The 144,179-nt window shown below is 27.9% G+C and overlaps 4 protein-coding genes across 7 annotated transcripts; 1 reads left to right on the top strand and 3 right to left on the bottom strand.

Annotated features, from left to right (window-relative positions):
* Window positions 1–3,898: 3,898 nt before the first annotated feature.
* Window positions 3,899–5,853, bottom strand: LOC135927133 (uncharacterized). 3 transcript variants are annotated; one of them, XM_065463077.1, is made up of 5 exons: window positions 5,682–5,853; window positions 5,432–5,638; window positions 5,010–5,381; window positions 4,799–4,968; window positions 3,899–4,368 (listed from the first exon to the last, which is right to left on the bottom strand). In XM_065463077.1, exons 3-5 carry the CDS (start codon window positions 5,052–5,054, stop codon window positions 3,981–3,983), a joined length of 603 nt encoding a protein of 200 aa, XP_065319149.1. In that variant the 5' UTR covers window positions 5,055–5,381; window positions 5,432–5,638; window positions 5,682–5,853; the 3' UTR covers window positions 3,899–3,980. The 3 variants fall into 2 exon arrangements, 2 of the variants coding, with proteins under 2 accessions (XP_065319149.1, XP_065319150.1); XR_010571956.1 differs by having other exon boundaries at window positions 5,020–5,381.
* Window positions 5,854–11,249: 5,396 nt separating this feature from the next.
* LOC135927208 (histone H3.3A) lies at window positions 11,250–12,138 on the top strand. 2 transcript variants are annotated; one of them, XM_065463164.1, is made up of 4 exons: window positions 11,250–11,387; window positions 11,432–11,597; window positions 11,641–11,764; window positions 11,806–12,137. In XM_065463164.1, exons 2-4 carry the CDS (start codon window positions 11,440–11,442, stop codon window positions 11,932–11,934), a joined length of 411 nt encoding a protein of 136 aa, XP_065319236.1. In that variant the 5' UTR covers window positions 11,250–11,387; window positions 11,432–11,439; the 3' UTR covers window positions 11,935–12,137. The 2 variants fall into 2 exon arrangements, with proteins under 2 accessions (XP_065319236.1, XP_065319237.1); XM_065463165.1 differs by lacking the exon at window positions 11,250–11,387 and having other exon boundaries at window positions 11,434–11,597; window positions 11,806–12,138.
* A 46,372-nt stretch (window positions 12,139–58,510) lies between these two features.
* Window positions 58,511–58,948, bottom strand: LOC135926852 (protein NYNRIN-like). Its single transcript, XM_065462784.1, has one exon. The coding sequence runs from the start codon at window positions 58,946–58,948 to the stop codon at window positions 58,511–58,513; it is 438 nt and encodes a 145-aa protein (XP_065318856.1).
* A 24,635-nt stretch (window positions 58,949–83,583) lies between these two features.
* On the bottom strand, window positions 83,584–138,985 carry LOC135926851 (phospholipase D2-like). Its single transcript, XM_065462783.1, has 7 exons — window positions 138,933–138,985; window positions 136,862–136,950; window positions 136,601–136,764; window positions 136,469–136,536; window positions 129,978–130,180; window positions 115,410–115,554; window positions 83,584–83,835 (listed from the first exon to the last, which is right to left on the bottom strand). Exons 2-7 carry the CDS (start codon window positions 136,915–136,917, stop codon window positions 83,584–83,586), a joined length of 888 nt encoding a protein of 295 aa, XP_065318855.1. The 5' UTR covers window positions 136,918–136,950; window positions 138,933–138,985.
* Between the last annotated feature and the right edge of the window lie 5,194 nt (window positions 138,986–144,179).

Genomic DNA, 144,179 nt, shown 5'->3' with positions numbered 1-144,179 from the left:
GATGCCCATAACAGAAATACCATTAGTCCAAGTAAATAGTATTTTTTAGATATTTATATCATTTTTAAACAAAGCTATTATTCAAAACAATTCTAACAATCAAATGGTTCAATATAGTTTGATTAAATCTAAATACAACAAAAATATTATCTATTCTAACAAATATTTAATTCAATTTATACATTATAATGCAAAAAAAAGGAGATTGCATTTTTGTATATTAATTTAAATTTTTATTATGAGATATTTGGTATAAATTTTATTAATATTTTATCAAAGATATATTTATAATACAATTGTGCTGTCTATTATATATTAATAGATCTAGAGTATTAAGAGTTTGCTAAAATATTGTAAATTATTTGCAATTTATTTTTTAGTATATACTGTTCTTGTATTAATATAAATATTAATTACCATTTAGCTATTTAAATATAATTTAAAATAAAAAGCATTGTTTAATTTTTCAAAATTATACAAATTTATAATCGCTTCAAATATATTTATGGCCATTTTAGGTCATTTGACGTTTTTTCATAAATATTCATACGAAGAGGTGGGCCCTAACCATATTATAGACTAAGGTAACCCGGCCGAAGGCCAGGCAAAAGCGGGCCAAAAACCAGTTTAAAATGGGGTCTGGGGGCGAAGCCCCCTGGAATTTTTTAACCCACCCCCCTTAGGAAAATCCTGACTACGCCTATGTACGGAAACCTTCTATATTCCTTATCTCTACCACACTCCTGCATACTCTACTTATGTTTCCCTCCTGCCCACACCTAAAACACCGTAATCCTTCACTACTCCCCTTCCACTACCTATACCTGCAATCTCAGCACTCCTCTCTATTCTAAACCCCATACTACAACCACCTTCACAGACCTTTCTAATACTCAACTTACCTACCCAAAACCCTATATAATACACTCAGGCTTGTTAATCGATCCTTTTAAAAAGATCGAATCCCGATCACGATCTTTTGAAAAAAAGAGGGTCGAAATCCAGGATCAATATTTTTTTTAAAAAGGATCACGATCCTTTTCTTATTTAAATTTCTGATCGATGCAAAATTAACTAATATAAAAAATAATTAAGCGATGGGATACAAAAGGTGACCCTCTAGGTTCCTTTTTGTTCTGTCTGGGCATTAATAGTCTAATACGAGACATTAATGACCAATGCAAGCCTATTCATAACTGGTATATCGACGATGGTATACTAGGCGGCCCACCGACTAAAGTTATGTAGGCAATCCAAATAATAAAATCCAGCGAGAAAAGTTTGGGACTTCGAGTTAATTAAGACAAAAGCGAATATTGTCCTCTTGGGATCATTGACCTTAACCGCAATATATATTCAATCATCTCGGATCTCCAGTAGATAAAGACGAGTCATTTATCAAGTTCTTTGCCGATATTTCACGAGAGATAACCTTTATGCGCGATACACTATCTCGCCTCCCAGCTCACCAAGCTTTCTTCTTATTAAAAAACTACCTTCTAATTCCAAGAATTTTATATCTTTCAATATGACGTCAACCTCGCTGAACACGAACTGGAGATTAAACGCCTTACAGAAGATATACTCAATCTTAAATTTGGGGAATTATCATGGTAACAGGCTACTTTACCAATCAAATCCGGCGGCAGGGGCATAAGATTACCTTCTTTACTTTCCGTTAGTGCGTTCATATCCTCTCGCCTGTCCTGCGAGTCCATCATACAAACACTCACCAAACATCCTGACTCCTTCTCCTACAGGCAATTGATCTATGGAAGTCCCTCTCATTAGTCGATCCTTCATTGTCGGCACTACAGAAGGATTGGGATAAACCTCTAGTTGGCCGTTGCTTTCCTTAAATCGGAGCCAATCAGAGGACCATTCTCTACTCTTCTCCATTTCCATAAGTAGTGGATACGAATTCCTTGAGGCTTTCCCATCGTGAAACCTTGACCAGCTCCTAAGCAATGATGAACTACGTCACGCCATAGGTCTTAGACTTAATCGCGATATGGTAATGCCTTATCATTGTATCCTTTGTTAAACGTCGGTCAACTCCAAAGGCCGTCACTCTCTACACTGCAAGCGCTGTAGAGGTAGATTCATTAGGCATTCAAAATGCAATGATACCATTGCCAGGGCCTTAAAATTCGCCGACATCCCATAAACCCTCGAACCTACTGGCCTTTACAATTCCGATGGTAAGCGGCCCGATGGTTTGACTATGATCCCTTGGAAGTGGGGGGAATTCCTAACCTGGGATTTCTCATGCATAGATCCTCTTGCCCCTTCCAATATAAATAGAGATGTCATACTAGATGCCGAGGCGAATAAACCAGCTAAATATTCGCCATCTCTTGGCCAATTTTACATCCCTACCATTAATCGCCACGACTCTAACGTCGTTCGGCTCTCATGCCCTGACCTTCTTTAAAGAGCTGGGAAAACGGATTTCTGCTAGGGTCAAGGATCCCGACGAGGGATTCTACCTAGGCCAAAGATTAGCCATAAACATAGTAAAATACAATTATCTCAACTTTATTTTTTCAATATCCGAAACCCCCTAATTGAACACTATGCATAGGATAGACTTTGTCCAATTTGCTGCCTATTATAATGTTAACGCTAAAAGGGTACTTGAATCTCAATCAATAAAAAATAGCAAGAATTAATAACTTTATATAATTGTGATTTACTAATATTATATTTTTTTTACTATTATAACTTACCTTGTAATAACATATTATTATAATATATATATGGATTATATATACAATGTTCAGATAAAATATTTAATTAATTTATTGTAATTGAATAATATAATATAAGTATAACAATTAGAATATATTTATTTATAATTAAATTAGCCATTAATAATAAAACTTTTTCTAAATTATCATCATTTAAACCCATGTTTTTCATTAAGTACATGTTTAGTTTTACAAAACAAGCGCTCTACAGCGCTTGATGGTAAAGGTGTGTTATATTCAATAAAGGTTTTTTTTTAAATTAATATAATTATTAAAAATATTCACTGAATCATCATTAGAATAAAAAAAATTATTAATGGAAAGAGCATTTTGGTGACGAGTTTTTCCCATAAAAGGTATCGATCCATGCATTCATTTGAAGGATCTGCATATGGTTGACCCTGTATTTTAGCAACAATTTGTGGCATATTAATAAAAGGCCAATTAAGCTTAAATTTTGGGTGAATTATTGATGCCAATATTTTACTGTCATCATATAGTGAAGGAAATCTATAATTTTTATTATATGCATATGGTTATGATCTTCACAAATATTAAAAATTGTATTTTTAAAAGAATTAATTACTTCTAAATGCCTCTTTAGGTTTGAACTGCAAATCTTTGAAGAAGATATTTTGTTTTTGCATAAAGAGCATTTTGCATAGATCATTGTATGGTTACTCCATCCGTTTTACATAAAGTAAAATACTTACGTAAATTATGAAATGGTAAAAGATTCTCATTGTCACTTATATCTGCTGTCACATCAATAGAAGTAGATATATCATCTTCTAAATCTATAATGGAGGACATTATTAAAACCTAGAATTTATATTATAATATAATTAATATAACTTGTTCTTACAAAAAATTTGGGAAATTGATATAAAATCTGGTGGAAAGGTGGTTTATAAAATATGATGTAGAGATATACAGGCTTGTTAACCGATCTATTTAAAACGATCGAATCCCGATCACGATCTTTTCGAAAATTGAGGATCGAAATCCAGAATCGACTTTTTTTTAAAAAAAGATCGCGATCATACCTTTTTTTCTATTTAAATTTCTGAAGGAAATTTCTGACCGATGCAAAATAAACTAATATATGTTATAAATTTATTGTAATAATAATAATAATATAACCGATGCAAAATTAACTAATATAAAAATAAATTAAATATGATAGAAATTTATTGTAATTGAATAATAAATATAACAATTATAATATATTTATTTATTTTCATTTAGAACATGTTTAGCTTTACTAAACAAGTGCTCCACAGGAGCGCTTGATGGCAAAGGTGTATTATATTCAATAAATATTTTATTTAAATTAATATAAGTATTAGAAATATTCATGAAATCATCATTTGAATAAAAAATTTTTTTAACCGAACAAGCATTTTGTACAGTATTTTTCCCAAAAAAAGCATCTATGTCATCCATACATTCATTTGAGGTATCCGCATATGGTTGTTCCTGCATATTTTCCAAATGGGCAAATAATCTTTCTTTTACCATCATATTTTGTGGCAGATTAATATAAGGCAAATTAAGTTTAAATTTAGGGTGAATCATGGCTGCCAAAATGTTACTGTCTTCATACAGTGAAGGAAATCTATATTATGAAATTATAATTAATTTTTTATTAAATAAGTCTTCATTTTATTCATATAAATCAAATCAAGTATCTGCAAAACTTAACCCTTTTAAATTTTACAGTCAAGTTTGGCACATCCTCTGTATGGTATTTATTTATATTTGGGTCATATAATAAATATTGATTAAATGTAAACTTAATACTTAATATACAAAGAAATTAACATGTAATTTATTTACAAAGAATATTAATCAAAATATTAGCTTAAAATTCAAATAATCTAATAAATTTTTAATGTCTTCAAAGGCCCATTAATATTTTACTAGATATCAGAGGTTTAGTAGAACTGGCCTGTTAAAAATATTTTACTAAATTTGCCAGATCTTTGCAATTTTTTTAATATATCAGATATCTGATAATATAAAATAATTGTATAAAATAATATTACCTTTTATCAATACCTCTAAGAACACTATCTACAAGGGGCTGACAATACCGCAGGCAGCTAAATTTCGTTAATTTATCTATCAATATCGATAGAACGGGAATTAGATATCCCTGCTTCATATTATCATCCCGTTCCAAGATTTTTAACGAGATCGCCAAAGGTTCCATAACCTATAAAATTTAAATTTATTTAGAGAATATCATTCTATTACTGTTGCATACTCTTTAACAAAAAAACATTCCTCTTGCTTAAACATTGCAAATCCAATTTAATCACATACTTATTCTACTTCTGAAAACTTTTCAGAAAGCATCTCTATTAATTTCATGGATTGGTAATAAGAATTCCATCTTGTCTTGTTGGGAGCTATTAAATATCTTCCCAATTTCTCCAATAAAATATCCGCCATTTTTGACGACATATTTTGTTTATTAACTAAAGCAAAACATTTTGCAAAAGTGGAACTAGATATTCGTTTATAATTGAGATCACAGGAATAATTGGGTCATCAACGGATAATATGTCATTCAAATTTATCAATTCCATATCCTCACTACTATCTTCTTCATTTTCTCCAAAAACTCTAGAAAAAATAAATTTATTTAAATATTTTTTGCTAAATATAAATATTACTTAAATGCCTTGACAAAGTTGGTTCCATTGTCAGTCACCATCTTCACCACCTTATTAGGAATTTTATAGAACTTGTGGATACCCATGATTTCGTTGGCTAAAACATCATATGTTTGCCTCCCAATTATCCTCCTCAGTGCCAAAGCGGCTGACCTTCTCTTGAGGGTTAACGGATCCAGCCAATGTGCAGTAAGTCCTATAAAAGCCCTAATAAAATAAACATTATAAAATTCATATAAATATAATATACCTTCGATGACCACTCCAGCAATCAGCAGTGGTGCATAAATAAGAAACTTCAGACAAATCTCTTATAAGATTTGTCGTCATATAAGAGAAGGAAGTAGATATCCTGTTGCTCAGTGTTTGGCGACAAATAATTTTTGTCGCAGGAGAAAAAGTTTTAATCATTTTTTCAAATGAAGGATCATCAACCAGAGACAATGGTTGGAAGATGTCAATAATAAAATCCATGATAACCTTGTCTGCTGTTTTTTGCGATATAGCCGGAATGTTAGATTGTTAAAATTTAATTTAGATTGTCTGGATTTGCAACCAGAACCACTTTTGTTTTGCAGTGATATATTTTTGTGTGTAGAGTTGTTGAGGTGTTTGGTAATCTCATTTTTAAATTCACTGTGCTTTTTCTTTATAAAAGAAAAAAATAGTATGTATCAAAGTTGGATGAAAATAACTTCTCCTGAATCGAATTTCATTTTTAAAATTTTATATAGAAATTTAAAGTTAAAAAAAAACAATGTACAGGCTGAATGTAAAACCTATATAAAGAAAAAAATGATAAAGGGTTCAACAAATTGTTAAACATATTAAAGTATATTATTTAATTTATATATGGTTAAAAAAGGTTCATATAGGTTATTTTAAATTTTAAGTTTACAATATTGTCTTTATCTTCATTATTAAAAGTTGCCCAAGATGATATGGGCTAAAGATTTTGATAAAATATTTTTCCATAAATGATAATTAGCCTTTTTAACATTTAAGAACTATGGATTAAGTGTTCAACAAATTTTGTTAAACATATTAAAGTATGTTTTATTAGTGGTTAAAAGGGGGTAGGTTATCTTAAAAATTTAAGTTTACAATATTGTCTATCATTATTAAAAGTTGCCCAAGATGATAAAAGATTTTGATATTTTCCTATTATGAATATAATGAGGCTTTTTGGCATTTAAGAACATACGGATTGAGTCAAATGATACAAAAAATTTCAATTCAAAATATATTATTTAAAAAAAGCCCTAAAAATGTTGTCAAGAGGATTATATAATCAAGCTCAAACTGACTATAATACTAATTGATTAGATTTAACATATTATAATAAAGAAATAATAGAATAGATATTTATTTTTCTTTTGGTGAAACATTGCTAAGTTCAATACAAATAACATTTAACTGGATGTTTTAATTATATTAAAAAAAGTCAAAATACATTATAAAGGCTTAATTATTAGTTATTACACTTCCATTCATTATAAATACTCTTCTTTTGAAAATTAAACTAATATAATAGTTAAAAAATAAATGCCTAATTATTATATATAAATTACAAAACAAAATTAAGATTAACTCTTCATCAAATATTTTATTAATTATACTGTATCTAATAATTCATTTTTTTTATAAAGAATCTGTATCTAGATTTTATTTCTGTAGGACCTGTTCAACTCAGGAATGTAATAAATTAAATTTAAACATGTTGACATTAAGATTATCAAATAAAAAAAATTTAAAAAAATTACTTGTAAATGTCTCTTTAAGTTCGAGGATGATATTTTGGAAGATGATATTATCTTCTTACAGAGACGGCATTTGGTGCTGATCATATTATAAGAGTTGCTTTCATCCATTTTACATAAAGTAAAATACCTACGTAATTTCAAAAATGGTAAAAGATTCTCTTTCTCACTCATATCTGCTGTTACATCAATAGTAGAAGCAATAGAATCTTCTAAATCTATAATGGACATTTACATTTACCTATTAAAATAAATATTAATATATTATTATAAATTTATATTAAATAACTTGTAAGAGCTCTAAATCTCGTAAAATTTAGGAAATGAATAAATATATCTATAAAATAAATGGTGGAATGGAAGTTGATAAAATATGAAGAAAGATATTTTTTTAAAAAATAATATTTTAATTTAATTTTCAAAATTTTTATTTTTTATTGCTTTTTAAGTAAAAAATTAATTTTGAAAAAGATCGAGATCGAATTTTAAACAAAATGATCGCGATCACGATCAACATTTAAAGGACATGATCTTAAATCCGAGAAAATTGACAAATTTAGGATTGAATCCAGGATCGGCGATCTTTTGATTCGATCCTTTAACAACTCTGAATACACTATTATAAGCACTAGTAAAATATCACCAGTGCTAAAATATGTAACTGATTAATGGTATAATATATTTTGCCATTGTTACCCCTATCTTTTATAATAAAGAAATTAAAAATTTAATCAAGTAAATACTAAAAAACTGATTTGAAAACAATAGAACAGCTGTTAAGATCAACAAGGTATAAATGATGTAACACATTAAAATCTAAATTAACCTGATACTTCTAAATATGCCCAGTTCTTGGGTTTCGTGTACCAATTGTAGTAATCATATCGATTGTAATTGTCATAAACGTATCAAATATAATTGACAATAAGAATATGTTGTATCAAATATGAATATAATGTATCAAGTAAACAAAATCGGTATCTATATATTTTATATAATAATAATAATAGTAATTGACAGCCCTTCACATCTTCAACGTCATCACGACAAATATATTGTTTATTTATAAAATAGATGAAATCAATTTATTTTTATTATAAGTATCTATGAATAATATATAAGAATAATAACTCATTTCTAAATATATTATTAGAACGCAATATATTTTTAATATAAGTGGATTTATATTTGTTCGTTGCAAATTTTAGCCCCAAAAGGCCTTTTTAACGGATATTGTGTTGCGGGCAGTGTTGTTAAACGCTACTTTTATAAGTAGCCCGCTATCGCTATCGCTATCGTTTTCAAATAAGTAGCGAGCTATTAGCTACTTTTTACGCTATTTTAATTTTTTTAAAAATATTTTTTACAAAACTTTATTTCCGCAAATAAAATATTGGTATAAAAACATGACTCTAATTTGTTACATATATATATATTATATATAATTTATTTAATATTGCACTTTAATAATAATAACATTTTGTACTCGACGATCAGATAGTATAAGCTTTACCAAATCGTTCAGCACTAACACTTGAGGGCAACGCAGTATTAAATTTAATAAACACACTTTTTATATGAAAAAATTATCAAAGATATTTAAATGAGTATTTTTATATTTAAAAAAAGCATCTAGAGGGTCAATAATAATATTATTATTATTTATTTCAAAAAAATCGTCTATGGAAGGCTGTTTCGATCTTGCTATAGTATTAGTATAGTGGTCAGGCATGACATTTTCAACGTTACCATCAGCCTATCCAGTTGCCCTTTAGATTCAGTCAAATTAATATATGGCCAATTTAACTTGAAACTAGGATGAACGATAGCAGCTAATACATTATCATCATCATACAGATCTGGAAATCTAATTTAAATAAAGCGATTGTATTTATTATAAAAAAAGAATATCTTTTTAATTTTAAAAATTTAAATTTATCTGAGATTTAGATTCATTTATAAAATTAATAATATATTAATTTTGAATTTTATATTAATACTATATATTAATATAATAGATTGTGTTGTAAATTAAGCCAATTTAAATTATGGCTAATCAAGCAATAAATCATTCATTTTATATCATTGTATAATAGAAAATAAAAATAAAGTTTTGACCTTTTCTCAATGCCTTTTAGCATAGACAGCGTCTACATGAGCAGGAGGGGTAGGAACAGTTTGCATCCTATTTTTCTGAGGGGGTAGGGGGTAAGCTGTTTTAATGGGTAGGATAAATTTTTTGGCGGGTTATCTATTAAATTTTGAGACGAAATAGAACAAAATTTAATGCTGTAAAAATTAATACTTTTATTATAGTATTATTATAATACAATTCATCCCAAATCTATATATTGCAAATAATAATACACATTGTTTTCCAAATAAACTATCCTTTTAAATGTAATTTAAAAGGTTTAGATATTTCAGCAAGCTCATAATGCCATAATAATTAATTCATTGTAAATAATGGAGGTTTTAAATGAATATATTATCTAAAAAATATTCACAAATCGATAGTTGGTAGTAGAGATAGATTAATTTAAATTATCCTTTATAAATTCTTTGAAAAGAGTATCAATAAATAAATAGGTGAAAATAACAATAAAGAGACAAAGCCGCCGAAGGCGGCGAATTTTTTAGGGGGGTAGGCAAAGATTTTTGAAGGGGGTTTGCATCCAGTAAAAATCTTGTCATGTAGACGCTGAGCATAGACTCTACCAGTGGTTGGCGAAATTTTCTTGCATCAAAACCGATATCCAATAGTAATTTTTTCTTCGAGATTAAAGTATTTTTTGAATTTTGGGAATGGATAATCTATATTTTTCTCATTTTCCAAAGAAATTTCACTATCTTCAACAATCTCACATATTTTTAATAACAAGATTTATAATGATAACTAGATTTATGATGTATATTTTTAAATATAAATTTAAATTTCAAAATTAAAATAAATAAAAGGATTATAATTTTAGATTTAATAAAAAATATATTTTAATAATTTTTAGATGTATTTATTATGTAAAATTAACTACTTTCTAAATTAGTAGCGAGCTACCTCTATCGCTATTTCCTAAAAAATGTAGCCAGCTAAAGCTACCGCTACTAAAAAAGGTAGCACGCTATTTTAACAACACTGGTTGCGGGAAACGCACTATAATTATAAGTTTATAAAATTCTGGATATTCAAGTTTTTTTGATTCCCAATATATAAAAACCGATGATTTATTAGATTTAAATGCAACTAAATCAAAAATTGGTTATTTGGTTATTTTACGTATTTAAATATAGGAAATAGGAATGCTCTAATACTATATGAAGTGGTTAAAAGATTGTGGATATTTAAGTCATAGTGAAAAATTAATACATATTTCTTATGGATATTAAACAAATATTTTGATCATTAAATAATTATAAATAACGACAAAATTGGTAAAATATGCAATACACCATAAGAAAAAGAATGTTAAAAATTATAAAATTATTTATTTTATGGCTGAAATCGGCTTAACCTGGTTCCAACTGATTTAACTTTTTATAAAGGTTCTTTTTACTCCTTCAAAGTATAATTGTATCTGTTCAGATATTTATAAAGATTTATGATTCTTTAGCAGTTCATTCTAGGTCACTCTGGGTCCCTGTTTGTGATAGAATACCTTTCAATTTACAAAAAAAAACCTTTCATATTTCTTCATAAATAATTAATCAACTGCATTATGTTGCCCTTTGCCTGATAAAGATATATTAATAATATTTAAGAATAGGAACGAATTATGGTATTTTTAAATATTATCGATTCTATTGTTTTTTAAATTAAATTATTTATAATGAAAATCTTAAGGGTTTTAATTAATTTAATCCCTATATACTCTTGATTTATCTTATTATCATTAATGTGGTTTAAATTTGTAGGCAAAACAATATCAACGATAATACATATCTATGTTTGTATTTTAACATTAGTAATACTTATTATATTATTAAAAACTGTTAACTATAAAAATTTCGAATTATAAAAAGTGATTTAGTCATACATTCATATTTTGTTTAAACCAATAATATCAAAGAATAAAAATGTTTAACCAATCAGTATATATATTAATTAACGAATCAATAATATTCTAAAATTTATTGTATTTTACCTTTATATATTACAATTTTTTTATTCGATTTTTGAATCTATACGCTATAAATAAAAAGTAGAAAATAAAATTTTATATAAATTTAATACCTACATTTTTAGATTAAATTATGGCTAGAACTAAGCAAACTGCCCGTAAATCAACTGGAGGAAAAGCTCCAAGAAAACAATTAGCTACTAAAGCAGCTCGTAAAAGTGCCCCTTCTACTGGCGGGGTCAAAAAACCTCATAGATATAGGCCAGGAACAGTCGCTTTGAGAGAAATTAGGTTTTCTATATTTTATTTAAAAAAAATCAATAATTCAAAACAGGAGATATCAAAAATCGACAGAGTTGTTGATTCGAAAATTGCCTTTTCAAAGATTAGTTCGTGAAATTGCACAAGATTTTAAAACGGATCTTAGATTTCAAAGTGCAGCTATTGGTGCTTTACAAGTTAATTAATTAATTTATATTATGAAATAATTTTTGAATAGGAAGCTAGTGAGGCTTATTTAGTTGGCTTATTTGAAGATACAAATCTATGTGCTATACATGCTAAAAGAGTTACAATTATGCCTAAGGATATTCAACTTGCACGTAGGATTAGAGGTGAAAGAGCTTAATTAAAATTAATATGCTTGACTCATAGAGATGATAAATGCAAATACTGTAGTTTTTTTTAAAAAAATATCTTCACTAATATGTAGAATAGATTTATGTTATCCCTTATTGATCTCTATATATTGCAGGAAAATAATTAGTTATGCAATAAGTATGTTTAACAATTTATATAATTAATGTTCATGTACTACAGTGGATTTTGTATATATTTATAATCTAAATTATTTTGTATATTTTATATGTAATTGTGTATAAGTTAATAAATTCATTTTTAAAATATATCCTGCCTGAATTTATATAATTATTTATAAAATTTTGTATTTTTAAATTATTTTACATATTTTCATACAAAATAGCAGGGCTGAATTCTTGACATTTTCCTGAACCCTTTTTTATAAAAATTATTTATTCTATTAATTAAGAAATTTATATAGAAAGATAATTTGCTTAAATAAAATTTTTATAAGTTATTTTTATGAATACTAGATCGACTAAAATAAGAATCCCTCATTAAAGAACATAAAAATAATATGGATTCTGGGTTAGCTGTTAATGCTGTTAATATGCTTTTGAAAATATTTTTTAATTTAAAAAGACTGGTGAATTAATAAAAAAACATTATTTTTCTCAACTATTGTAAAAAATCAGGATTCGAACCTCATTTAATAAAGTTCAGAAATGTTTCATGGTAAAAAAATTTAAGTGGGTTCTGTTCAGGAAAATATCTTTGAACCAGGTGTTGGTTCTGGGTTTTTTATATATATTTAAATCATAAATAAAAAATTAGTCATAAAATAATTTTTTTTTTTAGCCATCTTAAAATTTATAAACTTAAATTATCTTTTTTCAAAAATTATGTATCAAGGTATTAACCTTCTATCTTCATTATTTTGTTTATAAGCAAAATACATTCATTCATTGGTGTAAGAATGAATTTCAAATGTGGAAAAGATTTTCAAAGATAACCTATATTAAATATATTTGTGTGAATAAGTTAAATTAACTTCGATTGTAGGAACAGCAAATAAGATTTTTGGATAAAATATATAAATCAAAGTGCTGCAGCTTAGCAGACTCCCAAAAATGTAAATTATTTTCTTTATCCAATCTTTTAAACGCCAAATCAGTATTATGTTGCCCCTTTTTAAAGTATTTTCTTCTGACTTAAAAAAGTTGTATCAATTTACTCTAATTCATATAATAACTTTATCCAAATTATTATCATCAGTTAAAATGAGCAAGGATATGGTTTTAATCCAAATATAAATTAACAGTTTACCTTTTTGCAAAATCTTATCATTGTCACTAAGTAATATCTAATATTTAAGGGTTTTTTTAACCATTTATGTTTAAATTGAAAATATTAAAAAATTTCATTTAAATTAATATTTACAATTATACAAATATCTTAATATGATTTTAAATATAAAATTCACTGAACCTGGGTTAAAGAAATTTCTGGGTTCAATTTGGGTTTTTAGAAATTTAAAATAAGTGAGTTAGAAATTTATTTCTAAACCCCAGGTTTTTGAGTTTGGTTTGAACCCCTGAAAAATTAAAATAGATGCATATTTAACTCTAGTGCGATTCAGAAATGTAAAATTAATTTAAAAAATGATTTTTTATTTAGTTGGATATTGTAAAAAAATATCTAATTTAAAAAATGAAATTTTAAAAGGTAAGTAACTAAACTAAAACTAGGGGAAATTTTATTATTTTTTTATTAAAAAATAAAAAATATCTGATCATGTGGTGATTGATGTATTTTATTGTGACCATTAGTTTATTAATTTAACCCTTCAATACTCTGGTGAATAAAAATGATGTTTATACTTAAATGTATATATCTCCAGTTATATTCATTATTTTAATTTGATATTTGGATATACGATAGACCTAACCTTTAGCTTGATAAATTATTTTTATTTCTTAAGCCTAGATTAAAGATTATGAGTAATATTATAGTTTGTGGCAAAATTTTTTAAAAAATGCTTACTTTTTTCAAATATAAAATTAAAAAAATAACTACCCAACATATAATCATGATAATTCATAATGTGGATCTTTATTCTTCAATATAAAAAAAAATTACACTAATACATTCAAATATAAAAACGATATAAAACATTGAAATATGCTAAATTTGACATGCAAAACATTTATTACATAAAATATTAGTGTTCTAAACATAAATTTATTTTACATATTTGATAAAAATATTTTGTTTTTTATAAGGAGTATAGTTTTATGCAGGGATCCAAACCGAAATGAATATCGATTCACGTTCGGTTCGCAAAAAATAAAAATATCTGTTTCGAACCTCTAAAAACCGGTTTGAACACTTTTGTATTCAAACCTACTATGTATAAGAAAATTTTTTTTTTATTTCATAATTAAAATAAAAACCTTAATTTTTATTAATTGCACATTATAAAATGATATTTAATTTATAAATATATCAATGATTAATTTTAATATGAACAATTACTTAAAAATTTTTTATTAAGCTGCACAGTTAATATATTTTCAAATTCGTCTAACTCATATTACATCATAAGGAGATAATATAAATTTAATTGTTGAAAAACATCTTTCCACACTAACTTGGGTAGCTGGCGTTGCCAGTATGATATCAGATTTGATGTATCATTTATAATATAAAAATGTTGTAAAATGGCAATATACTAATGTTTAAAATTATGACTGACGTTTATCAATTATAGGTGATTGATAATAATTTTTAAAACAATTTGAATATAATTAAAATTTTTGCAATATACTACTAGTAATAACTTACACATTATTTTATAAGCATAAAATTATGAGACTCGAACCGGTTCAGAGGCATTTTAGCGTTCGGTTCAGGTTCGGCTAGAAATTTTTTTAGAGGTTTAGGTTCGATAAAAAATACCGGGTTTTAGAGGTGGTTCAGGTTCGGATTGGATCCCTGGTTTTATGCCATATTTTGATGGTTTATTTGGCATGTATTGCCTGAATGGGCATTTACCAGAAATGCTGGGAGCATTTCATCTAGTGTTGCATATTCTGATATTGTATAAGATCTATAGCAGTTATCAACAAATTCTTGAAAAATATCTAATGTGAGTTGCTTTGTTTATTATTTTTCTCTCTTTTCGTTAATATGTCATCAAATCTTATTGTATGAATTAGAAATCTGAATCCTTTGAGTGTCATTGTTGCTCTAAATATCTAAATTCCAAACCCATCAGATTTCCATAAATCTGACTTATTTTGATGATTTGATTTGAAAATTCTAGCTAAATAAAGAATTCCCAATAATGCTTTGAATTCTATTACATCAACCTCTTTAGTTGAACTTTCATATTAATTAGTGTAGTTTTTATAATTTTAATTTTTTTATTTGTGATAAATAATTTCTTCAATCATTTTTGGTGATATGAAAAAATCAAAACATTTTTCTGGGGTGTCAGCTTCTTTCCCATATTCTTTTACTCCTGGCATATGGAAAATTAAATTTTGTTGATATGTTCTAACTCTTTGATTTACAATCCTTTTCCCATTGAGTCACCTTATTTTTAACTATAATTAATTTTACAGAAAAATAGATATGATAAATAATTCCATATTTACCTAAATAATATTTAAGTTTTTTGTCTGTTCCAACTAGCATATCTTCGTCTTCATCTAATTCAGATTGTGTTTCATCATCACTATCATAAATAAAATCTTCTCCCTTACTATCAATTACATAGTCATGATCACCTCAAATAAAATGATATTACATCTTTAATAATTTTTTATTTATTATCAGAATCTGCAAAAATCATAGTATATGATAAAAATAATTTGAGAAATGAGCCAGATGGTGAAAATAAGAATAAAATAACTCCACCAAAAAAATGTTTAAGTTTTCTTTTTCATATATCTCAATCAAAATAAAAGATATTTAAATTTTGTTTTAATTAATTTTATAATATATTAGTATATATTTATAATTTTAAAAAAAATTACAAATTTACTCTGGTCGGGTCTCACAAACCCCAATCCGTCACAAAATGCTTATATCTTAATAACTACTCAACCGTAATATATGAAATTTGGAATATATATTCTAAGATATATTTGATGAAGCTACTGAAGAATCCAGATCATAATATCTAACCGTTTTTATGTAATTTCATTTCTAGTATGTCTGGGGTTTCATATATCCCCCCAGAGTATTGAAGGGTTAATGTATAATATTTTTTAAAATTTAATAAATATTTTTACCAAGATCATAATCGTATATACAAGAACCATGGCTTTTTTACTTGTTAATCACTGTAGAAAAATGCAGCATCTTGAATAAGATGCTCAACATGTTCAAGCAGCTATTCTGTTATTATTTAAATTTAGAAGGAAAAAAGGAAGTTATATATAGTTTACATTAAATGTAGACAAATTATAATAATCCTCAAACAACGTCAATCAAATTTAGCCAATAGTGTTCTTTTAAAAGATATTTGTTCAATAAAAATGATTATAGTGTAATCGGTCCAATAGTAATCACCTTACCAAACTCAACATTCATTCAATTTAGCTATCAGTTCTATTTATAAATCATATGGAAAACTCTAAAATATTATTATGGACAGAATAACTAATTAAATTTTTTTATAATTATTCATTAATTTTATATTTAGATTTACCATCAAATATAATTGATTTTGTTACATTTAAATCCTATAAATAATGATTATAATCAAAAATTCACTAATATATTGAAACAAATACTCTAAAAAGATAAGCACACTATTTATTAATTATATATTTTCTTATTTCTCTATTCATACCAATAATCTATGTAAATTACTGCCAATCAGTGGATCCTGCCTAATTTTACTGTCAAACAGTGGATGCAAATTCACTGCACTGGATACACCCTTGGAAGCCACTTAATTGTGTGTTTCCCCAGTAAAGGACAACCAGTTCTAACACATTTTACCATGAATGTCTCTAGGAATTTAGGAGTAAAACAATTAATGAAATGTTATCGAAATTTGTTAGCAAAACATTTTTAAAGTATACTTTGATAATATCTATTTAGGAAGAGGATTCTGAATATAATATGAATAGAGGCTATTTTGACTTCTCTCTATTCTAATTGCTATGTATACCTAATAAATTAAGACTCTGGATTTTGACCCATAGCAATTATTTTTGCTAATAATCTTCTAAATAGCAAATTGCAATGGGATGGATGCTACACAGAGTTTTTGTTGAACAATCAGGTTGACCCCATATTTGATTCTTATCTATGATAGGAGGCCTTTGTTTAAAAGAGCATTTAAATGATTGTTTTGAGATAAGTGTAGGTTTTATATGAAATTGTGTATATTAGTTCCTCATCACTTAATTATATAAAATACCATGATATATTTCTTAAAAAATCATTTATATTATTATTCTAAAACTGGAGATGCAAATTTTATTATTATTATTTTAAGAAATATTATTCTATTCTCCAAACAACTTCTTTTTAAATCCAAAATTTTATAGAATAATAATTACTATTTATTTTAATAATTTTAATATGTTTTAATGGAATGAATAAAAACTATGGTAATATTTTTCTTTAAATAATAATAAAAAATAATCTTTTTAATTTTTTGTTTTTTGAACCAGTAATATCAGGATCTTTATATAAAACCATACAATCAGTTAAAAAACTCTTAATATTACATAATACTTGAAAACGTTTTAAGAATCATGCTGGATGAATTGATTATTTTTTGTTAATGAATAATATATTTTTATCAATAAGAAAAAATAGGGAAGAATAATCTAATACTAGCTATAATTTATAAGTTAAAATTCTAACATTTTTTTATGTAATTAGATTAATATATTCTTAAATAATCAATCATCAAAAAAAATTATTTTTGACAAAAATGGAGATAGAATAACCTTTAACTCATGTGACAAAATATTTTAATGATTGAAAATGGTTTTACATTTCAATCAGAGATATTCATGTGGAGGCTTGCAGCCCATGGGGTGCCAAGTATAATATATTTACCAACGTGCCTGAATCAGGACAGGGTTTTTGATAAATAGCTAAAAAAAAATCATTAAAATTTAGCCTATTAAACTGTTAAAAACTTAAAAATATATTGCATTTTTTTTCTTCTAATAAATTTCAGTATTGCAAACAAAGTGATTGCCTAAATACACTTAAATATTGTTTATTTTCATTTAAAATAATAAATTAAATTTTTGGATATGGGCTTGGGCAACCTTTTTGAAACTTATGATGGGCTTTGGTTTGAATGTATTATTAAATATGGATATTAGAACTAACTGAAATTTCTATAATATATATTATAAATTGTGACACTGATATTTTTTAATGCAATAATTTTTTTCAGAAAAACCATTTCATGGGCGTGAATTTTGAAAAGTGTCTATGGCCTAATTGGTAAGAGCGTCGATTACAAATCTGATGGGCTTAGGTTCGAATCTCAGCAATGATTATTTTTTTCTTAACCCAACTTGGTGATTCCGTCCTTTGAGATGTTAACTAAATTCCCATTGGACCTGAAAATGTTGTCATTTGCAGACCTCTGGTGGTAAATGCATGGGAAAATAAAAGTGGCAGACGCATACAATTTATAAATGGATTCTTTGGCAGATATAAAATCCATTATGATCTGCTGTTTCCGATGCCATCCTGATTAGAGGTCTGCAATGGGCAAGTTTTGGTGCACCAGCCTGCTCATTTATTTAAAAATTTTGTTTAACTTGCCTGTCCAATGTATAAAAATTATTATATTGGTTGATTTTGCTCTTTATGTATTATTTTAATGTTATTTTCTTAAATTTATAAATTATGTAATAAAAAAATAACATATAATAATATCTATCTATAATAATAATATATATAAAAGCCGTAGTCACAATGTCAGTTACAGTGTCACAATTTATAATATATTTTAAAAATTCACGATTTTTTAAAAGCGTCTGTGGCCTAATCGGCAAGAGCGTCGCTCACAAATGTGAAAGTCATAGGGTTCGAATCCCAGTAAAGATTTTTTTTACTTAATCTAGCAAAATTATTTAAATATAAGATAAAATAATTAAGTGTGACATATTCACATACGATTCAAAGTTTGTTGTTATTTTAAAATTCAAACTATTAAATAGGTATTCTTATATTTTTAAATTTTTCACAACGTAATAATCAATAGTATTCTTATAGCATCATACCATATCAAACACTTATTCATCAAAGCATCCATTAAAATAATATCTAACATTACCATCTTATACATCATAAACATATATCTATCTATCTATAATAATATATATAAAAGCCATGTCATAGTCACAGTGCCACAATTTATAATATATATTTAAAAAATCGTCAACTATGAAAAGCGTCTGTGGTCTAATCGGCAAGAGCATCGATTACGAAGTTGATAGATTTGGGTTCGAATCCCAGCAATGCATTTTTTTGTTAATCTTACTTTGTATACTTTTTTTAAATTATATTAATTTCCTTATTTTTTTTAATTTTTATTATTTATGTACTCAATAAAAAATTTAATTTTGCCAGATGAGGGTTTTGTATATTGTTAAAACAGATTTCGGATTTATATTTATTAAGAATGAGTCTTTTAAAATTGGCTTCAAAAAATTGAAAACTTATTATTTTAGGAAGAGCATCACAGATTGTTCCATCATCAAGATACCAAATAATTATATCCAAATCAAATTTAGATTTAAGGTAATGGATGTGATAATGAATACCAAGGTAAAATAAACGAGGACGTTTTCCCCCTGCTGGATCCTTTTGTCAGAATCTATGACATGTGGGCTGAATAAAGAAGTTTTAATGTTACAGTATGTCTCTAGGAATTTTGAATTGTAGAGTAACATGAATTAAGTGCCGGTAAATAATAAATATGTTATATTAACTTTATTAAATAAAAAATATATTTTATTAACTCCCTTCTTTTTCTTATCTAAAGGTATATATACATTTTCTAAAATATAAATTAGAATATAAAACGAAATACAAAAAAGTAAAATAATATATAAAAAAGTAAGGTTACGCCGTTTATAAAATAAAATTAGATTATAACAAAAATAAAATTTATATTGTAATAAAAATTATCATAATGCAACATTCTCCTTCTTCTGATAATTCCATCGGAGAAGTCATAGAGAGTTTGTTGTCCAAGTAGTTTATCATTTTGGTAATCAAGTTGTATCATAAATCATCATAACGTTGGCTTGTCCCAATCGTTGGTTTGATCAATTCAATTTTGCACGTTGGTTTGTTTAATCACAAGCTTGATATCCATATCGTAAATTGTCTCCATTAATCATAGCTTGTTTGATAGTACTCAATTGTTATTATCATTTTTCCGAAATTGTTATTATCATAAATAAGTTGCGAATAAGAAATAATAGTTCATCATAAGAATAAATGAAGAATGATAAATCAATAAGATTGTGATATTTTTAGCGTTTTAATTTTTTGCGTTTTAATATAAGCGTTTTAATATTAAATTTAGTGTATGCAATTTAACATTTATTTTATATTTTAAGTTACATAGTCTTTTAAATAAGCAGGTTTTTTTTTATTCGCACAGGTCTAGAGATAGGTGTTATATCGTTATTATCAGTAATTTTTATATTTTTATCCATACTTCTCTCCTTAAAAGAATCCTTAGAGTCATAGTTAATAATTGTGTTAAAACAGTTTCTAATTCTTATTTGATCTAAATGTCTCCTCAAAATACCTTTCTCAGTCTTAATTTGGAACATCATATCACTTTCTTTATGTGTGATAATACCTTTGCACCATTTATCATCCCCTTGTATTTTATACCAAACAAAATCTCCTACATAAAAAGTTCTATTTCGTGGTAAAGTAACGTTTATTTTATTCTCCTTCTCCTCCATCGGTTTTAATAAGTCCCATTTAATTCTAATATCTCGATTAAACATTCTCTGTGATGGTGTAACTCCTGTAGTATCATTACGCGTATTTCTGTAATTAAGTAAAAATTTGCTAAGTGCGATATCTGGGTCTATTTTAATATTCCTTTTCATATGTGTTTTGAACGTTCTAACCATGCGTTCAACCTGGCCATTGGATTGCTGGTGATAAGCAGATGTAAGCACATGTTTAATACCAAAATTGTTGCAAAATTTTTCAAAATCGTTACTCGTAAAGTTAGTGCCGTTATCAGTAACTATAGTTTCAGGGATCCCGTATAGCGAAATAGTTTTAAAGATTTCTTTTAAAGTAACATCAGTCGTAATATTTTTAACAGGAATAATAATTGGAAATTTGCTGTAGGCATCGACTATTATCAACCAATTTTTTGTAAAAAACGGACCCGCATAATCTATATGTATCCTTTCAAACGGCTTGGTTGCCGAAACCCATGGTTTCTGTATCTTTATAGGATTATCGTGATATATATTACAATCGTCACAACTCTTCACTTCCATAACGATTCATTATTTATGCCAGGCCACCACATGTAATCTTTGGCTAAGGATTTGATTTTTCCTGCTCCCAAGTGACCTTCATGTAATGACTGTAGTATAGTTTTTCTCATAGAAGACGGAATTATGATTTTGTTGCTTTTGTAAAGACAATCCTTAATTATACTTAATTCCAATTCAATGTTTTTATAAATATTATTCATTATAGGTCTGTTGTTATTAATATCATTTATGACTTGTTTTAATTCCGTATCTTTCAAAGTTTCATCACGGATTTGATCAAAGTTAATAGGTAAATCCTCATATTCATTTATAATGGTTACGTTTTCAATAGTTTCATCACGACATGTGGTAATCTCGAAAGGCAATCAGGAACAACATTATATTTACCGGCTTTATACTTTATATAAAAATCATATCCTCCTAATGTAATATTCCACTTCTGGAGTCTTAACGACATAGTGCTATTATCCTTAAGACCCTTGGTGAAGATGTGAACTAGAGGCATATGGTCAATAATAATTGTAAATTTTGTGCCGATTAAATATTCCTGAAATCTCTTTATAGCAAACATTATAGCGAGAGCCTCACGCTCAATATTGATATAGTTCATTTCAGATTTTAACAAAGTTCTCGACGCGAAAGCTATAGGTTACTCTTTACCATCTTTTTCAATATGAAATAGTACAGCTCCTAAACCACATTTTGATGCGTCAGTGGCTATCCCTATAGGTAATTCAGGGTTAAAATATGTCAAAGCAGGTGGAAGACTAATTAACTTCTTTAGATCATTAAAACTTTTAGAGTGTTCTAGAATCCAAGCCCATTTTTCTTTGTTGACAATCTTATAAAGAGGATCGGCAATTTCCGCAAAATTGTTCAAAAATTTTCTATAGAAGCCAGCCATTCCCAGAAATGTTGATAATTCAGCAGCTGATTTTGGTTCTGGCATATTAATTATTGCTTCAATTTTGTCGTGATTAGCATGAATCCCCTTAGCGTCAATATCATGACCCAGGAACCTCACTTTGTTTTTAAAGAACACACTTTTATTAAAGTTAGGTATTAGCCCATACGATGATATCCTATCAAATACTTTTTTTATGTTGTTTAGGTGGGCTTCATCGTTTTTTCCAGTTATAAGTAAATCATCAATATAAAATATAACGTCATCCATGTCACCGAAGATTTGATCCATGATCTGTTGAAAAATTGCAGATGAGGTCTTAAGCCCAAAAGGAAGTCTAGTAAATTGGTAATATCCCTTATGCGTAGATATGGTTAAAATATTTCTGCAACTTTTATCAATTGGAATCTGTAAGAAAGCATTTTTAAAGTCAATCTTCGTAAATTTCTTTCCTTCCGAAAGTTTAGCAATTAGATCATTAATTCGTGGTAGAGGGTATCTAAAGTCTTCTAGAGCTGGGTTTACAGTATCCTTAAAATCAGCGCAAAGCCTAATGCTCCCATCATCTTTGTAGACAGCGGTAACAGGACTTGCCCATCGGACATCATTCACCGGCTCAATAATTTTATCATGTATCCATTTTTTAAGTTCATTACTAACAAGATTAATTTTTGAATAAGGAATGCGTCTAGGCGGTATAATTTTAGGTTGGGCATCACTTCTTAAATGTAACTTGACACTTGCTTTGTTAATTGGCCCATTAGTCAATTTCGATTCACACTCTTTAATCAATTTTTTTATTTCATCTTCGTAATTAGTGTCAATATTTGCTATAAATTTATTTAAAATATTTTTGAAAGCATTGATCCACGTACGTCCCAACAAGGCATTTTTACTTGATTCAACCACTACCGCTTGTAAATATTTGGAAATACCATCATAAGTCACTTTAACTTGAGTAGTTCCTATGATTTTGATTAAATTCCCGTCATAAGCAGTGAGTTGTAGCTCAGATTTCTTAAGATCTCTAATACTAAATTTTTTAGCCAGACCATGAGGTATAATAGTGTATTTGGATCCAGTGTCCACTTGCATACAAGTAACAACATCGTTCACTTTTAGTCATAAATGCGTTATCTTTGTCATTAATCACGTCACCAGATAAATTGTTGACATTAAAATCATTATCATCTTTGTTCTTTGTAGAATCAACTTTCTCTTCAATAATTTCCTCAATATTCATGTTGTAATCATTATTGTATTGTATTTGCTTTCTATTATTTTCGTCGCCACTTCTATAATTATTTGAGTTGTTATTATATTGTATTTGCTTTCTCTGATTATTATCATTACCTCTATAATTATTTGAGTTGTTGTTATATTGTATTTGCTTTCTCTGATTATTATCATTACCTCTATAATTATTTGAGTTGTTGTAATAAGATTGGTAATTGTTACGATTTCCGTCACCGTATTGGATTTGTTTTCTTTGATTATTATCATACCATGTATTATTTCTACCATAATTCGATTGATTATTATTATTATAGCGATAATTGTTATAGTTATAATTGTTATTATTATCGTGGTATCGCGAATTATTATTACCATAATTGTATCTAAAATTATTATTGTAATTCCCATTTCTATATCTATTATCATAATTATTTCTAAAATTATTATCATTTCTACTGCAAAAATTTTTATCTTTATCGGACTTTTTATCATTATTTATATAACTTATATCATTATCCTCAGACTTAATATTACTAGAGTCCAGTTTCACCCCTAATTCCACCATCTGATTCAATGTAAGGTCAAAATTTTTTGAGAATTTGTATTTAATTTTATCGTTTAAAGTAGATGTCCGTAATTTCTCTTTTAATCTACTATCGTCCAAAAAATTACATTTCTTATGAAGTTTCGATACTCTAATGTACCACAGCATAAAACTCTCTGATGAGTTTTGTTAAAGAAGATTAAATTTATTAATTAAAGTATTTAAATTTAGCGCTGGTAAAAGATAGGTTAACTTTTTAATCACAATTTTAAGATCTAAAATATCGGTATCAGAACAAATTGCCTTAATGTCGTCAAAAACTTCGTCTGATAAATTATTAAGCAAAGTATTAATTTTAATAGAGTCCGATAATGTACTGGTCGAAAAGTAATTTAATATTCTGTCTAAATAAATTTCAGTAAGAGGACCCACTAACTTAGGGATCTTATGTGTAAATTCTTGTTTAATTTCCATATTTAATTAATAAGACACATAAATAAGCAATTATAACATTTATTATTTTATTAATTCAAGTTTTGGTATAACTATTTATGATTTAACGAATATACAAATTTATTCAATGAAATCACTATCGCCGTAAATATAGTGTTTCCCGTTTAATAATTCAAAGCAATTTATCATGTCTAAATTCATAAATTCAAACAGTACATCCTCCGTACCGTTTATCCTATAGAAGTTGACATCGGAATTATAAGTTAACTCAAATAAAATATCGTAGATGGAGATTTGATGGGGTGCATTTAGTAGTTTGAAGGCGAACATAATTGATGAAAATAATTTTGAAATGACTTACCCTTTTTTTTATTCATCTTATATAGAATTGTTTGTACCATTTTATAATTTTTTTATTAACCATATTTACAAAGGGAAAAAAATTTTATTTTTAAAAAAAATTTCCATAAGGCGAGTTTCTTTTGCCAAAACTGGAGGCACCATGTAGAGTAACATGAATTAAGTGCCGGTAAATAATAAATATGTTATATTAACTTTATTAAATAAAAAATATATTTTATTAACTCCCTTCTTTTTCTTATCTAAAGGTATATATACATTTTCTAAAATATAAATTAATATAAAACGAAATACAAAAAAGTAAAATAATATATAAAAAAGTAAGGTTACGCCGTTTATAAAATAAAATTAGATTATAACAAAAATAAAATTTATATTGTAATAAAAATTATCATAATGCAACATGAATAAACAGGAAATTTAAGATAAAAACAATTTATAAAATGTTCATAAAATTTGCTATTGAAAGTATTATTAAAGTCTACTTTGATAATAGCCATGTTAGGAGGAGGATTTTGGAATACAAATGGCATGTGAAGCTATGCCTTCTCCCTTAACACCAAATCCTAATTGATAAGTATACTTAATAAGTTAAGACCCTGGGTTTTGACCCATAGCAATTATTTTTGCTAATAATCTTCTAAATAGCCCATTGCAATGGGGTGGATACCACTACAGTGTATGTGAGATAATCAGGTTTGCCCCCATGATTGATTTGAATCTATTATGGCAGGTCTTTTTTTAAAAGAGTATTTAGGAAGGTTTTAAAAGCATTTAAATGATTCTTCGAGAAGAATGTAGATTTTATACGAGAAAGCAAAAACCATTATGTCTGGATGTGGAAAATTTCTTAAAAGAATTGATAAATATCATAACTCACAAATCATATTTTTTTTATTCCATATTTTTCATAATTTATTTGACCTTTTCTCTAAAAATTTATAGAAATCTTGGAAGATGAATACGGATAATCTATTCCTATAATTTGACTATTATTCTGATTCACCCATCGTCAAGTGAAGGTAAAATTTATTATTTATCCATAAGGAGAAAATTCTGATTACCCGTCATTCTTGACGGGCTATCAGCTAGTATTTATTATAATATAATAATTACATCAAAAAAATTTCACCAATAACCATACGATCGCATATATATTATTTTTAAATAAAATAATATTAAAAATTTCCCCAGTTTCAGTGACCTAACTAATAAATTAATGAATGGAATTATAATACAATTTTTTTATTGTAATGTTTAGAAAATAGTCTAAAATTATACACTATTTTTGTTATATTTGCAACAAGAAAAGAATTTTAAAATATTTAACGAGTCAAATTCAGCTAGTGTTAAACGGCTCAAGATTTCGGCCAAAGATACCAAAGCTTATTGATTTTTTGCACATATGGCAGAAAGGTCTAGACTTCTATTGGCGAAATTTTGAGGCTGAGGTAATAATCCTTTTTAAAAATATGCTAAAGGGAGTAGTTTAACAACACTACATATAAACATTGTAAATATTTTAAATGAGATTAACTTTTAAAGTAAAAAAAAACACTTGATCAATCATTGAAGTAAGTTAGTTTTTTTAAATGGTGATATATTAATGACATTGATACAAATATAGATGGTAAATAAAAATCAATATTCAATCGGATCGATTTTTAAATAATATCAGATCAATTAAAAATTTGTGGATCGGCACAGACCTAGTTTTTTTAATTTAAAAACCTGGTAAATGAATAAAATATTAAAAAATACCCTTTTCTACATGACTAAAATACGTATCCTCTATAAGTATACATTTTAAAAAAATGAATTCAGAATCATATTTAAAGCGCTTTAAAAGGAATCTAGGAAAATAATTCCCCGGAAAAAAATCCAAGATACTAAAAAATACAAAATTAATAATAGGAGGAATAATTCCCTATAAATATATCCACGAAATAAAAATCCTCATGAAATATTTAAAAATTTTGATAAAATCAATTCCGGGGAATTATTTTCTAAGAATTATTATTGGGGATTTTTTTTCCAGGGAATTATTTTCCGTTTACCCTTTAAAAGAATTCGGAAAACATTTTTTAAAAAGATTTGATAACTTTGTGAAATTTTGAATTTGAAATAAGACTTTTCTTTGACCAAGCATCCCCTATTAAAATGGCTCTAATTAATAAAATAAAAAATTATTTAGCTAATCGAGAAGATTCAGAAAATGGCGATCAAGCTATGCATCTCCTAAAAAAACGCTAATTAAAAAAAAATATAGAATCATGTTTAGCTTTTCGAGATATATAATCGTGTATTGAGATGATTGCTATTTCTAATTTTTAAAAAACGAATAATTTAGTAAAATATTTTTAAAAAAACTTTTTTGGATGATTAAGATACGCATCCTCAATAATTATATGGTATTTTTAAAAAATAAATGCAGAATCATGTTAAACTTTTTAAAAGGACTCAGAAAATGTTAATTCTAATTTAAAAAAAATTAACTTAATGGGATATTGATTTTTGAACTATGAATCTTAGCTAATTACAGGTATATAGATGCTAAAATCATAACATTTTAAGGTGATGTGAAAAATGTTAGGGTAAAAAAATGTGTAAGTAAATTATAAAAAATAGATAAAAAAAAACTAAATTACACAATGGTTTATTGGTAGAAATAAACATAAATTGACTTATCTCTTACATAATAAGGTTATCCAAGAAATGCGAAAGTTAAATTCGAAATACACAGAAATGATTTGATAAACTAATAATCTATACGAAATATATTAATTATTTTTTTAAAAATAAGTGGAATTATGTCTGACATATTGAGTAAAGGTCAGGCTCAGGAGCCATAATTATCAATCTAATCTACATTTTTTGCTTATAGTGAAAAATTTATAAAAGATTCACGAGGACATAGGTTTATTCAAGAAGATTTTTGGTCGGTTCTTGATCACGATTAAGTTTTTGACAAACACTCTTTCCTCCGCTAATTAAGGTAATAGAATTCCAAAATTTACATTAAATGTCAAAAATAAAATTTTAACAGTCTACAGGAAATATGTATTCAAATTAATCTTGAAAAAAAAGTTGTAAGGTTTCAGACTGGGACCTCTGATATCTATAACTAAAATTTATAAAGTAATAAAAGGAGAGGACAATGTCAGTAAACTTTTCAGGGGGGTAAAGTTTTATAATTATTGAGCTTTTATCCATCAGGCTGTAATTTATAATATTAATTATTATGTTTAGAATGAAATATAGAATAAGATTTATATTATATTACAACCAGTGTGTTGAATTGGTAAAATGATTTCATTCTAGTTCTCAATTTGAAATAATAGCTTAGTTACATTTTCCAGTTATTTTTAAAAAATTTATTTACTGTTCATTTGGTTTATATATGCCAATTTATTCTGGGTTTTATGAAAATGTAACAAAACTATTAATTAATTTGTTTATATATCCATATCAGTTTATTTTAGGTTTTAAAAGTTAATTATTAGGGGTGTACTGACCACTTTTAAGAGGCTGATCTAATCCAGCATTAGTGGTATAACATTGATACCCACCGATTACCGATCTTGTATCGCGTCCGATCGTGTTCTTTCTAGATATTTAGTTTTTAATATGTAATTTATTTAGAGTCATTAAATAAATATAACTAAAATTTTTAAATAAATATATTAAAATAAATTAATCCAATTTTTTTTTAAGAAATACATCCCAGCCTAGCCTGCATCGATGGGGACTGCCATCACTAGCTTCACTAAACATGACGAGCAAGATTGAAAAAAGTGAGGATATTTATGGATAGGCGGAAAGTAATTTCCTGGAAAAAAATACCAGGATTTCTCGATAAAAATCTTCCCGGAAATAAATTCCCTATTTTTTTTTATTTTAAAAAATATGAAGTGGAAAATTCCCCAGAAAATAGCGAAAATAAAATTCCTTCCCTTAATATTTTTTTTAAATATCAAAAATAACTTATGCCACTAAAAAAATTGAAAATATTTCTTAAAATATTATCCAAGTTAAGATATGCTATTTAAGCTGTAATTTTATTTCGAATATAAATTATTTTTATGGTTGAATGTTAAATATAGTAAAATAAATTTTTTAAAATGAATGTTTCTGTAATTCCAAAACCTTAATCCTTTTTTGTTAGAAAGAGGGTTCACAGCCCTGGTTATAAATGGTGGCTCATTATAATTATTTCTTTTTATCAATAACTATAATATAATGAGTAGACGAATATCGCCGCAGAAGAGTGCAATTTTTTTAGGAAAAACGATTATGACAATTGTCACTATTCCAGGGTATATCTTATAAAATTTTACTTTAACATGTTTACAAATATTTTTACCCATTTGTGTCAAAAAATTTAAAAAACTTTAAAAATAACGATTATGACAATTGTCACTTATCTAGAGTACATCTTCACTGAAGTTTTATTTAAACATGTTAACAATACTTATTTTACCCATTTGCGTCAAAAAAAATTTAAAAAACTTTATAAATAACGTTTATGTGTCACTTATCTAGGGTACATCTTCATGAAATTTTAATTTAACATGTTTACAATTTATACTTTTTACCCATTTGCGTCTAAAAATTCAGAAAACTTTAAAAATAACGATTATGACAATTATCACTTATTTAGGATACATCTTCACTGAAGTTTTATTTAAACATGTTGGCAATACTTATTTTAGCCCATTTACGTCAAAAAGATTTTAAAAATAACAATTATGACAATTGTCCCTCGGTACATCTTAATTGAAATTTTAAATTAACATGTTAAAAATACATATTTTTGCTTATTAGCGTCAAAAAAAATCCAATATGATTAAAAATACCGATTATGATAATTGTCATTTTTCCAAAGATCATCTTCATTGAATTTATAATTTAACATCTTAATATAAATGATATCTTTACTCTTTTATGTCAAAAGATTTCAAAAATCTTAAAAAATAACGAATATGACAATTGTCATATTAAAATATTATTCTAAAAAAGATCATATAAAATAACATAAAAAAGTTTAAAAAAATTATTTAGAAAAACCACCTCTTTTAATATACTTAAAAAATAGATATTTTACAAAAATGATAAAAAAAAACTATAAAAGATTTCACATAAAAGATTGTTTATTTATATAATTAACAAGAGAATTCCGAAAAAAGATTTGTTTACAAAGAAGATTTAAAATTTTTATCAAATCAAAATATGTTCAAAAAATATTTTTTTCTTAAAATTTTGGGCGTGAAAATTTTTAATAATTGTAACAAAAATAATATTACAATAGTATAGCATATCATTTTTTTTAAATTAAAAAACACCAAACAACAAGTTGTTTTCCTTTAATTTAAATAAATGCATTCGCAATATATTTATTGTTTAGCGGTAATGCGTTCGTAATGAATTCGCGCAAAAATATTAGCGGTAAAAAATTCGCTGTAAAGGGTTGGCGTAAAAATTTTCGCTAAAATATATTTGCTCTAATGAATTTGCTGTTAAGGTTTGGCGGAAATAAATTCGCGATAATGGCCTCGCGAAATTGTCTTCGCTATAAAGTTTCGTAAAAAAAAATTCGCCGAATTGATTTCGCGATATTACCGTCACTATAAAATCTTTTTCTGATAAACGACATTCGCGATAAAAGTTTCGCGTAAAAGTGTTTCGCGATAAGTTTCACTGAATTGACCTGATATGAACAGCTTATTTCCTTAGATTGCATAGATTCTGATAACCGATTGTATTACAAGAGCCATTATTTAGGCTTTCCCGAAAACCCGAGCTCACAAAATGTTACCTCATATCCCTTCTCGTTCGATAAAATTATTCGCAAAGAAATTCACAATTAAATTTCGATAATGAATTCTAGTTATATGTTTTATATTATTATAATTAAAATATTTATTATTACCGTTGTGTTAACTATTATATTTTATTATATCTATATTTTCAAACTTATTAATTATTTTGATAATCTTTGAATTGATAAAATCTCACTCAAATAATTATTTATATTTCCGATTATCTTATATCTGAAATGATTAATAATATAAACTGAACCCGGAGGAAATAAAAATCGAGTTAGGTTGTGATTTATAAAAATTAAAAAGAAGGTTTTGTTCGGAATCAAATTTTTTTGGTTCAGATTTCGTTCATTACCCTGTGTTAGGGACCACAGTTTAAAAAGGATAAATTGTGCGATAAAGACCTGTTTATAGTAAGCGGCGATGTAGCATAGATGTATGATTTCACATTATGTATTTTCTAAATTACTCGTTGCTTGAGCAACATTCTACTATTTGGCACTTTCCAAAACGAGGCTATACTAATGATTGATAAAATAATTTATTAGAAAATATCAATCGTTATGATGCTATAAAATATTACAGAACAATCTAATACAATTTTCGATATTAAAAACTTTATTTATTATGACTCAAAAATAAAATAAGTAATAAATGCTATATGTTGCTTTTCCAATATCGAAAACTATCCATTTTGTTTGGAAGAACAGACGCAGGCTACTGCTATAGGTTGTATAATTGGTTCGTAGTTTTTGAAACTTTTAGAACAGGCCTCCTTTAATTTAAAGACCCTAAAATTGTAATATACCTGATGGATAGTTTTTTTAAATGTGATTAATAAATTACAAATAATAAAATAGTATATTTTGATACAAATCTAAAATAGTAATTAAGTTTTTAAAAATAGAAATTCTTTCTAGAGATATTATCTTTTTTGCCCTTAATGATTTTATTTCTAAGTATTATAAAAATTAAACCGGACGACAAGTGTGGCATTCTCCTCCAGGATCATTTGAACACCTGACCTCTGCAATGGATGGAGGCCATCTATTTGGGACCGTGTTGTTAACGTATGCCCAGGGACAAATAGACCCCTTAGATATTTTGATGGAACGTTTAAAGATTCTTTCTTCAAAAGAGTCATGAACCATCTCTCCACCCTTTATTTGCTCTTCTGTAAAGCCAATTTCATCTGGCACGGCCATCAGCCCATATGGTTCCTTACTTATCAACTCAATCCATGCGGCACTTGCGTCTGGCATTTTGCAAATCTTTAGAATTTTTCTCTTTATTCTTTTCTTGTTTTCTATCTGTATTTTCTCTATTTTATCGTAATTTATACTTCCTTCATTTTTTCTTTCCTCTCTCTTTTTAACTAAGTTATGCGCATGGAGATTTTTATTATTCTGATATACTTTTAAGACATTATAATTTATATTTTTAGCCCAGATTTGGATAATACTTATATGAAATATGACTATCGTTATAAGGCTAAAGCGATATGATTTTTGAATGAAATCCAATACCATTTATTGAGGTTTGGATCTTTTACAAATTTATGTGTTACTTATTAAAAATTTTCGAAAATTATGTTCTTTCATAATTACAGATATTAATACTTATTTCGAAAAAAAGTTTTTTCGATAATAATAAGTCAAATCAAAATTTTTTCTAAAGCTATTATATTTTTTGCATTTAATTAATTTATTTCTATCTATTACAAAAATTAAAGCGGAAGACAAGTGTGGCATTATTCTCCAATATTATTTGAACACCTGACTTCTGCAAGGGAAGGAAGCCATCTATTTGGATCCATATTGTTAAGGGCAGTGGTGTATTGCTTAAAAACTTGGCAGGGGGGAGGTACGATTTTTTTAAATACATTATCAAAAAATATGATATGATATGATATAGACAAAATAGATTATTTTTATACGAATATGAATAAATTAAATTCTTTATTTATATTATATTATATATAAATATGAATTTAAAATGTATAAATTTTTCATTTCTACGTTTTCTTTGGGCTGTATTTTTCTTTAAAAAAATATGATTTCCTATTCCATATTTTGATACAAGGGTCTGGAATTATCCAAGGTCCATCAATATTTATGAACAAAGTGTCATCGCCTTGCATAATTATTAAGTAATTATATATATAGAAAACGTCAATCAGCAATATTGCATATTGTTGATTGGTACAAAATAAAATAATATTATTAAAAAGAAGACGGAATTAATTTTTTTAAGAATATTTTATTCGATGAATACATTGATCATTTTTTTTTTGATGTTACAAATTCTTATAATTTTTTTGTTGAAATTAATATTCAATTTTATAGAGTTAAATAGTAATAAAAGTATTTAAAAGATTGGGTCACATTTTATATAAGATAAGAAAGATATTTTATAATTTAGGTTTTAGAAATTGAAGTCTAAAAAATTATAAGAAAGTTGAGATTAAGTTGAGATCCGTTATTGGTGCTTGTTAACGCAGGATCGGAGTTCTAGGTTAATTCAGTTTTAAAAGATAAAAAAATATTTATTTTATATAATTATTTTAAAAAATTGTATTTTTATAAAATAAAATATGCAATGGGTTATTTGTTAAAGTTTGATATTGAGCTTAGTATGTTTGATAAAGTTTCCATTTGTAAGGATTTTTGTTATCAAGAAGATTAATGAATTTGATTTAATAGATTATTTATTTACAATATATAATTTGGATTTAATTAGTCATTTATTTACAATATTGATATTTTTAGTAGATAATATTCACGTTGAAAAATTTGATAAATATGCCAAAAAAAATGATGTAAAAAAATGATATATAATAAAAATGCTGGGGCATCCGAAAATTATTTGAAAAATATATTGGACTTGGAAAGTAGTTTAAAATTAGTTTTAAATGAAATCAAGAATGATGAACCAGAAGTGGTTAAAATTTTAAAGGATAATCAGTATGTCGTCCGGAATGTGTGGAGAGATCGGTGGTTATCCTCCAAGAATTAAAAGAAATGAAAGATATAATCAAAGTTATATATCAGGATGTATATAAATTGTTGAATATGAATAATAATGGTGATTAGATATATGGCAAAAATGGTAAAATGAAAAAAATGGTTTTTCAAGGGACAAAAAATTGGGTGGAAACTTGGATGCTAAGAAAAATATTTCAAATAATTAACCGTTGTGCTTATAAAGGACACAAAGTTGAAACTTGTATGGTCAAGGAACAAAATTTTCATCCAGGTTTTCTGTTAAGAAAATTGACATTGGAAAATTCTAATGTTAGAAAAATGGGTATTAACACAAAAATTTTTAATGTGTTACAATCAAATTATGATGATTCTCGTTTGTGTTTTAAGTGTAAAAAAACGGGACATGTGACCCTGAATTGTGTTGAAATGTCAAATTTTTTTAACTGACTATATGTTTGCAGGTGTAATCATATAAAGGCCGAGAGACCGAGAAATTATATAAAATTTTTAAATAAAGTATAAATATTGGTAAAATGTGATATAACTCTCATAAAAGGAATAATTATAATAGAAGTTTTTATTATCATGGTGATAAAATTAAAAATGTTAATTATCATTATAATCCGAATAAAAGGGGTTATAATAATTTTAAATGGGAAAAATATACTATGGATATTGTCAAATATCCAAATAAAAGGGATTTTCAAATGGGAAAAATCCCTGTGAGTATTGTAAACATATCAATATTGTTAAAAACCTCTAAATTCCGAGTTAAATTTATGCTCGAATTTAAGATTCTAATGAAATTGATATTTCAAATAGAATAAATATTGATCACCGATTAAAACCTATGAGATTTTTAAGACTGAAAAATTAAATGAACCATGTCCTTGTCCTCGGGTTATATTGAGGGTTAATCATATATACATTTATATGTTATTTGATACGGGCAGTGGCCCCTACACTTTCTGAGGGATGTGGAAGCAATCCTTCCTGAAAAGTCCCTCCCCCCTCGATAAAATGGTGAATATTTTTTGACACATATAAATTTTAAAAATAATTTTTATTGCATCAAACTTTAATATATAATGTAAAAATGTAAAAAATATTATTTTTAAATTAATAATTTAGATAAATTGGGGGAAGAGAAAACGAAAGAATTTACAATTTCATCAATATTTAATTGTTTAAATAAATTTTTTTCCATTGATGAAATTAGATTTCTCTCCTTCATAAAATCGTGCCATTGAAAAAACATCCAAAAATTCAGTGTTATTATCTACTAGAATTAAAAAATAATTAAAGACAATAATTTAAATTATACTTCTCAAATTAATCAGGCAATCTTTTGCCAATTGAATTTGATTTATTGCAAACCCTATAACCTTCGAAATAGTTTGAAATTTTTACAAGTTAAACTTGTTATCAACAATATCAAAACACAAAGTAATAAAATAAAATAAAATTTTATTCTAAAGACTATAGCACTAGCCATAGTGGAAGTGATAGGATCTTCAGAATCCTTTAAATAAGTTAAAGATGCCCTCAAGGCATCATAAAGTAGAAAAAATTTACAGTAGCTTTTAGCCAGCTTCTATCTAAACAAATAAGATAATATTACATATTGGTATTCTTGATGCGTAGAAATCGTTGCGATGTTGTCAGTGCATTACTCTGATGAGAACCTCATTTCAACACCATTAAAATATATATAAATCTTGTCTAATATTCCTAAAACATATCGCAGTGCTTTTATTGATTGACATAATTGAACAATGATTAAATTTAATCGATGACAGTAGCATCAAATAAAAGCTGCCTTTGGCGACTCCGCTCTAATCAAAGTCTGCACTACATTGATTCTTCCACTCATGTTTGAGACGCCATCATAGCTTTGCCTAACTAGGAATTCAAGAGGTAAATTCATGGAGCGAAGTTTGGATATTATATTCTTTTTAATATCGAGACCAGTTGTATTTCTCGTACAATATATGTCTATCAGTCTTTCAATGGGTTTAGGCGTCTCACTATTTCCAACATATCTTACTATCGCTTCTGATTTCGAAACATCATATATGCCATCAACTATGATTGAAAAGCACCTGTTAAATTCAATCTCATTTTGAATTTTTTTTATAAGCATATTTTTCATGGTTTCAATGAGAATATTTATGTTATATGATAATAGATTTGAATATAATTTCGTTTTTAATCCCTTATTTTTTCTCCCTTCTTCATTTTGTTGTATATACATTTTGAGTACAGGTTCAGAATCTGCATGAGTTTAATAAGGCCCATCATATTGCCTTCTTGTTACCTGTTCCCCCAGAAGGCTTGGTTACTAGATATTATATATTTAGACATCTTATTATTATTCTTATGATAGAACGGTTATTATCCACACATTCTTTATTATAAATTGTAATATGGAATTTTTATTATGTGAAAGCCTTCCATGATCGGCCATCATATGTTCCTGTGAAGATTCATGCACAATAATATCACGATTAAATTTCATGATCATTATCAGAGTCAGATACTAAATTTTTTTCTAACATATTTTTGTTATTATTAGTACACTAAAATAATTATATTAATAAAAATATTTATTATACAACAGCATTGAATTTCCACTTTTTACTTCTATTTTCTTAAATTGCGATCTATTACCCTTTATAAGATAAGTATAAAGAATTAAATATTTAATAAAAAAATTCCTTTGCCATTTGTCCAATTTTGAGTAATATTCTTAAAAGCTACTATTTCAAAGCTTTTCTTTATATCATTAAAATTAAACCCACCATGTCTTTTTCTAATGTGGTCTGTCCATTTATCATCTCTTATATTATGCGATGTGCAATTTTTAATTAAGCATTTGTATTTTCCTTGGTTAATATTTTTTGGCATATTTTGAAATTGAAAAAATAATTTATGACAAGAAATCTCGGATAACAACCTAATTTACTAAACATCGACCAAATTTTCCGTCAATACATATTTAATTAAATAATTAGTGGGAGGGTGAGGGGTTTTTTTATTACATACATAAACTAGAAATCAATTGGATATGTAGAAATCAATTGGATATGGATGGAAATAGCAAAAAAAAGAAAAAAATTTTTTTGCACCCCCACTCAAATTTTGCAGGCTAGCATTTTGATATTGTCTAGGGAAAATTATCATAAATATTGGCCTGGGGGTACACTCGAAAAGAGTCAATGTGGTCAATTTGATGCGGTTTTGGGTAAAACCAAATTGGGAGTGGTTCTCAATGGTATAACATTTTTTCATTTATGGGTGGTTAAAAAAATGTTAACACAATTATGGGATGGGATTGGATTATCAGACTTGGTCCTCTAAATAATTATTGGAATATTTTTACATTAAATAATGATTTGACAGTAAATAATGCCGAACGAGGAATGGAGGATAACATCCGAAATAAATTCAAGAAAATGAAATGTCTAATTTGAACGAAGTTAAGAAGCCTGTCGTTAAATCATATTCTTGAGTATCCCGAAAAATTAATGAGAGTAACTCTAAAGTAAATAGTGAAATTGATAAAGATAAAATGATAAATAATGAATTAAATAAAGTTAATAAATCTATACCTATTTAAGTTAAAAAATATGGTATGATTTTTGAAGAAAGGTTAGGACGTCTAAATGATTATCAAGTAGACGTTAAACTTAAAAAAGGTTTTTCACCCTTGATTGTTCTTCTGGGTATTTACAGTTATCTTTAAAGGAGGAAATCATGAATTATGATAACGACTCCTAACGCATCATTTGCCTTTTGTAGGTCGTTTAGATTAAGTGTGTCAGCGCCGATTTTCAGCGTACTATGGCATCAGTTATCCAGGGCGTAAAAGAGTTTTTTTTATGTGGATGATGTGAATTACTGATGTAACACTGGAACAACATAATCAAAGTGTGGAAGAAGTTTTCAAAATAATTCGTATTAAGCAAAGAAAAAAGTGTTATATCTATTTAGGACATCAAATTAATGGGATGGATGTGAAACCTCTAAATAAATATGTAAAAAATATATCTAATATGCAAAAAAGGAAAAGTGTCAAACAAAAAAGGAAAAGGTCCAATCAAAAAAGGAAAAGTGTTAATCAAAAAAGGAAAATTCCCAAAAGGAAAGGAAAAGTGTCAATTATAAAAGGAAAATCGTAATTTTTTTTAAAATAAATTATAAATTATTCTTAAATTTTTATTTATTTTTGTCATTCCTTCTTATTTTATTTCTAACTTTTTGCGATTTCTTTACTTTATTTGTATCTTTTCTCAATTTATTTTTCTTACTATATCTTTTCTCAATTTATTTTTCTTACTATATCTTTTCTCAATTTTTTCTCTTCTCATTTTTGATAATTCTTTTGTATTTTTAAAAATAATTTATAAATTTAGGTCCATTCTTTAAACAATTCTTTACTTTTTTTTCATCATACATACAATATTCCTTTTATGTTTTTTTCATTGTAATCTTTTACATACATTTTTAATCTTTTCAATCTCTTTAAGTCATTTTTAATCTTTATTTTTTTGAGCATTTCTAATTTTTTCTTCTCATTTTTTATAATTTTAAAAATGATAATATTTTATTAATTAACATATCGTTTAGTATTACAGTTCAAACTTATTAAATTTTAAAAAGGTACATTATAACCAAACGATTAATTTATAATTTAGCAATTGTAATTATATAGTCTGCTAAAAACATTAAATATAATATAAAAAAATAATTATCAAAAATGAGAAGAAAAAAATTGAGAAATGCTCAAAAAAATAAAGATTAAAAATGTCTTAAAGAGATTGAAAAGGTTATAAATGTATATAAAAGATTACAATGAAAAAATCATAAAAAGAATATTGTATGTATGATGAACGTAAAGAATTGTTAAAAAAATGGCCTAAATTTATAAATTATTTTTAAAAATACAAAAGAATTATCAAAAATGAGAAGAAAAATAAATTGAGAGAAGATATAGTAAGAAAAATAAAAGTAAAGAAAATCGCAAAAAGTTAGAAAACAGTAAGAAAAAAAACGTAAAGAAATCGCAAAAATTTAGAAAAATTAAGAAGAATAACAAAAATATATAAAAATTTAAAAAAATTACGATTTTCCTTTTTTCAATAAGAATATTCCCTTTTTGATTGACACTTTTCCTTTCATTTTGGAAATTTATTGACACTTTTCCTTTTTTGTTTGGACCTTTTCCTTTTTTGATTGTTTTCCTTTTATGATTGTCCCTTTTCCTTTTTTTGATCGGACCTTTTCTTCTTATGATTGCAACTTTTCCTTTTTTGATTGGGACTTTTCCTTTTTTGATTGGGACTTTTCCTTTTTTGATTGGGACTTTTCCTTTTTTGAATGGGAAACCCTGTAAATTATTACAAAAGGGAATTCATTTTGAATGGGCAAGTGAACAACAATTTACATTTGAAACGTTAAAACAGAAAATTGGGAAAGAACTTAATTTTGTGAGTTTTAACAATGATTTGGAAATAATATTAGAGGTTGATGCATCTAGCAAAGGGGTTGGAGTTGCATTATTACATTTAATTGATGGTTTGGAAAGACCAATTTTATTTTTTTCAAGAGTTTTTCGAGAAGTGGAAACGCGATATTCCGTTATTAAACAGGAAGCGTTGGTATTTATTTTTGGTTTAACCAAATGTCATGAATATTTAATCGGGAAAAAATTTGTAATTTATACTATAAACCATTTGTTTCCTTTATTCAAAAAGGATAATCGAGAATTAATGTTATCTCCACGATTGCAACCTTGATTTTTATTAGTGGGAATTTTCAATGTGGAAATTAGATCGTCGATGCAAAAAAATTGTTTGTCAGATATTTTATACAGGTTGGGATCGAGGGAAGAAGATCTCGATTTAAATAAAAATAAAGTAATGTAAAAGGAGAATTTATTGGTTTGTTCTCTTTCACATATGTTAAGAGGTGGTCCTACTAATTTGGAGGATCTTAATTTCCATACTTTAAAAGATAAAGAATTGAGTCAGATAAAATTATTAACGGAAAAGAAATCGAGGAAAAATAATTGTAAAATTTATAAAAAAAATTAAAAAAGAATTGTCCGTAGTATTGTATTATGCGGGGAAACAGGGCTGTAATTCCTTTTAAATTATGTAGCAAATTTGTTGATCTATTATATGCCGGACATCAGGGTCGAAATAAAATGAAATCTTGGGCTCATGAATATGTATGGTGGCATGGTATGGGTAGTGATATTAAAAAAATTACGATAAAATGTGTTACATGTGAATATGAGGAAGTTAATGGATTAACAATCAAGGTTGTTATTAAATTATTACAAAAATTGTGGGCTACATTTGGGATTCTGGAGGTCCGGCGTTCATCAGTAAGAATATTTGAAACTTTTGCACTTCTTTACACATAAAGCATATGTTGGCTCCACCATATCATCCTAGCTCTAATGGATAAACGGAGAGAATGGTAACCATAGGGAAAAATTAAAAAGGCCAAATATGAAAAAAATGAAATTTGGATGGCCCATATATATTACAATAACTCCAAAATCGGGTGGGTGTTACTCTTGTTGCATCATTTTCGGATAGAAGAACCCGAGGACCATTAGATTTTAACCAAAGGCAGTGCTATTATATTACCATGTGAAAAAGGAAATATAAAGTTTTTGTGGGACGAGGTATATGGGCTCGTTTATTCGATAATAAAAATAAAAGATAGGCAAAAAGTAATATGAAAATATGGGGGCAATATTAAATCGTATAAAGTGTGAAGATAACGTCACCATTATCATAACGACCATATAAGAACAGGAGTATAAGGAGAAAAAAAGGGAAAGAAGAATGTTTTTGTGTGATCCATTAAAGGATATCTTTGTGATACTTTGATGAGTTCGTTGATTCGAAAGGGAATATCTTTGTGATATATTGATGAGTTCATTGATTTGAGAATGACCAGTTTGTATTAGGTTAATAACATTTGTTAAAAAAAATTGTTTTGTAATGTCGGTAATTAACCAATAATGGTGGTTGTTCAATGAATGCCATCAGGAGGAAGATTTTTTTCTCTTTATTTCTTTGTATTTTTTTTCCTCTTATTTCTTTTAATAATTGTATATTTAATCGAAAAAGAAAAGGAGATAACGGAAGTTTTCTTTTAAATGTTTAATTATTTAATTAATTCTGGGAGGAAGAATAATTGGACATTGTGATTCACGTGTCCGTGTTGAGTTGTTAAAAAAAAATTTTTTTCCTTTTTCTTTTTCTTGCATATGTTTAATTTAACAATAAAATTCCTAATTTGAGTATGATAAAATAATAAATAAAAATAATAAAATAATAAATAAGTAAAAAATATTTTGAATATATTTATATAGGTCCGTGAAGTTGGCCCCACACTTTTGGATATTCAATGGTTTATCAGTTGGAACGATTTGTACCCGATTTGTACCGTTTTCAGATCGATTTGTACCATCACCGTTTTTGAGATATTCAAAGAAAAAAATGAGGGGCCAACTTCACGACAGCCCCCCAACTCTGGAATTTAAAAAAAAGTGTATAGGTCGATAGAGGATGATTTGTACCGTTTTCAGTTCGATTTGTACAATCACCGTTTACCAGCTATTGACCGTTAAAAATATGGCGCTAAAAATAAAAAACACTCAAAATTTATTTTTTTAAAAATTTCTTATAACGTACAACGATAGAGAATTTTTTTGTCTTCTTGATGCCTCAAATTAAGCTTTATCTTCATTATTTATTTCGGAAATCAAAATTTGAAACCTTATATTATATAACGTGAAGTTAACCCCCCCCCCCCCCCCGACATTCAAAATTTGACATTTTTCAAATTTTTAAAACAGGGTTAATTTGTACCGATGTTTACCGTTTCAAACTCGATTAATACCATCACCGTTTACCAGCTATTGACCGTTAAAAATATGGCGCCAAAAATAAAAAACACTCAAAATTTATTTTTTTAAAATTTCTTAACGTACAACGATAGTGAATTTTTTTATATTACTAAAGATGCCTTAAATTAAGCTTATCTTTATTATTTATTACGGAAATCAAATTTTAAACCTTATATTATAGCGTGAAGTTAGCCCCCCCCCCCGATATTCAAAATTTGACATTTTTCAAATTTTTAAAACGGGTTAATTTGTACCTGATTTGTACCGATTTGTACTATTTCAAATTTGTACCATTACCGTTTTCCAGCTATTGACCGTTAAAAATATGGCGCCAAAAATAAAAACACTTAAAATGTATTTTTTAATTTGATTCCCTAAATAAATAATGAAGATTAAGCTTAATTTGAGGCATTATTAGGAATAGAAAAAAAATTCTCTATCGTTGTATGTTAAGAAATTTTTTTAAAAAATAAATTTTGAGTGTTTTTTATTTTTGGCGCCATATATTTAACGGTCAATAGCTGATAAACGGTGATGCTACAAATCGAGTTTGATCGGTACAAATCAGGTACAAATTAATATCGTTTTAAAAATTTGAAAAATGTCAAATTTTGAATATAGGGGGAGGGGCTAACTTCACGCTATAATATAAGGTTTAAAATTTGATTTCCGAAATAAATAATGAAGATAAAGCTTAATATGAGGCACCATTAGGAAGACAAAAAAATTATCTATCGTTGTTCGTTAAGAAATTTTTTTAAAAAAATTTTGAGTATTTTTTATTTTTGGCGCCATATTTTTAACAGTCAATAGCGGGTAAACGGTGAAGGTACAAATTGAACTGAAAACGGTACAAATCGGTACAAATCATTCTCTATCGAACCTATACACTTTTTATTTTTAAATTCAAAAGTTGGGGGGGGGCGTCGTGAAGTTGGCCCCCCATTTTGTTCTTTGAATATCTCAAAAACGGTGATGGTACAAAACGAACTGAAAACGGTACAAATCGGGTACAAATTAGTCCAACTGATAAACTATTGAAAATCAAAAGTGTGGGGCCAACTTCATGTACCTTATTTATATTTATATATAATTAAAAAACATTAAAAATAGTATTATAAAGGTTATGTTACATTTAATATACAATGAACAATATACATATATTAGTAATAAGGGAAAAGAAAACAAAGAGGAAAAAAAAGAGAGGAGGGGAATGGGCACAAAAAGTATTGAAGTTAAAACTAATCATCTTGTGGGATGAGGCTGCCTATGAAGCTAATGTAATTAGCCTTGTGTATCGCTATGGCTAGTTTTTGTCTTAAGAAGAAGCCCTCGCGAGGTTCATCTATAAGTTTGCGTATATGCGAGCCAAGTTCCTTGAAAAAGATAAACAATTTCCCAAAAGTTGTAAGGGTTGTGGAAATGATGGGAATGAATATGTATTCTTGAGAAATTTCGGAATATTTAGCTATTTTAAGTGACTCCTTTTTCTCAAGAATGTTAAGGGTTTGTGGATGGTGCAAGTGGATCATTACAAGAGTAATCCCTGACCAAGAATTCCACGCTTCCAAGACAATTGAGAAATCTCGTCAGGCCGTTTCCCATCAGATCTGAAAAGACCGGAAGGTTTAAGAATAGAGGGAATTTGAACAGATCTCAAAGCTCTAAGGATAATTGAATTGCATAGATTATGTCTAACGATATGACTATTACACAAACGGGCAGTGGAGGCTATATTTTTTTCTCCAATAGAAAAACTTTGATAATTTTATTTTTTCTAAAAAAGGGAAAAAAAACTTTTATAAAATTTGTTTTTTCAATGGAAACAAAGTTGCGGCTCATAGATTTTGATGATCACTATCTTCAGGTGACACTCATTCCCAAGAATACCGGATTGAACATTATTACGGGTCAGCAAAAAGAAAATACTAGCTACTAGAGCCCCTTGAAAAATTTAAAGAGCCTCATTAAAATTAAAATTTTTTATCATTAAAAAAAAGATAGCTATAAAAAAAGGTGTTTTTTTGAATAATGTTTGCTAAAAAAAAGTAATTTTAGATGATGTTAACCAATTGTCATTGATGTTAAATTAAAAAAAGGTAATTTTGAAATTCATTTTAAATTTTTTTTTGAGCCTCCTGAGATTGAAAAGGCTAGTGACGCCCCTAGGATAGCCTATGAGATGAGCCATCTACAATTGATGGGCAGACTACAGTTACCTATGCTCACAAGAAGTAAAGCCGCTTACTTAAACCCCTAAGGAAGTAAGATGGGAGAAAACCCGTACCGATTAAATAAAGTATTAATTATGGGAGAGTATTGTTTGATTTTAAGTTTATTGAATATAATCTGCCTTATTATCTTAAAAATATATTAGCTAAGAGATGAATGAAGTAGGATAGGGTGAGTATGTTGTTGGATAATTATATAAAAGTTTAGGTAAGTAACAAAAAGATTATCTAGTGCAATGGATAACTTACGACCAATCATGCTCTGGAACAAACAACGTCCACGTCGGGATCCCCTGCAATTCCAAGAAACGTAAGGCTGGATATTGCAAGTGTTATGGTTCAACAACCCCAGCAGGATATATTACGTATGGTGATGTCTACGACGATACTTGACATGCCAAGTATATCGGCCACCATATTAGGGTCGGGGAGAACTACCACCGAAGAGTTTAGAAAAAATTCCATGTTGATGTAAGAAAATTGTGTGATATATATGTAGTGCCAATATTTTTTTTAGTGACATAATTATATAGGCATTTTTTGTAGTATATAATCCAACTGTGTATATTTTAATTTTTAATATCTATAATGTTATTTTTAATATAGTTTTTTTTTAATACCTATCATGTATAATGTATTTTTTTTTTTGGGATGAATGTCTCTGGCCTATAAAGAGGTGGCATATCATCGCCTCGCATAATTAATATGTAATTATATATATATCAGAGACCAGCAGAGGTACCATTGGCACGGCCCGGCCCATATTTTTTTTTCAAAAATTTTTTACGGCCCGGCCCGGGTTTAAAAATTATAGGCCCGGATATTTAAAAAAAAAATTTTTTGGGCCCAGCCATTTTATTTTTTTTATTCTAAACAGATATTTAGTCAGGCTTGTTAACCGATCTTTTTAAAACGATCGAATCCCGATCACGATCTTTTCAAAAAAGAGGATCGAAATCCAGGATCGACCTTTTTTTCTATTTAAATTTCTGAAGGAAATTTCTGACCGATGCAAAATTAACTAATATATGTTATAAATTTATTGTAATTGAATAATAATATAATATAACCGATGCAAAATTAACTAATATAAAAATAAATTAAATATGGTAGAAATTTTTTGTAATTGAATAATAAATATAACAATTATAATATATTTATTTATAATTAAAATTAGCCTTTAATAATAAAATTTTTTCTAAATTATCATCATTTAAACATCCGCGTCTTTCATTTAGAACATGTTATGGTATTCATGGAAACATCATTTGAATAAAAATTTTTTTTTAACGGAACAAGCATTTTGTACAGTATTTTTCCCAAAAAAAGCATCAATGTCATCCATACATTCATTTGAGGTATCCGCATATGGTTGTTCCTGCATATTTTCCAAATGGGCAAATAATCTTTCTTTTACCATCATATTTTGTGGCAGATTAATATAAGGCCAATTAAGTTTAAATTTAGGGTGAATCATGGCTGCCAAAATGTTACTGTCTTCATACAGTGAAGGAAATCTATATTATGAAATGATAATTAATTTATTATTAAATAAGTGTTCATTTTATTCATATAAATCAAATCAAGTATCTGCAAAACTTAACCCTTTTAAATTTTACAGTCAAGTCTGGCACATCATCTGTATGGTATTTATTTATATTTGGGTCATATCATAAATATTGATTAAATGTAAACTTAATACTTAATATACAAATAAATTAACATTGTAATTTATTTACAAAGAATATTAATCAAAATATTAGCTTAAAATTCAAATAATCTAATAAATTTTTAATGTCTTCAAAGACCCATTAATATTTTACTAGATATCAGAGGTTTAGTAGAACTGGCCTGTTAAAAATATTTTACTAAATTTGCCAGATCTTTGCAATTTTTTTAATATATCAGATATCTGATAATATAAAATAATTGTATAAAAAAATATTACCTTTTATCAATACCTCTAAGAACACTATCTACAAGGGGCTGACAATACCGCAGGCAGCTAAATTTCGTTAATTTATCTATCAATATCGATAGAGCGGGAGTTAGATATCCCTGCTCCATATTATCCTCCCGTTCCAAGATTTTTAACGAGATCGCCAAAGGTTCCATAACCTAAATTTATTTAGAGAATATCATTGTATTACTGTTGCATACTCTTTAACAAAAAAACATTCCATTTGCCTAAACATTGCAAATCCAATTTGATCACATACTTGTTCTACTTCTGAAAACTTTTCAGAAAGCATCTTAACTATTAATTTCATGGATTGGTAATAAGAATTCCATCTTTTTTGTTGGGAGCTATTAAATATCTTCCCAATTTCTCCAATAAAATATCCGCCATTTTTGACGACATATTTTGTTTATTAACTAAAGCAAAACATTTTGCAAAAGTGGATCTAGATATTAGTTTATAATTGAGATCACTATCTGCCATCTCCGCATCTGTTGTTGCAATAAGGTTAAGATTATGGCAACAACAACGTTGATGTTTTGGTAGGCTGATAGTAGGAATAATTGGGTCATCAACGGATAATATGTCATCCAAATTTATCAATTCCATATCCTCACTACTATCTTTTTCATTTTCTCCAAAAACTCTAGAAAAAATAAATTTATTTAAATATTTTTTGCTAAATATAAATATTACTTAAATGCCTTGACAAAGTTGGTTCCATTGTCAGTCACCATCTTCACCACCTTATTATGAATTTTATAGAACTTGTGGATACCCATGATTTCGTTGGCTAAAACATCATATGTTTGCCTCCCAATTATCCTCCTCAGTGCCAAAGCGGCTGACCTTCTCTTGAGGGTTAATGGATCCAGCCAATGTGCAGTAAGTCCAATGAAAGCCCTAATAAAATAAACATTATAAAATTCATATAAATATAATATACCTTCGATGACCACTCCAACAATCAGCAGTGGTGCATACATAAGAAACTTCAGACAAATCTCTTATAAGATTTGTCGTCATATAAGAGAAGGAAGTAGATATCCTGTTGCCCAGTGTTTGGTAACAAATAATTTTTGTCGCAGGAGAAAAAGTTTAAATCATTTTTTCAAATGAAGGATCATCAACCAGAGACAATGATTGGAAAGTGTCAATAATAAAATCCATGATAACCTTGTCTGCTGTTTTTTGCGATACAGCTGGAATGTTTAGATTGTTAAAATTTAATTTAGATTGTCTGGATTTGCAACCAGAACCACTTTGGTTTTGCAGTGATATATTTTTTTGTGTAGAGAATTCGTTGAGGTGTTTGGTAATCTCATTTTTAAATTCACTGTGCTTTTTCTTTATAAAAGAAAAAAATAGTATGTATCAAAGTTGGATGAAAATAACTTCTCCTGAATCAAATTTCATTTTTAAAATTTTATATGGAAATTTAAAGTTAAAAAAAACAATGTACAGGCTGAATGTAAAACCTATATAAACAAAAAAATGATAAAGGGTTCAACAAAAATTTTGTTAAACATATTAAAGTATATTATTTAATTTATATATGGTTAAAAAAGGTTATAGGTTATTTTAAATTTTAAGTTTACAATATTGTCCTTGTCTATCATTATTAAAAGTTGCCCAAGATGATATGGGCTAAAGATTTTGATAAAATATTTTCCTATATATGAATATAATTAGCCTTTTTGCCATTTAAGAACTATGGATTAAGGGTTCAACAAATTTTGTTAAACATATTAAAGTATGTTATATTAGTGGTTAAAAGGGGGTAGGTTATCTTAAAAATGTAAGTTTACAATATTGTCTATCATTATTAAAAGTTGCCCAAGATGATATGGGCCAAAGATTTTGAATTTTCTTATTATGAATATAATGAGACTTTTTGGCATTTAAGAACTTACGGATTGAGTCAAATGATACAAAAAATTTCAATTCAATATATATTATTAAAAAAAGCCCTAAAAATGTTGTCAAGAGGATTATATAATCAAGCTCAAACTGACTATAATACTAATTAATTAGATTTAACATATTATAATAAAGAAATAATAGAATAGATATTTATTTTTCTTTTGGTGAAACATTGCTAAGTTCAATAAAAATAACATTGAACTGGATGTTTTAATTATATTAAAGAAAGTCAAAATACATTATAAAGACTTAATTATTAGTTATTACACTTCCATTTATTATAAATACTCTTCTTTTGAAAATTAAACTAATATAATAGTTAAAAAATAAATGCCTAATTATTATATATAAATTACAAAACAAAATTAAGATTAACTCTTCATCAAATATTTTATTAATTATACTGTATCTAATAATTCATTTTTTTTATAAAGAATCTGTATCTAGATTTTATTTCTGTAGGACCTGTTCAACTCAGGAATGTAATAAATTAAATTTAAACATGTTGACATTAAGATTATCAAATAAAAAAAATTTAAAAAAATTACTTGTAAATGTCTCTTTAAGTTCGAGGATGATATTTTGGAAGATGATATTATCTTCTTACAGAGACGGCATTTAATGCTGATCATATTATAAGAGTTGCCATCCATTTCACATAAAGTAAAATACTTGCATAATTTCAAAAATGGTAAAAGATTCTCATTCTCACTTATATCTGCTGTTACATCAATAGTAGAAGCAATAGAATCTTCTAAATCTATAATGGACATTTACATTTACTTATTAAAATAAATATTAATATATTATTATAAATTTATATTAAATAACTTGTAAGAGCTGTAAAATTTAGGAAATGAATAAATATATCTATAAAATAAATGGTGGAATGGAAGTTGATAAACTATGAAGATAGATATTTTTTTTAAAAATAATATTTTAATTTATTTTCAAAATTTTTATTTTATTTATTGCTTTTTAAGTAAAAAATTAATTTTTAAAAAGATCGGGATCGAATTTTGAACAAAATGATCTCGATCCTCAATTTAAGTCAGAATCATAAATCTCGTAAAATTGACAAATTTGCGATCGAATCCAGGATCGTCGATATTTTGATTCGATCTCTTAACAACTCTGTATTTAGTATATTACAAATTGATACTATAAAAAATTTGTGTAAATAATATTTTAAGAATATACTAAATTAATTGTATTTATAAAATAATAAAACGATATTTTAATTAATAAAAAAATATAATATATATATTATATAATAATGTACTAATTACCTATTTCCTTTGCATATTTATTCCATGGCAGGAAAACTAGAATTATATTATGTAATAGATACTATGAGTGTTGGCTAGTGTTAACTTTCACCCAACATTATATTAATCATAACTATATATAATCATAATAACCATATCTAATTGACGAATATAATAATTCATGTTGTATAAATTTTTTAAAAAATTTTACGGCCCGGACCGGGTATTTTAAAAATAAAATTTATCAGGCCCGGTCCTGCCCGGTTATTTCAAAAAACCGGCCCGGGCGGGCTTAGGGCCGGGCCTGCAGGTCTCTGATTTATATAAATTTCAATCAACAATATACACTAGTGTTGATTGGTATAAATAAATAAATAATAATAACATTATTAAAAAGAAGACGGAATTATTTTTTTGAGAATATTTTTTTTCGATGAATACATTGATCATTCCTTTTTTTTGACAAATTCTTATTAATTTTTTTGTTGTAATTAATATTACTTTTTAAAAAGTTAAATAGTAATGAAAGTATTTAAAAAATTGGGTTACATTTTATATAAGATAAGAAAGATATTTTATAATTGAGGTTTAAGAAATTGAATCTAAGGAATTATAAGAAAGTTGAGATTAAGTTGAGATCTGTTAAAATAAGTATCCACATACCTAAGGAATTTTTTAAAATTTTCATTAAGAATATCTTCATTGATATATTTTAGAAGCCCATCATATTCATTTACTTTGAATCTTTGGCAGAGAATTTTTATTTACTCTCAAATCGCGCATATAGGTTCCTAGGCCTATTTCTTTTTGAATAACGTAAATATGTGAAGGAATTTCTAAAATAAAAAAATAATTTTAAAGTTTTTAAGCTCGTTTTCAAAGCTATCCATTAGACAGGACTACATTATGCTTTCTAGAGAAATTGTAAATTGGTCTATTTTTAATCCTATAAGTTTTGGATTTTTTTAATAGTATATTTTTAAATAAAAATGAAATATCTGAATTAAGTGACACTTGTAAATATTAACCTACATATAACATATACAAGGGCAATTTATCACCAATTTTTTTGAAGGGGGGTAGAAGTAGGAATCTAAAAGGGGATAGGGTAAAGTAAAAATATTTGTAGATTAAAAATAAAAACATAAAAATTTTAATTAATTAATTTTTTCATTTATTCACAGTTAACATTTTAGTACAGTTTAAGGTCATCCATTTCGTAATATTTTATTGTGGTCAACGTATTGTTAATGATCTATTTTTATATATATCAAGCAATCAATAAAAAAGGGTTAATTGACAAAAGGACATAAAAGAACCCGATGAAAAAAATATCCCAATTATTATTTCTTTAATAGTAAATTATAATTAACAACCTACCTATATGAAAATTTCAAATTCCTATTTAAACATTTCAAAAATTTTAAAATTGGACTATTTTTTTGTAGTTGTTAAATCATCATTCGCCGCAAAATGAGCTTCTATAGAAAATATAAATTTCGGAATTTATAAAATAATATTTTAAATAAAAGAAGGAAAATGGAGTTTATTAGAAAATTATATTGAAACCTTTTATCGAAAATCGATATTTTTCTTAAAAAGGTCGAAAATACTCAGGAAATGGTGGTCGAAGAGAAGAGTTTGACACTAAGGAAATATATCATTGGAAGCTGTAAGAATTTCTATAGCTTAATTTTAAAAAAAGTTAAAAAATTTGTTCCAAAGATGGGGACGTGGAGACGACTTATATTGAATCATTTTGAAACCGAAAATAACTCGTTTTGGATAATGTCAAAGAATTAATATGCTGGGCTTTGACATATTGACTAAAATATATCAAAAAAATTAAAAAAATTCCTTATCTGCGTGGATACTTTTTCTTGCAATACTGCTGAGTGTGAAAGGGGCTTTATATCTTATGAATTTGATCATGGTAGATTATTGAAAGAGTTTAGGAGTAAAATAATTTGTCAAACTTAATGTTCATAAATATTAATGGACCATCGATATCGGAGTGGATTCCAGGTTTAGATCAAAATATGAAAAAGAATCATCGGAATAATAAAAATTTTTCAAAAATATATAGCCCTAAAAAAAGAAGAAATGTTCATTTTTTAAAATTAATATTTAAATTTGTATATATTGATTTGTATAGATATCGGTGGTAGTAAGGAATTTGTTACATTATTTTTTAAATATAATATAAATAAAGAATTTGTTATATTCGTAATAGAGGTGGACACTGGCCGTGAAATTACGCGTTACCCATCGTGTCACGGTGGGTCACGGCGTGAGTGTGAATAAATGTTAAATTATTATGGCGTGACTGGGCATGACGGGCCTTTCCAATTTTTCCCGGGCGTGTTCGGGCGTGAACATAAATTTCTCGTGAATCACGAAAATTTTAATTATTAAAATTGTTTTTTTTATAAATATAAATTTGCAATTTTATAATTATAATATATATTTTCTAATTTATATAGTTCTTTTTTTAAAAAAGAATAATTTTTGAAAACAATCTTCCGCATTTTATAAACAACATCTGGTATCATGCCGTTAGTTTTATTTTCTTTTTATGTTTAGTATCGAGACTTTTTGCTAAATTTTGGTTAAACTTTTTACGGAAAAGTCAATTATATTATATTTGTAAGATCTTCGATCTGTAAATGCAACAGAAAGGGTTTTTACAAGAGTCCAAGAGTTAATAAATGTTGGTGTTACATATGGACAACAAAATAAAGATATACTTGTGAGCCGGAAAACTCTCATGAATACTATAGTTTTAAAAATATACGATGAAATTAAAATTAAGTATAAAGGCATGATCAATAATAATTACTTGTTCCATAACCATCGATTTTTGGACGGATGACTATAAAAATCGAAGTTTTTTAACCATTATAGGACATATTATCATTAAGGATTTTGAATTGAAAACATTTATTTTGGCCAGAAGGGAAATGAAAACGGGCGTTAATATTAAAAGTGTAGTCAATTCAATTTTAGAAGAATACACAGAGGTAGAAAATTATTTAAATAAATGTATAGTTGTGACTGATAACGGAGCAAATCTTATAAGTGCATTCAAAGATGACGAAACGTTCGCATGTATATACCATATACTAAATAATATTATGCATTATATTTTTGACAATTGTTTAACTGAAATGCCTTAAATATAAATGGTGTAAAAAAAATAGTACGATATTTCAAATAATCTACAGCTAGTAGCAAATTAAACCATACCCTTAAACAAGATGTAAACTAGAGGGAACTCTGTATATATCATGATAATCATATTCTGAAATGCAAGTGTACTTGTTTATCAAGCAAGAATTAAAAAGCCACAATTGATATTAACATCATACGTGAGTTAGATAAATTTTTATCAATATTTAAAGAATGCTCGGATAATCTGAGCACAGATTCTCGTCGCCAATAAATGAAGTTAATCTTGGAAACAAAAATTAGTAAAATTTTGTTAACCTTCTGAACGTGATACAATAATAATCAAAACCTTAAAAAACAAAAGATTTATTTTAAAAGAAAGATTTATTATGTAGCAATTACATAAGATAGGCTTAGTTCTAGATCCGAATTTCAAAAGTTTTAAGTTTTTAATAGAAGAAAAAAAGGATGATATATATAAAACAACCTTAAAAATGGGAAATGTTATAAAATTAGATGATATGCATATGTCAATGCCAACTATCATTTATAACTAATTCATTCTACACTCATAAAAGACCGTATATTCTAAATGGAAAATTTAGAGAATTTCTAGATGATTCTGAGGTGAGGATGAACTTAAAAAATTCATCACTCATAAGACATATAACAAGGCAATATTTTGAAGTTTTGGAAGCAGGAATATTCATTTCCTTCGGCTTCTAGTGAAAGGTTATTTTCTGTAGCCAATCTCTTATTAGAGGAAAGGCGAAATTGAAATAAAAAAAGATGGACATTCTTCTTTTCCTAAAAATAAAAACACCGTGAATTTTCGGGCGTGAATCAAAATATTGCCTTTCAAATTTTTTAATGGTAAGCGTGAATGGGCGTAAATTTTTTTAATGCAACCGTGAGTGGGTAGGCTGTGAATAAAAAATTAGGCCCGCGCCTAATTCGTAATATAAAAAATTAATTTTTCTATTAAATTCTGAAATCTATAATATAATGTAGAAATAGATATGAATGAATGTCGTAGTAAGATTCTTATTATATAAATATAAGGTAAATAATTTAATATAATACTGAAATCAAGATTAATAATATTAAATTTTTTTAAACTTCTGAAGGACCCTGAGGCCATGCCAGGCCATTCTAATTGTTATTTATTAATTACCTCATATATCTATGAATTATAATAAACAACGAGGGCAATATACAATCGCGAATACTATGTAAACAATTATCATCATAAACATGTAAATAATGACAAAATGGTTGCCAAAATGGTGCGAACGATAACCGGGAAAACAAAGGGGTAAACCCGAAAGGTATTATAAAAGGATATTTTAAAATTTTTAAATTCGTAAAAAGTGAACAACTATCCTTGCATAGCCTATATATAGGCATAGGACTTTATTTCTCCGTCGGGGTGGGTAAGGCCTTTGTTTTCCCGGTTTTCCAGAGTGTATATACAGTCATTATCACATCCAGTCATCTCTGAAGAGATCTATCGATCTACATGAAATACGACTATCGTCAGTATTTTTACTTATAATTTATTTAACTATATATTAAACTATCTAATAAGGGTAATAACAATGTTTGATAAAATAAAAATGTTATTGTTGGGGGGGGGGGCTAGGATGTTCCTGGGACCGGCAAGTTCCTCTTAGGCCAACATTTCTTCTGATGCAACCGTATTTGCGTTTTCTGTTAATTCAAGAGTTCCATCGAACACGGCGGGGTCAAAGTCGCCTCTAGTGTTGCGTAATCGGCTAAAAACTACGCCTAAGCCTAAAAATCGGCTAAGCCTAATTAGGCTAAGCTTAAAAATCGGCTAAGCCTAAAAATAAATGGGCTAAGCCTAATTAGGCTAAGCCTAAAAATGGGCTAAGCCTAATTAGGCTAAGCCTAAAAATGGGCTAAGCCTAAAAATGGGCTAAGCCTAAAAATGGGATAAGCTTAAAAATGGGCTAAGCCTAAAAATGGGCTAAGCCTAAAAATGGGCTAAGCCTAATTAGGTAAGTTTAAAAATCGGCTAAGCCTAAAAATCGGCTAAGCCTAAAAATCGGCTAAGCCTAAAAATCGGCTAAGCCTAAAAATCGGCTAAGCCTAAAAATCGGCTAAGCCTAATTAGGTTAAGCCTAAAAATCGGCTAAGCCTATATAAATCTGCTAAAATTAAATTAGTCAAAATTCTGCATCGATGCTTAGTATTAATTATTATTTATTTATTTTAGTAAAATAATTTATTTTATTTATATTTAATGTAAATATTTTATTATTATCAACAAATAAACATGATATGATTTAATATTTTTTATTTATATTATTATATTTAGAATGAAAATATGTTATTTTAATAAAAATAATAATATGCTGCTATATTGTAAAAATGTAATATTCTTTTTAATATAATTTATTAGTGATTTTCACAATCTTCTTTATAAATACATCTTTTATTGAGGAATTATATTGTAAATTTTATTAGATAAATAAACAATCTTTTAGGTGAAATCTTTTATAATTTTTTTATCATTTTTTTAAAATTATCTATTTTTTATTAAATGAGGTAGATTTTATGAAACTTTTTTGATGATTTTATATGATCTTTTTAAGGATAATATTTTAATGTGACAATTGTCATAATCGTTATTTTATAAGTTTTTTGAATTTTTTTGAAGAAAATAGGTTAAAATAAGTATTAATAACATGTGTAAATATAAATTTAGTGAAGATGTACCAGTGAAAAGTGACAATTGTCATAATCGTTATTTTTAAAGTTTTTTGAATTTTTTTGACGACAATATGTTAAAATAAGTATTAATAACATGTTTAAATAAAAATTTAGTGAAGATGTATCATAGAAAAGTGACAATTGTCTAATCGTTATTTTATAAGTTTTTTGAATTTTTTTGAAGAAAATATGTTAAAATAAGTATTAATAAGATGTTTAAATAAAAATTTAGTGAAGATGTACCAATGAAAAGTGACAATTGTCATAATCGTTATTTTTAAAGTTTTTTGAATTTTTTTGACTACAATATGTTAAAATAAGTATTAAAAAAATGTTAAAACAAAAATTTAGTGAAGATGTACCATAGAAAAGTCACAATTGTCATAATCGTTATTTTATAAGTTTTTTGAATTTTTTTGAAGAAAATATGTTAAAATAAGTATTAAAAACATGTTTAAATAAAAATTTAGTGAAGATGTACCATAGAAAAGTGACAATTGTCATAATCGTTATTTTATAAGTTTTTTGAATTTTTTTGAAGAAAATATGTTAAAATAAGTATTGATAACATGTTTAAATAAAATTTAGTGAAGATGTACCATAGAAAATTGACATTGTCCTTTTAAAGTTTTTTGAATTTTTTTGACGAAAATATGTTAAAATAAGTATTAATAAGATGTTTAAATATAAATTTAGTGAAGACAATGAAAAGTGACATTTGTCATAATCGTTATTTTTAAAATTTTTTGAATTTTTTTGACGAAAATATGTTAAAATTTTATTATTTCTATATATATTTTTCTTATTGGTTATATGTTTAGAAATTTCGATATAATACCTTATTGATATAATATACTTTATTGATATAATATACTTACTTTATTGATATAATATATTTATTTCCACAAAGAAAATATAATAAAAATATGATTACAAATTCTTCTTTTTCAGGGTTTTTATAACCCACATAAATAATAAAAAAAATAATATTGATAAAAACAAATAATATTGATGAAAAATAATATTGACAAAATTATAATATTAAAAAAAAACAATATTAAAAAAAACAATATCGATTTAAAGAATATGAGTAATAATAAAGAAAAACACATACTAAAGCATGTTTACCACATGCCCCCCATAAAAAAATCAACTTACGCGAAAAAAATTATTCATCTCGTTTCTTTTTTTTTAAAAAAAAATATATATAATTTAAATTTTTCTAGTTTCTTTTTTTTAAAAAAAAAATAAATATAATTTAAATTTCCTCTTACGGCTCTTGAAATAATTGCTCCAACTCATCGGCCGATAGATCAACCATCGGCTATTCTCTAAACAATTCTCTTAAAATCATCCGAAAGGGGGGCCTGTTCCTGGGACGGTCCTATCACCGCCACTGGGCGCTCCATTTCCAGGGTTACGTGTTGCTCAACTCTCGCCGTTCCACTCATTGTTTGTGGGTTTTCCGCTCTTGTCACCGCAGGTAACATGGTCCGAACGGGCCAGGCTCCTCGTCTCCGCTCCCCACTATCATTTTCATCCCTTGCTTCAATGAAATTTCTTCTGTCATCAAACCTTCTCACAAAAGCATGGCGAGGCCCACGGGGGCATCGAACTTGTAAGTGGCCTCGGGCTCCACAGATGAAGCATCTCACATTTCTTATCGTGCGCCTGCCCGAATTTGGGTTCAGGCAATTCGGACTCCCGCCCCCTTCCGTTGATCATTAAAACGGCGCTATTTGTCTTCTTCGTGGGGTTCTGAGAATGGGTCTCGATTCGTGGTATAAACGATTTCCCTCTGCATCTACCCTTCCCGGGAATATACTAATTCGAATTGTTATTTTTCCCCAATACATACATTCATGGATGGGTGCCATTCTGAGTTCCATTATAAAAGAAAGGTATAATAAAAAAATATATAATGTACTTTTAACTACTTCTTGAATACAAAAACAAATTTCTTTACAACTAAATTTTATTAATAATTTATTTTTTGAATGAATTTAAAATATAAAATTTTGGAATTTTTTGAATGAATTAAAATATAAAATTTTGGATAATTTTCCTTTTATTCTTTCCAATAATCTTCTTCAAAACATGTTTATTCCCCCTTTTTTTTTACTGTCATCACCCTTCTATTCCCTCTCCAACAAGATACAATCTTGTATCAATTTTATTTACATGATTTATTAACTTGACAATTCAATACAAACTATTATTTGGGCACCACCACATAACATTTTTTTTTATACCATAAGTTATCTGATTTATGACGTTTTATGAGCCAATAATGCTATTATTTCTCTTCAAAAAAAAAATGAGGGAAACATAAAAAAAAAGGAAAACATAAGAGTTTTATCAATCGTATAAACAAAAATACTATATGATTGGAACATTATTAATCTGCTCTTTAAGATACATATTATTCCAACATGAGATTTTCAACAATTTTATATATTATATCAATGAATCTATAATTAATTTGGGTATATTAAGAATTTTTAAACAATGTTAAACATTATATCAACGAATCTATGATAAATTTGGATATACTAATTTTGATATATAAAAAAAAACGTTACATATATATATTTCACTGATTATTACAAATATATTTCTTTTCAATCCCATATAATTCTCATGGGATTTCCAACAACTTTATATGTAATATCCATGAATCTATGATTAACTTGGATATACTAATTTCGATATTTTTTAAAAAAAACGTTACATATATATATATATCACTGATTATTACAAATATATTTCTTTTCAATCCCATATAATTCTATTTGGATTTCCAACAACTTTATATGTAATATCCATGAATCTATGATTAACTTGGATATACTAATTTCGATATTTTAAAAAAAAAACGTTACATATATATATATTTATTTCATGGTATTGTTGCATAGACACATATATTTCCTTTTAATTTCATATAATATCATTTTGCTCCAAACACCTGATCGTAATCTTTTTTGTTTCAAACACCTGATCGTAATCTTCCTGGCTCCAGTCCCCGTTTTAGTTGGTCCCGATGCCTTATTCCTTCTCTTTCTTCAGAGAATTTTACTCGACTTAATTTATTTCCAATGTTTTCTACGATCACCCCTGATTCCCACCTTCTTGTATTTCCATATATTCTTGCCCACACAGTTTGTCCCATCATAAATTGAGGTTTCTCAATTATCTCCCTCTCAACCTCTTGATGTAGTTTTGGTTTTAATAAATCCAATAATATTCTGGTTCGCCGCCCTAAAAACTTCTCTGCTGGAGACTGTTCTTCTCCCTTTCGACTGTTGTTATAATAGGCTACGCTATCCAAATTTCCCACCTCCATACTTTGATTTTCTTAACCAGCTCTTAACAAGTGCTACCATTCTTTCTGCCTGTCCGTTCGAGCTTGGATGGTATGGCGACTAAAACATGTTTCGCCCCTGTTTCCTCAAAGAATAACTTGAATTGACCACTTATGAAGGCCGGACCCCCATCCGAAACTATTATATTAGGTACTCCAAATCGGGCCCAAAGTTTTTTTAACATTTTTATCACGACTTGAGTTGTCAATCACCTCACTTCTTCGTACTCCATCCATTTGGAAAAAGCATCAACCACCAGGAGGTATATCTTGTTTTCAAAGTCGAGAAAATCTAAATGAATTCTCTCCCAAGGTCGTACCACCTTCGGCCATACGCTTCTCTTGTCTTTACGAGGCATACTGGCCCATGAATTACACATCAAACAACCTCGGCAAATATTTTCAATTTCTTTATTCATGCCAGGACACCACACATACTCACACCCCCATTGCTTCATTCGCTCAATCCCTTGATGTCCAGCGTGTATCATAGATAACACTGCGCCTCTCAATTTCAATGGTACTACCCCTCGGTTTCCTCGGACCAGACATTCATCCACTATGGACAGCTTTTTTTCTATGCACTTAAAATGTTTATCTCCCTCTCTCCACGGTCTCTTTCCCCTAACACTCCTTTTATTTCGCATTAGTTCGCGATCTTTCACAGTGATTCTTCTTAGTTCCTCCTAAGTCACTGGACCACCTCTAGCTATCTTCGCTATCGCTCGAATTAGTCCCCTTTCTTACCTTTCTTCCACTTCTTCGGATCCTATTTCGCTTTCATCTTCTCCCGCCCCACATTGAGACAAAATATCAGGTAAATAGTTTTCCCTCCCCCCCTATATTTCACCTGCACATCAAAACTGCCAACCAGTAATAACCATCTTTGTAAACGAGGAGACAACATCAGCTCCTTATTATCCTTTTTGAAAAGATGGACTAAAGGTTTGTGATCTGTGTAGATTATAAATCTGCGTCCAATTAAGTATTCCCAGCACTTGGTCAATCCAAAAATAACCGCCAAAGCCTCCTGTTCGATTACTGAATACCTTGTCTCTGCTGCTTTAAAAATTCTTGAGAAAAACAAAATAGGTCTCTCCAGTTCGTCTATGTAATGAAGCAAGGCTCCACCCACACCCCTATTTGAAGCATCCACGGACAATATGACTTCCAAATCGTTATTAAAGCATACTAAGATTGGTTCTTTTCCAATTTTACTTTTCAACTCTTCAAAGGCCTCTTCCTGCTCATCTTGCCATATAAACTTTTCTCCCTTTTTTAATAATTTATATAATGGTGCCGCTATCCGGGCAAAACCCTCCACAAAACGGTGATAATAGTTTACCATTCCCAAGAAAGCCTGTAACTCCACTTTATTATTAGGTCTCAACATGCTTGTTATGCTCGCCATATTTTTGTCCAACGGCTTAACCTCCTTTCCATTGATTTTATGACCCAAATATATAACTTCAGACACTCCTAATACACTTTTTTCTGCGCTTGCCCGCAACCCTTTATCCCTGATTCTTTTGAAAACCTCCTCCAATCTTTGCTCATGCTGTTCAAGAGTTTCTCCCATTACTAATACATCATCCATGTAATAAAACACTCCTTCTAGACCTTGGAAAACAGCTGCCATTGTTCGTTGAAAAATCGGAGCCGACACGCTAAGTCCAAATGGCAATCTACAGAACGCAAACAATCCCTTCGGCGTAGTAATGGCCAATAGACGCTGCACCTCTGGCTTCACCCGCAATTGTAGGTAGGCATTTGAAAAATCCACTTTTGAAAAATATTTACTTCCTTTGAGACTGGCTAATATTTCCTCAATTCGCGGCAAGGGATATTTTACTTCCACCACCCACGGATTTAACGTGACCCGAAAATCTGCGCATAAACGGAGCTTTCCGTTGGCCTTTTCCACCGGTACCAATGGTGTTGCCCATTCGCTATATTCAACAGGACATACTATGCCTTTTTGCACCCATTGATCTAACTCCTTGTTCACTTCATTTCGCCATTCAAACGGTATTCGCCGTAACGCACAAAATTTTGGTACATGTCCCTCCTTCAATTTGATATCTACCTCATAATCTCTTAGGCATCCCAAACTTTCTTCAAAGATTTCCTTATAATTATTCACGAATCTTTGCACTCCCTCTTGCACCTTTATTATCGCAAATTCCATTTCTTCATTTCGAAATTCCTCGCCTTTTTGTCGCCCTGTCTCTTTCTCCTTCATTATTATTTCTTGATTATATATTCTTTTGGTATTTCCTTGTTTCCTACCATCATTATCCGACCATTCTTTCTGCAACTTTGTTTCACCCTTTGGAACTTCATCTAGTTTTACTTCTGATTTTTCATTATCATTAATTCCTTCCTTCCTTTCAGCATCCTCTCTTCCCTCTTTTCTCCTAAAGTCGCGACAATCCCTATAATTCCCCCCGATATCTCCCCTATAATTCCCCCCCCCCCCCCATATCTCCCCTATAATTTCATATTTTTATTATATTTTCTTTGTGAAAATAAATATATTATATCAATAAAGTAACTATATTATATCAATAAAGTATATTATATCAATAAGGTTTATTATATCGAAATTTCTAAATATATAACCAATAAGAAAAATATATATAGAAATAGTAAATTGGTGCCGTGTTAAACACTAGAACCTGGAGGTTAATCGCGCAGAGATTTACATATATTTTTAAGCGAAAAAAAAGCGAAAAAAAAGCGAAAATTAAGTTAAAACGTTAAAGCGTTGATAAATTTTCAAATATTGTCAAGCGAAAAAAGCGCTGACATAATAAATTAAAACGGTAAAGCGTTGATAAATTTTCAGATATTGTCAAAGCGAAAAAAGCGCTGACATAATAAGTTAAAACGGTAAAGCGTTGATAAATTTTCAGATATTGTCAAAGCGAAAAAAGCGCTGACATAATAAGTTAAAACGGTAAAGCGTTGATAAATTTTCAGATATTGTCAAAGCGAAAAAAGCGCTGACATAATAAGTTAAAACGGTAAAGCGTTGATAAATTTTCAGATATTGTCAAAGCGAAAAAAGCGCTGACATAATAAGTTAAAACGGTAAAGCGTTGATAAATTTTCAGATATTGTCAAAGCGAAAAAAGCGCTGACATAATAAGTTAAAACGGTAAAGCGTTGATAAATTTTCAGATATTGTCAAAGCGAAAAAAGCGCTGACATAATAAGTTAAAACGGTAAAGCGTTGATAAATTTTCAGATATTTTCAAAGCGAAAAAAGCGCTGACATAATAAGTTAAAACGATAAAGCGTTGATAAATTTTCAGATATTGTCAAAGCGAAAAAAGCGCTGACATAATAAGTTAAAACGGTAAAGCGTTGATAAATTTTCAGATATTGTCGCGAAAAAAGCGCTGACATAATAAGTTAAAACGGTAAAGCGTTGATAATTTTTCAGATATTGTCAAAGCGAAAAAGCGCTTACACAATAAGTTAAAACAGTAAGGCGTTGATAAATTTTCAGATATTGTCAAAACGAAAAAAGCGCTAATACAAATAAAAGTGAAACGAATAACCGCTGTAAAATTTACAAGAATTAGTAAGGCGGAAAGAGCGTTAAAACAAATAAAATTGAGGCGAATAAAACGCTGTAGATTTGTAAAAATTTTTAAACTAATAAAGCGCTGTTACAAAGGAAATTGAAATGAATAAAACGCGGGAGATTCGCAAATATTTTTAAAGCGAGTAAAGCGCTATTTAAAAAAAAAATAAAGCGAATAAGTCGCATGATATTTGCAAATATTATCAGAGCGAGTAAAACGCTATTACAAAAATTATACCAGTAGTGTAAGATTATTAGTTAAATTGCTGAAATTTAAAACGAATTTTACATTAATTTTCGTGAATTAATTAGTGGAAACAGAATAAACACAGAATAGTGTTTTTAGTTTGAAATATCATACAAAGAATATTAGTGATATATAAGTTTTGGCCATTATATTTATGTATATGTGCTTTATAGGAATATTCACAGTCCTAATCATATCTTATCTCTTAACTCTCCAAGTGATAAAAATTTTTATTATAAAAGTTATAGTTAATTTCTTGTGAATTGATTATGAAAAGTTTGAAATTTATAAAATACTGGGAGATCCAGTATAATATTCTTGGAGCACTTGTCATTTTAATAATATGGATATGTAGTTTAATTTTTGGAAGAAGAATTAGAAGGAGTAGGAATGTAAGGATTAAGGGTCAAACATTGACCATCGAAGGATATAATGGAGAAGAAGATGTGATGGGTAAGGTAACATGGTTATCTGTACAGGAATTGATCAAAGGATGGACTGATAGTAGCCTAGGAGAGTTGAATATAAATGATAGGATTGATAACACGCAAAAAAGAGACCGTTATAGAGGGTAGGGATATAACAATCAATTGGGGCCATATAGATTGTCAAGAGAAAATTCGCAGGGAAGACGAGTGGAAATAAGGCCAGGTTTTAATCCACGGGGAAGAGAAAATTTAAATTGTTATAATTGTGGAAAACAGGGTCATATGGTAAGAGATTGCCAAGAAACGAAATGTTTCGAATTTGAAAATTTGGACATATAGCTCCTTATTGCCCGGGAAAACGTGATAAATTACGTTGTGCGGGTTGTGGACGATTTGGTCATAATAGGGAAGAATGCAATGTTGCCAATTTCAATACAAGGGGCGGTTTTCCACAGAGAGATATGGTTCAAATTGCTCCAAATGTAAGAATTCTTGATAGAGGGAAAAATGAGGATATAGAAATATCCGATTTAACGGAGAATAAAAGTTTAAATAATATATGTTTTTGATGCCGCAAGGAAGGACATGTGGCGAGAGAATGTCAGTATTTGTGACTATATGATAGCAAAAGATATACCACAGAGGTCGAGAAGCAGTGGGTCAAAGAAATGGAAAAATTTAATTATGGGAATAAAAGGGAGAAGTCGAAATGTATAAATATGATCCAAGAGGAAGTAGTGCATGATCCTTGCCCTAGAGTATGGATTAATTTGAATGGGAATATGGTTTGCATGTTATTTGACACCGGGGCAGCTATCTCTGTGATGGGATATGAGAAATTTCGGAGTATTTGGTCGGAGGGAATGATTAAAAGCGAAGACATCAAGATCCGGCAGTTGGATGGATCAGAAGTAGCCGTGATGGGAAGAGTAGAATTAAAAGTGATGTTGGACAATAGAGTGGAGATATTGGATTTATGGATAATTAATCGAAGAATAGAGACCGTATTGGGATGGGACTGGATCACGCGAATAGGTCCAGATTGTAATTTTTGGGGTATATTAGCTTGGTGCGGTATATTTGTACCTATTGAAAGAAATGAGGGAAATCAATATAAGAATTATTGGCATAGAGATAGATTACCTGAAATTGAAACCTTTTTGGGGGAAGAAAGGGGTGGAAAAGGATATATCGGGGGGAATTATAGGGGATATATCGGGAGGAATTCTAGGGGAGATATCGGGGGGAATTATAGGGGAGATATCGGGGGGAATTATAGGGAAGATATCGGGGGGTATTATAGGGAAGATATCGGGGGGAATTATAGGGAAGATATCGGGGGGAATTATAGGGAAGATATCGGGGGGAATTACAGGGGAGATATCGGGGGGAATTATAGGGAAGATATCGGGGGGAATTATAGGGGAGATATCGGGGGGAATTATAGGGAAGATATCGGATGAATTATAGGGGAGATATCAGGGGGAATATTATGGGAGATATCGGTACAAATTCTTCTTTTTCAGGGTTTTTATAACCCACATAAATAATAAAAAAAATAATATTGATAAAAACAAATAATATTGATGAAAAATAATATTGACAAAATTATAATATTAAAAAAAAAACAATATTAAAAAAAAAACAATATCGATTTAAAGAATATAAGTAATAATAAAGAAAAACACATACTAAAGCATGTTTACCACAAAAATAAGTATTAATAACATGTGTAAATATAAATTTAGTGGAGATGTACCAATGAAAAGTGACGTTTGTCATAATCGTTATTTTTAAAGTTTTTTGAATTTTTTTGAAGAAAATATGTTAAAATAAGTATTAAAAACATGTTTAAATAAAAATTTAGTGAAGAAATCGTTATTTTATAAGTTTTTTGAATTTTTTTGAAGAAAAATATGTTAAAATAAGTATTAAAAACATGTTTAAATAAAAATTTAGTGAAGATGTACCATAGAAAAGTGACAATTGTCATAATCGTTATTTTATAAGTTTTTTGAATTTTTTTGAAGAAAATATGTAAAATAAGTATTAAAAACATGTTAAAACAAAAATTTAGGGAAGATGTACCATAGAAAAGTGACAATTGTCATAATCGTTATTTTATAAGTTTTTTGAATTTTTTGAAGAAAATATGTTAAAATAAGTATTGATAACATGTTTAAATAAAATTTAGTGAAGATGTACCATAGAAAATTGACATTGTCATAATGGTTATTTTTAAAGTTTTTTGAATTTTCTTAACGAAAATATGTTAAAATAAGTATTAATAACATGTTTAAATATAAATTTAGTGAAGACAATGTTAAGTGACAATTGTCATAATCGTTATTTTTAAAGTTTTTTGAATTTTTTTGACGAAAATATGTTAAAATAAGTATTAATAACATGTGTAAATATAAATTTAGTGAAGATGTACCAATGAAAAGTCACAATTGTCATAATCGTTATTCTTAAAGTTTTTTGAATTTTTTTGACGAAAATATTTTAAAATAAGTATTGATAACATGTTTAAATAAAAATTTAGTATAGATGTACTCTAGATAAGCGACAATTGTCATAATCATTATTTTTAAAGTTTTATGATTTTTGTTGACGAAAATATGTTAAAATGAGTAATAATAACATGTTTAAATAAAAATTTAGTGAAGATGTACTATAGAAAAGTGACAATTGTAATAATCGTTATTTTTAAAATTTCTTTGATGTAAATGGGTAAAAATATAGATTGTAAAATTAAAATTGCCTGAGTATATGCCATAGAAAAACATATGGTAATAATAGATTCTTCCCCAAAAACAGGAGCAAATTGGCATTTTATTACATCCGTTCATCGGGTCAGAAAATAATATGCAAAATTTATATCATAATATCTAATCCTAAGTTAGAAATTATTATTTTTTTACCAATTTTCACTAGACAATCTTGTTTAAAATTTGGGTAAACTTTTTTTTCTATTTTAAAATCAATATCGATGCAACTTAACTATTTTCGTCAAAAAAAATCAAAAAACTTTAAAAATAACGATTATGACAATTGTCGCTTATCTAGAGTACATCTTCACTAAATTTTTATTTAAACATGTTATCAATGCTTATTTTAAAATATCTTTGTCAATAATCAAAAAACTTTAAAAATAACGATTATGACAATTGTCACTTTTCATTGGTACATCTTCACTAATATTTACACATGTTATTAATACTTATTTTAACATATTTTCGTCAAAAAAATTCAAAAAACTTTAAAAATAACGATTATGACAATTGTCACTTTTCTATGGTACATCTTCACTAAATTTTTATTTAAACATGTTTTTAATATTTATTTAAACATATTTTCTTCAAAAAAATTCAAAAAACTTTAAAAATAACGATTATGATAAATGTCACTTTTCATTGGTACATCTTCACTAAATTTATATTTACACATGTTATTAATACTTATTTTAACATATTTTCTTCAAAAAAATTCAAAAAACTTTAAAAATAGCGATTATAGCAAATGTCACTTTTCATTGGTACATCTTCGCTAAATTTATATTTACACATGTTATTAATACTTATTTTAACATATTTTCGTCAAAAATATTCAAAAAACTTTAAAAATAACGATTATGACAATTGTCACTTTTCATTGGTACATCTTCACTAAATTTATATTTACACATGTTATTAATACTTATTTTAACATATTTTCGTCAGAAAAAATCAAAAAACTTTAAAAATAACGATTATGACAATTGTCACTTTTCATTGGTACATCTTCACTAAATTTATATTTACACATGTTATTAATACTTATTTTAACATATTTTCGTCAAAAAAATTCAAAAAACTTTAAAAATAACGATTATGACAATTGTCACTTTTCTATTGTACATCTTCACTAAATTTATATTTACACATGTTATTAATACTTATTTTAACAAATTTTCGTCAAAAAAATTCAAAAAACTTTAAAATTAACGATTATGACAATAGTCACTTTTCATTGGTACATCTTCACTAAATTTATATTTACACATGTTATTAATACTTATTTTAACATATTTTCGTCAAAAAAATTCAAAAAACTTTAAAAATAACGATTATGACTATTGTCATTTTTCATTGGTACATCTTCACTAAATTTGTAATTACACATGTTATTAATACTTATTTTAATTTCTTCAAAAAAAATCAAAAAACTTATAAAAGAACGATTATGAGAATTGTTACATTAAAATATTATCCTTAAAAAGATCATATAAAATAACATCAAAAAAGTTTCATAAAATCCACCTCATTTAATAATAAATAGATAATTTTAAAAAAATGATAAAAGATTTCACCTAAAAGATTGTTTATTTATCTAATAAAATTTACAATATAATTCCTCAATAAAAGATGTATTTACAAAGAAGATTGTGAAAATCACTAATAAATTATATTATAAAGAATATTACATTTTTACAATATAGCAGCATATTATTTTTTTATTAAAAAAACATCAAATAAATAAATTTATTTTCATTTCAAAATATAATAATATAAATAAAAAATATTAAATCATATCATGTTTATTTGTTGATAATAATAAAATATTTACATTAAATATAAATAAAATAATTTATTTTACTAAAATAAATAAATAAATAATAATTAATGCTAAGCATCGATGCAGAATTTTGACTAATTTATTTTAGCCAATTTTTAGGCTTAGCCAATTTTTAGGTTTAGCCCATTTTTAGGCTTAGCCAATTTTTAGGCTTAAGCCTAATTAGGTTTAGCCGATTTTTAGGCTTTACCTAATTAAGCTTAGGATTTTTCCACCTAAAATCTCGGCTAAGCCGTTTTTTAGTCGGCTAAAATTAGCCGATTACGCAACACTAGTCGCCCCATGATTGATCCAGATTAGCTATATCGGGCGTATCTACTTCCTCTAGGACTCTAAGGAGCGTCGACGCTCTTATCCATGGTAAGCTTTGATCAATTGGGGGTAGACCCTCCACATTGATATCGTGAAGTATGTTGTGGCTGATTCGTCCAGGATCCATTGCCGACTCGGGATATCTGTTTGGTTGTTTTCCGAAGCGATCCAGGTAAGGTTCCTAGTTCACTGTACGTATTGGAGAAACCCTATTGAAAGCATGATTTTGGCGATAAAGGTTTCACAAGCTGGGGATCTTGATTCGCCTTTCTTGACAATCGTATAGGCTACCTGGCAATCCGTGACTATTGAAGGGATCAAGTTGTATTTATTCATGCCGAATTTACATCCAACCCATATTGCCAGTAGTTCTTTCTGGTTGATATGATGTGCCGAATATTTTGGGATTCCCAGGTATAACTTGGCTTCTTCAAATGTAAAGGATTATCTTTCCTCTAATCCTTCAGCGATGCCCAAGTGGGTGTTGGAGGCGTCGACGGGATGATGGCATTTATTGGGAAGGTTAATGGAAAAGGCTTCATTAATGCGGCAATGGCTGCTACTGCCTTGGGATAGGCGCGAATATAGTCTATTGGTGGCGTTTTGTCCATGTCCAACATAGTGTGGTAGTATGGTGCGAACACCCTGGACAGGCCAGTAATTGAATATGTGTAGTGGTTGAGTATTCCCAAGACCTCTAAGGCTATGTCCTTCTCGAATGACATGGCCTGCAGAGTATGTTTATAAAGGATAATTTGGCAGAAGCGTAACCTTTTCTTATTCTCGGGATCAACTGTCGCTGTTTTATTTTCGAAGTCTATGTCTATTCCTAATCTTATCTTGCTGGTGGGGATGGTAACTGACTTGGTGTGGTTGACTGTTAATCCCCATAAGGTTGCCATGTTTAGGAAGGACATCGTATCCTCGTATACTATATGATCGTCTGCATGAAAGATGATAACGTCGTCAAGGTATACCGAGAAATTGGCTTTTTTGAGTGATTTATTACACAAATCCAAGACGATGTTCTGAAGCGCGTAGGGCGAAAAACCGGCCCCCATTGGTAGTGTTTTATATCGATGCGGTCGCCTTAGCGAATCCAAAGAATCTGCGCCTTGATTGTGCTAGCGGAATCGAATAGAACGCGGATTTTAGATATATTTTTGTAGCTTTTCTTGCGCTTGCGAGCATAGGCGCTATCATGGGTATCATCTTTAATCTAAATGGGTACTTGATAAAGTTCTTGGAGACGTTGGAGAAGTCAGATATTACCCTAGGGGTCCCATCTTGCTTTGGTATAAGAAATAGCGGGGAACAGAAGGTGATGTCTGTTTGCTCGATTACTCCTGCTTCCACTAGTTGGTTAATAATAGATAGGTATTTTGAAGCTAACCTGATGAACCTATTTCTGAAGTATCCTCCATGATCGGCAATAGCTTGATTATCGTACTTGGGAGTGCGACTTTGTCGGTAAAGGAAGATTGTAGTGGCCTCAAGGCAAAGGACGAGAGATCAAGTCTGGCATCTAGATTGAGTGCGGTAGCGTCAGTAGTGTCTATACCCATTAATCTTAGCAGTTTGTAAAATCTTCCCATAGTAGCACTGTCAACCGTCGGCGCTGACGGAGGCAAGACTGCTCCTACGTATGGGGAGACCCTATCCATGAATACGTTCGCGAGGATAATAGGTTCACAATTGTGATCGAACTGTTCTGTGGTGGGTAAGTCAGCTGACGAAGTTTCGCTGCCGTCTTGTCCAATATCGTCGTCGTCTTGTGGTTCCTCATCTGGGGCTCCTCCTGGCAAAAATTTTTGACGCCTCACATCTCGGATCCATTGACGTATGTGTTTTTTGTCAAGAGCTGAAATGCAAGTATTAGCCCAGGGCGCCAGAGCCGCTGCAATTCCTAGTTCTTGTGCTGAGGGAGAGTGAGGATGAACTCATTTACGGTTAAGTTTGGACCCTCGTTTCGTGCCAGCTGACCTGACGGAAGAGGCGATGACAGGGAATTTGTCTCTTCCGGTTGTCCCCGGTTTGTGTCCACCTGCGTAGACTGGGGCGGAACGAAAGGGCTGCTGAAGTGCCCCTGGAGCGATCCCTCAGACAAATTTGCACAGACTGTTCTGGAATTCATATTTGATTTTGTCCCAGCACCATGCTACCGATTTCGAATAGATTTGTGCCTTGGATGATACTTTTCTAAGGTATCATTTCCTTGTAGTAGACTTTCAAAGATGGGAATTTAAAGACGTTTCTGCCTTTTAATTGGTAGTTAGCCATCCTTTCTGCTAGACAGATTGCGTTGAGGAAATGCTTGGCTGTCCTTATCAACTTGTATTTATCCGTCTCCGCCAGAATTTTTAAGGTACGGATTTCTTCCTCAGATAGAATAAATTCCGTGGATTCCTTAGCGAGATTAATGGATGGTTCTTGAGAAACTAAGAACGATCTGGGATCTTTGCTAGTTGAAGGTTGCTGAGCAGACCCTATAAATGGATTTTCTACCGGAGGAATTTTGGATGATTGGGGGGAAGGCGAGATTGTTAGTCCTGGAAACTTCCTATCTTCCTTATCTTTTTGGGCGTTGAATAGGGCTATGAGCTCTGCCAGTTGAGAGGCCGTTGTATTCAGTTTGGTGTTGATATTGGCAATTTCTCCTCCTTTGCTACGTAGTCTGTCGTTGACTGTATTACGAATTTCTTCAATGTCTTCCTTGGATGCATTTTCAGCCATGGATTTGGTTGACGATCTAGTCTTAACCGTTTTAAAGAATTTTAAATTTAATTTTATCAATAATAGCTCAGGAAACTCTTAAAACAAAGGGGTAAACCTGAAAGGTATTATAAAAGGATATTTTTAAATTATATTGTACAATATACTTAACCGGAGAATGACTTTGTTTTAAATATAATACATACTGAAAAAATGTCATGATTTTTGGAGATAATATATAATTTTATTTATTTAAATTAGTCTGCATCGTGCCTAATTTTTCAAGCTTGACCCGAAATTTTTTTTAAAAAAGTTTTGACGGCCCGGCCTGAATCCGAATTTTTTTTTAAAAAAAATTTACCAGCCTGGCCCTATTTTATTTAAATATAGAAATTAATTTTCATAGAATTGCCACATCAATAATAAAATTGAATTATGAATACAAGAATTATTTCCAATTCCATTTGATTCGAATATTGAGAGAATTAATGTCCATGTCAATAATTTTAATTATCCGAAAAATAACAAAATATAAAATTTAACTTATGGTCAAAAGTAGTTTCCATTGCATCACAAGATTTAGTTTGTAAAGCACACATTATTTTCAAATTCTTTCTCTCACTCTGTTTAACAACATATTCTCACATATCAAAACTACTTTTTTTTCTGATCAATCTAACGTCCAGCCTTATCAAAACACCAGAGTTTTCGCAGAATATAATTTTCATCACACATCTTGTTAAAAAACATATGTTTTAAAGCAATGCTATTAGATATAGACATTCCAGTTCTTGCCAGCCTCACTCTTAATCTAAGTATTTCTATCCAATTCATTAGAAACTATATAGGTTCTGTCATTCATATGATATTAGTTAATTCTTTATCTTCCAATAATTTTTCCATTTTATGGAATATCAAATTGTTCATTGTTTATCATATGCCCTTATTAAATCCTTTATTTTCAATATATACCACATTTTAATTCACATATGATATTCTAAAATAATTTTCTTTCTTTTAAATTCTATCAAAATTTTTATCAATTATTACATTAGCAAAATGTGTGTCGTTTAAAACCGTATGTCGTGACACCTTATTTAAACTCCACTAAAAATATTTTTCTTTTCATGTGCATCTTAAACATTAACCATATGTTCCATCTGGCCATTAGAACTGCTGGTGGGTATTAACTTACAAGTCGATTTTTTCGAGAAATTTTGCAACGATTAATGGCATAAAACATAAACTGACGTAATAACGGATGGTTTTAAAAATTTCTTTTAATGTGATTTCTGTTGTAATGTTTTTGATAACAATAATTGGAAATTTATTATAGGCATCGACTATCGCCAACCAATTTTTTGTTAAAAACGACCCGCATAATTTATATGAATCCTTTCAAATGGTTTATTTGCCGCAACCCATGGTTTTAGAATATTTTTAGGATTGTCAGAATATGTATTACATTCGTCACAACTTTTTAATTCCATCTCTATGTCGTTATTCATACCGGATCCCCACATATAATCTTTGGCTAAGGAATTAATTTTTCCTGCTCCCAAATGGCCTCCATATGTTTGCAGCACGTATTTTCTCATACTTGATGGAATTATCATTTTGTTGTACTAAGACAATCTTTAATAATACTTAGCAATTCAATATTTTTATATATTTTGTTTTTTATAGGTTTGTTATTCTTTATATCATTTATGCCTTGCTATATTTCTATATCTTTAAAAATTTTATCACATAGTTAGAGTTAATAGGCATATCCCCTAAATCATCTGTAATTGTAATATTTCTACAACTTCATCATTTTATTTTTGTGATAATCTCGAGAGGAAGTCAGGAACAACAACATTATGTTTACCAGCTTTATACTTGTTGAAATCATAACCTCCTAAAGTTATGTTCCACTTTTGTAACAGCAAAGACATTGTACTATTATCTTTTAGACACTTTGTAAAGATATGAACTTGAAGTTTATGATCGGGGATTATTGTAAATTAAGTCCTCCTGGAACCTCTTAATGGCAAACACTGTGACAAGAGCTTCACGCTCAATGTTAGTGTAATTTATTTCAGATTTTAATAAAGTTCTTGACGCAAAAGCTATTAGTTTTTCTCTGCCATCTTTTTCAGTGTGAAATAGTACAGCTCCCAAACCACATTTAGATGTATCAGTAGCAATTCCGATGTAATTCTGAGTAAAAATAAGTTAATGTTGGAGGAAGACTAATCAAAGTCTTTAAATCATTGTAATTTCTAGAGTGTTATAAGTACCTTGCCATTTTGCTTTGTTGACAATTTTGTACAAAGGATAGGCAATATCCGCGTTTTTAAAAAATTTTCTGTAGTAGCCAGCCATTCCCAGAAATGTCGATAGTTCAGCGGATGATTTTAGTTCTGACATGTTTATTATTGCTTTAATTTTATCGTGATTTGCGGGTATACCAATCAATATCATGACCCAAAAAACGAATTTCACTTTTGAAAAATAAACTTTTGACAAAATTAGGTATTAATCGTTCCTGCAATAGTCGATTCATCAGACACAGGCAATGTAATTCAATTATCCAACATGCCTTGAAATCAGCACAAATCCCATCCATACTAGAACCCCAGGGTCTTTTAAGATCTGATGGTAAAAGATCTGACGAGATCACTCAAATGCCTTGGAAGAGAGGTCAATTATTGGTTTGGGACTATTCATATATTGAGCCTCTTGCCCCATCAAACCAAGCCCCCAACATTATCGAGCAGAAGGAACAGCTTAAAACCTCGAAATACACAGAAATCACTAATGACCATTGTTTTATTCCAATTATTTTTACTACACTGTCCACCTTAGGCAAACTTGCCTTAGCTTTTTTCAAAAATTTAGGATCTCAAATCAGCAAACACTCAGAAGAACCTCGAGAGGGGTATTTTCTTCGAAGGCTTGCCATAGCAATCCTTAAAGTCAACTACATTCAATAGTATACTAGCCAAAGAGCTATCTAGACCCTTTCCACTTCCTATTTGTTTCTCCCTCGCTTTATACCATCCCCGGTCTTCATTGTTTTTTTTTCTTAAAATTTTTCATACATATTCCTTTTGACCTATTTAAATATAGATTATATTTATACGTTCATATATTCATTATCTGTTATTATTATATAGTTTTATTTTCTTTTTTAAATGAATATTTTGTATATTATAAAACCATACTATATAATTAAAACATTTTTAATGTTATTTAAATGAGCTTCGTCGTTATTTCCAGTTATAAGTAAATCATCGATGTAAAATATGACATCTTTCATATCGCCATACTTTTGATCCATCGTTTGTTGAAAAATTACAGATGAAGTCTTCATTCCAAAAGGAAGTCTGATAAATTGGTAGTAGCCCTTGTGTGTGGATATTGTAAAAAGATTTCTGTAGCTTTTATCAATAGGAATCTGCAAGAACGCATTTTCAAAATCTATCTTGGTAGATTTCTTTCCACTCAAAAATTTAGCTACTAAATCATTTATTCGTGGAAGTAAATATCTAAAATCTTCTAGAGCTGGAATGATTGTGTTTCGGCACAGAGCTAGTGTTGTTAAATGGCTCGATTTGAGCTGATTTTTAAAAACGGCTAAAGTCACAAAATATTAACTATGAGTCATGAGATTTTGCTAAGTCCAAAACTTTGTGTCATCTACGACCAAAAAATCTTCAGGCTTGTGAAATATTATTCTAGATAAAATATTGAGTTGGCTGTTATTAAAATTCGGCTCAAATCGAGTCGTTTAAAAACACTACTCAGAGCCCTATACTCCCATCTTATTTGTAGACTGCGCTTATAGGACTTGCCCATCGATATCTTTTACCGGTTCGATGATTTTTTCTTGCATCCATCTATTAAGTTCTATTGGTATAATCTTGGGTTTAGCGTCTTTTCTCTATAGCTTAACATTTACTTTGATGATTAATCTGATTGGATTCAAAGTTTTAATGAGTTCTTTATCAACATCAAGGTTTACATCTATTATTCCCACAAATTTATTTAAATATTTTTGAAGGAGTTTAACGAAAGTCCTAATAATGCGTTTTTCTTTATTCAACAATTACGGTCTGTAATTATTTTGTAATGCCATCATAATTTACGATGATCAGTTGTATCAATTACTTTGATTTGATTATCATCATAAGCTGATAACTGTAGTTTAGATTTTTTAATTTCTGATAAGTCTATTTTCTTAGCTATGTCACGAGGTATTATTGTAAATCTTAATCCCGTATCAATTTACATTGTTCAGTAATGTTGTTTAATTTCAAGTTACCATAAAAGCCCTGTCATCATCATTGTGAACGTTCTCAGTCAAGTTGTTAACATTAAAACCAAAATCATTGTTGTCTTTGGTGATATCGATTTGTTTTCTACAATTTCTTTAATGTTCATAAATTATTGTTTTTATGTCGATTTTGGTCATCGAATGTTTTCTCTAATTATTATCATGCCATGTGTTGTTTCTACTATAGTTATTCGAATTATTATCATATTGCCTATAATTGTTATTCTGGTACGACCGAGAGTTATTATAATTATTGTTATAAACCTCTAAAATTATCATTAAAATTTCTGTTCCTATTGTTATAACTGTTATAATTGTTATATCTGTTATCATAATTTTGTCTAAATTTATATCAAAAATTATAGGAAAAGAACTAACAAAAGATTTTTGTGTGGCATTGCTGAAAAGAATTATATAATCATTTTTATTAATATTTAGTAGTAAATACCTTAATTTTTTTATTTGAAGAATCAAAATCCTTAAATTCAAGATAGGAACATAAAACTCTGATTTTTGTGTACACATCATCTGATAAGTTATTAAGAAGTAAATTAACCTTAACAGAATCAGATGATGTGCTATTAGAAAATTATTGCATTATAAGGAACACAAATTGTGGAGATTAAATATATTTATTTGTAAAAATATATTATAATTGAAAATTTTCGAAGATTAAAATTAAAGACTCGAATACAAATAGTGATTAAAAGATATGATAATTTAAAAATTATGAGAATTAGATTAGAGACTAAGATAAATATACATTTATTATTAGAAAATAGTTGATGTTGTAATTAAATTCTTATTGAAGATTTACGTTTAACTTTTATTTTAAGGGCTGAGAAAGATAACAGCCTCAAGGATCTGATATGTGAATAAGAAACTCATAACTTGATAATATTTAATAAAATATTAGGTTGTTAATTAACCAAAAATCTTCATATGAAACGGCTTTCATCATTAGAACAGATTTCTATTTTGAATCATTAATAAGATTTGAGGTCAATTAGGTAACATTATTCTAATTATAGTAAAAAAAACATGAGGAAAATAGGAAATACTAAAGAAGAAATGATAAAGTCTATTTTAAATTGTTATAATGGGGTTTTAAATATAAGAAAATATCGTGCAGAATGAAGAAATATATTTTTTTTGAATAATGATGATATGGATACGAAATACTTCGGAAGGGAAAAAGAATTTTTTTTTGATATTTAATTAAAATAAGACTAATTACAAGAGTGTAAAAAAAAAGAAAAGTAGGAGAATTTAAGAGTTTTAAAAAAGAAGAATTGAGTGTAAATAGTGTTATATAATTGTCAACTAAAAAGTGCTTAGAAATATAATTGATAGGTTATTTTAAAAAGTTGTGCTAAAGTTATGAGAATCATAAATTTATGTGTTTTAAAATTGATGATAAACATAATCGATTTGTTGTTGAACAAGTGACAATTATGACAATCATAATTTTAAGTGTTAAATAGACATAATTGATTGTTTATTAACAAGACTGAGAAAGTTATAAATATCATAAATTGGTATGCTGATAATTGATGATAGACATAATTGATTTGTTTTTTAACAAGTCTGCGATAGTTATGAGTTCTGGGTTAAAAGTGATGATAACTAATTAAGTTGTTTTTCAACAGCGAGAGTAAAAAAAAAGAGAAAAAGATATTATTTAGTCCAGTTGTTTTTGAACAATGGGCGTGAACCGCATAAAGTAGAAGAAAAGAAATAGATATTTTATTTTTCTTTAAAGAACAGGCTTTTACAAGGATTTATTAAGTAAAACGAAATAAAAGCGTAATACCACATAAGACAATATTTTTTGGGTAAAAATTAAGAATAAAATTTTTTTTTAGATTCAAGATATTCAAGAGAATTTTAGATTTAAATTCAGCTTTAAACTACCTGCATATGGCTCAATGAAGAGATGGGTCTGGGCTTCAGAGAATAAAGGGGTGGGTAGAATTTGATATAATTATATAAATTAGTTAGAATATTTTTATTATGTGTTAAATTTAAGATGTAATTTAGAGAAAAAGTGAGTAAATATTTCAGGAATTAAGAGAGAAGTTAGGCAATTTAATAGATTATGTAAGGAAGAATAAGACGAAGAGGACATATTATATATTTTAATAAATTTGAGAATAAATGTAAGAAAAAGTGATAAAATATTTCAGAAGTTATAAAGGGTTAAATAGATTATTATAGGTAGAAGTAGATTATGCGATTACCTGAGACCTTAAGACAAAGATCAAGTGAGAATAAAGAGACCTTAAGACAAATTCGATATATCGGCAATTGCAAACTGTCGTAGAAGACCCAGAAGTTTAAAAGATCGCTACGGTTACAAGAAGTAGATGAAAAGTTCTAATCAATTACAAGAGAACGTTGGAAACAAGAGACTAAATAGAACAAATGTTCGAGACGTTCATGCTGTAATCGTTATCGTCAACTTTAGTCTAAGATACGTAAGTTGACGATCATCGGACAAGAATTCGTGGAAACAATCTTATCTCAGGCAAATTATCATCAATCGTTTACCAGATAATGAGCTAATCATTAATTACCAAAAACCGTTAGAAACAAGCAAAGACTAAATAATTTATCAAAAGATTTTAAGACGGACTATAATTAAAAGAGACTAGAATTTATCGGCGTTCGTAATCAATTACCCGTTATAGTCAATTACCGCGATAAAGAGTTATTAGTTATAAGAGAACGTTAGAAACAAGCAAAGACTAGAATATGTTATCAAGAGGATTTAAAACGACGGGCTTTAGAAGAGACAAAGATTGTAAAGATAGAATAGTATCAATCAATAATTGATAATTAGCCATCATGAATCGTTGAAAGCATGCGTTAATGGAGTTCATCAGTCGCCTACAGAGATAAAGAAGTAATCGTTTACCAGGGGTGGACAGGCAACAGAAGATAGAATTCAAGAATTTCAAGCTGTAATCGAATACGAACGGTCTTTAGAAACTAAGAATACTAGGCAAAGGACAGCCATAGTTAGAAATTAGAAGACATTAAAGATTAAGAAGAATAGATTTTGTGGAGATACAAGATCATTAAATTCGGTGGTCTAACTTAAGTGGAAGTTGTAAAATTCGGTTACAAAAAAATCTATTATTCAAATCGTGATAATATTCAAAAAAAATAATGTTTATTGAAATTATTACTTTATTATTTAAATCTTAGACACTGCAAATGAGATGAAAACGCGTGATAATTGTAGATTTTTCATACTTTAAGGGTTTAGAATTATTGACTTTTATTTTTCTCATATAATTTTCTTAATTTTTAATTTTTTTATTTATTTTTTGTTCCTTTTCCTTTTATGTTAATTTATAATTAATAAAATTTAATAAAGGAATTAGAATTTATATTATATATTTTCTTTCTATTTTATTTTTAGGCTCTAATACTCAACTTAACACAATTATTTTATTTATTATGGTTCAATCACAATATTATTATTATAATATAACTAGTTATTTAAAAAGATGAATATTTTATAATTATGAAGAAAATAGCAACAATTTTGGTAAGCCAACAAATTAACCGTTATAAGGTCACGTTTAATCACAGGTGATCTAAAAGAAGGCTTTTACCTTCTACAAAGAATATCAATTCAAATTTGTTGATCATTCCATATCCATATATGGGTCATTAAGCCCCGCCGACACCTAAATATAATATTTTAAATCATTTTTTATTTCTCTTCGTTTAATTATATATTTTTATATAGAATATAGATATAGTATGTCAATTATAATTTTAATAGTATTTTCATCATTGTTTTGTTTTATTTTTATAACTTGTGCATGAAGCTTTTTAAAATAAAAGTGATAATATAATATTTACTATTTTTAATCAATATTTGATTTGATGCTATTTCTTAACATACAAGAGCTACCTTTTCGTGTGATTGGTTCAATAAACATTACGGATGCTGCAGCTGTTAAAAACATAATTTATTCTTCTGGACTATTTATAGCAATGTTTTCATACACCATCCAAAAAGATCCTGTATTAAATAAAATTATGAAATTTATACCCAAAAATGCCCAATATAAATCGCCCCAGATTCAAAACGAAGTAATATCTATTATGGCAGATATGGTGCTTGAATATATTTCAGATAAATATAACAAAAGTGAGATGCCCTGATGAGACAAAAGATGTATAAGGTTGTGAAAACCTGAGCATAATTATTCGCTATATTTTTTCTAAGAAAATTTAATAGGAATTATTAATTTACAGTGTCTTTCTGCTGAAAGAATTATTAATTGCATTTTTAAGCAACTTAATGAGTTAAATATTAATTCAAAGAATATAATAAGCTAGGCAGATGATGGGGCAAACGTTATGTCTGGCCAAAATGAAGGAGGGCTAACCCTACTTCAAAAAAAAATTAATAAAAAAGATCCATTTATACATTGCTACAAACACATGTTGCATCTTATGGTTTCAAATTGGTATAATAATATTGTTATTTTTTTTTAATTTATCCAATGCGTTGTATAATAGGCGCTTATCCTTAAGAACTTTTAGACCAGAGGTGGACAAATCATTTAGAAGCATCTCGCATCATATGAGAATTTTGAGGATCGGTGAAGTATTATTTTACTACTCTAATAATTGTTATTTCTTTAATTATCCAATGCGTTGTATAATAGGCCCTTTAACGTATCCTTTAAATATTCAGGCCATACTCTTAAGAGACTTTTAGACCAGAGGTGGACTGGCCATTAGAAGCATCTCGCATCATTTATGAGAATTTTGAGACTATTGATGAAGTATTATTTTACTTTTCTAATAGAACTCTTATCAGAGGTTTCCACTCATGATTCAGTCGAAGCCTCTGGTCTTTTATCTCAATGCATTAATCTAAATTACGTTAGATTAGTTATTATAATTTATTAGATATTAATAACAATAAATCTACTAAATGAGTATCTTCAGTCAGTATGTACTAATCTAGTGGATGCCAAAAATTGAGCGATAATTTTTATGAATTGATTTTATTTAATAAAATTTTAGCAAAATTTAATCTCACTCCCCAAAAATCCCCAAGGATACTTAAAATGCCTATAAATTTCAAGATTTTTTAGTCGAGACCAAATTACAATTTGATTGTGAAAAAGACTGATTGTGAAAAAGACTCCAATTGAAGTTCTTTAAAAAGAAATTATTATGAAATTATTGATTACTTTGTTGATCGTTTTTAGATAGATTTACACAAGATGACTATAATCTTCTATCATGTTTTAATACATTGTCCCCCTTTGACCCTTATTATTTTATATAAGATAAAATGGCTTAGAATCATTATTATAAATGTAATATTACATCATGAAATGAAAATAGCTAAAGGATTATTGCTGCAGAAGTTAAAGAAACACATAATTTTGAAAATATCCTATATGTATAAAAAAAATATCAACATGCATTTAAAGAATTGTAATGCTATTCACAGCCATCATCATTAGGGTACAAACGGCTTCTTGTGTGGCCTCTTTCTCTATAATAAAGAGAGTTCTATCGAGCACTATAGAGTCGATGAAAGATCAACATAAGTAAAATTTAATATTGATGGCTTATGAAAAAAAATAACAAAAAATTTATCATTTAATTCATTTATGTTAAAATTAAAAAATAAAAATCGTCGTATATATTATAGTATTATTTTGTATATTCATGTTATAGTATTATTTTATATTCATATTGCATTAATAAATTTTTAATAAAAATAGCAAAAAATTTCTATGAATGCTTAATAATTTGTTTTATTTAAAAAAATTAGTGCCCCTCTCAAGTAAGCAGCTGGCCCTCATAGCTGAAAATTCCTGGCTACGGCCCTGCTTGAATTCTTGATAAGCTAAAATAAATCCAACAACTTATATCTAATATAATATTATAATCGTACAAAAAATTGCTTGATGTTCTTTATGCCAGGTTTTTTGGCATAGGTGATGGGAAATTATCGTCTTATGCCTTGTTTTAAAGCGGCAAATTTGAGAATTGACGGGACCTATTTCTTCAAGTGTTCCTTTAATATAATCCGTTGCCGTCTGGTTATCATCCATTACAATTAAAATACTTCGCATCAAAGTCATGCAAGTTATCTGATAATTTAACCCAAGTTAAGTCAAATTTTGAAATAGAATTAAGCCAAAATCATGTTATGAGGTTGCCTTATACGTATATTTTCTAAGCTTTTTGCCTGATTAAGGTTTAAAGATTTTATACATTTTTTAAGACATAAATTCACATAGTATAGATCTAGGAATTTATTAATATTATTTTTTTTTACAGTTTATATTTTTAAAAAAATAAATTTGGGTTTTTTGACATTAAAATGATTTTTATTATAAAATTTGGAATTGTGGCTCATTAGTCATTACTAAAAAAAAGCACCTTACGCATTATTCACAAGGACAGTGTCGGCCCTGTTAGGGTTATGAATGACTTAAAATTAATACTATAATCATAAAACATATGATCTTTATAATTACATGAAATTGATTAAATACCTGAAAGTTTTAATGAATATTTATAATTATTTTAAAACTTATATTTTTTTAAAAATAAAATTGGTTCTTATAAATTTTTTAATTAATATATATATAAAACAACGATAAAATAAGAGTTTTTAAGCACATTGAAATTAATTACAAATAACAATCATAAATAAATAAGTCGTTAAGGCGCGTACGCAGGAATTTGGTGTGGGGGGGGATAATAAAATTTTTTAAGAAATATTATTGTTATTTAAAAATATTAAGCATAAATTTATTAGGACTAATAACTTTTCTAATACACAATTTTAAATGTGAATTACAAAAAAATTATATATATAAACCGGCATTGAAAAACTATAAAATAAATGTGAATTATAAAATATAAAGTGAATATAAACACGATATGAATCACTTAAATGACCCAAAATTGAAATTTGAATTTTTTTAAATGTTGGAAATATAAATTAATACACAAAGTTTCTTAGGAATAATTGTATTTTGTATGTTTTGAGCTAATTTTTCAATTATCTATCCTTGCTTGGCGTTAAATGTCTATGAATATTCAAAAGCAAATCATTCAATCTACTTTCAGAAGTTGTATTTCATAGGTATGTTTTTCAGAGACTTGCAGGCCCGGCCCCCGGACCGGACCGAATTATAATTTTTTTAAACATACCCGAGCCGGGCCCAAAGTTTTTCTTAAAAAAACACCCGGGCTGGGCCTAAAATTTAAAAAAAAAATATCCGGGGAGCTGTATATTTTAAAACTAAATATTTGAAATCGCCATTATTAGCTATAAAAATCAATAATAAATATAATTTATTTTAAAAAAATTCGGGCCGGGCCTGAAAATTTTTCGAAAAAAAACCAGGCCGGGCCTGAAAATTTTTCGAAAAAAAACCAGGCGGGGCCTAAAAATTTTTTGAAAAAAAAAACCGGGCCGAAAAATTTTTTAAAAAAAAATCCGGGCCGTGCCCTGAAAATGGTACCTCTGCAGGGCTCTGTTATTCTTCTAAAAAAGAAAATTTACCAATGGGAAGAGTTGCTATATATAATCATTTTAATACATTGGGAATATAATCTAAAATGTGTTTGAAATAATGCAAAGCATCCATAGCATTTTTGGGACTGTATCAACCATAGTTAATCTTTTAATCATAGTTATTCAGCTAACAAGGCATCATAAGATACTTTAACATCTTCACGATAAAATTCTAACAAAAATTTTTTTTTCTATCGCCATCTGAAAAAGGTTAGAAAGGCTTTTGTGGAAGTAATATCTGCGAATTTGTAAGTGCTGCTTGATGAATTAAAAACCATTCATTTATTTGGGTTGTAAATGTATCTAAGAGAGGGGACATTTGTTTTATAATACTCTTCTACTGATCCTATATTAATATTTTGACGATGAGCTTGCTTGCTGCAAGTCGAGGGGGACAAATTTAACACGTATTCTGCTTTTGACTCAACAATAACATATAAAATATGTTCTTCATCAACATTAGCTCTAATTTTCTTGAGTTGTAATAAAATACTCTCCGCTATTCTCATCTTCTTAATCAGGTCAATGTCATGTTTTTGAAAAGTATTACATAAAAATAGTTGTATAATTAAATAATACATTCTAATGAGAAAAACAATTTGAAATAAGTATTGAATCCAATAATTTTCTTGCTTCTGAGGAAATATTTCTTTCAAGCCATTGTGATATTTCAGTAATAGCATTAATAATCGGCTCTTCTAACTCCATAAAAGCTTTATGCTTGATGGCGGAGACTCGATCTCGTTGGACAAGCTCACAATTTCTTTCTTCCTGTTGGACAAGGAGTTTCAGAGATAATTATTATTTGACTAGAAATTTAGATAAATAATACGCCACTAAAATTTGAAAATAATAGGTAAATTACGCCAAGGAAAACTGAAATCGAAATTAATTGATAAAATAACTTAGTAGATGAATGTGATAAATAAATGTAATTAAATATATATATGAGATAGGAATAAATATTAACAAATATAAATTAATATTAACAATAATATTTTTGAAAAATATAATCCGGCATCTGCATTTTTTGGCTTGCCCCCCCCCCCCCCGCGGCGTACGCGCCTGGTTAGATATAATTATTCCATAATATTTAAATCCATAATTTTTTATACAACTTTAATTTTATTTATATCAATATAAATAATTAAATTAAAAGATATGATTATTTTAAAAAAATTAAAATTGATATTAAACTAGCTGAAGGCATTAATCTGTTTATTCATCATCATTTGAATATCCTTAATCATCAAAATAATTTTAATATATTGATACATATTATGAAGAAGTAATTAAACCAAAAAAATATTTAAAATTTTGAGTGGCCATTATTTTGAGCCAATGCTTGATTAATTTTTCTTATTTGTCATCATAATTAGTAGTTTAAATTTCGATTAGCACAAAATATAGCATAGATAGATGATATACTAAATAAATAAGTTTTATGCTCAAAAGTATAATGTGTAAATAACAATTATGTGTATATCCTGGATATCAAGGAACTCTCCCCCAGAGGTAATTTGATAGTACTTTCCGGAAAAGTCAAAAGATTTTCTCCTTCTTCGATCAAAAATTTTAATGGAAATAGGACTAATCTGCCCTTGATCCTGGAACTTAACTGGTTTAGAGCCGAATTCGGATTTGTCTGAGATAATGGAGCTATTTTTTGATATTCCGCTAAGGAATTCAGAGTTGTTGTGTCGTTGGTAGGTATGCACCTAAATATCTTCAAATTTTTAAATAATATTATATAATTCCTCTAAATTTATAAGTTTCTAGATAATAACAACTCAACACTTAGTTATTTGTGTAATTTAGAATAAACAGTACCTTAAAGCAGGAGGGGCAGTCTCGACCCCTCATAGGGAATATTTTGATTTATCATAATTTTTGACGCTGTTGCGTCATTATGTGAATACTTATTTAAAAAAAAGCTGGGTAAAATTAATGATCCAACTTTAAATATACAATGATAGTTTACAAGTTAGAAATTATAGCTAGTATAAATTATCTATCTACTAAAATTCTATATATGATTTACTATTTATTTTATATTTATAATTAAAGTCTCCAAAAGTAAGTTCATGAAAAAAATAATATTAGAATGGAATAAATTCTAGGCGTAGCCAGGATTTTGCTAAGAGGGACAGGCAAATTAAGACTTTTCCCCATAAATTTTATTAAACTTTAAGTCCACATATTGCTGGCATTTGGCCTGTGTTATATATTTATTTAAATAATTGGTTTTTCACTTTTTTTATAAAAAATTTCAAAGTCATTTTTAAAAAAAATTATTAACCTTTACTTTTTTTTTCCTCACATTATTGTTTATAATGATTTATTAGTGTATACATTTTAGGGGAAAAGGGGGGTGAGGGTGTGTAAATAAAAATCAAATTTACAATAGTCTTAATAATATCTTAGTATCTTTTTTATACTATTTCTCCTTTTTAAAATATTAGAAAAGTGTCTTTGACAATTATTAATTTTACATGCAAAAGGCAAATATGTCATAGTAGTGGAATTTTTTCATAGGGGTAGCCTATAACAATTCTTTAAATACAATAATTGTTATACATTTTTACAAAAAAATTTCATAGATATTAAAATTATTTTATAAAATTATATACCTCATTCTCTTCGAGCTCTAATCCCACTCCCCCCCCCCTCCCGCCCCCAGAGCCATATGGTTTCTCCACTATTTAAAAAGTTACATTAATAAACAGTAGAGATCTCCAAAACATGACCCGGCCTGTTGAATATTTGCAGAAGCTGCTCGACCCGTTAAATTTTTTAAAAAATTTGCCCGACGGTTAGAATTTTACAAAAAGTCCTCCCCGAACCTAAATTTTTTTGTACAAATTTTTTGTAAAAAATTGACTAACCCAAGCCCAGCTCTAAGGCCGGGCTATCGGATGTGCATGACTTTGCAGATTTCTAGCAGAATATAAAATTAATATATATAATAAATTTAATTGTGCACTGATGTTTTTTCCGCCCTAAAATTTAATTATATTTTGTTTCTTATATTTTAAACATTAAACACTAATAGACATAGAAAATTAAAATATATTATCCATGAATTTCACGAGATATAATATGATTGTTGAGATGTCGTATTTCGTTCTTTATCGTTTTTTTAAATATATTATTTTATATATATGTAAAATCATTCTCGTTCTTTTTATTTTTTAACGTCATTATATTTATAATATTGCCGGAGTAATTTGGCTCCGAATGATAAGACTCAGAATGAGTCTTGTTATTTTGGGGGAGCGAATTATTTTGTTTTTATTTAATTATAAGATATAAAAAGGCCGTTTTTTAGGCAAAATATGTTAATTTTTTTTTTTCAAATTTAATAAAAAGTTTATTTTTCCGTTTGTGTCTTTTTTAAAAAAAAGTCTTTCTCTTGGGAAATTAAGTACTGTGAGGAACTTTAAAATTTTCTGTTTTAGTCAACGAATTTTATTCAACGGTTCGGCACAATTGCAATAGTTGGTGCCGTGACCGAAAAATAAAAAGGTAAAAATTTTATTTTTATATTTATATTTTTTTTAGGTTAATAAAAAAAGGAAAAGGGATTACTTAACGTTGGTTAAGGGCACAGTGGTTTTACTGTGGTATTGAATTTGATATTTTTAAAGTCACAGAGGTTCTGTGGAATATTTTTTTTTATGTGGGAAAATTTGGTAGAGTACCGTGGTTAGTAACGGTGATAGGAAAAATTGTAAAGGGGGTTACAGTTGATTTTAAAAGTGGTATGTACTGTTGTGTTGTCTCAGTGTTAATTTTATTAATTGTATCCTATTGTTTAACTCTTCAGGTAGTTAAGATTTTTTTAGTTAAGTTAATTATTAACTTTTTGTAGTTAATATTTTGGTATACATATTTTATTTTGTTAGAATATTTAGTATAAATTAATTAATTTAGAGATATTTTTCCTTTAATCAGTTTATTAATAATATTTTTGTGTGTTATAAATGAAGGGTTTCAAATTAACTAAATATGTAGAAGTACAGTATAATAAACTGGGAGCGATAGTAATATTGTTGATTTGGTTGAAAAGTTTGTATTTTAGCAGGAGAGAACGCCGAAATAGGAGTAATAAAATACGAGGGCAAACGTTGTTGATAGAAGAGCACAACGGGGAAGAGGATAGGTATGGAAGAGTTACTTGGTTGCCGGTGCAAGAAATGTTGCAAGGATGGGCAAGTAATGAGGATTTGAAATGGAGCAGGGAAGGAAAGGAAAGTGGAGATGGAAGAATGGAGATATATAGAGGTCGTGGAGGTTTGACAAGGTCGTTTAGGACGGAAGGGCAGAGAAATAGGGATATTGTATGTTATAAATGTGGTATAAAAGGGCATATAGCCAGTAAGTGTCGGGACATTAAATGTTTTGAGTGCAGACAGAGTGGTCACATTTCGACGTTTTGTCCCAGTAAGCAAGACAGATTGAGATGCGCTGGATGTGGTAGATTTGGCCATCGGAAGGAGAATTGTAATGTAGGAAATGTCAATACGAGAGGAGAGTTCCTGCAGAGGGGAGAAGTATCGAGCGCCATTAATGTGAGGATGGCAGAAATTGAAAACGGCAGAGGAGCAACGACTCTGGAGGTAGTTAAAGAAGCGGAATTGTATGGTTTAAATGCCGGCAGGAGGGGCATTGGGCGAGGGATTGTGAAATGAGGTGACTGTATGATGGCAAGGCAAAGAGAATGCCGGCCGGGAGATGGGAACAGAATGAGGGGAGTATGAGGACAAGGAAAAGCAAAGGGGATATGCGGGGGTTGCAAGGAGAGAGAGGAGGGAGTTTGGTGTATGATCCCTGCCCAAGGGTATGGTTTAATTTAAATGGAAAGGTGGTATCAATGTTGTTTGATACGGGAGCGGCTATATCAGTGATGGAATATGAGGAATATCGCAAGTTATGGCCGAAAGGTGTTATAAATCAAGAGGAGATTTGTTTGAGACAGTTTGATGGGTCGGAAATAATGGTAATGGGTCGAGTAAAGATCGGAGATGTATTTAGTGGAGAGTTAATTGTGTTAGATTTATGGATAATGGAACGGAGGGTAGAAACCGCTTTGGGATGTGATTGGATCACGAAAATTGGTCCGGTATATAATTTTTGGGGATTATTTGCGAGATGGGGTGTGTTTGACCCCATAGATAGCGAGGGTAGAGAAGTGATCATGAAAACAGTGATATATGAATGGGAGGAAATAGAGCCGGATGGTATGGTGGAGTGGAGAGAAGGAAGGGATAACATCGAAATGGATGAGGGCGATTCTCTGTATTGGGGTGAAGGTGAGGTAATTACAGTGAAAGATAGTAAAGACGCGGTAAGGGAATATCATATGTTGGGAAAAATGGAAGGAGGGAAGTTGACGATGAGGGAGGAGGAAGTGATACAACCTGTTCGAGGTGTAGGGAATGGGGAATTACCGTGCGAGAAGATACAGGAGCAAGTAAATGAGGGAAGAGAACCGGAGGGGTTGGAGAAGGAATTGAAATGTCTGAAGAAGGAAGTAGAGCGGTTGACCAGGGAGTATAAGGAAATTTTTAATGAGGAGTTGGGTTGTTTAAGTGATTATGATGTGGAAATACTGATGAAGGATGGATGCGTTCCGAAATATTGTGCGGTTCGGCGAGTAGCTTTTGAATGGAGGCAAGAGGTAGAGAGAGAGTTGGATCGTTGGGTAAAAGAGGGAATAGTGGGCCCGGTTGAGTACAGTGAGTGGGCGACGCCTTTGGTACCCGTTAAAAAGGCCAATGAGAGTTTGCGTTTATGTGCAGATTTTCGGGTAACGGTGAATCCATGGGAGGTGGAGGTAACCGTTACCCACGATTGAGGAAATATTGGCTAGTTTGAAAGGGGGAAAATATTTTTCGAAAGTGGATTTTTCGAACGCATATTTGCAGTTGCTGGTAAGGAAGGAGATGCAAAAATTGTTAACGATAACTACTCCTAAGGGACTGTTTGCCTTTAGGAGGTTGCTGTTCGGGTTGAGCGTTTCAGCGCCCAAATTTCAGCGGACTATGGTGGCCGTGTTTCAGGGTTTGGAGGGGGTATTTTATTACATGGATGATGTGTTGATAACAGGAGTAACGCCGGAGCAGCACAATAGAAGGCTGGAAGAGGTGTTTCAGAGGATACGAGAGTAGGGGTTGCGTGCAAGTAGAGAGAAAAGTGCATTTGGGGTAATGGAAGTTGTCTATTTGGAGCATCGAATAAATGGAGTGGAGGTACGGCCGTTGGATAAAAATATGGTGGGAATTGGAAGTATAGTAAGGCCTCGATGTAAGGCGGAGATACAGTCCTTTGTAAGGATGGTAAATTACTATCATCAGTTTGTTGAGAATTTCGCCGAAATAGCAGCGCCGTTGTACAAGTTATTAAAAACGGGGGTAAAGTTTGAGTGGGGCGATGAACAGGATGTCGCGTTTGAGGGTCTGAAAAATAAAATTGGGGAGGAGTCAATTTTGGTATGTTTCAACAACGAGATGGAGGTGATTCTCGCGTAGATGCGTCCAGTAAAGGCGTGGGAGGGGCGTTATTACATGAAATAGATGGGATAGAGAAGCCAGTGTTATTTTTCTCCAGAGTGTTTCGGGATGCGGAAACGAGATATTCCGTCATAGAACAGGAGGCTTTGGCAGTGATTTTTGGGCTGACCAAGTGCAGAGAGTATTTAATTGGGCGAAGGTTTGTGATATATACGGATCACAAACCTTTGATACATTTGTTCAAAAAGGATAACTAGGAGCTGATGATGTCTCCGCAGTTGCAGCGGTGGTTGTTATTGGTGGGTAGCTTTGATTTAACGTTGAAGTATAGAAGGGGACGAGAAAACTACTTGCCGGGCATTATGTCGAAATGTGGGGCAGGTGAGGAAGTTGAGGACAACAGTGAAATAATTGAGGAACAAAGAGAGATGGCTATGGTAAGGGTGATGTCGAGAATTTTAAAAGGTGGTCCCGTGAACTGGGAGGAAATTCGGGCTTCAACATTGAAAGACAGAGATCTGTGTCGAGTAAAGGAGTGTATGATGGGGCGTATCCCATGGCGAGAGGGAGATAAAAGATACCAGAATGTAGGAAAAGAATCAACCGTATTGGATGATTGTGTAGTACGGGGAATAGATCGGTTGTACCTAGCGAGAGAAGCCGTAATGGCAATGTTGCATGCGGAGCATCAGGGAGTAGAACGGATGAAACAATGGGGTCGCGAATATGCATGGTGGCCGGGAATGAATGAGGAAATAGAAAAGCTGGCTAAACAATGTGTAGTTTGTAATACCTGGGCCAGTATGCCTACGAGGGATAAAAAGAGTACATGGCCGAAAGCTTCGGGTCCTTGGGAGAGGGTGCACGTGGACTTCTTTGAGTTTGACCGGAAAGAGTATTTCTTGGTAGTTGACGCATATTTCAAGTGGATAGAGTTTGAGGTTGTAGGTGGATTAACAACAAAAATCGTGGTCAGAAAGTTGAAAAATTTATGGGCAAAGTTTGGAGTGGCCAAAGTAATTGTGTCCGATCGAGGTCCGACCTTTAGTAGTGAAGGGTTCGGGAGGTTTTGTGTGGAAAGTGGGACGAAACATGTGCTGGCGCCGCCTTACCATCCGAGCTCGAATGGTCAGGCGGAGCGGATGGTGGGAATTGTAATGAGTTGGTTGAGGAAGGCCAAATTTGGAGGAAGGGAAGTATGGGTATCGGTGGCTTATATAATAATAGCAGGAAAGGGACGGGGTTGTCGCCGTCTGAGAAATTTTTGGGTCGGAGAACGTGGATTGGTTTGGATGCATTGAAACCAGGGAAAGAGAAGGAAGGGGAAAGGATTGAACAGGAAAATGGTGGAAAATTTGAGATAGGCCACACAGTGTGGGCAAGGTTGTATGGGAGTGAAAACAAATGGAAATCGGGAGTGGTGGTCGAAAAAATGATTGGTAGAATGCTGTGCCGTATAAGATTCCCGGATGGAAGAATAAGGGTCCGACATGCTGACCAGCTGAGGAAGGGAATCGAACCAGGGCAGTTGAGGTCCGGGGAAGTCGAGCTGGGGCAGCTGGAGTCCTAAAGGCAAGGACGGAAATAAAAGGGCAGTGAATGACCAAAAGTTTTTATTGTCATTGCAAAATCAACGGGTTCCTCTTTTCCAGGAAAAAAAAAGAGATATGTATCTTATGCGTATTGATTATATATATATAAATATATTCCTGCTTAAGAATTTTTTTAATCGCTTAAAGTCATAAAAATATGGTATTTATCTTATATTTTTTTTATCCACCAATATTAATGTATGTTTCTACGTACATCAATTTTTTTTGTAGATCTCATAAATATATAAGAAAAATATGATGATTATATCCTAAGCTTAATTAGTGCACTCATTTTTATTTCGCCAATCAATTTAATCTTAGTCAAAATTATATATTTATTTTATATAGTGTACGTTTTATTTTATTGACTGATTTATTTTTGTAGAAACTTTCCAAGAAATAGGACCCGAATAAATGGTAAATAGTAGCACCCACGTATTGAAATAATTTGTTTGTAAATATAGTGGGAAGGGTGAGTAAGCTGTGAGGGTTGTAGGTAATTTTCTTTTTCTGATAGTTTTTGTAAAAGTAAAAAAAAGAAGGAAATAAGGTATTAATCATTAAGAGTAAGATTGATTTGGGTTTACGTAAGAAAAACATTACTTTATAGCGTTTTCTTTTTCTGATAATTCGTGTAAAAGCTTTAAAAAAAAAATTAAAATAAATTAATCGTTAATAGTAAAATTAATTTGATTTAAGTTAAGTTAAGAAAAACATACTTCATAGTAAAATGGTTTATGGTGGTTGAAAAAGAAATTTTTTTTTTATTTGGTTTATTCGAAAATTTTTTTTTGTGAAGTTGTTTATATGTTTGAAGATTGTATAAAGTGTAATGTATGTGAGATGGGCGGAAGAGGGAGTAAATGTTAAGAAAATTTATTAATATTAAGGAAATTGAATTAAATGGAGCAATATGTGATTTATTTAAAAAAAGGGGGAACAAGAAAAGTTTTATTTTGAGGTAAAATTCTATGATGAATTAGGATTTTTTTTTCGTAAAGAATAATTCAGTTAGTATAATATCAAAGGAGTTGGATTTATTATTTTTTTAAAGGTCGCAATAATATACCTGTAACGAACAAGTTAGTTATGAATTATTTGAGATTTTGTTTTGTGCATTAAATGATTAAGGAGTCGTTTTTTTTAGGTTGTAAGATATTTGAAATAATTTAAGGTAAATTTATTTGATCTAAAAGTAATTTGGTATATAAAATGGTGTAAAGTAAGAATTGGAAAGTGTTTACCTTTGTTTTTAAAGTGAATGGGAATAAGTTTTTGAGAATAACCATGAGAATAGGGTGTAAAAAAAAAGAAAATATAAACGAATACGCATGTTAATGTCTTGTATTTATGTTATAATAAATGAGATTGTTTTTTTTGGGAAAGAGAAATATTTTTTTTTAATTTTTTTTAGAGAAATAGAAAAATGATTTATGGTAGGAGTGTGAGATAAAAAAGGAACGGGAATAGTTAGTTTGTAGTTGAGTTTGTCAAGGTTTCATATAAGGAATAAGATTGTTTCTTGATAAGGAAATAAGGGAAAATAGTAATGTAAGAATCAAGGTTTCTTATGAAAAAGAAAATTATTCTTTTCCAAAAATTATGGTTAGATAGCAAATTGATGTCTTAGAAAGGAGTGAGGGTTGGCAGAAGGAACGTAAATAATTTGTTTTGAGTTAAAAAAAAATTTTTTTTAAAAATAGAGTTTTTTTTTGTAAAATAGTTTGATTTTGAATTAAGATTTCTTTCTTACATAATTTTGTTTGGAATTAATAAAAAAATTGTTTTAAAATAATTTTTGTAATTAAAATTTCTATTTTAAATATTTGTCTTGTTAGTATAAGTGCTTGTAAAAATATTGTTTTCATTCCGGGGTTTATAATATCAAAGGGGTATACAGCGTCTTTGAAGTTCGTAGTTATGCCAATAACAAATAGGTGAGCTCTAAATTATTATAAGGGGTAGAAATGGGGCAGTAAATTCGGGATTGTTAAAAAAAAGGGGGGGGGGAAAGAGGATTAGGAAGTACGGGAATATTTTTAATAGTAGATATATAGTCTTTATGTCTGTAGGTATGTAGATTTAGGCACCCATATGCTGCGGACCACGGTTATTAGCAACGATATGGAACCCTTAGCCAGTGAATGGAGACTGATGTCCCGTGAACAAGACGAGCATAATCCTAGAGCTCGAAGCGCAGATACTCGCGTGTTGCCGGCGCCCCGACGGGAAACAAGATTGCAGTGCTTTCGTTGTGGAGTGGAGGGACACGTCAGAAGGGATTGCTCACAACTCAATGTGCCCCGGAGGAGGGACCCCAACGTGAGAGGTAAGGAAGCAGCAACAGTGCAATCGACGACCATGCAGGTGACGTCCATCCCTTCCCAGAGGAGACCAGAGCTGACAGGGGTAATGGTCCAACAAAGACGACCCATGGTTCTGGAGGCGCCGGGACGGCAGGTGATTACACATGAGGAATATTTGGACCTGGGAGTGAATACCCAGGAACTTAATGATTTATTTCCGACTTAGGGAAGATCTCTACTACCCCTGGCCCGAACTTTGGAGTAGGGAAGGGGGGAGATGTCGTATTTCGCTCTTTATCGTTTTTTTAAAATATATTATTTTAAATATATGTAAAATCATTCTCGTTCTTTTTGTGTGAATACATTATTTTATAACGTCATTATATTTATAATATTGGCGGAGTAATTTGGCTCCGAATGATAAGACTCAGAATGAGTCTTGTTATTTTGGGGGAGCGAATTATTTTGTTATTTATTTAATTATAAGATATAAAAAGGCCGTTTTTTATGCAAAATATGTATATTTTTTTTTTTCCAAATTTAATATAAAGTTTATTTTTCCGTTTGTGTCTTTTTAAAAAAAAAGACTTTCTCCTGGAAAATTAAGTACTGTGAGGAACTTTAAAATTTTCTGTTTTAGTCAACGAATTTTATTCAACGGTTCGGCACAATTGCAATAGTTGAGACAAAATCAAAGTTATATTATCTGAGATTAGCAAGCCTCGACTTGCACAGATACAAATCCACCTCAATATTAGCCTTCCTTCAATTGAGGTTTATTAAAAAATAATTGTCTTTATATCCGTTTTAGATACATTCTTTACTCAAATCAATAAACTATTTGTAATTCATAATATGACTCCATCCAATTTACAAATTTTATTATCTCGTAATTCGTCGAAATATATTGACTTCTGATATTGAAAAATTCACATATTTGGGGTAATTATTCCAATTTTAAATCCTGGTATGAAAGATTAATTCTAGAAGATGATATTTTAATAAACGAATAATATTTTATTTTTCCAAATATATTAGGATTAATGCATACTTTGGCAAAAATTAAGGACAAAATGAGAAAACTATTTATTTATTACGGAAAATAAAAACTCTTCCTAGAAGTATACGATATTAGAAAATCGATTTAATGGATTAGTTGACTTAATAGATAGATGTGTCCCAGTATGGGAGACCGGGGCTAAATAGAATAGATTTTCATTTTGTCAGAAGTCCATAAAACTTAAAGGCATTGACTAAAATGATCAAATATAACTTCTAACGGTAGTCTAGCCAGGGTCTCCTCTACGAAATACAAATAATAATCTTTTTCAAAATTTTTAATATTATATTTTAATGTCACCAAAAAAATAGGGAACATTGCATTGGAACAAGCCAGGGTGGGTTGGAATCAGAGATCTTTATAGACTGGGCCGACCCACGGCCTGCTGATCTCGATTATTAAATTTTTTGCCAGCCTGGGCCGAAATTAGGTTTGAAATTTTTTTAATGAGCTTAGGTTTAATTTTTTTTATTAGAATATTTAATAGGACAAAAATAAAAATCATTATAATTTCATTAGTATTATTTATCACACTATACTATCATACATACCTTGGAGAGTGCTAATTTTGTTTTTAATGCTTGTTTTCTTTAAAATTGCAAATCTAATATTTTTTTAAACTTTTACGATTTAAAATAATTTTGCGAATTTAACATCTTGTAAATTAAAGATGCTTCTCTGGAAGTTCGGTTTTCCGATGCAAGTGAATGCCACAAATGCACTAAAAGAATATCAAGATTAAAAGTTACTACCGATCTTTTTCAGCCATATTATTTGGACTAGAATATTAAAATTGAACATCTTATTTCACCAGAAGTTTAATAATATATATGTCGTAATTTTTAAAGGGTTCAAAACTATCCGAGATCATCACGGGGTTTAAAGGGATAACTAAAAAATTAGGGTTTTAAGTTAAGGAATGATAATACGGTATTATCACGTTTTAATCGTGATAAAGAGGAATCTAAAGGTGTTTTACGCGCGTTTCGTTTCGTTTTATTTCTTTTTAAGTTTATTGTTATTTATTAATTTTCAATGTTGTTTTTTTAGCCTTATGAAATAAGTAATGTCTATTATAGGGCATCAATTGATAACTAATCAAAAGATCTATTCAACTGGAGGTAAATCTCTTCCCTTTAATGGGCAAGTCTAGGTCTTGGGGGTCAGGAATATTTATATCAATATAAAATTTCGATATGGGTATCAAATAATAGCTAATTTTAATATCTTTTGGGGGGTGTAAAAAATAATTTATTTTGATATGTGTATCAAATAAAAGTTAAAATATTTTTCTATTGTAATAATCAGGATTTCGAACCCGAACCACCCCGGAATAAACCGTTATGATTTTCTGAACCGTAATCTTAACCGAACCGTTATAAAGAAAATATAAAAAGAGCGAACCGAACCGTTACAAATATTTTGAACCGGTTTAAACCAGTTCAAAACTGTTTTAAAGAAAAATTAATTTTAAATTATTAACCTAAATTTGAAATTTTATTTTTCCTTGGGGGAATTTTTTAAATTGGTGATTTCTTTTCAATTTAAATATTTTTATATTATCAACATTATATATCAATTAATACCAAGTTTATTGTTTTTTTCTTTAAATACTTATTTTATTAGAGATTAGGCAAATTATCTGTTAATTAGATAAAATATCTTAAAATCACACATAATTATTCTTGGCTAAATTAACAAGTTTATATATATAAGTTATTAATAAGCTTTTATAATAATACTTGCTAATAATTTAGGAAAAAATTAAATAAATCTACTATTAATAACTAACATCTAATAGAAATCAAGTACTTTTTACATTCATTTTTATATTATATGGTTTATTTTTTATCTCATTATAAAAACTTGGATCATAGAATTTAAATGACAATAAATAAAATGGTCAGCAATATTTTAATGATATGATAATTTTTTATTTATAATCATATTGTTTTTTTAAATTCAGAATTCTAATATTCATTTAAGTCATTATAAATTATTTATTATTAAAATAATATTTTTAACATTTGAAGAAAGAGAGATCGCCAGAAAACATCTTTGTAAAACTTGGAATTTGATACAAAGTCTAAATAATCAGAATATTGAAATTCTAAATACTATGCCTACGTGTTAGCATTCGAAAGATAATTTAGATGATGATTTTGAAGATTTATTAAAGTCTCATAAAAGTCTTAATAAGAATAATTCTCAGGGCATAGAAAATTAAAAATTCAAATAGAAATTTTTAGACACAATTATGGTTCCTTTTTGGGGACTCAATTATAGAATTTTATTTTTAATTATATAATTATAATTTATAAATTATAATATTTTTAATTAGGTGTTATGTAAAATAAATAAATAAAATAATAAATATATAGAAATAGAATATACAATTCGGTCATTTGATAATATAGAGAGATTAGAAAAAGATACTAATCTTTTGAATTATTGGGGAAATGTTAAGAATAGTATGCCAGAACTTTATAAGTTAGCTATAACTGTGCTAGCAGTTCCAGCTACGCAGGTATCCGTAGAAATGTTCTAGACTTAAGTTTATACTCTCTTTGCAGAGAACTAAATTAAATCTTGAAATATTAGAAAATATTTTAGTTATCCGTTCGAATTCTTTTTTAAACATAAATACTGTACATTTTATTATATTTATGTGTTATTTTATTCATCATTGTATTTACGCATGTTTGTTTTTATCTTATTTATTTATAAAATAAAAAAAATTAATTTGTCTAATTTATATTTACTAAGTTTAATAAAAAATATCTATTAGATTATCATGGTTAAATTAAATAAGAAATTATAAATTAAAAAGATTTTTCTCTAAAATTAATATATTCATGGTTAATGATTAATTTTTTTTAAAATCAAATTAAAAACAGGAACAAACCGAAAAGGACCGTTATAAATTATAAACCGAACCGAACTTATATGAATTTTTTTAAAAAAAACCGAAATGGAACAAAACCCTTATAAAATTTTAAACTAAAAACCGGAAACGAACCGTTATGCTTAACGGTATGAAACCTTGGTAATAATAATACGGGTCTATGTCTTGGAGGGTCAGGAATATTTTTATCAACACAAAATATCGATATGGGTATCAAATAACAGCTAATTTAAATATCTTTAGATTGAAAGTATTCATTTTTTGTCTTGATGGGTATGACTTGGTCTGGAGGGTGGATGGCAAGGGGGGGGGGTGTAAAAAATATTTTTTTTGATATGGGTATCAAATAAAAGGTAATTAAAATATTTTTTATTGTAAATATATTAATCCCTCATACCGGGCGGGCTTAGGTCTTGGGAGTCAGGAATATTTTTATCAACACAAAATATCGATAAGGGTATCAAATAAAAGTTAATTTAAATATCTTTTGATTGATAGAATTATTTATTTTTTGTCTTGATGGGTATGACTTGGTCTGGAGGGTGGATGTAGGGGGGGGGGCAAAAAATAATTTTTTTCGATATTGGTATCAAATAAAAGGTAATTAAAATATTTTATTATTATAATAATAATAATCACTCATAGAGGACGGGTCCGAATCATTTTACAATATTGAATATATTCTTTCGGAGAGAACGAAATATAAAATTGGCAGCACAATATTATGGAAAGATAAAAATATTACAAACTCAATAGGCAATAGCATCGAAAATATTTTAGCTAGACTGCCATCGTTTATTGCATATTTAATGGATAGAAATAAGCAAGATAATGTTTACAAAAATAAAATTAAAAAATTAAATTTTCCATTGGGGATCACATACTGATCCCAATAAATAAAAATGATAGATCAAATTTATGCCCCAAAAATATTGAAGCCGAAATTATCCAAATGGAGGTGAAAAATTATGGGTTGGAACTAATTTGGGAAATATTGTTTCCCCATTTTTAAAAACGAACATTCATAAATCAATAAAATTTACTAATTTGACCATTCCTAATAAGACCATCTCCATAATAGCATCAAGAAGTGCATCTTCTTATGGTAATTGTAAATACCAAAAAAGTTGCAACAATAAGAGATGCCAATGTTTTAAAAATGGCATTAATTGTTCCATAATATGTCACTTAAATATTAATTGTGTAAATAATAAATAATTGTTCAAAATTATATTTTAAATTTCAATTATCAAAATCAATAAAATATGTTTTGATTAATTATATGGCTTGAAAAAAATTATAATAATAGGGATGATTTGCTTATAAAGAAGTGTAATAATTTATAACTGCAATAAGAAAAATTTATCATGTCATTTTAAAATTTGTGAATCGATGGTTTCAAATATAGCCGAAATTTTGAGATTTAAAAATATTACAAATTAGATTAAGTTGCTAGCAAATAATTTTATCATTAGGCTACAATGAGTTTTTAAAAACAATGATTATATTTAACCCCTGCTTATAATGATATTTAATATTGAAGTCTAATATTTAACTTTTATTTAATACCCATGTTTATGTTTTGCGTTAATTTTAATATTCATTACATCTTAAGATGCTAGCTTACCTGATAAAATTAATATAATCAAAAGATTTTTTAATTACTATTTATTTGATACCCATATAAATTTTTATTTTTACCCCCCCCCCCTCCCCCTCCCCCCATTTCTAGATCAAGACTAACCCTTTTAGATAACAAATACTTTCAGTCATTAGATATTTAAAATACCTTTAATTTGATTCCTATATCAATATTTTGTGTTATTATAAATACTCCTGACCACATAAGATCTTCCGCCTACTTAGAGTATATTTATTACAATTAAGAGATATTTAAACTAGCTTTAATTTGATACCCTTATCGATATTTTGTGTTAATAAAAATATTCCTTAACCCCCCCCCCCCCTTCCCCTACCCCCAGACCTAAATCCGCCAGGTATGAGGGATTATTATTATTACAATAAAAAAATATGTTAATTACCTTTTGTTTGATACCCATATCAAAAAAAATTATTTTTTACCTCCATCCACCCTCCAGACCAAGTCATACCCATCAAGACAAAAAATGAATACTTCAATCTAAAGATAATTAAATTAGCTTTTATTTGATACCCATATCGATATTTTGTGTTGATTAAAGAATTCCTTACCCCCCAAGACCTAGATTCACCCTCGATGAGATTGTTATTACAATAAAAAAATATTTTAATTACCTTTTATTTGATACCCATATCAAAAAAATATTTTTAACCCCCCCCCCCTCCCCCTACTTCCAGACCAAGTCATACTCATCAAGACCAAGAATGAATACCTTCAGTCAAAAGATATTAAAATTAGCTATATTTGATACCCATATAGAAATTTTATTTTGATAAAAATATTCCTCCCCCAAGATCTAGACTCGCCCATTAAGGGGGAGTGATTTACCTTTAGCTGAATAGATCTTTTGATTAGCTATCGATTGATAACCTATATCAGACATATCTTAATTCATAAGGCCAAAAAAAACAACATTGAAAATAAATAAATAACAATTAAATTTAAAAAAATAAAGCAAAACGCGTTTTAAATAAGATTCTTCCATATCATGGTTCAAACGTGATAATACCGTATATTTCTTTATCCTTTAAAAAATTGAATTCTTAAAGGGATCTCTTTAAAACCCGAAGATCCCGGATAGTTCTGATCCCTTTAAAAATTACGATATATTAAATATTTTGTTCTTTTAAGATAAATCTAAATTCAATTATGAACATTAAATCTCTCAATAGCGATAGTAATTTAAGACTTATACTAAGGAATTTAAACTTGTTTTGCGCAAAAATACGTGCGGCTTGCCCACAAACCTGTAGAGAGCTCCTCTTTTTTAATTTTTCATCCGACTTAATTTAATCGAATTAGATGGAAATGAAGAATACCTAGCGTAACTCTGTTGAACCTTCAACAATGGAGGACATAAGTATTATAAATCATGTATCATGTAATATCTTACTTATACTTGACAATAAGTATAAAATTTAAAAGGTATAGGTAATAAATTATATATTATTTATATTTCGAGGATTCTATTTTAGTAACAATAACATGTTAAATATCTATGTGCAGCTTTGTATAGATTGGGTTTAATTATCATGTTTATTATGATAAAAAGATAAAATCCAGCAATCTCTTTCAGATAAATTTTTCAGATATACTAATTTTAATAAAATTATAAGAGTTATATTAAAGCTTTTTCTTTCTGTATATTATAAATTATAAAGGGCATAAATCAATTAGTTGTATTTTCTTTATAATAAATAAAAATCAAGAAACACTTAAACATTACATTCTCATATATAAATTATTTGCAAATAATTTATTAAAGAGCAAAGTATGGGATTTTAATATGATTTTTCAATGTAAAAAGTATAAAAACATACTTACAGATTCACGGAAAGTTGAGACTCTCATTTATCTAGACAAGCAGTGTTGACCAGATTTAATGGAAAACATTCCCATATTTAATTTATTTGAGAATAACATTATTTGACTTGAAAAAATTGTTTAAAATATTTATATTCTTATCAATTTTTACAAGTTAAATAATTTTATTTACAACGAATTAAAAAATATGGAAATGTTTTGAACTAAATCTGTACAACACTGAAATGAAAATAAAAATTTATTCCTTTTATTCAATTAAAAATGATAAAGCAATTGTTGATAATTATTTTTAAATGTTAAATTGAAATTATATATTAAAATTTTGTATTCTTATTAATAATATACAATTACTAAATAAAATATATTTCCAGTATTATTTCAGCATTGGGAAAATATTTTGAAGCGTATAGCAGTTTTTAAGTATTAAATGCTTGCCGGTAGTGTTGTTAATTTGCTTGGTCATAAAATTTACGACCAAATTTTGTGCTCAGGCCGACCCGGGGTCCAGACCCGGGGTTTAGACCCGAGATTCAGATTCGGGGTCCAGACCCGGGGTTCAGACCTACACCTGGGGCTCGGATAAATGAAAAGTAAAAAAAAAATTTCATTTTCTAATCTTAAATTAAATCTTATTCTTATCTTATTCATTCTAAATTAATAAAGCTTTTTTTTATTCTCATTTTCTTACCATTTTCTTTCTTTTGATAAAAATTTCTTATGGTAAAATAAAAATATATGTAATAAATATTCAAAAAGAGTAGCCCATGCATGACGGAAAAAAAATAAAAAAGTAAAATTTTATTTTAACACATATTGATATTGTAATTAAATGTGGAAGGACCAATATAAAAATTCAACGTCATTCATGCATGTATAAATAATAAAAAGAAATGTAAATTTATAATTTGTGATAAAATAATGGCCAATAAAAAGTTTTTCTTTATTATATTAAAGTTATATTCACAATATTATATATGTCATAATTTTTAAAGGGATGTCAACTATCCAGGATCACCACGGGTTTTAAAGGTATAACTAATAAATTTGGGTTATAAGTAGGTGTATACCGATATCACTTTTTGGAGGTCTATCCGATCCGATATTCCCGATATTAAATTGATATCGACCGATTACCGATCCGATATCATATCTAATTTTTATGTCATTTATTTAAATATATTATAATGATCAGTTATAGTTTATATTCAATTCTATTGCAATTCTAAAAGTATATAATATATTTTTATTGTTAAATAACTTTTATATAAATAAGTAACATTAATCTATATATAATAAATAATAAACAAATATATTATGAAATTTGAATAAAAAATTTAAACAATATTTAACATTAATAAATCGAAGATTTCTTATTAGAAATACCAAAATTTACTTATTTATCAGAAATCAGTTTACGTTTACGGCGATGTTAACTGTCAAGTTAATATCACCAAATTCACTAAAAACAGATTCTGAAGAGATTATCGCACACTTTTATAAACAGAATGTGCAAAAAAATAACAATATGGCAGAATGATTAATTAATTATTAATATTAAAAAAATATGGATTTCGATTTTATTTATAAAAATAAATGACTATTAAAAACTTAAAAGAAATTGTTGAGAAAATTTTTGTTATTTTTTAAAAACTTCCTGTAATTTAACTTAAATAATTATTTTTCAAATGGTTCTTCAAACCAAATAACAAAACAAGATCCATATAATTGAGGTAATTACTAGTTTTTTGATTTAATATATTTCACACACAGCCTCTTTAACTCACATACGATATGATATTCGAAAAGGAAATTCGATCTATATATAATACATATCTTTGAAGTTTGAAAATAGTGATTACTAATTATGTGATTTTATTTTTATATTTTATTTTCTGTTTCAGTTTTAATATGCTTATTATAATTATATTATACATAATAAGAAAAGCTATGACGATGATGATGATATTTATGAATACGAATAAAATTATAATTGAAAACAAATGTGTTTTAGAAATTTTTTTGAAAAACTTCCTTTTCTTCCGAAATCTAAAAAAATGGAAATTAATTTTCATTAAATTTATAATTATAACTGTTTCCATCGAGAATGTTGACGGAAATATTTTTAAATAGATCTAAATTAATCATATTTATGTTGAATTTTTTATGTAAAATAAAAAATTTTTATTATATTTATAGAAACTAAAGACGCAGCCACTCGTTATCAATCACATCTTTATTTTAGATTTTAAAATCATGTAGAAATATATAATTTACTTTTTTTATCACATAAGAAAATAGGGGATTTTATTAAAAATATTAGCTACATAGTTTATGAAATTAAATAAATCCGGTCAGAAAGTTCGTATCTAATTCTGAACTAAAATCAAGATGGTATAGAAATAATCTATAAGCAAACCTACATAATAATTCATTTTAATTATTTCCAAGCCCTAAATGTCCCCGATTAAAAATTTTTTAGTCATAAGCTGAGTTGCTTGCAGGATTTTCCTATTTAGGTTCAATATTATTGATAAATAATTTTTAATTAAAATATTTGAAACAACATTATTTATGGGGTTCGAGTTAATGCTGGCTTATTTCTTATTTAAATATTGCTAATGTAGATCGCAGTGATTTTATTAGACCCACCTCGGGTTTGGGATTTACACAACCAACCAATTAAACAACACCCATATCGATATTTTGTGTTAATAAAAATATACCTGACCCCCCCCCCCCCCACCCAAGACCTATACTCGCCCTGTATGAGTGATCATTATCATTATTATTATTATTATTACAAAAAAATATTTTTATTTCCATATCAAAAAATATTATTTTTCACCCCCCCCCCCATTTTCACCCCCTCCCCCCCTACCCCATCCACCCCCAAAACCAAGTCATACGCATCAAGATAAAAAATGAATACTTTCAATCTAAAGATATTTAGTTTAGATTATATTTTACCCATATATCGATATTTTGTTTTGATAAATTATTCCTGACCCCCCAAGACTTAGACTTGCCCTGCCCTGCCCTGCCCTCTATCAGTCATTATTATTATTGCAATAAAAAATATTTAATTATTAACTTGTTTATTAAATCGTTACACGACACGACCCCGGTCTGAACCCCGGGTCTGTAGAGCTGGTTTGGTCGATTTTTTAGACCCAAACCCCGGGTCTGGTTTTATACAACCAACCAATTAACAACACTACTTGCCGGACCTGGGCTTACAAAATTTTTTAAGGCTGGTCATAAAATCAAGGCCCATGAAGGACTCTGGTTGAAACACAAACCAGCGTAAACTGAAAAGTCAAAATTGTTGTTTTAATTATTATTGAATTTAAAAAAACAAATATAATAATTTTATACTATAACTTTCTTGATTTAATAACAAATATACTAAATTTTATATAGAAGAAAAATAATTTTATACTTTTTTTTTTCTCTTTAGCTTTCACCTTTTCTGGTGGTAAGCTCCTTCAACATCTCTCTCCACTTTATGTTATTAATACAATCTCTTTTATCTAATTTATACTTCTTTATATTGGCTCTAACTTTATGGCCCCATTGAAGTTTTGGCCTTCCTCTTTTACGTTTGCCCATCACTTCCAAACTCTTAACTTTATTTCCTATGTAGTTCATAGGCCTTCTCATTGTGTGCCCATACCACCTAAGTCTATTTACCATTAACTTAGTCTTAATGGGCACTACCTTTAAACTACTTAGTATTCTTGTACTGCGCACTTTATCCTTTCTTGTTACCCCAGCAATCATCCTCAGCATTCTCATCTCCATGGTTTGTAGACTTCTCTCATCTGATTCTTTGGTTGGCCATGTTTCCGAACTATATAGAATAGTTGGTTGTATTATGGAACTGTAAATTTTTCCCTTTAATTTGTGTGGGATTCTTTTATCAAATAGCACTCCAGATAAAGATCTCCACTTTAGCCACCGATTAATCTTACTCTTTATCTCTTTTTCTATTGTGCCGTTTGTTTGTATAGTGGAGCCCAAATATTTGCAGCTTTCAATTGCCGATATCTGCCATTCATTTATATCAATACTCTCTGTTTCATCTCTTCCTATCAACATATACTCCGTCTTTTCTCTATTTACTTTTAATCCATGCGTTTCCAGGATATTTATCCAACTCACTAGTCTTTCTTTCATTTCATCCTTAGATTCGGCAAGTATCACAATATCATCTGCAAATATCATATTCCACGGGACTGTTTGAGGTATAGATTGTGCTAATACATCTATTACTGTAATGAAGAGAAGTGGGCTGAGAGCCGACCCTTGATAACTCCTTCGGCTATTGTGAAGCCTGCTGAGGTACCTGTTGTGCCACGGACCATTGTTGTATGGCCCATATACATATCCTGTATTATTCTTATATATTTTTCGGGAACATTTTTGTGACGTAGCGCCCACCAGATATGTTTTCTTGGGATTCTATCAAAGGCCTTTTCTAGATCGAGAAAGACCATGTGTAGCTTTTTGTTCTTTTCCCTGTATTTTTCACTCTTTTGCCTAATTGCGTGGATAGCATCGGTTGTTGATCTTCCAGACATAAAGCCAAACTGAGTCTCTCCTATTTCGATTATATCTCTTAATCTTTTTTCTATTATTTTTTCGTATAGTTTTAGACAGTGTGACATTAGTTTTATGCCCCTGTAATTTTGACAATTATGTGGATCCCCTTTATTTTTGAAGATAGGAACTAGATAGCTCTGCCTCCATTTTTGGGGAACCTCTTCATTTCCAAGTATCTTATTGTATAGATTTGTGAGGAGATGTATTCCATCATCTCCTAGTGCTTTAAGGCTTTCTATTGGAATATCGTCTGGACCCCTAGCTTTGTTGTTTTTCATATGCTTGAGGCATGTGATTATTTCTTGTTGTGTTATAGGTTGTACAAGGTTTTGACAAGGGGAGTGTTCGTCTAGATGCAGTATGTGCGGATTAAAGTTGAGAAGCTCCTGAAAATATTCTCTCCATCTACTCATTATTTTTTTTTCCTTTATTATCAATTTCCCATCTTAATTTTTGATTACTTTCGGAGCTCCGTTTATATCCCTAGAGTTTTTTTCTCCCTGTTTGGCTAAATCTGTATATTTTATTTTGCCCTTCTTTGGTATGTAGATCTTCGTACATGTAATCGTATGCCATAGATTTGGCTCTAGCCACCGCTTTTGTAGCTAATCTCTTGGATTTTTTGTATCTTGTCTGTCATCTGCGTTTGTATAATGGTTTGTACCTCTTCATTCCACCACCATAGTTCTATGATTTGTTGCCTCCTCTTGTCAAGCCTAGTGTCGATTTGGCAGTGTCTATTAATCTGGATGAAAGGTCTGTCCACATTTTTTCACTGACTTGTGAAAAATCTATTGTTTCAATGTTTGCATTGATTGCAAAGGCATCTGTCATTGTTTTTAATTTGCCCCATTTGATGCATGGTTCCAGTTTTATTTTGTTTTGAGTGGATTTATTTGAGATGTGTAAATCCATGACTAGTAGCTTGTGTTATGCGGCAATATCTTTTCTCCTGGGATGACTTTGCAGTCTATTACATCTTTTAATCTTCTGCGAGAGATTAGTATGTAATCTATCTGTGATTTCCTTCGTATGTCCAGTAGGTGTTGGTTAAGGCAAGGTCGGCTTGCGCAAATTTCAGTATATGCTCTCCTTCATCATTTCTTCATATCCAAAACCACCATGATGCCTTTTGCAGCTATCTCTTGCTTTCCCCACATGCGCATTTAAGTCACCACCAATTATGACTAGGTCATCCTTAGGGATTTCCATTACAGCTTCATCGAGGATAGCTCTAAAATCTTCTTTCTCTTCTTCTTTGCAACCCGTTTGAGGAGCATATAATGAAAGGATGTGTAGTATTGATTGACAATGCAGAGATTTATCTTCATTAGTCTATCAGAGATCCTGTTGACATCCAACTGAGGAGGTTAGAACTTGACTGAGGATGATGCCGACACCGTTTCTATTGCTAACAAGTCCATTATACTACAATTTATACCCATCTCCAATCATCAAAGTCTTCTGTCCTTTCCATTTCGTCTCTTGTATGCACGCTATATCAACTTTTCTCTGGTTCAACATTGATGCTTATTCTCTCGTCTTACCTTTAAGCGTTCTAATATTCAAACTTGCTAATCTTGTTTTCTTTGCTTTGACCTTTACTTTTCACTGGATGGAGGTCTACACCCTGCGCGTCGTATGGAGAGAACGCCCTAGCTTTATTCATATTTTCATTTGTGTTCTTCATTTTGTTTATTGGGCAGGTATCCTTAGCACCCGGCTGTCCAGGCCTGTCGATGACCGGGGTGTCATCTCTAAGCTCCGAAATTCATCATACCATATGTCTTTACACATCAGTCATCGAAGAAAAAGTTGAAAGTTTTTATGGTTCTTACCAGGATTGAACCAGCGTCCTTGTTCATACTTGTGTTTCCAAGCGTACATCTTACCCATTAGGCCACCCCATTTAATAACAAATTTCAATGATTTTCGATAGTGATATATTTTATAAAGCTTGACAGAAATCTGGACAAATAAAATTCAAATCATAATCTATTTAGATAGTAGTAAAATTATATGTTTTAATCAGTGGCGTAAGCATGCCCCCCCCCCTCATGAAAAATGAAAAAAAAATTTTTTTTTAAATTTTTTTTAAATTTTATTTTTAAATTTTTTTTTAAAAATTTTTTAATTTTAATTTAATAAATTCTTAATAAACGCTTGATTTTTATGTTTAAAATTTATTATAAATAATAGATATACACATTTGATTATTTTTATATTTATAAAATAAATTTTATATTATTTTGCATTTCATAAAAGTTGTCTAGTTTGTCATATTCCATTTTATAAAAATATATATTTCTCATGTACAATATGAATTTCACACCACCCAAAAAAGGGAGTTATTTATTCATACGTATCATGATATTGACTCACAAAATCAAAAAAATAACTAAAAAGATTTTGTCCGACCAGATTCATCGAAAGACAAGAGTCGGTGAAACTCTTTATTGAACTATATGATGTTGCCTTTGCAGCACTAGAATTTTATATATCAAGCAAGGAAAAAGATTCAGCAGATGCCGAAAATCTTTTGCAGGCTATTATTAAGCCACAGTTTTTAAATTCAATTCAATGTGTTTATTTTTTATTTAATTATACATATGATTTTAGCAAAATGCTACAAAAAATTGATTTTGGATTTACGGAAGATTATGAATAGAGCAAAGGATATTGTTGAAATATCAACAAATATCAGAGAGAATGTGGATGAAAAATTTCATGAAATATATGAAAAAGTAAAGGAGATTGCTAATATGTTTGGAATTGAAATTTTTAAACCTAGAGTAGTCTCTAGACAATCCAATCGATCAAATATTGATGCATCTACGATTGAGGATTTTTATCAAATAAACATTTTTATTCCCCTTATTGATACATTTTTATTTCAATTAAAAGAAAGATTTATTAGTCATAATTATATTTTAAAAAGCTTTTATTTTCTTTTGCCGGTTGAGTCTAAACTGTTGATTACACTTGAAACACGAGAGGATATTAAAAAAAATCTCAGAGTTTTATGCTGATGATTTAGTAGGGGTTCATATGATAAGTTACTTTGTGATGTCGAATTTTGGTATAAAAATCTGGACAGAATAGGGTATTCTTTGAGACCAAAAAATGCTCTGCAGGCCCTTTCCATGTGTAATTGCATTTTAGATTCCCTGCATAATATCAAAACATTATTAATTAGTTTAGCTACCTTGCCAATTAGTACCTTCACTAATGAAAGGTCTTTTTCAACTTAAATAGGTTAAAAACCTATTTAAGAAACACAACCGGTGAAAAACGTTTAAATGGAATAGCCCTATTGAATATTTATAAGGAGATTATTTTAGATAAAAATTTGATTCTAGATGAATTAGCAAAATCTCAGAGAAAAGTAGATCTCTCTTATTAAATTCAAATCAAAAAATAGCAATAAAATTTTATTAGTTTTAATATATAATCAATTTTTTTTTGTAAAAAAAGTATTATTTATAAGATAATATCATCATATTTTTTTAAATACCATTATTTGCATAAGAATTACACATATTTTATATAATTGTAAAAAATTACTTTTTTTAAAATAGAGTCTTTATAGTTTATACATTTTAATTTTTAAAATTAAAATCTGTATTATATAAAATATAAACATTTTGAAAATATTTTAATTAATAAAAATATATACATGATTAAATAAAGGAATGTAAAATATATAATAAAATACCCTAAAATTTTGTTATATGAAAATATAAAACAATTTTAACAAATACAAAAATATAAGCAATTAAGTGTTCAAAAAAAAAAAATAAGCCCCCCAAAAAAATTTAACCCCCCCCCCCCCCCCATGATAAAATCCTGGCTACGCCACTGGTTTTAATAAAGTGTCAAAGAATGCAAAGATATTAAAAAAACCTAATTAGAAAAATCTTCATGTATTTTAAGATATTATGTAAAAAAAATTTTTTTAAAATGACCCATAACAGAGTTTGCTTGATTTCATGAATAAATTAAATAGTAATATCGGAAAATATTTTTATAAACAATTGATATAGGGAATTTGCTAGTAGCTTCATTTGAAGAGGGCACATAGAGGGCTCAAGCTCCCTAAAATTTTAACTTGTTTTTTTTACAGATTTTGTTAAAATTATCTTTTATTTCTGTTAATTTTGGAAATGTTCAAATAGTGTGGCCCCTGAAGTTAAAAAATCTAACAAAGCCAACTGACATTTGTATTATATTTTTAGATGTATCTTTATAACTAAGAATACCTTATAAAAGTGTTACATTATTAATCATAAGCAGTAAGATATGAAAAAACTTTAAAATTTGATTTGGATATCATTATTTCACTATGCACAACATTACAGGCGCGTACGCAGGAATTTGGTCTGGGGGGGGGGGGGGGGTAATAAAATTTTTTAAGAAATATTATTGTTTTTTAAAAATATCAAGCATAAATTTATTAGGACTAATAGCTATTTCTAATACACAATTTTAAATTTATGTGAATTATAAAAAAATTATATGTAAAGAATCACTTAAATGATCCAAAATAGAAATTTGAATATTTTGAGCCTTTACACAAAAAGTTTCTTAGGAATAATTGCATTTTATATGTTATATATTTACAATGTAAAATCCAATCTTTGTTGTGATTGAGCTAATTTTTCAATTATCTCATCCTTGCTTATCGTCAAATGCCTATGAATATTCAAAAGATCCAAACCTTTCAATCTACTTTCAGATGTTGTACTTCTTGGTATGTTTTTCAGAGACCTGCAGGCCCGGCCCCCGGGCTGGACAGTATTTTAATTTTTTTAAATACCCGGGACGGGCCTGAAAATTTTATTTTAAAAAAAGCCGGGCCGGGCCTGAAAATTTTTAAAAAAAACCCAGGCCGGACCGTAAAAAATCATTAAAAAAAATCCGGGCCGTGCCCTTCAAATGGTACTTCTGAGGGCCTCTGTTATTCTTCTTAAAAAAGAGAATGTTCTCTCATTAGTTTACTAATGGGAAGAGTTTATAAACCCTTTTAATACATTGGGAATTTAATCTAAAATGAGTTTGAAATAATGCAGAGCATCCATAGCATTTTTTGGGACTATATCAACCATTGTTAATCTTATAAACATAGTTATTCAGCTAGTAAGGCATCATAAGATACTTTAACATCTTCATAATAAAAATCTAACAAATATTTTCTTTTCTATCACCATCTGAAAAAGGTTGGGAAGGCTTTTGTGGAAGTAATATTTGCAGATTAGTAAGTGCTGCATGATGAATTAAATTCATTTATTTGGGTTATAAATGTATCTATATTTAAGATATACTCTTCTACTGATCCTATATTAATGTTTTAACAATGAACTTGCCTTGCTACAAGTCGAGGGAGACAAATATTAAACACGTATAGCTCTGCTTTTGACTCAACAAAAAAATATGAAATTCTTTATCAACATTAGCCCTAATTTCCCTGAGTTATGATAAAATGCTCTCCGCTATTCTCATCTTCTTAATCAAGTCAATGTCACGTTTTTGAAAAGTAATACTTAAAATAGTTGTATAATTAAATAATACATTTTAATGAGAAATAAAATTTGGAATAAGCATTGAATCCAATAATTTTCTTGCTTCTGAGGAAATATTTCTTTCAGGCCATTGTGATATTTCAGTAATAGCAAATAATTGACTCTTCTAACTCCTTAAAAGCTGTTACTGCTTGATGGCAGAGACTCTATCTCGTTGGACAAGGTTGCAATTTCTTTTTCCCTGTTGGACAAGAAGTTTCAGAAATAATAATTATTTGACTAGAAATTTGAAAATGGTAGATAAATATTACGCCACTAAAAATTTGAAAATAATAAGTAAATATTACGCCGGAAAACTTGAAATCGAAATTAATTGATAAAATAACTTAGTAGATAAATGTGATAATAAATGTAATTAAATATATATTTAATATGAGATACGAATAAATATTAACAAATATAAATTAATATAATAATATTTTTGAAAAATATATCCGGCATCTGAATTTTTTGGCTTGGGGGAGGGGGGGGGGGTGCGTACGCCAATGCAACATTAAATAAATTGGAATGTATCAGTTATTATATTATTTCATAAAAATTAAGAATATCATTTCATTACTCACGACATTAAACATTTTCATTTATTTTATATTTAAAAAATTAGGTTATTTATCCAAATAATTAAGCAAGATTATTAATAGATTCAAATTTACAAAATTAACATTTATACCCAGTGACATGATCATAAAATTTGCGGTGGGGGCACGCCATTACTCTAAAAAATAGTATGGGGCACGGGAAAAAAGGCAACGATTTTTTTTATTTTTCCAAGAATGTGAGGCAAAATTCATTATTTTTTTAAAAAATAGAATATATTGAAGCATTAAATATGAAATAAATACATTATAACTGTAATATATAAAATAGCTATTTAAAAAGTTATATAAAAAAATTAAATATATTGCAAAAATATCTATATATTCCATAAAAAATGAATATTTTAGAATGCATTTCATAATATATAAAAATAATTATATTAATATAATACAATGCATAAATGGTGATAGATTTAAAAAAGGTGAAAAAAGTACAATATTCGCCATAGCGAATCTTTTTTTAAAATATTTTTAATAATATGTGTATGTGCCCGTCTCCTTCATTGGTTAGCAGATGTGTGACACAATTTTTAATATTTAGAGAAGATTTATAAATTCTGCAGTATACTACAAGGAAAAGTTTAATATAATTTTGAATCACTTTCAAATCACAGGGGCCTTTACTTTCTTTATTATTATTAATATATTCCCTGACCTCAATTATTATAAGATCCACATCGAGCTGTGTCGTAAACAAAGTCCCCATAAGGAATGTGAGGGCATGATGGTCAGTTATCTTTTTCTTAATATTTTATATCAGATAAAATGTATAATTTAATATAATATTTTTAATTTGTAGAATTATCAGAATCAGAAGCTACTCTTTTGCATATTGTTTATTAAGGCAGTAAAATTGTTTTTTTTGATCCCAGAGTGCCTTCTATTTTCCTTCAATATTACTAATTCAATTTATTTATTTCCCTAGCTGCTTGAACTATTTTTATATGTTTCTCTTAGAAATATTAAATAAACATTTATTTGGAAATTATAAGGGATAGAACCTACCTCCTTTAAACTATTTTAGAAAACGAATTGTTCGCTTTGTTGATTTTTCAGCTTTAAATGAACTGATTATTATGCATGGATCCTTAAAGACAGATTGGATAATTCCAATAGAACATGATACACAAAGGCATCTGGTGATAATTTAACTTTACAATCGTAGGACAGCTCATTAAATAATTTGCTAAATTCTTGAAATACGTATATAGTGTCTCATGGTTATTCCAAACATCCTTAGTACAAAGACTCTAGACACTTATAACACATCGTGTACCATTCCAATAATCAAAAACTTAATGCCCAATTCAGACGCTATATGATCCGACCCCTTTTGATTTTTGTTAACCTGGCTATATAAACTATATATTGTGTAAATAAAATATTTAAAGTGAACGCCTATAACATTTTTTATTGCATTGGTGCTAATTCTAAACGGTGATTTAAACAATGTCATAGTATGATCGTTGATAATGTGTGCAAAGGTGATAAAACAAATTTTCTCCACGTCATGACACTGGGGCCATCGCTAACAAAAGAAGTGGTTCATCAAAAGAGAAGAGAAGATTTTACATAAAGAGCCAAGGCTGGGTTATTTGACAATGTTGTAGATTCATCTGCCAGGAGAACGATTTTGGATTGTAAATTGATAATATTATTTAAAATTTTTATCTGCATTTGCTTTTAATTATAAACAAACCAGAAAACCTGTAAAATATCCTATACCCATTGTGCTCTTGTAAATCTATTAATGATTCAAATCCTCAAATGGGCGATTTGCTTTTGCAAGATAATATGCAGTATTAAATATTATCTGGTTTGTTAATCAATGTGATAAACGATTTTTAAGGCAATCTGGCATTATTTTTTTCGTTTGGTTTCATAGCTTTATTCAACAACATTGTGTGCAACTGAATTGATATGTTTTCAATTTTTTTATGCAAACATCGTAGTTTATGTGTTCTGTTTTATAAATGGCTGCTATTAATTGTATAATTGCACCATTTTGATATATTCAATCTTTGGAAATGTTAGCTAAAAAAACTCATTTTGGAAATGATAGCTAAAAAAATCATTTTTAAAAATAGCAAGAGAAATAATTGTTTCCTGAGATTGTAATAGCTAGTGAAGCCATTGAATATAAGTTCCTTTTTGGCGTGCTATCTCAATTATTACTAATATTGTCATCAACTATATGGCTGGTTCTTTTATCTAATATCATGTGTATAAAATTTAAGCGGAAAATTTAAAATAATATAAAAAATATTAAGGATTGATATTTAAGTTTTAACACGTGCCCCGTTTTAACGTGTCATTATTCCTCAACTTAAAACATTAAAAATATTCATATTTACTATTGTGATACATTTTATATGCTATCTTATATAGGAAGATTTAAGCTTCCATTTGATATAAAAATTTTAAATCTCATGATTATGAGAAAGCTGAAAAAATTTTAAGAAATATTCACAAATATTACAATAAAAGTAACTGATATAGAAGAAAAATTATTTTTGTCACACATTTGTATCATAATTATCGTGATTGAATTTCACTCTCTAGACTTTAATATTTTCAAATAAAGTGTTATAATTTTGTTCTGCTTGTTCCGGTCTCCCCTGAAGACAGTAGTGCAGGCAGAAATTCTCATGGGGGGAGGGGTTAAAAATTTTCGCCTTCCAAACCTTTCATTTTTTATAAACGCTCAATTGCTTATATCTTAAGCTATATTAAAATTATTTTAAAAATTTGCATATAAAAATTTTTAGAGCATAATAGATTTTATTTATTATATAAAAATACTTTAGCATAAATAAAATTTATTTAATCGTGTATTTATTTTTTATTTAAAATAAATTTCAAAATATAAGTAATTCTTATGCAAATAATGGTATAATAAAATATGACAAAAATATCAAAATTTAAATAATACATAGTTCTTTGATTATAGTATTAATTGCATAAATTAAAAAAAATAAATGTTATAACTAAGAATTCATTTTACGAAAAAATTTGATTATAAATATTATAATAATCATATTGCAATTTTTTGATTTGAATTTATAAAGAGAGGTCTAGTTTTCTCTGAGATTTTGCTAATTCATCTAGAATCAATTTTTATCTAGAATAATCTCCTTATAAATATTTAATAAAGCTAATCCATTTAACGTTTTTATCAGTGATATTTCTTAAATAGGTTTTTTTTTACTTTCTCATATATTTCATGAAATATTTCATCCACATTCTCTCTGATATTTGTTAATATTTCAACATATCCTTTGGTCTATTCAAAACCTCCTTTAATTCCAAATCAATTATTGTAGCATTTTTAAAATCATATATATAATTAAATAAAAGATGAACACATTGAATTGATATTAGAAATTTCTTTGTGAATCTTTTTCCTTGCTTGATACATAAAATTCCAGTGCTGCAAATACAAATTTTTCTTGCTTAAGTGCTGCAAATACAACACCATATAGTTCAATAATCACAGACTCTTGTCTTTCAATGAATCTAGTCGGACAAAATCTTTTTAGTTTTTTTTTTGATTCTTTGAGTCAGTCATGATATGTTAACATGGAATATGACAAACTAGACAAGTCTTATGCAATGCAAAATAATTTAAAATTTATTTTAAAAAATATAAAAATAATCAAATACTTTAGATCATTTATTATTGCTGTGGAGAGTAAAATAAAATAACCAAATTACAAGACGAAATTTATTTTGATTTAATTAATTTAAAAATATAATTGACTAAATCTAATAAATTTTATATCAATATATACTTTACAAAATTCAATTTTACAATTTACTTAATCGGTCAATGTAAAATAACAATCATTTAAACGATCAAGATATTAAGAAACTATTAAATTAATATTATATAAACAGAAAGAAATAATCCGTAAGGTAAATATAAAGTTAGTATAATGAAAAATAATATAATAAGTCCAAATATATTAACAATTATATATAAATAATAATAGTTGTTTTTAAATTTCAAGCATTATCAATTTAGTGAATTAAAATAAAAAAAATTTTTTAAAAATTTAATTAAAAAAATTTTTTTTTCATGTGTTAAAAAATTTAATTTTAAAAAAAAATTTTTCATGTGGGAGGAATTTGAACCCCCCCCCCCCCCCACCCCACCCATCTCTACGCCACTGCCTGTAGAACAGTGAAAAATATGCTCAATCGCATATAAGATTAAATTTCCATTTATGAAATTTTTTGATTTTATTCGATGTTTATTACTATATTTTGGGATTTACTTATCGTTTAAGAATATTATAATAATTTATATTCGTTCTTTTTAATATTTTGTAATTTATTTCCAATATTTTATTATTTGTTTTCGAAATTTTAAAATATGATTAGTTTCAATAAATTCTGCATGATGATTAGTTCTAATAGATTATTAACGTTTCAAAAAGAATCACTTCAATATTAAATTAATTTACCCCCCCCCCCCCCGCCTCTTTCCCATAGATAATTCCTGGCCATGCAACTGAAATGAATAAAATAATTGAGTTAAAAGGACACTAATTAGCCTAAATTATTACTTTAGATACCTCTGGATTTTAAAAGCTTTTCAACATAAAATATGACTAATTAAAAAATTATAGATTTAATTTAATTTATGAAATTTTTAAACAGACCTCGTTATATGCTACTGTGTTATTTTTGGCCCTGGTGTTCCATAAATGGAAGAAATAATCTTTGCTGGGATCCTCAAAATCTTTTTCCTGCACATCGGAGTTATTTTTATCGTCCATGTCCATCTTAGAGCCGAGAAAATGTTCCCTTTTAGAATATAAATTTCAATGAAAGAGAGGGTATTTATCAGATACACAGAGGTATCATTTGCACAGCCCGGCCGGCCCGGGTTTTATATTTTTAGGCCCGGCCCGGATTTTTTTTAAATATATTTTATTTATTTTTAATTTTATAGATAAAGGCGATTTAAAATATCTGGTTTAAAATATACCGGCCCGGGTATTTCTTAAAAATTTTCATAGGACTGGCTCGGGTATTTTTTTAAGAAATTTTTAAGCCTGTCCCTGCCCTGGTATATATAAAAAAATAAATACGGTCTGCAAATCTTTGGTATTTGTCACTTGAGCATTGGAATTAAGTTTTGCTTAATCAAAATTATTGGTTTAATATTAAATTCATCTAAACTCAAAATATGCATATAAATTCGCTCCTACTCACAACATGAATAATTATTGTATTATTTTTTAAATTTATTGTTAATTTAAAAAAGATATATATGTCTAGCAGAGGACAGATTTTTAAGGGGACTGGCTAAATTTATTTTTATCATTTTAAATTTCCCCGTATTTCTTAAAATAATTATTTTTATACCGGTTTATATATTTATTTTTAGGACACAGACCCAATTTTTAAAATTTTAATTATTTGAGAGGACAATTTTTAAATATAATCATTTCAATATATGCAAATTTGTATATTATTTATATTATTTTATCAAATGAATGAAATAATTTCAAATAAATTGAATGTCATCAACAGAATTAAACTTTATAATTCCACAAATTTCCTTTATATTTTATCTATAAAAAAATACTAAGCCCTATTTTTATATTTAACCAAAAAAAGTCACGCGCTACTAGTTGGAAAACCTTTTGTTTCTACAAAAATTTAAAAACTGTTTAACTCTATTTAGCATTGGCTCAGTTTTACAATAAATTATTAGTACTCTATATATTATATTTTATGTATTTTTGTGATAATTGATGTTAAATTTCTATATTCTAACAATTATGATGTATGAGCAAAGTAAAATTTTATAAAAGCGACAATATGCCCAGTCTCTTATCATGCAACCTTCAAAATATAAATTAACTAATAAAATAATAGATTTGAAATTTCGAATAAAAAATTTAATATTCAAACGAATCAATACACTATTTATATTCGAAAAACAATTTTTTAAAATTTAGCTGTTTTTAGGATATATTTTCTGTTTATATAATAGCGAATTATTAAAACCTCTATTATTTTTAACAAATCAGTGACACCTTTTTGATTAGGAAGTGTACAATTTATTTTTAAAAAATTTTTACCCTTCGGCTGCCACATATTGCTTCAAAATAACTCATTTACTTTACGAGTTTTAAATATATTATGTATAATAGAAGTTTCTTTGTATTTTAAAATTTTATTATGATAGTAATTGTGTCATATTAGATATTTATTTAATATGCAAATAAAATCACAATGATTCTACAAAAACATATATTTAATATTGAGTATTGCTTAAAAGTCTAAATATTAGAACACAAATTGACTTTATTAATAAGGCATTAGATGTTCCGCCATTTCTTCTAATACATATTCTTAGTAGAGAGTTAGATCTTGGCATATATTTAATATGGCTCAGAATATGGATTCTATACTTTGAATAGCTCATAATCATTTGCAATATCAAAAATGGAAAATGAAATGAATTTTTTTATACTAGTTTTTTTTTTCAAAGTTGCGTTATATTTTTTAAAAATCCAAGGTTAAATAATAGTTTTCGGATAAAATCTAGATTTCGCCATTTTTAGCTGGGCTAAAAAATCAGGTAAAGCTGGAACTAATTTTTATTTCTAGATTTTGGTAATAAAAAATATAATTGTTTAATTATTTTAAATTGCGAGAAAGTTTTGAGTTAAACAATGGATATATAGATTATATTTTTAATAGTCCTAGGTTTTTGAATACCAACTTTCAATTTATTTCAGTTTTTGCAAGATCAAATAGATGTAGAAACATTTGTGACTGTGTTGTATTAAGTTTATTAATACAATGCTAAGATTTTTATTAATCCTATAATTATGTTCATATTTATCGTTTGAAGATAACGGTGCACGAAGAATCCTAAATAAATAAACAAATTATTATAAGGAGAAATGTTTAAAAAATATAAAATTCACAAGGAAAGTTATCATTATAAAATATCTTTAGACAAATTTAGTAAATTAACTCTTTATTTAAAAAAATATTCATTATATATACAAGGTTTCCCATTCAAAAAAGAAAAAGATACAATCACATAAGGAAAATGTCCTATCAAAAAAGGAAAAGGGTCAATCATAAAAGGGAAATGTCCGATTAAATAGAGAAAAGGTCAATCAAAAAAGGAAAAGTCCCAAAGGTTGAAAAAGTCTGATCAAAAAAGGAAAAGTGTCAAAATCATATTTGCTTTTTTCTACATAAAATAACCCAAACACTTGAATTTAGGTAATTTTTATCCCTTAGACAGAATATACAATTAAATATTTTTAAATTTCCATAATTATTATTTTCTTAAAAAAATTTTTCTAAAATTTTTACTATTATTATTTTGATTTGTAAATATTTTTAATTCAATTTTTTTTAGAGATTTTATTGACCTTAGAACCTCCAGGTCTCTTCTCTGATGGAAAACATCCAGATGATTATCAAAATTACCTGGAACGGGTAAATTTCTAATTAAAACTATTTCTGTATTGATCTCTAAGCCTCCTCCAATCTAAACTCCAACATACTTGATCTTAAGGAGCTGCCAAAAATCAGTAGGTATTCGGAAATATCGTAAGATCATATTTATAATTATAATCTCCTCTAATTAGCGAAGGGTGGCCCCGTGTTTTCAAAAAACTTGGTTTCCGGAAATTTAAGTAACCCTTACTCATATCTACCTTTAATCAACCTTAATCCATATTTATATAGCTTTAATTTTACTCCTTACTTCGGATACTTATTTAGTTTTAAATATATTTTATTCATATAAAAAATTCCCTTCAGTAAAAATTCCTTGAGTTGAGGTATTATGATTAGCTAAGTTATTATTTCATTTCTTATATTAGTAGAAATAAGATATTTAAATTAAATTTTTGGATAATTTTAATATGAATATAAAGTAAAATAAATTAATATTTATATTTATATTAATTAATCTAATATTAGATAATTTAAATCTTCTAATTTTATATTAAATTAGAATATAATATATTATTTTATAATATTTAATCCCATAGTGGAGTTTATTGTTATTTATTTTATAATATAAAATAATATTGCAAGCTAATAAATTTTGAGTCAATTTTGAATAGACATATAATTATGATTTATTATTTTGATAATCTTAAAATTATGTACTATATAGAATCGCCATAATCTAAATACGATCGTTTTCCTATCATCTTAATGTATTAAAATTTAAGGAGACTTTACACCCTAATATTAATTTTTTGGCAACTACCCGATTCGAACCTGGTATATTCCACCTCTGAAACGAATGAATTGAGTTTGGGGCTGTGCTAATACATGTATAAATTAAATATATAAATCCTGATTATAGTATAACTCATGGATATTTCTGTTAGCATAGCTGATTTATTTGAATATTTATTGGGCGTAAATTATTAACATTTTGAATATTATTATGATCAATAAAAAAATTAATTATTTAATATATAATCTTCATAATCATTATATTTATTTACATCATAAAATATTACATATTATCCTAAGTTATTTAAGTAAAGGTTTTGTAAAAATCTTCAATAAGGAGTATCATGATATTTCATTATCACAATTGCTAATCAGTTACCTACATCCAACAAATAAAAGTAATCTTTTTTAAAGAAAAGGGCATGGCCAGGATTTTGCTAGGGAGAGGGGGGAGGGGGCCCTATTAGTTGGTGTTTTCCCCATTTTTTTTGGAGATCTTTAGGTCCACATATTATAGGCCATTCATTGGCTCTATTAGATTTTTGAAAAAATAATTTTTGATTTTCACTTTTTTTTATAAAAATGTTTTTTTTTTAAAAATTTGAATTATAAAGGTTATTTAAAAAAGTTATTAACTTTTATTAATTTTTCTTTCAAATTCTTATTTATAGTAATATATTGTTAACATGAGGGAAAGGAGGGTGAAGGTGTATAGGTGAGGGGGGAAATTTTTATTATCTTAAGATAATATTTACAAAAATAGACCTCCTCCTTGGCTACGCCTATGAGGAGGGAGGGGGCTTTGATAATTTCTTTAAAATAAAGTTGCATTGGTCTGAAATAATAAGTAAATATTTTGTTCTTAAGATTTAGATAAAACATTGTATTTTATATATTTATTACAAATCAAAGGTATTGTGTAAATTTATCATTCACCACCAAATCTACTATTCATCCTTAACCAAATCGAGAATTATTATCTGAGTCATAATAAATTTTTTATATATTAATTTAAATACCATAATTGCTAATCAGACCAACCGACATTCAACAAATAACCATATATTTTAAGGTTTTTTAAAATAAAAGGTTTTAAAAATCATTGATCGAGCATATGCTCATAGAAAAAAGAACTATATTATTTTTATTTGAAACAAGCTCGTATAAATAAAGATCATAAGATTTTATGCAGGCTCATTATTTTAAACAATCTTGTAGAAAACTTTTATTTTAATTATTCAAAAAAAATTGTATTGTATGTAAAAAACTGATGCGCCCTAATTTGAAATTAATTATTATTTTATTAGAAATAAGAAAATTACATATTTGATATGACCATTTAATTTCTATTTTAATAATGTAATTATCGATATATTATATTTAGTTTATAGGAAAAATTCATAAAACTATATTTCTATTTAATAAAATAATTTAGCAATAATTTGGAATAATTTTTATATCAGAAATGATATAATTTTATTTATTTAAAATTACCATACATTTTAATGATTGTATCTTGATGCAAAAATGTTGTATATGCATTTAGATAAACTTTAAAAAAAATTATCTGTATCTAGGTATATATTTTGATAATATTTGAATTCAATTATTTAAATAGCATGTCCGAGTATATTTTATTCAAAGAACAACATACAGGACAAAGACTTTAAGCAATAGATTACGACAACATGGTAAATTTTAAATTATAATTTAATGTTTATATTAATTTTAGACTTTATCGTTCGGTTTTTCTGGTGTTTAAGAATTCAAAACATTTACTTTATGTTAACCAGAAAATAAGATGTACTAATTATATATGTTTAATAGGATTCAAAAAAATTCGAATATTCGATTCGATTCTAATAAAACGAATAAAACGAGTTATTCGGAATATTTAATAAAGCTTTTAATAAAACTAACGTTTGTCATTTCTATTTGATAACCTTCAACTGACAGATGATGTTTATAAAAAGACTAGCACAAATTTAAAAATCTCTGAAGAGAAATTTGAAGCAATATTTTAATTTTTATTTGACGTTTTTGAATCTGAGAAGTTTATTTTTTGAATCTCATAATAAATTTTATTAAAAAATTACACAAACCTATGGTATATATAAAAAAATATAATACATCTTACAATAAATTATGGTTAGTAGCCTAATTATGTTAGAAGAGAATGCTTCTGATAAAATAGTTATGCTTGATGTTGTTATGCTTGATGCTGAAGTTGACAAAATTTCCCACAAAAAGAGCGATTATGGAATCAATATCAAATCAATAAAGACGGTGAACAGGATGAATCATTGCAAGAGCATTATAAAATGTAAAGGCAAAACAACATCTCCTCTTATTAATCATTATAATAGGTTTGGTTTCATTCACGCCTAGGGATTACCTATCTATAAAAGGAACATTAACTCTTAGTTGGAACTAATTTGTTGTCAAAAAATCGCATGTCATATAAGGAAGAAAATATAAGAAAAACTCTTTGCCTTAAAAATTGGCTTAGAATTATGAATTAAATTAATAATATACATTTTAATTTTGTTTATAATTTGATTACATATTTTTTATAATCAGATTAATAATTACATATTTTTTATTATCAGATTATAATGATAATATTTTCTGTTTGAAATCAAATTAACAATAAATAAATTTGTCAATATATTTGTGTATGATATATTTTATTAAGAACATTTCAATTATTCGAATAATTTAAATCGAATACAAATAGTGGATTTTATTATTCGATTCGTTTAAAAGAATCGAATATGAATAATGCACTATTGGATTCGAATTTGTTTTTGAATAGGCCTAATGTTTAATGGTCAACACGATAACAAGATTTTCAGTTTTTTCTCTCTACTAACATAAACACCAACAGAATTTACTTATTTAACATAGACATTTAAAATCAGCCCTTGTGCAACCCATAAAGTAATTTAATAGATGTACAATTCTCGGTTATAGGTTACTTGTACATCTCTTTTTATCTCAGTCTATAGACGTAAATTAGTCTTCGGGACTGGTGTGCTTACAGGTACTTGCAGCCTGCTCACTAACTAGCAGAGGACTCCACAGTGTTAAATAGTTCAATTTGGACCGATTTTTAAAATGGCTCGATCAAAATTAGTCAAAATTATATTATGTAAGCCTGAAAGTTTTGCTCATAGGTTGCAGAAAAATTTGAACTTCCTGCCAAATTTTGAGCCCTATATACAGTTATTTTGGCCAAAACCTTATTAACAACACTAGCTCCACATCCCCTTAATACTAAATATGATAAAAATGAGGAATACCTAGTGTAACTCTGTAGTTAAACAACACTAGAGGACTTAGCACAATATAATTTATCGATATACACATCATTAAAATACAAATTGAATGATGATTTAAATATATAAATATTTTTCATTTCTGATAAAAAAAATAATTAATTCCAATGTAGTGCTCAAATGGCACACGTTTTTTTTATAAATAATACAATTTTTTTTAAATAATAAAAAATAAACGTTTTATACAAAATTGTTTAATCCTGAGCTCGTATAAGATCTTTTGATCTTAATTTTTTATAAGAGCCAGCTTAAAATTAATTCTCTGATCGTATAAATAAAAAGTATATATTTATTATTTTTTATACGAGCGTATTTAAAACCCTTAGTTTCTTATAGATATCCTTTGATATTTTTTTTCATTCGAGGTGATGTTCTATGATAAAATTATAATCATAAACTGTTGTATTTTATAATTAATTTTTCAAGGAGAGAAATTCAATTCATCAAATAAATTTACCAACTTCTTCTGTCCTCCCCCCAAAAAAATTTCCAGATCTTAAATAACTATTCTTTTAAATATTAAACGTGAAATATTTAATATCTTTTGACTTATATCATGATTATTGATTAATATCAAATATTTATAAAGAATATTTGTATTATAATAATGATTAAAATGTTAGATCTCCTTAACTTGCGCTCGGCACAACTTGAACATTTGCACATTTATTAATTAATCCTATATCTTATGCATAAACAAATTTTGAAAGAAAATATAAAGGCTGATTTGATTTTATGATCCTTTCCGGTGTTTAAGATTAAAATTTTTAACAATTTTTAGCATATAACATTAAAAGCCTACCATTAGGCTATATATAGAATTTATGACGCTTCTAGCTCAATCATATCCAAAGGTATCTAAAATTAAAGGGAGTGTGCTATTTGCCCAAAATTCCCCCTTTTCAACATTTAGAGGTCCATATCTCAGCAGCTGTTTGGAGAAGGAATTTCTTTAGGTTTAGTTTAATTTTAATAGATGAGTGAAATTTCTATATTCTTTTTAAAGAGAAAGAGAACTTTGATTTAAAAATTATATTCTATAGAAGAAGAAAAATTTACTTGGTAATATTTTTAATAAAATTATATTATGTTTTATATGGCTACAAATGTGAGTGTGTTGAAAACCGATAATCGCCAAGTCATAAAGTATGAAGGCTTATATTTCTTTAACCGCTTTGTTTATTTTTTTATTTCCTACTTCTTTTATTGATCCTTATTCCTATCTCTTAACCCCTAAAATTCTCCTTCCACCACAGTGGGAGGGGTGGGGGAATGGGTGGCGAACAGCAATGCTGATTAACAGGAGCTCTGGTTTTCAGATAATGTGAGTAGTTGATGGGATATGTCCTATATTGGCAATATAAAAATGTCTCAAGATCCGGAATTCCCAACTAAACCAACGCATCTGACTGCCTTAATATTGATAATATTTTCATGGAGCGATTATTATTATAGTTTATAGATATAAAAGTGTTATATTTGAACAAGCAGATAACCCATCAAGAATGACCGGGAAAAATGAATTTCTCCTTTATTTGATGACGGGTAAATCAGAATTTCTCCTTTATTTGATGACGGGTATTAGTCTATTTAAAGTTTAAACTATAAATTTACCTTTGTTTTGATGAAAGGGGATCCTTATTTTTAAAAAATATGTTAAAGTATCTATTTAGTTCTTTCAATATGAACAAATAATTGGATCACATTTGTAATTATAATATGTCAATGTATCTATGTTACATGATATCTGATAAAATTGTCTTTATGTGCACAATATAAAATCTTTTAGAATATCTTTTTATACATTTATATTTGTAAATTATAACCTAAAAAATTTAATGTTGCTAGAGGAGGGTTTTGTAAATAATATATTTAAAATATTGTATGCAAAACTAGGGCTGTGAACCCAAATTAGGCTTCAGAAATTGTTGGTTTTGAGACCGCAGACCAAACAGGGACAAATTTATGGACAACGCATAGAACTCGGATCCTATTAAATTTCTGTTATCAAAATTTTTTTATAAATTGAGTTTTAAATTATTAAACTATAATTAGGGTTCATAGCCTATTGCAAAACCCTAAACTAGCAAGATTACATTTTTTAGGTCATAAGTTACAATTATAAGATGTATAAATAGTAAAAAAGATATTTTATTTTGACCATAAAAACAATTTTATCAGATATTATGCCATATGGATATATTGAAAATAGTAAAATTATAGATATGATTCAATTATTTGGTCTGAAGGTACTAAATATATGGTAAGCGGAAAATAATTCCCCGGAAAAAAAATCCCGGAAAAAAATTCCCGGAAAAAAAATCCCCGGAAATTAATTCCCTGGAAAAAAAATCCCCTGAAAATAAATTCCCCGGAAAAAAATACCCGAGTAAATAATTCTCCGGAAAAAAAATCCCCGGAATAAAATTCCCCTGGAAAATAATTCCCCCAAAAAATTTCCCCACTATACATTGAATTGCTAATGCATTGCTAAACTGCATTGCTAAAAAGCAATCAATCATAATTAATTATAAATCAATCAAAAATTTATTACGCATATTTTTTTAATGATAATTTTTTAAACTTTTTTTAAAATATATTTAAATCATTTTTTTATTATAAATGAAGAATACTGATTAAATGATATAGTATATAATTTTATTTTTATTTAATATTATTAGTAAGAAATTTATTTTTCTAGCTTATTAAAACAAATATACATTTTATTTAATTTTAAAATTAACAAATATATATCCGTAAGAGGGCGTTATATGTTTGAATATGTATCATTTTAGGAAACCGGAATGATGATTGGATAGCACTTTTTTTATATTTGGGTATATATATACATATGAAAAACCTAAAAATTAAATTTTTTTTTTAGGTTTCTTTGATGTTTAATGAGTAGGTTTAGAATAGTAAAACAATGGAAATTTTTTAAAGTAAATATTGCTGGCGTTATTTATCAAAATCTCTTCATTTTTGTTTTATACGTGTATATTTACGTGCTAAGCATTATTCTAAAAAATATTTTGAAAATAATTTGATTTGACCGATTGCCGAGTTCAAAACCGACCACTTATTAAGATAAATTGAAAAATGTTGATTTTTGTTTTATGTATCTATAAATACGTATAAAACATAATTCCAAAAAATATTTTAAAAATATCGTGATTTGACCCGAAAACCGACCGAATGACCAAATACTGCATTGCTGGCGTTATCCATGGAAAAATCTTCATTTATGTATTATACGCGTATATATATACGTGCTAAGCATTATCCTAAAAAATATTTTGAAAATAATTTGATTTGACTGATTGCCGAGCTCAAAACCCCACTTACTAAATATTCGATTGATAAAATTTACTAGTAATATGATTCGAAAAATGTTCATTTTTTGTTTTATATATCTATAATTACGAGTAAAACATATACGAGTCGGTTATCCGCCAAACCACGATATTTTTAAAATATTTTTTGGGATTATGTTTTATATGTATTTATAGATATATAAAACAAAAATGAACAATTTTCAAATTATATTACTAGTAAATTTGAATCTAGGAAAATAATTCCCCGGAAAAAAAATCCCGTGACCCGGATCTGCTCTGCAGTATTTAATTAAATAGAAATGTTTTTTAAAGTCAAATTTCTTCGAGGATTTGATATTTTAAATAATAAAACGAAAGTTAAATAAATCTAGTTCACCTTTACACACTTTCATCAACTTTTAGGTATTTATTGAAAAATTATTTTTACACAAATTTTAATCATTTTTTTCGAAATATGATAAAAGGCTTTTCACAGTTTACTGACTCTTAAATAGCGCCCCTTTTTGTTTTTACAAGGATAAGCTATTAAATAATATAATTTTATAAATTTTGTGGCTAAATAGGAAATTAGCAATTCAATCTGATACCCTCTATTTGATAAAAATTATTTTACTGAAGTATTTACCTACTTTAAGAATTTAACTGACTGAATACAGAATCACTATAAAACTTGCAAAATTATATTTTTTACTGCCCAATTTTAATTAAATACTGCCAAAAGTAATGAAAAATGCTGACCACTTTAATCAAAATACATCCAGAGGTGATTATCAGCAGTGAGTATTATATTTTTCTAATCTAACAATTATTATTTTGCTTATGAATTTTTTTCAAAAGTTACAGAAAAGAAATAATTATAATTTTATTAAATGATATATAGAATAATAAATTATATTATTCAAAAGAAACAATTCTAGAACGTATATGTTCTCCAATTGAAGAGAGAAAATTGGGCAAGTCCCTTCTCTCTTCTAAATAATCAATGCATAAATTTTTTAAAATAGTTTGTTTCGTTGCATAAATACGATTTTTTTGGGGAGTGTATGTCCCAATATTCCATTGGCCGATTTTTCCCATATCAACCGCTATTTCCATCCTTATTTTTTCGAATAGTTCCCATATCTTCGGTTTTTTGTTGCCTACAATATGCTTAAATCGGTTATTCCATCCTTCACATACATTGTTTGTTCGATTTTCCCCAGCAATCGTAACATTGAACACATTCCATGTTTCTGGTGGGAACAATGGCTCTACTTGCCTTTGAGAGTTTTTCCCATGTCTCAATTCTCCATTCACATAATTTTTATCAAAATAAAACAATAATTCTTTGTTTTCATCCGATACAATGGTTTTTAAATACTCCATACCTCGTTTGACATCGTGAATAGGTAAAAATGCTAATCCATCGATCATAGCTGCAAATAAGCATAACATTGGATCATTCCGATATGATGATTCTAACCCCAATTCCTGAATCTTTCTATGAGTTGATTGAGTTAGATGATAAAAACATCCTTGGATGTTGATATCTCTACCTAAAAGTTGAAAAAATATAGATTAAAATAATTGTATAGGTTTTATTTAATATTTATGTCTTTATCAATTTTTATTAATTGTACTGTGTGACAAGAAAAATGGGAGAAAAAATAAATAAAAACAAGTTTTGGTGTAGAATTTGACATTGACTTCGAATTCGTTTTCTAAGTTTTCCCTTCACGTCAAGTTTTAAAAATATTATCGTATAAAGGCAACTTTTCGAAATCTCAAAAATGGTAATACGGATATATTTTAAAAAGTATCAAATGAAAATCCCTGAAAATTGGTGACAGTGTTAGATTTATATTTCCTTATAAATTTATTAATTTTATAATTTTTTATCGATTGCTTTTTGAGAAAAATGGTAAAGAATTTCGTTTTGGGGGGTCTTAAGTTTTCAATTTAAATTCCCGGCAAGAATCGTATAAATATGTTGGCGGACTACTGCTGGAGTATATTTTTTGAAAATAAATCATCAACTTCATATTCGCGGAAATATATTTAGATTTACCATTAAATGTTTTTAAATTCGATAAATTTTATGTTATTGTTTAATTTGTTTTAAATTCAATAAATTTATTGTATATTACAAGTTAAATCCTATATAATAATGAAGGAGGGGGTGAGACAACGGACCGATAAAAGGTTTATTAAAAGTAAAATATGAGATAGGTTAGCTTAGCATAATATATTTATTTAAATATGAGAAATGTAACTATTTCATTTAAAATAAATTGTTTGGGAATCGTACCTTGTGCAGTGTAGCGAAGAGAACGAAAGCTACAATAAATATATTAAATGTAAGCTATATTAAAAAAGAATCTAGAAAAATAATTCCCCGGAAAAAAAATCTCCGTTTTTAAGATAATTAAAATTACAAAATTAGGAGAAAAAATTCCCTATAAATAAATCAACGAAATAATAATTCTCAAATAAAATATTTAAAAATTTTGATAAAATTAATTCTGAAGAATTATTAGGATTATGTTTTATACGTATTTATAGATATATAAAACGAAAATCAACATTTTTCAAATTATATTCCTAATAAATTTGGTCAATCGAATATTTAGTGAGTGGTCGGTTTTGAGCTCGGCAATCGGTCAAATCAAATTATTTTCAAAATATTTTTTAGAATAATGCTTAGCACGTAAATATACACGTATAAAACAAAAATGAAGAGATTTTGATAAATAACGCCAGCAATATTTACTTTAAAAAATTTCCATTGTTTTACTATTCTAAACCTACTCATTAAACATCAAAGAAACCTAAAAAATTTTTAATTTTTAGGTTTTTCATATGTATATATATACCCAAATATAAAAAAAGTGCTATCCAATCATCATTCCGGTTTCCTAAAATGATACATATTAAAACATATAACGCCCTCTTGATATATATTTGTTAATTTTTAAAATTGAATAAAATGTATATTTGTTTTAATAAGCTAGAAAAATAAATTTCTTATTAATAATATTAAATAAAAATAAAATTATATACTATATCATTTAATCAGTATTCTTCATTTATAATAAAAAAATGATTTAAATATATTTTAAAAAAGTTTAAAAAATTATCATTAAAAAATTATACGTAATAAATTTTTGATTGATTTATAATTGATAATGATTGATTGCCTTTTAGCAATGCAGTTTAGCAATGCATTAGCAATTCAATGTATAGTGGGGAAATTTTTTCCGGGAAATTATTTTCCAGGGGAATTTTATTCCGGGGATTTTTTTTCCGGGGAATTAATTTCCGGGGATTTATTTTCCGGGAATTTTTTTCCGGGATTTTTTTTACGGGGAATTATTTTCCGGGATTCATAATTAACTATAACAATGAATTTATTTTTATTTATAATATAAATAAAATAATGGAGGAAAAAATGTTTATTACAAATCAACTAAAATACTGGAAAAAAAATGTTTAATGGCAAATAAATCTATTAATATATTGATTAAAGATATATTTACTGAAAATTTTATACAGAACCACTGTTGTATAATTATTTATGTTGGTAAATTAGTAAAATGCCGTTAAAAATACTGGATTTGTCTGTATTACAAATCTTTTGATATTGCCTTTTTACTATATAAATTTAAATATGTTTTTTTTGAAAAATATATGATAATCTGTTGTGTTTTAACTAGTTAATAATAATTATTTTGTTTTGTTCTAGTGATATGTTTTTTTTATATCACCATTTATATTTTTGTTTTCTTTGTTCATTTAGAAGTGATGTGTTTTTCTCATATTATCATTTATATTTTTCTTTGTTCACGTATACCGAGTGTTTTGATTTCATCCTCAAAACTGGTTTGCCAGTTTTCGAGATGACCCAGGACATTAAATTAATATTCTTTTTTTTATAATTGTTTTGAAAAAGGGGTTTATATAAAGACCTCGAAAAATGAATTGTGATCATTTAAATATTTGATTTGTTTCTTTTGCTGTTTATAATATCATACTGTTTAATTACCAATTAAAATAAATATGTTTCATTAATTTCTCGACTTACCCTCGAACACGGACAGTATCTACCCCTGCCCGACGGTGGGACCCGTCTATCCAACTCCAACATAATCATTTTAAAAAAAGTATTTATTATTTTATTGGTTGTGTGGGGTCTTTTATTTGTTTAATTTTTTAGCCTTGTAAAAAAACTGTTGGCATAACAGACATATTTACTATAAACAAACATAGTACTGCTATAAAAATTAAAATATTTGATTAAAGATGCCTGCCTAATTATTAAAAATTTTAAAGAAAGAAAATAATTTTTTACTTGAAAATATTTTTCCTTAAAGTCGAACAAAATGTATTATTTTGTTGGTTTTTCATATTATTTGAATTATCCTTGAAAATTGCTGCGATCTCTGAATCTCGATCTCCTAAAAGACTCCTATCATTGATATTAGCCGAACCTATAAGACAACATTCATCATCCATTATAAGTAATTTACTGTGAACGTAAATTAATTCTGTAACCTTTTTTTTAGAAAAGGTTGATATGTATTATAAATTTTTTGTCATTTTAAAAGATCAGAAATATTTTGATTTAAAATTTATCATTTTATCTCAAGTGTTCTATCTGAATACGAAATATTAAGTAAGAAGATGCATCATAAAACAATTTAAATTCTTCTTATAATGTATGTTCCGTAATGTTTTCTACAAAAGGCCTATTCAAAAAAAATTCGAATAATTCGAATTGAATCGAATAATTACGAATACGAAAATTATTTGTTTTATCCGAATACGAATAATTATTTATTCGATTCGAATTAAACGAATTATTCGAATAAAACGAATTAATCGAATAAAACTAATTATTCGGAATATTTAATAAAGCTTTTATTAAATCTAACGTTTGTCATTTCTATTTGATGACCTTCGAATCTGACAGGTGGTGTTTATAAAAAGACTAGCAAAATTTGAAAAATCTCTGAAGAGAAAATTGAAGCAATATTTAAATTTTTATTTGCCGTTTTAGAATCTGAGAAGTTTATTTTTTGTATCTCATAATAAATTTTATTAAAAAATTACACAAAACAATGGTATATAAAAAAAAATTTAATACATCTTACAATAAATTATGATTAGTAGGCTAATTATGTTAGAGGAGAATTCTGATAAAATAGTTATGCTTGATACTGAAGTTGACAAAATTTCCCACAAAAAGAGCGTATGGGATCAATATCAAATCAATAAAGACCGTGAACAGGATGAATCATTACAAGAGCATTATAATGTAAAGGCAAAACAACATCTCCTCTTATTAATCATATAATAGGTTTGGTTTCATTCACACCTACGGATTACCTATCTATAAAAGGAACATCCACTCTTAGTTGGAACTAATTTGTTGTCAAAAAATCGCATGTCATATAAGGAAGAAAATATAAGAAAAACTCTTTGCCTTAAAAATTGGCTTAGAATTATGAATTAAATTAATAATGTACATTTTAATTTTGTTTTCTGTTTGAAATCAAATTAGCAATAAAAAAATTTGTTAATATATTTGTGTATGATATATTTTCAAGAAAATTCATTTCAATTATTATTGAAATCGAATACAAATAGTAGATTTTATTATTTGTATAAATACGAATAGTAAATTATTCGATTCGTTTAAACGAATCGAATATGAATAATGCGCTATTCGATTCTAATTCGTTTTTGAATAGGCCTGATATGTACTAATTAAAGACTTCTTAAAATATAAAAACATGACATAGTATTGGTAAGGACATGGTGTGCTTCGATTATTTTATTCACCGCAATATGCATATTAGGGGAGACCAGAGTAAAGCGATTGACGGGGCAATAATGCTACCCGAATAACTAACCCTTAAGCATAAAGACATTTTGGTGTGTAGATGTATATGTATATCTAATTTCCTACCTATGTTTACTTTACAAGAACTTTCCCTGGTTTGACATATTTTGCCAAAAAACCGTCTTTTACCCAAAAATTATAAAAATCGCTCTAGTATTTTGCTTTTAGCGACTAAGGCTCAGAATATACATGTTCCTCAAAGTCACAGCTATAAAATAAAATTTATCGGAAGTTTATTGCTTAACTAGAAGTCACGCAACAAAGATTTACACAATATTTATGAACTTGGGGTAAAGCTGCTATGGGTAAAAGGGTTAAAATTCCATCTGATTTAAGCGGTAAAAAGATCATTTTTGAAGATTAACGCCTACATCATATAAAAAGATACTTTTGTGCAAAGGAACATTAATAAATGTTTGTGTTATTTGGAATAAAATTTTATGAATAGTCGCAAAGGGGAAGAATAATTTTAATGTACGATGTTTTTGATATAATTATTTATATTCCGGTATTGTATTAATTAGTTTATACTACAAGTGAAGAATAGCTGTTAATTGCAATATTTTATTCAATTAAACAATATAGTTTTCAATTTTATTTTAACCACTTTACCCCGATGCTTAGCAACTTTAGCCTGGGTATGGTGTAAAATGGCAAAAATGAAACACTTTACATAATTAATCAAAGATCCCTAAAGTATTATAGGTGAAGCGACTGTTTTTTCTTTTGTAAATGAGGGATTTGATTACTTGTAAATATATAATTTGTTCTAATATTTCAAAATATTATGGTAAAAATGCAAAATACCAATCTTTTTACCCCGGTCTCCCCTACTTAAAATCCTACTATAAGATATATGAGTATTTATTTATTTTGTGCGTTAGAGATGCCTAAATTAGCACACGAGAATTATGGGAAAGCCTTCCCTCGTGTGTTAGCACTATTTTTGAAAGGAAGTCACCGTGTTACTCAGATATACTTTAATGATTACTTGTGGTACTAACGCTGCCCTATTTTTTTTAAATCTATATGCCTGCCCACTTAATATCCCTCCTCGTAACATCTAGGGGATTTTAATTTAGAATATTTAAAGACAATCGCTATATCAACCCTTGTTCCGTAGGGAGACATAGTGTTTTTAAAGAATATTTGAGATGAATTTGAATAATATTCAATTATTTTATATTTCATATAATTGACGAATCGACTATTTTTGTTATATCACCTAGGCTATTAAATCGTTTCATAACATGATAAACGTTTTCACAGATTAGAACCCTTCAGATTTAATCTTTTGGGCCGAGCCCGGTCTGAGTTTGTTTATTTTTAAGCCCGAGCCTGGCTTAAAATTTTTCATGCCTGAGCCCGGCATAATTGTTTTAAAAAGAATTTTTTTAGAGTTTAAACTTCTTGAGCCAGATTGCAGGAATATATTACATTATAGTACATATACCTTCGAAAACCCGCTTCAATTATATACTAGAAAATTGAAAAATAGATCAAAGTATATAATAGCATAAATGTTGGCGAAGAAAATATTAAAAAGAACATTAATGGAATACTAAGCAAAACCTAACTCTTCAAATCCTGAGAATCTGCAAGACCTTAATAAATTTAGGGTTAAGTAAAATCACAAATTCGGTTTACACCTTTTTTACAAATCCTTTAATTTACTTTTCGATAAAACCCAGCTATTAATTGATAGGAAGGCAATAAAATTATATAAAGGAAAAATGTATTAAATATAATTGTAAATTCATTTATTTTTTCTTACTCAAGTTTTGCTAACTTTTTATATGAAGTTTTATAGTTTATATAATATATTTAATCTCATTTATAAATTAAAAAAATTTTTGACCCTCTCCCCCTTCTCACACACATTAAATACATCAACACATAAGATATAGTATTGTAAACGAAAGCGTTCATTTTGAACGTGTTCGTGAACGACGTTTTTTTTGAAAAAAATGATGAACGGCGATCATTTTATTTGACGAACGCGTTCGAATTTAACGTTCGTTCCATTTTAAAAACACATTTTATTTTTATTTATTTGAAAATTTAATATTAATTCAAATTTTTTAAGAAAATGTCTCATATTTTTTAATCAGCTGTTTTTCCTTTTCACATTTTTTTTTAAATTAAGGAAAAAATGAATTTGAAAATATTCTTTGAAATTGATTTTTTGAAAAATTTTACTTCCGGTGGAAAATTTGAAGTGAGAACGGTAAATATTATTTTATTTTAATCATATTTATTTACAGATTATATGAACATTATAGTTACTCAAGACTTAAATTGTAAATTGTAACATTGCCAATATGACCCTTCCATAATCAAAACTTACTTAATCGGGCATGGGCTTTTATCTGTCCCTTTTACTTCCCATGGGCGTTACGTATCACGTAATTTTTTAACAAGACATTATTATAGTTTATTAATTTGAATATTATTGTTTATATTTTAATTTAATAGATTAGTGTAAGCATGGATATTAATATTTTATTATCATCCTCTGATTCTGAAAATTTAAAATCAGATGAATTAACATTGCCATGATCTAAATATGATAAATATTTTAGAGTAACATCTTATATCAAAGGAATTCAATACTTATCAAATGTAAAATGTGTCCAAAAAGTTTTATATCAGTTTCAAAATCTTCAAGTTTCAATTTAAAACGACATTTGATTGCAATATTAATTCTTTTATTTATATAATATAACTAAACAAAATCAAATATAAAGAAAAAATGCATTTGAATTAAAAAATTAAAAAATTAGTGGCCAATATGATACCATTGATAGAAGCAGTATTAAATGGGATTAATAAAAGGTATTAAACCTATCAATATCAAATTAATTACATATATTTTTTTTTAAGATTAGACCATATATATGCAGATCAATCTGTCTGTAAACAACCAATATATTTAAAACCCTAGAAATGATAATGCAAGAACTGTTAATTTCGAGATATCCCTTTTTTTGACTAGGATGTAGATAATGGATTGGAGGGGGCTAACTTATCCCAATTATTTGAAGCAAGGGGCAGAACAATAAATGTTTTTAATAAATTCCACGCGTTTTTGGAGAGATGTTTATTAAGTATAATAACGCAATCCCACATTTGCGTAGTGCGTGTGTTTAATATAGTTAATGTCGTATTAACTGCCAAGCGTTTTTGTCTATCAGATGAAAATTTTGAAAAACAATTGTCATTAAAAATTAATAAGAAATTTTTTTTATAAATAAAAATATTATTTATCCGCTATATTATATTGCATTTATAATTATATTATGAAAATAAAACTATATTATTTTTTAACATGGCTAATATAATGTGTTAAATATATAAGACATTTATTTATATTAAATTATATTTTTAAAAAAATTTATCATAATATTTTGAACGAACGTGAACGCGTTCATGAACGCGAAAGCGTTCCTCTCTTTTGAAAGTGGACCATGTTAGATTTTCGATTTTTTTAGAAATGTTTACAGCACTAATAAGATATGAACGTAATATTTAAATATTTGGTCACCAATCTTTACAATCTTAGGGGGACTAAAAATATATTTTTTAAAATTACTTTTTTTTAGTAAAATAAATTTTCAAGGGGCTCTCCAAAATTTTCAGGGGTTCGGGTCCCTGTGTGCCGCCTCCCCTTAGTAACGCTACTGATTCAACCTCTTTAATTATATGAATAAAAAGCTTAGGATAATAACTAAAACCTCTTAAATTTGTTTATAATATTTAATTTGATAAAAAAAGATAAAAAGATATGATTTTTCCATCGGTTCAGGTTGAATTACTGAACCGACTTTAAATACTAAATTCACGGTTTGAACCAAACTGTAGTATAAACCGGTTGACCTTCATTAAGTTACTTATCTATATATTTTTTTTTAAAAAAGCAAAATTTTCCCCAAATATATTTATCTCAAATAAAGAAAAAGTTGAAATATTTTTGAAATTATGTGTTAAGGACTATCCGTTTCATATAACACTATAGAAACAAAAAATAAATTAATTTCGCCTTTTTTATTTATATATAGTCCATTGTTTCATTGTCCCTAAAATAACTAATTTAAGTTATTTGCGATTTTAGTCAAATAATCGTATACACAATTAATATAATTATCTTTTTTTTTTAAATTTCATCGATAGTTTATTTAGCATATATACTATTTATAAAATAACTATAAAAACCATAAAGTTATATCGATTGATAACATCTAATTATAATCAGATGAAATATTAAGGCCCACTATTTTTTGGTTAGATTCCCACGAAAGAAGCAATTATAATTTTACAGATATTTATCTGCATTTTTGTGACAAAGGTAATGAAATTCTCTCTCGGTTCATTTGAAACGTCTTAATTTTATTGCTTAGAATTTTTAAAAAATTTATAAGTTAGGGGAAAATTTTTAATTATAGTTAAAACGATTGGAATGATCATATTATTTGTTAGTTTAAGTATATATATTTTTTAGTTATATCTAACTGATAAATTTTGTCCTCTATGTCCCTCTGGATGATGATGATAATGACTCAAAACTTAGAATTATCATTTATACCTATTTTCTAAAAATATTGGAATAAAAAAGGATATAACCAACTTTATTTAAGACACTTCACCTTGGGGTTGATATTTGAAATTAATTCAAATACTCAAATATTTTACTTTTTTCCCCTTTGATATCTAAATCTTTGGATAAAATTGAGGACTAAATTATTTCATATTCTTCTAAATGATCTATGAGTATTAGGCCAAAATTTTTTTCTTATACTATAATATTTAATAAGTCCATTTGATATGTCTTTTCTAATATATTCTCAGTCCAATTATGACTTTTTAAAAATTTTTACTCGTTTATACCATAAGTCAATTTAAAGTTTAAATAAAAATAAATTACAATTTCATTCTTATACCAGTTTGTCATTTAGTTCTGTGTATTTTCTCAATCCGCAAATACTGATATATTGAAATGGATTTTCAACTATTGTTTTATTTAAAAAATATATAAATGTTTATCAAAAAAAATTTTGATTTGTAATTGAAACTTGACGTCTTCAATCGTTGAATCAAAGATTTATTGCCCATATTAAAAGAGGAATTAGTCCAATAAATAAGAGCTTTTAAAAATGTTCCAGTCTTTTCACCTATTTGTCCTTCAAAACCAGGGAGTAAAGGCATCACAATGTAAACTTTGAATTCATGTTTATCGCTGTACAAAAGGTTTTTTAAATAATAATAAGATAAAATAAAATTTAAAAAAATATACAATATAAAAAAAACAAAGGGCAAATATATTAAACGGTTACCTATGAGCTTTGATAATTCTTTGATAAAGTGCTTCTGCAATCCCATTCAACACCATCAAATTTTTTTGTATCGATATGAAAAATTGGTTCTTAAAATAATTGAATTATATAATTTTTGATAATAATTCCCCCCAATGTAAAAATTCCAACTCACATATATTTTTGAATAAAAAAATGCCAATTTTTAAATTATTTTTTTAGAGGTTTTAAAACACATGTTTATATTAGTTTAAAAGGCTGATAATAAAATAATAAATGCCATATTCCTAATTTAATACTTGAAAACTGAGTTCGAGCCAATAATGTTAGAATGGATTGGAGATAGAAATGAAAAAAAATTGGAAGATAAAATCATAGAAAAGCAGAACTTGCCCCCCCCCAAATGAATGCAAATTTTAAAAAAGTATACTTTGAATTAGAGCTCTGATTTATTTTCATAAGCCCGGCTCGATCCGAAAAAGTTTTGATTTGTTAATAGATTCAATCATATTTTTTTCTAATGGGGTTTACCCATTCAGATTCGAAAATTAAAATTTTAAGTTTATTACGGTTCGCCTATTTTAAATTTTTTTATAAAATAATTTTATTTCATATAAAAACAACACAATTTTAAAAATATGAAAGAGTTTTATTAGGCTTAAAGATGCTTCAAAATATAAAGGTTTCATAAATAAAACAAATAACCAGGGACGAAAACCCTCCTTCTAAAAAAATGGGTTCGGGTTTGGGTTCAGAGAAAAATCTTTGAACCCGGTTCGGGTTCAGGTGGGTTCAGGTTCGGAGACCAGAAAAATAATGACTTATTAAAATTAGTTAAAATAATTGAAACATCATTTTTTTAAAAAAATTTATTTTAATTAGTATCGCCATAAAAATAATTATCATCATAATTATAATATTTTATATATAATGTCGTCGGTCTAGAATTGGAGTGCTCCACTCGACATTTTCAGAATTTTTGAGTTAGAAGTGGATAATAACTTATTTATTCCCAATATATATAAAAATAAAAATTTTATTAAAAAAATATTAATTTTTGCCAAAGTTATTGTCAAAATTGATAAATAAATTTTTCGTATTTGATTTTAAACTTAAATGTTGATTTTCTCATTTTATTTGTGTGAGTGGAGCATTTCAATTCTAGACCGACGATATAATAGTACAATACAATTTAAAAAATTATTAAATATAGCAAAAATAATTACATGAAAAAATGACCCAAAAATGTTTTTTTTAAATTAATATTTTTTTTGAATAAAAAAGAATTGTTTTGAATAAGAACTCTTTTTAGGAAATCTTTTATAAATAAAAATCGTAAATTACATGTTTTTTATATTATATTATTTTTAACATATAATTTAAAATAAATAAAATGAAAGTTTAAAATAAAAAAAATGAATTTTTTAAAATTAAAAAAAAACTTGAACCCTGAACCCTAAATTTTAAAAAAGGGTTCGGGTTTGGGTTCTCGTCCCTGCAAATATCAAGTTGTTACAATAAAAACAGATATAACATTGTTTTATATTTTTGAAAGTAGCAAGTTAAAGTAACGTGTTACTTTATATTTTATATTTATAATTTTGGTTTAAAAGATACATCTTTGGGAAACCTTAAACCATTTTCAAAAATTAAAGCCTTTTTTTATAAAATATAATACTCCCTGCCATCCTCAACATCTATTGCGAAGGTACTCAGTATAGCAAAAGCAGTGGTGCTAAATCTTGTTTATCAGATAAAAAGATAAAAATGAAAAACAATTTCCATTAAAAATTGAAAAAATGTTAGATCTCCCACACTAATGAGGATATGGCCATTACACCCAGTTTTAAAATCATTCCTCATAATGAATACTCTTTAGGGAGATTCCAAATATTGCAATATCTTATACGCAATATTATAAACAAATAAACAACTAATTTATTTATAGGTGTTAATATAATATAATATAATCATAATATTAACCATTTAATCTACCCGTCAAAATTTACCCCCCCCCCCCATATCTTTATAAGCAGTCATCATGCTGTTTCTAAATAAGAACAAAATTAATTTGTCAAATTTTTAATTTTACTTCTATATAGATAAACTTTTTTGATTCCTTAATTATGGAGATATAAGCTTGTTGTATTGAATTTTCGGTGTCCTTTATCCCACCGGACCACGTGGTTAAACTTCGACAAATCTAGTATAATAAATAAATGTTTACAACGACGAAAGAAAGACCGAAAAATAAATTATAAAGCAAACAGATTGATCGAAAGGTAAAGTTCAATCGGCTAGCTACTTGGAAATATTTATATAAAAGAAAAGTTTATTAAATATATATAAATTTATAAAAAACAAATTTTATCGTGCGATTTAACTATGTAACAAAACGGTTCCATGTTTTTATTTATAGAGAAACCATTATAGAGAATGTATTTTATAGAAACATTTATAGAGAAAACATTTATAGAGAATGTATTTATAAAATTGTTGTAGTTTATAGAGAATTTTTTATATAAAGAATGATTTTTATAGAGAATCAATTTATAGAGAATGACTTCTATAATTTATAGAAAATGCCATTTATAGGGAATGCGGTTTATAGAGAATAATTTTATTTAGAATGATTTTAAAGAGAATGATCTTAAAGTCAATGATTTTATAGAGAATATTGTTTATAGAGAAGTACTGTAAAAAGAAGGATTTTAAAGAAAATTACTTATAGAGAAAGATTTTATAGAGGGATTTTAAAGAGAATTAATTTTATAGAGAATTATTTTGTAGATAATTATTTTGCAGAGAATTATTTTTTAGATCATATTTTATAGAGAATGATTTTCTATTGATCTTAGAATAATTATTCGAAAAATTTATGCAGGATTTGAAAATATATCAATATCAACATTATAAAATAAAATTCAGTTAATTTATTGTATTTTTGGATGACTATTTGTTTCAACAATTGTTTTTTTTTGTAAAATCTTCTTAGTCCATATCTAGGTTTTGCTTGATTATTTATTAACTCAGCTTCAAATAAATCTATCAACCAAACCTAAAACGAGTTGTAAAATATGTATTAACCATTATTATTAAGATAATCTAAACCGAATCTAGACCGTTAAAAACTTTGTTACCCAAATCTGTACAAAACCTCTGATAAAATATTTGAACCTCTTGATATCCTAACTCTTATAAGGATCACTAATAATCCGTTTTGATTGATAAGTATCAATAACAATGTTTAAATGATTGCATTTATACTGCCAGCTACCTAAATTAATATAGAATTTAATTTTAGATATAATTTGAGATGAGAATCTTGTAAATTCTAATGCCAATTGCGAAGAGGTTTTAATCAGTTTCTAAATATTGAAACTAGGGAGACCTGAAATTTTTGCGTTCATGTTTGGGTAAAAATGTGTTCCATCCAGTTCGTTCTACCTTTCGGATAAGTCCTTAAAAAATATCTAATTTTAATTCTATTTTATTAATATACAAATTTATTAATCTTTTTAATATAGACAACTAAGCATTCACTATAATGATGCACATTGAGATGTATGCGATGGTTTTAAAATAATTTATGTGTCGAAAAGCGCCGACCTCTATTTTGGGGTTCCACGTCTTTACAGAGAGACAAATATTTTTGATGGTTATTATAAACATTAGTAGCATCATAATTTTGCTCACTTATTATTTAAAAATTTTTTAACCCAAGCCCGCTATTATAAAATTTAATATGGCATTCTTTCAATTTTTTTAAGCATCTATTAAAAAAATATTCAACATTACACCTCTGCAAAAAGTTTTATAATTTAGGAAATTACTATATTAAGCATAAAAAATAATTTAATTTAAATTATGGATGATTTATTAGATCAAATAAAATATTTATGAAAAAAATATAAATATAAAATTGATATTATATGTAATTATAATACGAAAATAATAATGAATCAATATTTCTGGATTCAAATACACTTCTTTGTTCTAAAAACCTTCCAACAATGCTAAATCCTCGTTCAGAAGAAGCACTAGTTGCAGTAATTGCTAATATTTTTCTCGCTAATCTTGATGCTTTGGCATATCTCTTTCTTGCCGTTTCCACCAAAGTAGTTTTAAATATACAAAAAGATTTATTTATTTTAAGAAAAAACTTTTTATGATACCAAAACAGGACATTTTAATTTTTAATATCCAAAAAATTTCATAAGAACAATTTTTTATTAATATTTACTAAATGTTTAAATTATTTTAACCTGCCCGCCCATTGTTTAAATTTCTTAACCCGCCCACCCGCCTATAGTTTAAAATCTTTTTTAACCAGCCCGCCCACCTGCCCGTTCTTAAAAATTTTTTCCCGCTCACCTGCCAGCCCAATGCAGACCTCTATAGGAGACTATATGGTGTAATGTTAATTTTTTGCCATCTACTAGTATCGAACCACAAACCTCCCCTTTCACAAGTGTACACTTTAAGCATGCACCAACTTGAATTATAATTAAATTTAAGATTAATTATATATATTAATTAATAGCTGATATTTTTAAAATTTTCCCGTTTATTACCATATTGAATTGAATTAATTAGCTGATATTTTTAAAATTTTGCCGTATATTACCATATTTCTGCGATATAATAATTTTGAAAATATTTTCCCCAAGCCAGGAGATAATTTTTTCCCAACCCAGGAGATAGGTAAATCTCTAAAAACCATATCTATTTTTTATTCGTTTTAAGGGCATTTTATAGTTTTCATTATGGGATAGACAGGTTAATTATAGTTATTGCCTTAAGGTACTTATCAAATTTATATATTGTTTATTTTTCATTTGGATAGGCACTACCAATTATTTATAATATATATTCAAAAAATCGTGAATTTTGAAAAGCGTCTGTAGCCTCATCTGTAAGAACCTCGCTTGCCAATCCGATGGTTTTGGGTTCGAATCCCAGCAAAGACCATGTTTTTTTAAATCCAATTTGGTGGTCCCGTCTTTTGGGGGTTGATATATAAGATGCTGGACTCGACCACGTGATTCCGTTATAATGTATGTTAAATAATAAGGGTCTTATTATATTTTAATAAATTTTGGTCGGTTTTAGCTAGGTTGGTATTGGTATTTAGAAAATCCTTATACATTGACTTGATAGTATCTATTATTAACCGGCTAGACATTGGCCTGAAAATATTTTTTTGCAGATATAACCTCTTCTGAAAAAAACCAAGTCTCATACAACTTTAAATTTTGCCATTTATTTCTATTGTAATTTAATAACAATTCCTATTTATTTCTAATGTAATTTAATAACAATGACTTAAATTTAATTATATTTAGAATAAGATTTAAATTTGTGATAGAAATCATATTGGGTTTTTAATTTTAAATATGGGCTAGACATTGGCCTGAAAATTTTATTTTGCAGCTGATCAAAAATCAAGGCCCATGTGATTGTATTTTTAAATGAATTATGACTTTTATATATTTTATTTCAGTTCTAACTACCAAAATTATTATGGTCTTTGGTGGGCTTGAGAAAATTTTTCCAACATTATTATGTGCATGAACCTGGCTTAGGAATTTTTTTAATATTAGATATTAGGCATAATATTTAACATAGAATATTTATATGGGTCACAGGTAAAAGCTAATTTAAATAAATTTTTACTCAAAAAATTCACTCTTAGTCTTAATGGGTTGGCCTTAGTAGTAAGATTGAGCGGGATTAAAAAAAATAAAAAATAGATATGGTTTTTAGAGATTTACCTAGCTCCAGGCTTGGGAAAAAAATTTCAAAATTATTATCGGTTGGCCAGGTTTGAGAAAAATTTTTTAAAATTATAATGGATCTGGCTGGGCTTGGAAAATATTTTTATAAATTATATTGAGCTGGGCTTGAGGAAAATTTTTTTTGACTTGGATGTGGAAATTTTATATTATTAACTATGGATCAGACATTGACCTGAAACAAATTTTTTTTGCAAGCCTGGGCTCGGCTTGATCAAAAAACCAAGGCCCAAATCTTATTTTTAATGTATTTTTAAACATTATGATTTTTTTAATATTTTATTCCAGTTCTCAACTACCAAAATTATTATGATCTTTGGTTGGGTTTGGGGAAATTATTTCAAAATTATTATGGCCTTGGACCTTGCTTGGGAATTTTTTTATATTAAATATTAGGCATAGATAATCAGTAATATTTTAACAAATAATATTGATATGGGTATCAAGTAAAAGCTTTAAATATATTTTGACTCAAAACATAGCATTTTCACTTACTTTTAATGGATTGGACCTGGCCTGAAGGGAGGAGGGGTTTATAAAGAATAAAAATTGTATATTATTTTCAAATAACAGGTAAAAACTTTCATAAAAGTAAGGATAAAATTCTTATTCCCCGTCATTTTTGACGGGCTAATCAATGTTGACTAACCGGAGCTCTGGTACTCTTAGTTATTATATTTTCATTTTGCCCATCAAGAAAAACGGGCCATCATACTTTTCTTTTTCTCCCTTATTCGATGATTGATGAATCAGAAATTAAGAATATCTTATGAGATGTGATTCACAAATTTACCTCTTTTTCTCCTAAATTTTAATATTTTCATAAAATATATTAATAAAATATATTTAGTACAATATACACAAACTAACTAATTACCTCTAAACCCCGATATTATTGACGGGTTATTAGCTAGTTATTAATATTAGCTTTTATACTTGAAGGAACATAAATATATCTATCATCCGATATTTTTCCGTTATTTATTTATTTTTCAATTTTTTGTTCAATTCAACATGTGATATTTTATTAGGAAAAAGCAGAATTGTTTACGCTCCTTTTTAGAAGTAGCTAGCTTCCGCTCCCGTTCCTACCTTCTCAAAAGGAGCTAGCTCCCGCTCCCGCTACTACATTTTTAAAAGGAGCTAGCTCCCGCTCCAAGTAATGGAGTGCCACTCAATAACCGCTCCTTTGATTTTCATTTTTTTAGAAGGTACACGAAACAAAATCATATTTTTTTTTCAAAAAGTTATATATATATATATATATTAAATGATCTATCAAAATATTTATAATCTTTTATTAGCCTTTAAAAGAAATAATTTTCTAAATTAGAATCTAACAAACATCCACGCATCTCTTCTAAGACCAGTTTTGCAATACTAAATAAGCGCTCCATAGGGGCACTAGAGGGAAGCGGGATATTGTATTTTATAATGATATTTTTTAATTCAGGTATAAAAAAGGTGGTTGAACAAGTAATGAGAAAATTAGAATAAATATTTTTATATATTTAAAAAAGCATCATATCTAACAACCCAGGCTC

This window comes from Gordionus sp. m RMFG-2023, chromosome 3, assembly GCF_954871325.1.
Source record: "Gordionus sp. m RMFG-2023 chromosome 3, tfGorSpeb1-WG-v2, whole genome shotgun sequence".
NCBI classification, from domain to species: Eukaryota; Metazoa; Nematomorpha; class Gordioida; order Chordodea; family Parachordodidae; genus Gordionus; species Gordionus sp. m RMFG-2023.
The sequence above is the reverse complement of the archived record's forward strand: the minus strand, read 5'-3'. Positions and strand labels throughout refer to the sequence as shown.

Excerpts from the sequence above, each read along its gene's own strand:
- LOC135927133 (XM_065463077.1), bottom strand. The coding sequence starts at position 5,054 with ATGTTTAAGCAAGAGGAATGTTTTTTTGTTAAAGAGTATGCAACA. Across the intron at positions 4,969-5,009 it reads TTGTTAAAGAGTATGCAACA|GTTATGGAACCTTTGGCGAT; the intron begins GTAATAGAATGA and ends TAAATTTTATAG. Across the intron at positions 4,369-4,798 it reads CTTAGAGGTATTGATAAAAG|ATTTCCTTCACTGTATGAAG; the intron begins GTAATATTATTT and ends TTCATAATATAG.
- LOC135927208 (XM_065463165.1), top strand. The coding sequence starts at position 11,440 with ATGGCTAGAACTAAGCAAACTGCCCGTAAATCAACTGGAGGAAAAGCT. Across the intron at positions 11,598-11,640 it reads GTCGCTTTGAGAGAAATTAG|GAGATATCAAAAATCGACAG; the intron begins GTTTTCTATATT and ends AATTCAAAACAG. Across the intron at positions 11,765-11,805 it reads CAGCTATTGGTGCTTTACAA|GAAGCTAGTGAGGCTTATTT; the intron begins GTTAATTAATTA and ends ATTTTTGAATAG.
- LOC135926852 (XM_065462784.1), bottom strand. The coding sequence starts at position 58,948 with ATGCGAAATAAAAGGAGTGTTAGGGGAAAGAGACCGTGGAGAGAGGGA.
- LOC135926851 (XM_065462783.1), bottom strand. The coding sequence starts at position 136,917 with ATGGTGTTGAATGGGATTGCAGAAGCACTTTATCAAAGAATTATCAAA. Across the intron at positions 115,555-129,977 it reads TTAAGGAAAAATATTTTCAA|GGAACATTTTCTCGGCTCTA; the intron begins GTAAAAAATTAT and ends ATATTCTAAAAG. Across the intron at positions 83,836-115,409 it reads ACACAGTAGCATATAACGAG|ATATTTAGGTGCATACCTAC; the intron begins GTCTGTTTAAAA and ends AAAAATTTGAAG.